General features: G+C 52.5%; 5 protein-coding genes across 5 annotated transcripts; 3 read left to right on the top strand and 2 right to left on the bottom strand.

The window, feature by feature from the left end:
• Positions 1-43263: 43263 nt before the first annotated feature.
• Positions 43264-81262, bottom strand: LOC143692667 (serine/threonine-protein kinase pim-1-like). Its single transcript, XM_077172915.1, has 7 exons — positions 81188-81262; positions 57848-58015; positions 57681-57731; positions 57111-57477; positions 56297-56473; positions 55877-56034; positions 43264-43413 (listed from the first exon to the last, which is right to left on the bottom strand). Exons 1-7 carry the CDS (start codon positions 81260-81262, stop codon positions 43264-43266), a joined length of 1146 nt encoding a protein of 381 aa, XP_077029030.1.
• Positions 81263-86571: 5309 nt separating this feature from the next.
• LOC143692666 (uncharacterized) lies at positions 86572-115476 on the bottom strand. The gene is made up of 3 exons (XM_077172914.1): positions 115471-115476; positions 114891-115195; positions 86572-87544 (listed from the first exon to the last, which is right to left on the bottom strand). Exons 1-3 carry the CDS (start codon positions 115474-115476, stop codon positions 86572-86574), a joined length of 1284 nt encoding a protein of 427 aa, XP_077029029.1.
• Positions 91042-92254, top strand: LOC143692575 (uncharacterized). The gene is given in 3 exon segments (XM_077172824.1): positions 91042-91060; positions 91142-91395; positions 91397-92254. Coding segments are annotated over 3 exon segments (1131 nt in total).
• On the top strand, positions 98929-99861 carry LOC143692574 (olfactory receptor 14I1-like). Its single transcript, XM_077172823.1, has one exon. It carries the CDS (start codon positions 98929-98931, stop codon positions 99859-99861), a length of 933 nt encoding a protein of 310 aa, XP_077028938.1.
• Positions 115477-117750: 2274 nt separating the features above from the next.
• LOC143692665 (uncharacterized) lies at positions 117751-119855 on the top strand. The gene is made up of 2 exons (XM_077172913.1): positions 117751-117786; positions 118758-119855. Exons 1-2 carry the CDS (start codon positions 117751-117753, stop codon positions 119853-119855), a joined length of 1134 nt encoding a protein of 377 aa, XP_077029028.1.
• The last annotated feature ends 21194 nt before the right edge of the window (positions 119856-141049 follow it).

Below are 141049 nucleotides of genomic sequence, written 5' to 3'. Positions count from 1 at the left end.
ACTGTCCTAGTCCAGGTGCGCATGGCCAGAATTGGGATTTCACCTGCAATATTGACTGTTTTGAAAGACTGGAGGAGATTTTTGGATCAAAACCTTTTGTGTGTGGGGGAGGAAGGGGCAGGTCCAGCCCTGCCCTGCCCTGGAAGCCCAGCCCTGCCCTGCCCTGGAACCCCAATCCCCCCAGAGCCTCTATCCCAGCCCAGCAGTGGCTGCCAGTCCCTGGCACAGCACAGGCAATGCTCCACAGCCACCTCTGCAGCCCCAGCCCAGCTCCTGAGAGACCAAATGAGCCCAAGCCCCACCTGGGGGAAGGGCCCAGGGAGACCAAGGGGTATTGAAGGCTGACCACAAGGCAAGCACACATCTTGACCCTGCATCCTCTTGGAATTTCCATCTGAACACTGCTGGAATCCAGGGCTTTTTAGCTGTGTGTGTGCTTCTCTGTTTCTTTTTTTGTTTCTCTCTTTCTGTGTCTTATTCTTCTGTTTCTCTTCCAAATTTTGATTAACATTTCATTGAACAGTCTTAGAGTTTCTGAAGGTGAATGGGCCAAGTCATTGCTTTGAGAAGTGTTCTTTTGTTGATTGATTGTCATAGTTTGACATGAGAAGATTTTTAAAAAGTAATATAAAAGTTTTTGTGTAACTGACAATCTGTTAAACCACTGAGATACTGAACATGCCTCTGTTAAACACAAATGTAAAAGACAAAAAACCCCAGGAACCTCCTCTTTCTTTTCCAGACAACAAAGAAGCAGCAGGCCCTGGTCCCAGCCCCCATCTCAACCAAACCAAACCAAACTAAACCAAACCAAGCAACCCTGCCATGGGCTGAGCCCCTTCCCCCCTCCCCAGGCCGTGCCCCTCCCACCCCCATTGGCCCCATTCTGACCAAACCAAACCCCAACAACTCCCAAACAGGAAAACAAAAGAGGCTACAAAACCCCAACCAGAACAAAGCCAGCCACAGCTATTAAAATCTCACCATCAAGTCCCCTCCCCCCAACACAACTAAAACCAAAACCCCCTAAAACTTACAACCCATAGAAAATAACCCTACAACTAAAATTAAACAAAAAGCCCCCAAAAATGAACCATAAAACCAATCCTAACACAACCCAACCATAACTTCCACCACAAGTTACTGGCAGGTCAGGTGCCAACCCTTTCAATACTTCAATCCTCCCTCAAAAAAAAAAGGGAAAAACAAAATACAAACATAAAAGAATTATAAAACCATCAAAGTCAGTAAAGAAGACATGAAATCCCAAACAAAAAAAAAGAAAAAGTACCTAAATCTTAAAAATAAAATCCTCTTGTAAACTAGAAAGAAAAAAACTCCTTTTTATAGCACATAAAATTATAAAAAAATAAAAATATTCAAATTATTATCAAACAAAAAACCTGCATACTAAAACAAACCAAATGTTAAAATAACTGTAATTTCATAAAAAGTTTAAACAGGAAAAGATAAAAACATAATCCAGTACCCCCAAGAGAAGATCTCTATTCCCAGAGATAAAAATAATTTCAAAAGTAAATAATAAAAGCTTTTACCTTTAAATGAGTCATATTTAAAACAATACCCCATAAGTTGACAAGGCCCATCAACAAGCTGTAGAAAAGCTTCTGGCAATAAAAACAACTTAACAATACCAAAGTTCCACAGAACTGATATCCATGACAAAATTAAGAACCACAAAAACCTTATTTTTTCATTTTGTAGAAAAATCTCTATAACCTTAACAAGAAAAACTTCTCTCCCTAAGTAAAATAAAAAAAGACTATTCTAGAAATAGTAACCTAACTAGAATCTAAAATTTTACTTTCTTTAAATTGTCAGTAAAAAGAAAAAGTTGTAAAGAAAAATAAAGTGTTCCAAGAATTTAATTCTTATTCCTTTTTCCTTTCTTAATTTACTTTTAATAAAAATTTCTTTGTAAACTTTTAAAATTTTAAGCCCACTTTACCTTTCTCGTAATCCAATCTCACAACAAAATAAATACATAAATAATTAACCAACACTAAAACACACCATACTCATCAAATCGTTAGTTAAGAAATATCAAGATTAGAAAAATCTTAAATTAACAAACCAAAACCACTACAATGTCATAATAAACCTTTTGCCAAAGTTTCCCTGATTTTCTAAAGTTCCCAGTAAAGGCTGATTTATAGTTTGGAGCTCCTGAGAACCTCTTGTTGGCATTTCTCCAGGGAGTCCAACTCAGAGGACAGAAACAACTGTAAATTCCTTTTAAATGTCTCATTAAGAGAGTTATTTTAGGGATGGGAGTCAGGGCTTGTGTTTCCTCCTTGGCCCAGCCCAGGCAGGGCTTTCCCAGCCACATCCCACACTCCATTGCCCAGCTGGAGCCGCTGGTGCCTCTGAGTTGTGCTGCCCCAGCCCCAGGGACGCTCTCCTTGTCTGCCCATTCCCCCACGGTCTCTGGGCAGGGATGGCCTCACTGGGGGCTGCTGACATCCTCAGCAACTTGGAGGCTGCTGCTGAATTTCACTGCTCCAGAGGCTTGTTCAGCCTTCAGCTCTTCAGTGCAGGAATTCAGTGTCCCAGGGCTCATGAACATTCAGAACACCTGAACAAGCCAAGCCTCTGGGAATCATTTCATTTTAATTTTCAAATAATTTGTGGTTAAGTAGATCTCAGTAGTGCATTCAAACTGAATACATGATATTTAAAAAGACAGTGAGAAAAGATTTTTCAGGTCCTGTTTAGGACTTTTTCCCCTGTTAATTCATTGATATGTGCAATCTCCAATTGACACTGAATCCAAGTACCTCCTCATGCAGTTTGAATGGATATGAAAATCAAGACCCTTCCTGGCTGACAATCAATCAGACTCTGTCCCTACCCCCAGTCCACCATTTCCCCCCATCCAAGCCCTGGCACTCAGAGCAGCCTTGTGCAAATCTGAGCTCCCTCCAGCCCAGGCTGCACCTGCAGCTTTCAGCTCCTTGGCTGCTTTCTCCTCCCACCTGCTTTCCTTGCAGAAGGAGCTGCCCGAGATACAGAGGGATGTTCATTTCTTGTCAGCCAACAAAGCCAAGGGAAGGCACAGCTCCACCAAATGCAAGTCATTCTTCTCCATGGCTCTGCCCTGCCCCTGATCCCCCCAGCCTGTTCTGTTTCCTTCATCCCTGCATTGCCAGGGACTCTCTGGGACAAGAGAGCTCTGCTCTGGGGATGGAGGGAAGTGCAAGTGCAGCCACTGGAGTGGGAACCACCACTCATCAGGTTTGTGTCCTTTGGGGGTCAGGAACTGGTGAGACTCAGAGGCACAGAAAGTTTCTCCTCATGGCCAACAGACCATGGTTGAACAGAATGCTATTTAATAACAATCTCGCTCTTCCCTGAGCTATGTGCAATGTCCCAGCAGTGTCTGATGAGTCCACCACCCACAAGTGATTTCCATACTAGAATTAATTTTAGACAAAACATGGTTCTGTGATAGATATAAACACAATTATGTTCTTGTATCAGGATGCTCATCCTGGAGTGGGGGCAAAACAGCTCCAACAATTCCTGATTTGCAAAGCTGTCAGTAGTGGATGGAGAAGGGAGGTCAGGCTGCTCTTGGTGTTGAGGAAATGCTGAAACCAGCCTGACTCATTTCATCTCCTCCTGTCCTGGCTGATCTCCCCTCTTTCCCCTTCCACCCATTGGCTTTTGTCTCCCACCAGGCCCCCGGTGAAGAGCCTGGCTCTGTGTTCTCCATGCCCTCCTCGCTGGCACTGCCAGGCTGGGATGAGGAGCCCCTCAGCCTTCCCTGCTCTGGGCTGGACAAGCCCAGCTCCCTCAGCCTCTGCTCACAGCCCAAGGGCTCCAGCCCCACCTTGGAGGCCCTTCCCAGACCCTGCTCCAGCTGCCAGACATCTTTCCTGCCCTGGGCAACCCAACCCAGGCCACACTGACCTGGTGTCACGATTCATCCTTACAAATGGGTTTTGTGATGGTTCACGATGTCAGAGTGCAAAAGAAACGACATGGGTTTGCAGTGATAATCCAAACAAATGCACCTCTTTTGAAATAACCACAGCAAAAATGCATATGGGATGAAGCGGGGAAAAAAGGAAAAAATAAGGGAAAAGAGGGAGGAAATGAATGGGTGTAGAGATACCAAACGTAGAACGGCGAAGTCCTTCGATGTCCAGCCAATGGAGTTCACCAGGTCACGTCCGGGCAGATCTCAGAGGTACAGTCCATCTGGACTCTAGTTATACTCTTTTTTGATGGGGGAAGAGGAATAGATCTTGAAACCAAATCAAAGCTAATCTATTGTATCTTTGGGGCAAAGAATGGTATTTAGAGAAGGGTACACACAGTCCATGCTCTCAGCAGTGGGCGAGAGCCATTGTCTTTGGGCTCCAATGCTCACACCTGCAACATCCACCTTGCTTTGGTCAGCTTGCCTCCCCCACACACCTCCCCCAGGTTGGGGGTCTCAGTCCCAGTCCTTGGAAAGTGTGAGAGGGGGCCCTTCTCACAGAGGGATTTCATGTCTCGGTTTTTCTCTGGTGAAGAGGCTTCTTACATCTCAGTTTGTCACAGTGATTGCAAAGGAGCTCCAAGTATGACCCAGTAAGATCCCAGTTGCCCCCAGCATGGTTCCAGTTGCTCCCTGTTCCTCCCAGTGTGATAAGAGTTGAAGCCTGTTGTCCCTTCTGTAGTCCCAGTCACTCCACAGATGATCCCAGTCCCTCCCAGCATGGTCCCAGTCATGCCCAGTTACCCCCAGTGTAGACTCAGTCACTTCCACTCATTCCCAGTTACCCCCAGCATGGGGTCCCAGTTCTCCCCAGCAGGGTCCCCGTTGTTCCCAGTGTGTTCCCAGTCATCCCCAGTATGGTTACAGACACTCCCAGTACATCCCAGGTGCCCTCAGCATGTCCATGGTCATTCCCAGACACTCCCAGTGGTCCCAGTAAGGTGCTTGTTATCCCAGTGTGATCTCAGTCATGCCCAATATATCCCAGTTGCCTCCAGCACGCATCCAGTCATTCCCAGTTTTTCCAGTTTGCTTGCAGCATGATCCCAGTTTCTCTCAGTTGCTCCCAGTAGCCCAAAGTGTGATCCCAGTTGCTCCCTTTCAACACCAATATGAGCCCAGTTACCTCCAGTATGATCCTTGTCACATGTCAGCACTCCCAGTATGGTCCCAGTATAATCCCAGAAACTTCCAATCACTCCCAGTATGGTCCCAGTTGCCTCCAGCTAGATCAACCCAGTCAGTCCCAGTATGATGCCATTTGCTCCCAGCATGCTCACAGTTGCTCCCAGTCCCCCCCAGTATGGGGGATGATGTGCAGGGTGTGTTCCCAGTCACTCTCAGACATTCCCAGTATTAGTCCAGTCCCTCCCAGTATGATCCAGAGATGATCCCAGTCACTGCCAGTATGAACCAGTTGTGCCCCACATGGTTCCAGCTGCTCCCTTTCAGCCTCACTTTTGTTCCAGTCACTCCCAGGCTCACCCAGTTCCTTCCAGCATATTCCAGGTCAGTCCCAGTTCCCTCCAGCCTGATCCCATTTGCTCCCAGCCACTCCCAGTCAGCCTCAGTGTAGCTGCACTCACTGCCAGTATGATCCCAGTCACTTCCAGCATGATCCCAGTTCATCCCAGTATAAGCCCAGTTGCTTCCAATCATGCCCAGCATGCATCCAGTGGCTCCCAGTTCCTTCCAGCATGATGCCAGTTGCTCACAGCTGCTCCTGGTCACCCTCTGAATGATCCCACTCGCTCCCAGTATATCCCATTTGCCCCCAGCATGGTCTCAATTGCCCCCTGCAGCCTCCCACTCACTCCCAGTATGATCCCAGTATGATCCCAGTACAGCCCAGTCCCTCCCAGAGACGCCACTCCTGGGATCCCCCACCCCTCTCTGCGTTCCCCCCTCATGGATCTCCCGAGAGGAGCCCCAAGGGCTGGCAGTGGCCAGCCAGGGTCCCCAGCAAGGCCCAGTTTGGATGTGCAGCCCCCAGTTTGCCCAGTTTGCCTCTCCTTTGGCCCGGGCCGGGTTCCCCCCGCCCGCAGCGGCTGGGAGCAGCCGAGAGCCCCGCGCTGCCCATCCCGACCTGTCCCGGCTCCATCCCTGCTCCTGCCGCGGGCTGCGAGGGCTGCGGGAACGGGGCACCGAGGGTGTGGCTGCTGCTGGGGGAGGAGGAGGAGGGAGGGAAGGGCAGGGATGAAGGAGGAGAGCCAGAAGGGATGGAAGTAGGGGAAGGAGGTGGGCTTAGGGAGGAGGAGGAGGAGGGATGGAAGAGGAGGAGTGGGAGGAAGAGGAGGGACAAAGGAGGATCAGGGAAAGAAGAAGGAACCAAGAGGTCGAGCCCTCCCTGAATTCGCAGCCCCACCTGTGGGATCATCACCCCCCCATCCCGCAGGTGCCCTGGGCAGGGGAGCTCTGCCCAGATACCCTGGGGGGGTCCCTGGGTTGGGTTTTTTGGGGGGGATGTTTGGAGAACGAAGAACTCCAAAGCTGAGCAGAAAATGCCCCTTGGGGGGCCACTGGGGGGTCCCTGGGTTGGGTATTTTTGGGGGGATGTTTGGAGAACGAAGAACTCCAAAGCTGAGCAGAAAATGCCCCTTGGGGGGACACTGGGGGGTCCCGGTGGCGGCTGCCGGCAGAGGCAGCCTGGAGGAGCAGAGCCCTGTGTGCCCCGGGAGCCCAAAGTGGGGAGCCCAGAGAGGGAGGAGCGCCGCCATTGGGAGGACCCTCAAGAGCCTGGAGAGGGGCAGGGGGGACTCCTTGGAGCCCCTGCACCCCAAAGCAGAGAATAAAGGGAGAAGGGACACTGGGACCGCATGACCCCCAGCATCCCTAAGTGGGGAGATGGAAAAGGGGAACTTTTTGGATTGCTGGGACTCCCAGCAGCCTGGAGAGGGCGGGGACTGGGTAGACAAGGGACCCCCAATACATCTGACCCCCAGCAGCTGGGACAGGGAGAACCCCGAACTCCAAATGGGAGAGACCAGAGACAGGGAACTGCTGGGAGGCATTTTCAGGGCTGAATCTTGGTGTTTGGGAGGTTTTTATGGACCCCAGATGGCTGGTGACTTGTAGAGATGGACTTGGGCAGGGGGAACCCCCTAACCCAATGTGCTAATGCATTGAATTTTTCCTAAACCAGGATTTCCCATTCCCAAACCTTGGCTGGATAGAGGAGAAGGCTGCAAGGAAGATGCTCCATGAGCCCCAGGCAGGTGAGGAGGAAGTCAGTGCCCCTTTCCCGCTCTCTCCTGCTCCATCTCCAAGCCCAGCACAGCCCCTGGCTGCAGGACAACCCTGCTGCCAACCCCGTCCTGCTGGGGATGCACTGGGGGGATCTCCTTCCCCTTCCCTCTGGCACGGAGGCAAATCCCATCCTCTCCTTGGCCTTCCTCCCCCAGATAAGGAGCTGAGGATGGAGACCAGGGAGGACAAATCCCCACAGTAGAACTGCGTGGAAGAGGCCATTTTGAGTGGCTCCATGGCACAGGAATCCAATGGGGAGGAAAATCCCAGAGATCCCACAGGAAGAGGGGCTGCAAACCCAGCCCAGGGTGTTCTGAGGAGGAAAGACCCACCCTGAGCCAGGAAGGTGGACAGAGCTTCAGCCAGAGCTCAGAGCTGGTGGTCCATGAGCAGCTTCACAATGGGGAGAAGGCCCACAAGTGCTTGGAGTGTGGGAAGAGCTTCAGGCAGAGCAGCACCCTGATCAGCCACCAGATGATCCACACTGGGGAATGGCCCCACGAGTGTGGGGAGTGTGGGAAGGGCTTCAGCTGCAGCTCCCACCTCATCATCCACACTGGGGAGAGGCCCTACGAGTGTCCCCAGTGTCAGAAGAGGTTTCAGACCAGCTCCAGTCTTTTCCTGCATGAGCGGATTCACACGGATCAGAGGCCCTTCCGCTGCCCCAACTGTGGGATGGGCTTCAAGCAAAACTCCCACCTCATCAGGCACCAGCAGATCCACAGCGAGGAGAGGCCCTACGAGTGTCTGGAATGTGGGATGAGCTTCAGCTGCAGCTCCAGCCTGATCCACCACCAGAGAATACACACTGGGGAAAGGCCATACAAGTGTGGGGAATATGGGATGACCTTCAGTCAGAGGTCCCAGCTGATCATCCACCAAATGATCCACACGGGGGAGAGGCCCTATGAGTGTCCCGAGTGTCAGAAGAGGTTTCAGACCAGCTCCCATCTCCTCAAGCACCAGTGGATTCACACCGAGGAGAGGCCCTTCCGCTGCCCCGACTGTGGGAAGGGCTTCAAGCAAAACTCCAACCTTGTCACCCACCAGAGTGCCAAAGGCTCCCCAGGGAGTGCTGAGAGCAGATCCTTGAGGCCAGGATTGCAGGGAGCCCAAGGCTCTGAGCAGGGAACTGCAATGCTGAGCAAGGCCTGGGCTGGCTGGGGGAAGCAGAAAGGCCAAGCCCTGAGCTCAGCCTGGGACAGCAGGGCCTGTCCCTCACTGGTGGCTCGGGGCTGTTTGTGGGGCAGTGGGATGTGAGGGGCAGCAAGGACAAATGTCATAAACCTGTGTGACACTGCAGACCCTCATGGAACCAAGGGGCCAGTGGGACACTGTGGGAAGTTGTGGAACCAAGGGGATCATTGTGGCACTGCTGGGGCCATGGAACCAAGGGGCCAGTGGGACACTGTGGGGTTTCATGGAAACAAGAGGCCATTGTGAGCCTGCAGGGCTGGAACAGCCCAGAACACTGAAATGCTAGGCATTACCAAAGGTTCATTTCCTTGAGTTTGGTGCACAGGAGAAACACCAACCAGATATTCTCAACATGGACAGATGTAAAGGATATTCTTCTTTTTAGAAAGGGATCCACAAGGATCATCAAGTCCAGCTCTGAAGTGAATGGCCCACACAGGGATTGAAACCACAACCTTGGTGATACCAGCACCATGCTCTAACCAACAGAGCAAAAGGTCAAAATGACACAAAATTTTACTGGCAAAATATAGACAATCAAGGAACTTTTGCAAAGGGTTTAATACAACATCCACTCCAACAGAAAATGCTTATCGTAGTATTAACTTCATAAATTTAGCCCATTTAACCTAAAAACCGGTAACCCTTAAGATGTTAAGTTACCCAAAAATGTGCCAGGTAAGTAGGATTAGAAGGAGAAGAAATAGGGAACGACAGAAAGACAGAAGATCCATAGAAAGACACGCACATGGGCACCAACTGCTCAGGTTCCAGCATCACCAACAGAGGAACCCCAGCAGAAGGCAGGACCCAGACCCTGGGCTGGCCTCGTGCTCCGGCTTTTAACCCCCTGGGCCTTCCTGGCCCCGCCCCTGGGATGGGACTGCCAGTTGCTTGTCCAATCAGAGCCAGGGTAGCACCAGCTGCTGGTGTGTGATTGATTGATTGACAGCTCAGCCAATCAGAGCTGGGTTAGCACCGCCCCTGCTGTGTGATTGACAGCTCTGCCGGGCCAGGGCTGGGGGCGGGGCTCTGTCCCACCACAAACCAAGGCCTGACCCGGCCCTGGCCTCACACGGGCATTCCGAGCATCCCAAGGTGTCTCGGGACATGGATCTCATCCAGCCTCTGACAGCGACCACGGTGACACTACGGAACCTCATGGAGCCATGGCTCAGTTGTGACAATGCGGGGCAAAGGGCACTATGGAACCTCATAGAATCAAAGAGACCGTTGTGCAACTCAGGGGCCCTATGGAAGCAAGGATCAATGATCAAATATTGGGGTCCATAGAAACAAGGAGCCATTGTTTCACAGTGGGGCCGCATGGAGCCAATGGACCCTTGTGACTCTGTTGGGGCTCATGAAACCAAGAAGCCATTGTGACATTGCCAGACCTCATGGAATCAAGGAGAATACTGTGACTGTGGGGATCCATGAAATCAAGGGAACATGGAACAAGTCTGCCTGGTTTGGCCTCCTGGGGGCTGTCTGACAGGTGCCACTGAATTAGACATGTCAAGGGCCACTCCCATCTGACCATGAAGCACTGGGGCTCCATGCTTTTCTTCCTATGGAAAAGAACTGTCTTTCCTGTCTAGGCATCCATGGCCAAAATGGGAATCCTGCGTCTAAAATGCCCTATATCTAAGGGTTTCTCCCAGACAAAATCTGCCCATACAGTCAAGTCTGGCCAGCCTTGGCCTCTGGTGGCTGCCTCTCATCTGCCCCTGCACCACTGGGGCTCACTTGTTTCCTTCCTATGGAGACCATTGTGACACTGCAGGGCATTGTGGAACCAAAGGTCCATGGTGACACTGCAGGCCCTTGTGGAACCTGTTACACTGTAGGAACTTGTGGAACCAAGGGGAACATTGTGACACTGCAGGGTACCATGGATCCAAGGGGCCACTGTGACACTGTGGGGCCTTGTGGAACCAAGGACATCTTTGTGGCTCTGTTGGGCCGCATGGTCCCAAGGGGCCAGTGTGAAGCAGCAGGGCTTTGTGGAACCAAGAGGCCATTGCTGCATTTCAGGGCCTCGTGGAGCCAAAGGGCCGCTGTGATCCTGCAGGGCACTGTGGATCCATGGAGAGCATTGTGGCATTGCAAGGCCCCATGGAAGGAAGGGGCCATTGTGACACTGTGGGAACTTGTGGAACCAAGGGAATCATTGTTGCACTACTGGGCCCCAATGGAACCAAGGGGCCATTGGACACAGCCAGGCTTCATGGAACCCAAAGGCCATTATGACACTGTGGGGCCTTGTGGAAACATGGAGACCATTAAGATCCTTAAGGACTTGCGTAACCAAGGGGCCATTCTGACACCTTAGGGCCTCATGGGAGCAAGGAGCCATTGTGACACTGCAGGGCCCTGTGGAAGCAAGGGAACATGAAACAGGTGTGGCTGCCTTGGCCTCCCAGGGGCCATCTGACAGGTCTGGCTGACGTTGGAATGTGGAAGGCCACTCCCATCTGCCCCTGAAACACTGGGGCTCTGGGCTTTTCTTTTTATGGAAAAGAACTGTCCATTCTTTCCAGGCATCCATGGCCAAAATTTAGAATTCCACCTCCAAATTTCTGTGCATGAAAGGATTGCTGCCAGACAAAAGCTGCCAGGACAGACAAATCTGGCTGGTCTTTGACTCCTGAGTGCCAGAACTCACCTGTTTTCCAAACACTGGAAAGGGCTCCGTGCTTTTCCTTTTATGGAAAAAATCATCCTTCTCCAGGCACAAATGTCTGAACTTACACATTCATAACTTCAAATATCCAAGGGCTGCTCCAAGCAAACCTGCCAGGACAGACAGGTCAGGCTTGCCTTGGCCTCTGGTGGTTGCTGTTCATCAGCTCCTGAAACAAGGAGGTTCCATGGTTTCCTTCCTATGGAGACCAACGTGACACTTGGGAGCCTTGTGAAATGCAGGGGCCATTGTGGCACTGCAGAGCACCATGGATCCAAGGGACCATTGTGACACTGTGGATCCTCGTGGAACCAAGGACATCATTGTGGCTCTGTTAGGCTGCATGGTCCCAAGGGGCCAGAGCAAAGCAGCAATGTCGGAGTTAGCCCAGCTGTAACTCAGAGTCAGCCAGATTTTACCTCGGAAGAACTGGGCGTGAGTTTCAAGCCCTGGGAATCATTTGTTTAAATTAAAGTGAGCTTGAGAGTTCGCCCATAAGCCTTTAGTGTTGGTATGCTAAGTTGTCCAAGTTCTCCTCCCCTACTGGTTACTAGTTTCCCCTATAGGGTTATTGTTCTAGAGTGTTCTACCCCCAAGTGTCTATGTTGTTTCTTCCCCTTTGTCTCGGGTCTTTGGATCCTGCCCCTCATACTGTTCTCGACTTCTCCATGTTTATTGTTTTTCACCCTGTTATTAAAGTTCCTTTTAAGCAACTCCATTGATCTTGCTCCTTTTCATTTTCCCCACCCTTGCCCTGAAGTCAGAGAACCAGAGAGGTTTGTCACAGCCACCCTCATTGCGACCTTTGGCACCCAAACAGGGACCATGACACTCAGGGCTCCCTGTGTCAGTCACGTCAGCTGGGGTTGGCTGATGGATAGGCCAGGGCTCCCTGGGATTTTGGATTGTGCTGGGCCCGGCGGATTCATCGTTGCTTCAAGGGACCTTGCCCAGGATCAGCAGGGACAACAACGGTTTCACCTGCATAGGATTGCAGGTGGTTTTGGGAAAATGCAAGATATTTATTGCCCTTTTTGCCACTGTGTTTTTACAGTATGAACCCATGTCCCATAATTGATTTGGGGTGTTCGGTGGCTGTTCCCCCTCAGGTGGACACAGAGAAAAATGGGCAGCCCAATGTCCATAGTAGAAAGGAGCATACATGGATGCTTTAATTCTCACTGATCATGACCAAATATTTTCAAAGAACAAATTAAAATCAAATGTGAGGTGGATCATTAAAAATTTTCCAGACACCTCTGCTGACGAAATCCATACCATTGAATTTTGGGACTCAGCGGGAGTTAAATTGTACAACCTTTCGAACAAAAGGGACCCCATTGCATCCCACATGCTCCCCATCTTCTACACCACCATTCACCAGCAAGCAGCGAGTTGAAAACTCAATCCATTGGTCACTCCTAACCCAGGAGCTCCCCTCAAACCTGCCTTTCTCAGACCTTCCACGATGGTCCAAGATTGCAATGGCCACGCTGTCTTGGAGCATCATGCCCTGGAGACTCAAGGTGGAAGGAGCCTGAATGTGGCTCGGGAGCCCGACCATCCTCCCTCCATCTTGGCTCCTCCACTTCCTGCTACCACAGCCTTCTCTTCCGCCCTGAATGAACCTCCAGACTCCACCCCCACAACTGCGGGTCACGCCCCCACTGTCAATCATTCCACCTTCACCCTGGGCCATGCCTCCAGAGCTCCACCCCAGAAGTCCGCCATCCTAAATCAAGGCCCTTCCTCCCCAACACCTGACAAAATGGCGCCCTCTGCCTCACCCTCCAGCAAAAATATAACCCCATGGTCAAAGATACTAAGCCCAACTGTCACACTATTTCTAATCTGAATGTTTCTGCTCCAAGTTATTCTTCCTCCCCAGAAGACAGTTTGGTTTCCCCAGAGCCACCTTGCCCCTCGACCCCAGAAGATCCCTAGGAAAGGATCCAGAAAAAAGCAGTTAAGGAAGGAGACTGGCAAATAGTCTCGAAAATCCTTGTCGCCCACATATGTTATGAAAGAAGGGGGCAGAATCCCAGGTATCAGCCATTGATTTATGGGGAAATCAAGGATCTGTGGAGGGTAGCTAAAGACCATAGGAAGGACTTACCTTGTTTTAATGGCCTAATGAGGGCCATGTTTACAGCACATGTCTTAACCCCCTATGATTTAAAATATATCATGACCATGTTGTTGTCACCTACAGAATACACCCTGTGGGAAGGAGGATGGAAGTGTTAACTAAATCAATTAATAGCAGACTATGCTAATAATGAGGCAAGGGCAGAATTGACAAACAACCATCTAGCGGGAGAAGGACAACACAGCCTACCAGATGATCAAGCAGCAGGTATCCCCAGAGAAGCATGGGATGATATCAAAGAGATGGCTTTGAAAGCTTTAATCCAGGTATTGGATGGTAGCACCCCCAGTTTGGACTGCCTTGGGTGGCTGCAGCTAAAGCTTTAGGGCAATCAGACCATCCTGGGTGCCTGTTGAGTAAGCAAACCAGTGCTGCCTCCCTCACATTGAGTGGCTGCTCTCAGACACAGAGACCATCAGACACGCCACCTTGCCGAACAGCGATAGAGTTTTTACTCTGGGCACATGGGCATGGCTGTGTAGACTCTGAGGGCATTTGCTGCATGAACCTCTCCAGCCACAGCGAGTCAATCCACAAGAGCATTCAGGTACTGAAGGAAGGGTTCAAGAAGCTTCAAGTGAAAAACAAAGACTGGGTCAATAAACTCTTCCAATCCAAGGGACTAAAGGGTTGGATGATGTCGAGCTAAAACAGGACTAATAATTCCCTTAGTGGTTGTTGTTGCATTGTTAATTGTCCCATGTTTATTTGGATGCTATTAGAAAGTCTTACAAAATTCTTTCAGTTCCATCATTGTTGTAAAACAGAAAGGGGGAAGATACCCAACACAGGCTCCTCATGGACTCCTTGGAGGAGAGAATTGGAGGCCAGGATGGCACAAGAACCTCTCAGAGACTCAGTGTGGGAAGGAAAATCCTTGAAAGTACCTAAAAAATTCTTAAATCCATAAAGTACCTTAAAAACCTTGAGTATCTCAAGGCATTAATGAGCCCCACTGAGTGTCAGTACAAAGCTCTCCAGGGACTCATTAAAGCAGATAATTGTGACCATGATTGCACAAACCTCTCACAGACTCTGTATCAAAAGGGAAACACCAAGTACCTGAAATAACTGAAGTACCTTGAAGCATTAATGAGCCCACTGAGTGTTGTTACTGACAAAGCCTCTCCAGGGACTAATTACAGCAGATAATTGGAGGCCATGATTGCACAAACCTCTCAGAGAGTCCAAGGCCAAAGCCAAACTCCAAGTCCTTTGAAAAAGCTGCAGTCCCTGCAGGGAGCATGAAGGAGCCCCCAGGGCCATTGCTGAGCAAGGCTCCCCAGGGACTCCTTGCAGCAGATCCTTGAGGCCACTGGGATGTGGGCTAGGGGGGGATGCTGAGGGCAGCACAAGGGGCTGACAGTGCCCAGCCTGGCTGGGGCTGTGCCAGGAGGCCCCAGGGCCTCAGGACAAGGTGTCTCCTCCCAGCCCTTGCTGGCACAGACCCTGCTGTGCCCCAGGGCACCAAGACTTGGCTTTTCTTTGTCCCCACCTGTCATCACTGCCTGCAGTTCTCTGCTCTGCCTGGGGCCTGGGGACACTTGCTCAGTCGTGTCCCTCTCTGGGACCCATTAAAAGTCCAAGAAACTTTGGAGTTGGATTCTGCCTTGGAGTTCTGCAGAGGTTTCTTCAGCTCCCTCTCAGGGACTGATGTTCAGGGCCTGAGCACAAAGCCCCAGAGGCTCATTAAAGTCCTTGTGCTGTGTCTGTGCTGCTGAGCTGGGCTGGGTTCCTGGCACAGAGGCAGCTCCTGGTCACCAAGAAGAGCTTCAAAAGCACATTTCTCTTGAGGAGCAGCTCTTGTGCCAGCCCAGCAGGGCTGGGGCACTGCCTGCAGCCAGCCCGGGCACAGCCCAGAGGCACAGAGAGCTTCAATCAGTCAGGGCTGGGAAGGGGCTGAGAAGTGCCTGGGGCACAATCACTGCCAGCCCTTGGCACAGGAACCTCTGGCTGCAGGACAATGCAGCTGCAGCTCCTGGAGCCATCTCCTCAAGCTGGAACATCCCAATGCCTGCAGAGCCTGTGAGTACATTCTCAGGATTTCTGGTGCAGGGGAGGTGAAATGCTAATGAAGCCATGACATGCTGAGATGTTCTGAACAGTCATAGAATATTTCCAAGAAAGGGTTTTTGACAAAAATGTGGAAATGTCCTAAGACTTTGTATTCAGTTTCCTACTATTGGAGAATAGCAGGAAGGGAGGGTTAAATATTAAAGATAGTATTAAGTATTAGTTAGGAATTTTGTCAAGTGCCTGAGATATCTAAACTGTAATTTTAGTGATCAGTAGCCTCATAGGAGATCCCTAATGTGCTTTCAGCCACTCTGCCCATGGACAGCAGCAGCATCACCTTTGCTGGAGCCATCAGGCTCAGTCTGAGCTGCCCTTTCTCCAAGCTGCAAACAGAACCTGCCCCCAGCCAGTGCCCTGCAAACAGGCAGGGTTCTGTCAGGCCAAGGAGAGTGCACAGAGATTTGGGGTCTGTGGGTGCTGGCAGGGAGAGATCAGGCACAGGGAAACACCTGCAGGAGGGAAATCTCCAGGAGGCAGAGAGAAGATCAGGCAATGGGAGAAAACAAACCCCAGCAATGCTGTGGCAGGGAGAGTTTAGAGATGCCCACAGGAGCCCCTGCAGTGCAGCCCCTCCCTCTGAACAAGCCCCCTCCCTCCTGTGCCCCAGCCAAGCCTCTGCCCTCAGGGCCGGGGCTCCAAGGCGTGCAGCCCCTCCTGTGCAGGCAGAGCTGCAGCAGAGCCGTGGGGCAGCTCTGCAGCCCCGGGCCCAGTTCCCTCTGCAGAGCACAGGGCTGGGAGCAGCTGCCCAGCCCTGGGGGCTCTGGCAGGGGGCACAGCTGGCTCAGGGTGACGCTGTCCCCAGGGCCTGGCTCTGGGCAATGCTATCAGGGCAGCCAGGGAAGGAGCTGCATCTCCCTTCAGCCAATGCCATCATAAGGACACTTGGGAGTCTCCCTGAGATTTCAGTCGAAGCTGGGAGCTCCAATCCAGGGTGCAAACCTGTCCTAGAGCATCTCTGAGTTATGAGATTGATGGGCAAAGGCAGAGGTGTTGTGACACTGAAAATGTTGCTGGGTTGGTGAAATGAGCAACGTGAGTCCTTGGCTACAAATGTGGAGCTGGGCTGTGGTGGATCCATCTGCTCACAGCAGTGCTTGGGGGTTTTTAGGAGAAACATGTGAGTGTGCACATTCTCCATTTCAGAAAAGTGAAAGCCCACAGAAACTCCAAAGAGAATAAAGGGACAGACCATCTCCCCTCATTCTCCACTCATCATCTTATATCAGGGAACCCACTCTGTTCTACCAGAGGGAAGCAGAATTGCTGCGGGTTTCTACTATCCAAGAATAGCAGGAGAGTCATGGCAGGAGATTAAAAAGAAAACCTCAGAACTCTTAAACACAAAAGCATGTCCATGTATGTTATAGAGGATGGTATATGGGAAATGGCTTTGATTTTGGCTGCAGCTATCTCCTCTAACACTTCACTGTCCTTTTCTCCATGAACAGGTGCCCATGTGCAGCCCCAGCAAATGTCCAACAGCAGCTCCATCAGGCACTTCCTGCTGCTGGCATTGGCAGACACGCGGCAGCTGCAGCTCCTGCACTTCTGCCTCTTGCTGGGCATCTCCCTGGCTGCCCTCCTGGGCAACGGCCTCATCATCAGCGCCGTAGCCTGCGGCCACCACCTGCACACGCCCATGTTCTTCTTCCTGCTCAACCTGGCCCTCGCTGACCTGGGCTCCATCTGCACCACTGTCCCCAAAGCCATGCACAATTCCCTCTGGGACACCAGCAACATCTCCTACACTGCATGTGCTGCTCAGCTCTTTTTCTTTGTGTTTTTCATCTCAGCAGAGTATTTCCTCCTGACCATCATGTGCTACGACCGCTACGTGTCCATCTGCAAACCCCTGCACTACGGGACCCTCCTGGGCAGCAGAGCTTGTGCCCACATGGCAGCAGCTGCCTGGGCCAGTGCCTTTCTCTTTTCACTGATTCACACAACCAATACATTTTCCCTGCCCCTGTGCCATGGCAATGCCCTGGGCCAGTTCTTCTGTGAAATCCCACAGATCCTCAAGCTCTCCTGCTCCAAATCCCACCTCAGGGAACTGGGACTTCTTACTGTAGGTTCCTGTTTATTTTTTGGCTGTTTTGTGTTCATTGTTTTCTCCTATGTGCAGATCTTCAGGGCCGTGCTGAGGATCCCCTCTGAGCAGGGACGGCACAAAGCCTTTTCCACCTGCCTCCCTCACCTGGCCGTGGTCTCTCTGTTCCTCAGCACTGCAATGTTTTCCTACCTGAAGCCCCCCTCCATGTCCTCCCCATCGCTGGATCTGGCCCTGTCAGTTCTGTACTCGGTGGTGTCTCCAGCCCTGAACCCCCTCATCTACAGCCTGAGGAACCAGGAGCTCAAGGCTGCAGTGGGGAGACTGATGACTGGATGGTTTCAGAAATATTAAACTACTGGCCAATTTCTGCAAATCATTGAAATAAATATCATCTTAATACTTCTTGTTGGTTTGGTTGTGGTGGTAGTTTTTCCTCTGTTTTATGTTTTAATATTGTCCAAAAGATTGTCACTGTTTGTACTGATTCTCACTGTGTTTCTCCCCACCTTCCCTGTGGCCACAGACCATGTCAATGTGGGGCTGCGCTCTTGGTGGCTTTAAAGGAACTAAAGGATCTCCCAGCAGAGTTTTCTGCAGAGATGCCCTTTTGTTGCCTTCTCTGGAGCTGCAGCAGCAATGTCTGTGTGCAGAGCTGGGGCAGATCAGTGCTGGCCCAGCAGCTGTGCCCAGCAGCAGCAGCAGCAGCACTTGGTGTTGCCAGTGCTGCTGCCGTGGCCCTGCCCCGCTGCCCTGGTGGCCCTGGTGTTGCTGCAGGGCCTGAGTGCTCTCGGGGCCGGGCACAGCCCTGGGGGTGGCAGTGCCGGGGCTGCAGCAGGGACAGGCCATGGGCACTGCTGGGGCAGCGCTGACGCCTCAGGCCAGGCCCTGGGGGCTCCAGGCTCCTTGCCCAGGCTCTCTCAAGAACACGGCCAGGCCAATGCTCAGCAGCACAGAAACCCCCGTCAGCAGCCCCAGGCTGGCCGTGGGCAGGCTGGGGGCAAACAGCATGGCTGGGGCTCTGCAAGGGCCCTGGGGCAGACGGGAAGGAGCAGCAGAGCAGGGGCTGATCCATGCCCAGTGTGCTGCACAGCCCAGGGCAGCATCCTGTTCTGAGGAATCAAGCAAACTCCACAGCTTTTGTGAAAGTTGTAAAGCTGGTATGTTTATTACAGCGCTGGACGCATTTGGGAATCATTCCCCTAAAATGACATGCTTACCTCTGGGTTCTCCAGATTCCCTTTTATCTCCCTCTCAAATACATAGGCATGCAATTTCACAATAGGTTTATATGTGTTTATTCCACTTATTTCTCGTGACAATTGCTGGTAATTCTTCTTTATCAGAAAGAACTCCTGGGTCAGGTTGCCCTGCTCTATCTGCCCGCCCCCCCCCCCCCCCCCCCCCCCCCGCCTTATCTCTTGTCCTTCAGCTGAAGCATTCCCTCCAAGCACAGGCCCTTTGCAAAAACAGGCAGTCAGACTAAACAGCAAGCTGCAGACCTAACTCAAAGATGTACATTTCCCCTAAATCAAAATGGATTTCTACTCTGGATATCTTCCACTCATCCTCATTTCCCCCTTTCCTAAAAGGAATAAGTAAATTATTTTACTTAATTCAAATTCCTATTACAATAAGTGTGCCTTAGTGCTTTACCATGTACGTTTGATAAGGAGGTTAACACAGCTACTCGCTGTAGTATTCTCCAATTCCAAATTAACAATAAAAAGGAGAACCCTAAACTTACTCCAACTAATAATAACAAAACTACAATAGGATGACACAAGCTCAATAAAGATTCCATTTGCAGTTGGTGACCACACGAAGATTACATCCCACCAGTGATGATCTGCATTTTGTTTTATACTTTGCAGAATTCTGGTTATTTCTTTTGTATCATGTTGGACAGTAATTAGGGTTTTCTCTCCACTTTCTTGGGTTTTCTTCAAGATCTCCAGTAGCTCTATGGTGTTTAATTAATTGTTTTACCAATGTGAGGTCTATTCCAATAGGAGTAGGTGACAGTCTGTGATATATTTTGTAATTGGTTTTAATCAACTGGTGGGATGTCACTGGGGCCACCTACAAAAAGTCACACTCAATAATCTTAACAAAATTAAAAATACAGAAATTAGAATGATTTCTACTGGACAAAATAACATCATTGTTATCAATTTTTATAGTAGCACAGGCAGTTCTCAGGCACACACAACCTTTACCAGTATATACGAGGGCAGTTTTCTGATCAGTGACTGGATGAATTTCGAAGTGGCAAATACTCTGTTCAGTGTCTAGACACACATCCTGGGCATTAATAGTATTGCTTTCACAAATGAACCCTAGTTGTTCTCTAGTAATGCAGGATTCTAAGTTTACTGTTTGCCACTTTTCATTCACCTTTCATGCCCACACTCTATGTTCTGAAGGGTAGAGCACAGTTTTTTCATGATTTAATCCTAGTGCAATGACGGGATGGATAACGTAAACAGTGGCATTATGTATGGTAAGCACAAAGGCAGTGGCCACATTAGAAGCAGGATCATAGGTGAAATTTACCATAGTCCACCTGGATTGAAACTTTCTTTCAAAATCAATCGCATTATCCCAGACAATTTTCCGAATTTCAGCTGGAAAATTACCTTCACCCCCTTCCCGTATGATCAGAGCTGCTGCTGCCTGCATCCGTAGCTGTGCTTGTATACAGCTGAAAGCTAAAGACACATTATCTTGAACTGTACTAAGTGCTTCTACTGTTAACTTGTGGTCTTGGTCCCTGGCCTTTTCCCACTTTGGCAGTATTTTTGAAATCTGCCACTGGCTAGTTCCTAATGCCAATAGAGATGACTGTAATGGCTGTTTCAATTTTGTTAGGCCACCTGCTGCAGTGGCCAGCTTATTCATCATTATTTCTGAATCAATTCCATTTAAAACTCCTAATATCCCAGTTAGATCCTTTCTTATTCTGCTCCTGAGGTATACCTGTCTTTGTAACCACATTGTCCAGCCCTCAAAGGATGTTCTTAGGAAAGAGGAGCAGGCTGGTTGGATTTTTGAGATGTCAATTTGCATTAGCAACTCAACATGTTTGAGAGACCATTTTGAATTGAACAACAGTTGTTGTTCACCCACATTCCTCACTATGTAGGGGCTTATTTCATACTTCAGGTTCAAGTTTGGGTTGAGTCTGAAGTATTTGAGTCTCAGTCTGGGTTGTATAAGGTCCTGCTGTTGTAAAAAGTGCAGTGTCTATTTTAAATTTAAATGAGAGCCTGATCACAAGCCCAAAGGCAAGTCACTTCTACAGGCTGTATCAAGGTGAAATGACACCAACAGTCTGATTCACTTAGGCTATCACAAACTTCCTGGTGCCTGTATACAGGAGAGCTTGAGACACTAATTGCATCTGGTCTCTCATGAGCCGTCCCATTCACCACCCAGCACCCTACCTTGATTTCTTCTCTTCTGATCCCTTGAAGTGTCCACTGTTCCCATTCCTGCCACTCCTGCTCCTCATATACCTGATCCCCGAGGAGCACTACAGTGGATAGGTTTAAATCTTCTATCTCAGAAACTTCTCCCATGGATCCAGTATACTGATTAAAAGCCTGGGACCAAGGCCATTCAGCATCACTTTGGATAGAGGTACTCTCTAGTTCTAAGACTCCAGTTATAATTATATATAAAACAATTCTGTAAATGAAATTACAAACTACTTCCGGCTGCAATATGCTCATTTTGTCTGAGTAAGCCTAATCTCAGTTCATTGTCTCCTGGTGTCACTCTCCAAGGGGCTCCTGGGGCCTTCTTCACTTGAGAGTGATGGAACCAGGCATTCTGCTCCTTGATCTTGATTGCAGTGAAGGTGGTGAGAAGCACTTGGAACGGTCCCTCCCACTGTGGTTCCAAAGTCTTTTCTGCAAGAGGCTTAATTTATACATAATCTCCAGACTGTATGTTATGTATTGGTCTATCTAGCTCCCTGCTCCGAGTTCCAGCCACGTGTTTCTCAATTTCTCTGAGCTGTTTGCTTAAAGCCACCGTGTAGGTGGCCAGTGTTACCTCCCCAGTGTGGGTGGACATTCCCTCTTGTATTCCATATGGTCTTCTATAAAGCATTTCAAAAGGACTCAGCTTTCCTTTAGCCCAAGGTTTAGTTCAAATTTGTAATAGTGTCAGTGGAAGAGCTTGGGGCCAGGGTAGATTAACTTCCTGCCCCAGTCTTAAAATCTGCTGCTTAATCAAATGATTCATTTTCTCCACCTGGCTGCTTGACTGGGGGTGGTATGGAGTGTGAAGTTCCCAATCTATGCCCAGGTGGCTACTAATCTGTTGCACTACTTTGGAAATGAAATGTGATCCTCTATCTGAGGTTATTGTGGCTGGAACTCTGAAGCATGGTATTATTTCTTGTGATAATACTCTGGTCACCCCTCGAGCTTTGACAGTTCTGGTGGGGAATGCTTCTGGCCACCCTGAAAATGTATCTGTCAATACCAGTAAATACCAATATCCCCCTTTCCTTGGGAGTTCTGAAAAGTCAATTTGACACTGCTGTCCAGGCCCATGGCCTCTCCCAATCTGACCGAGTTTCGCCCTGGGGTTAGTCTGGAGGTAAGGATCACACTGTCGGTTTACCTGAGTAATAGAGGCATATAAATTCCTGACAACAATTCTTTCAATCAGATGTGTGTTCTAGAAAGCCTGTGGAAACTCCTACTTCAAAGTCAACACTTCATTTCCATGCACTCTGTATCACTGGCAGCCTTGGTCATTTTGGGAAAGGAGCCACACTTTATAAAGCTTTTAAGTAGTTAGGCCCCAGTGTGTTTTCTAGTGCTCCTCCTTCACTAGTGACCACAAAAATGGGAAGGGATTACCAGCTCTCTTTCAATGGTAGCCCACCCCTTGTGGTTGCATGTCTCTTTTGATTAGTATTATTATATTCTGGCTTACCTTCAAAGAAAACCTGTCCATAATTACCTCACCTTTTGCTGCTTTCTTTGCCTCTCCATCCACCAGCTCATTTCCTTCCTCCAAGTCTGAGCTCACTCTCTGGTGTGCCTTAATATGCCTTTTCAGGCAGCTGAAGTGCTTCCAGCAGCAGGATGGTCTCTTCTTTCCTTGTGAGGTTAGCAGTCCCCTCTCCTTCCAGATGGCTCCATGTGCATGCATGAGTCTGAATGCATACCTCGAGTCTGTATAGATATTTATTTTCTTTTCCTTTTGCCATTTCGAAGGCACGGGTCAGTGCATTTATCTTGGCCTTCTGTGCAGAGGTACCTGTTGGTAAGGGTCCAGACTGTATTACCTCTCTGCAGGTAGTCACTGTACCCAGCATGTCTCTTTCCACTGGCAATGCAGCTGCTCCTGTCAGTGAACCAGGTCTCTGCATTGTCCAGAGGAGTGTCTTTCAAGTCTGGGCATCTGGAGTAAGTAGCTTCAGTGGTCTCCAGGCAATCATGGTGCACTGCTTCTCCTTGATTCCGCTGAGAAAAGAAGCTGGGTTGAAAGTATCAGTCACCACTATCTCTACATCATTTTGCCCTACCATAATGGCCTAGTACATCAAAAACCTCTGTGGTGAAAGCCAGTGGCTGCCCTTCACTGCCAGTACTGCGGACACTGTGTGGGACACCAGCACAGTCATCTTCTGTCCCAGGGTAAACTTGAGTGCCTCTTGAATATTCAGCACGACTGCTGCCACAGCTCTGAGGCAACCTGGCCATCCTTTGGCTGTTGCATCCAGTTGCTTAGAGAAGTAAGCAACTGCCCTCTGGTATGGACCCAAGTCCTGAGCCAGTATTCCCAGGGGAATTCCTTGTCTTTCATGGGAAAATAGAAAGAATGGTTTACTTACATCTGGAAGTCCCAAAGCTGGAGCTGACATGAGGGCACTCTTTAGCTGGTAAAAGGCCCGTGTGCGTTCCTTTGTCCACTGGAGATCTCTGATTCCATTGGCAATAAGAGCATAGAGGGGTCTGACGAGCAGTCCATAATTATAAACCCACAGCCGGCACCACCCTGCCATGCCTAAGAAGGTTCGGAGCTCCTTTGTCGTTTGGGGTTTCAGGGTTTGGCATATGGCTCCCCTGCCCTAAAGTCCATTGCCCAGCTTCTGTTTCACTGCCTGTGCCTTTTTCTTTGATACTCTGTATCCTTGGAGTCCTAGGAAATTGGAAAGGCTTACTGTCCAGGCCACACATGCTTCCCTTGTCCCAGTGGCTACTAGATCATCCACATACTGCAACAGCCTCCTTTCTTCCTGTGGAGCTTCCCAGGACTCCAGATCTTTTGCAAGTTGCTCCCCAAACAGAGTGGGGGAATTTTTGAAGCCTTGGGGCAATCTTGACCATGTGAGCTGGGTTTTGTGCCCACTTTTAGGGCTTTCCCATTCGAATGCAAAAATTTTCTGGCTGGCTTCAGGGATGGGGAGGCAAAAGAAGGCATCTCTCAGGTTTAAAACAGTAAAACAATTTAGCTCAGGTGTTAAACAAGTGTCGAGGTTTAGGGCAAATTTGGAGGAGAATTTCCAAATTAGGGCTCCTCCAGTAAGCAAACCCACACAGCCCCTCCCCCCAACCAGTTCGGCAAGGATTTCTCGGAGAGGAGTGGAAAGAACCTGTTTATTTAACAGGCACAGCACCCCCAGCACACAAAATGAACAATACCGGATGACACCACTCTGAAAAAGATGACAAATTCAGAAAGTCTCTCTGGGGGTGGTCACTCTGTTCTCAGTCCCTCTGGCGCTGGGGCTGCTGCTGCAGGCCAGAAGGTGCAGGATCTTGGTGTTTCTCAGGTCCCAGTCCGGAGCAGGTTCGAAATGGTCAGAAAAAGGAAAGGAGAAACCGTCCAGGAAGAAATTGGACAGTTTAGCTAAACTAGCTAATGAGCAAAAGCAAGCAGAAGCGAAGCAAGCAAGAGCGAGAGAGCCAAAGCAAAAAGCAAAAGAAGCAAAAGCAAAAGCTGCAGTCTCTGTTTCCCGCCAGGCTGATAAGAAAACCAAAACAAAACTTTCCCTCTTCAGAGCCGGTCTTAAAGGTACAGACCATAATATCCAGCATAAACAGAACACATGAATGGGGATACAAGCATCATAACGTCACCCTAGGACATTCCACCCCTTATCCCCATATCATCAACATACTACCACACAACATGCATTTATTCACACAAAATTTCCATCTGCTCCCCCAAAATTTACAAGCAATACCCATCATGCCCTCATCACATCCCCACACTGGACCACTGAATCCAGGCCCTATACTACAGAGCTGCAGGATTTCACCCCTTTCACCTTACTCACTCAAAGCTCCATCTTTCACTTGCTCAGACCTTTGACATTTGCACATCTCCTTCTCCATCTCCCACTTGCCCAGACCTTCAACACTTACACATTTCCTTCTGTCTCATATCTGTATGGCTAAATGTACAGGCAATGGCAGTAACATCCAACAAACAGTGATATTGCATATCATTCTCACCCCACAATCAGATCTCCCTGAGGTACACATCGTGTTGCTCCATCTCTTTGCATTATCCACCATGTGCAACCTGCTCCCTGAGCAAAGACAACCCCATGAATGTGTTTGTCTGTACTCGAGGCAGAATTGACCCACACAGTCTTCCCTAATAAACCTCTGGCATGCACCACTGGGACTTTATCTCCATCTATTACATTCAGGGACTCAGACTGGGCAGGACCTGCTCGGTTGGTGGAACCTCGGGTGTTAACTAACCAGGTGGCCTTTGCTAAATGCTGCTCCCAATTTTTGAAAGATCCCCCACCCAAAGTTTTAGCTGGGTTTTTAGTAGTCCATTGTACCTCTCCACTTTGCCTGCAGCTGGTGCATGGTAGGGGATATGGTACACCCACTCAATGCCATGTTCCCTAGCCCAGGTGTTGATAAGGCTGTTCTTGAAATGAGTCCCATTGTCTGACTCAATCCTCTCAGGGGTACCATGTCTCCACAGGATTTGGTTTTCCAGGCCCAGGATGGTGTTCCAGGCAATAGCATGAGACACAGGGTGGGTTTCCAACCATCCAGTGGTGGCTTCCACCATGGTCAGCACGTGGCGCTTGCCCTGGCGTGTCTGGGGCAGTGGGATGGAGTCAATCTGCCAGGCCTCCCAATACTTGTACTTGGACCCCTGCCCACCATACCATAGGGGCTTCACTCGCTTGGCCTGCTTGATGACAGCACACGTCTCACAGTCATGGATAACCTGAGAAATACTGTCCATGGGTAAATCCACCCCTTGGTCTCATGCCCACTTATAGGTGGCATCTCTGCCCTGATGGCCTGAGGCATCATGGGCCCATCGAGCTAGGAATAACTCTCCCTTCTGTTGTCAATCTAAGTCTATCTTCGACACCTCTGTTTTTGCTACCTGATCTACCTGTTTGTTGTTTTGGTGTTCCTCATTAGCCCAACTCTTGGGGACATGGGCATCTACATGGTGCACCTTCACAGGTAGCCTCCCTACCCTGGTAGCAATGTCTTTCCACTCTTCAGCAGCCCAAATTGGTTTTCCTCTACACTGTCAGTTGGACTCATTCCACCTCTCCAGCCATCCCCATAGAGCATTGGCTACCATCCATGAATCAGTGTAGAGGTAAAGCTTTGGCCACTTCTCTCTTTCTACAATGTCCAGGGCCAGCTGAATGGCTTTGAGTTCAGCAAGTTGGCTTGATCCACCTTCACCTTCAGTGGCCTCTGTGACCTGTCGTGTGGGGCTCCATACGGCTGCTTTCCACTTCCGGTTCATCCCTACGATGCGACAGGAACCGTCAGTGAAAAGAGCATAGCACGTTTCCTCTGGGGGCAGTTGGTTATATGGAGGAGCCTCTTCAGCCCGTGTCACTGGTTCTTGTTCTTCATCTGTGACAGCAAAATTTTCACCTTCGGGCCAATTTGTAATTACCTCCAAAATCCCAGGGCGATTCAGTTTACCTATACGGGCGCTGTCTCTGTCCCTCTGGGAGCCTCTCAGGAACCCTGGGCCAGTCCCGAGTCGGCAGACACCGGGGGCAGCCCCGACATGGCCGACAGCGGGGAGACACTCTCTGTGCCCCGAGGGTACTGAGGGCACCTGGGCTGGGCACCTGTGCAGCACAAGAGACACCAGAGACATCGGTAGAAGATAAAGGGCCCACTCTTAGCAGGGGTTAATCCAAGGTTTTATTCTAGGAGTCCCAAAGGAGCCCCTACACCTCAGGGGCCTCCTGCCCACAGCCCCAGGAGATGTGCCAAGGTTACATTTAAAGGGAGGTGGAAACCCAAAGTAGATAACATTTTACTAACCAAGAAGTGACCCTAAGGGATGGGTACTGGGGGATGGACATTTAGGACAGCGTATGGGGCAGGGCTTGGGGGGCTGACCCCTGGCCTCTGGCTGATCACTCGACATCCTGGAATGAAGCTTCTGGATGGAGGGGATGGGATGCTGAGTGATTGACAGAGAGCCAGGGTGGGGATTTGGGGATGATCTCAGCAAGGGAAAGGGATTACACAGGTAAAGGGAGGGGGGTACCATCTGGGATGAACCATTTGGGAAAAATACGGGAATTCAAAAACAAAACTATTACAAAGTATTACAATGTATGAAAACACAACACACAACCCAGATCTGGTGTTTGCTGCGCAAGTGCCCAGATCTGGAAATTTCCCAGGGCTGGCACAGCCCAAGTCCAGCAATTTGCTGGCACAGAAAGCCAAAATCCGGCAATTTCCTGATGCCAATACAGGTGCCCAGACCTGGTGTTTGCTGCCACTGCCAGTGCCCAGATCTGGATATTTCCCTGTTCTGGCAGAGCCAAGTCCAGCAATTTTCTGGCAAAGAAAGCCAAAATCTGGCAATTCCCTGCTACTGTCATTGGCAATGCCAAGATCCGGTGTTTTCTGGCACCACCAGTGCCCGGATGCGGGAATTTCCTGGTGCCGGCACAGCCCCAGTCAAGTAATTTTCTGGCAAAAAAAGCCAAAACCTTGCAAATACCTGGTGCTGGCCCCACCCAGACCTGGTGTTTGCTGGCACTGCCAGTGCTCAGATCCAGCAGTTTCCCAGTGGCAGCACAGCCCAAGTCCAGCAGTTTGCTGGCACAGAAAGACAAAACCTGGCAATTTTCTGGTGATAGCACCGGCACCACCCAGATCTGCGGTTAGCTGGCACCGCCAGTGCCCAGATCTGGCAATTTCCCTGTGCCACCACAACCCAAATGCAGCAATTTTCTGGCAAAGAAAGCCAAAACCCAGCAGTGCGCAGATCTGGTGTGTTGGGGTTGGTTTAAAAGAAGAGGGAGACCTCAGCTTAAGGCCGTGGGAAAACCCTCTTTAGTCAGGGTCAGCAGGAGCTCCCGCCCCTAATCCTCTTGTTCAGTTATGCAGATTGTTACGAGAAAGTTCTGAGTTCTCTTTGCTGCCATTGGTTACTTTAAACTGCAAAAATTGTAATATTCTTAATCCTTCCTTCCTCTTGGATCCTTCCCTCAGATCCCACCTTAACCCCTCCCCATAAATAAATGGATAAATATCCCTGCTAGACCCTGGACCCAGGCTTTTTTCTGCTTTGCTCTCTCTACTGTGCACGCCGTCCTGTTTGTTGTGTTTGCCTTCATTAAAGTTCTGTTTCCAGGGCACCAGATGAAAGCAGTCTCTGTCTGTAAAGTGGCCAGAGCTGGTTCTCAGGGAAACCACTGGTCAACGGTCCGGACGAGGGCCAGAAGGTTTCACTGGTGTTTGCTAGCACCGCCAGTGCCCACATCTGGAAATTTCCCTATTCTGACACAGCCCAAGTGCAGCAGCAATTTACTGGCACAGAAATCCAAAACCCGGCAACTTTCTGCTACTGGCTCTGGCACCGCCCACATCTTGTGTTTGCTGCGCCAGTGCCCAGATTGGGAAATTTCCCGGTGCCAGCGGAGCCCAAATCCAGCAGATTTCTGTCACTGGCAACGACACCACCCAGATCTGGTGTTTGCTGGCAGCGCCAGTGCCCAGATCTGAAAACTTCCTGGTGCTGGCACAGCCCAAGTCGAGTGATTTGCTGGCACAGAAAGCCAAAATTTGGCAATTTCCAGGTTCTGGCTCCAGCACCATCCAGATCTGGTGTTTGCTGGGACCGCCAGTGCCCAGATTTGGAAATTTCCTGATGCCTTCACAGCCCAGGTCCAGCAATTTGGTTTTAGCTAGCTTAGGCAGAGAAGTTCCTTGGACTGTGACTTTCCTTTTTCTTGGAACTGTTTAAACCTGCTCTGGACTGAAAACCCAGAAAAACACCGGCAGCTCACACCTGTGGCCCACCGAGCTCTGGGATGCTGCATTCCAGCGCCAGAGGGACTTAGAAGAGACCGAGTGAGCCAACTACAACCCACAAAAAGGACTTTCTGAATTTGCCATCTCTTCAGCACTGTCAGAGGTTTCATTTAATATTATTCATTTTTCATGCTTGTGAATACTTTACTTGTTAAATAAACTGGGGTTTTTTCACTTTTCTCGAGGGAAGTCTTTTCCTGAACTAGTAGGGGGACGGGCCGCTTGAACTTGCTTTCTAGACAGATCCCTTTTGGAGGTTTCCCCACCAAATTTGCCCTAAGCCAGCACAAACAGTCATCATGAAAATTTCACCAGTGGCATAATTTCCTGCTGGCAAATCTTGGGACAGAAGCTTGACCTTGTTCTCCATGAGGCATTCTTGGGAAGAGAGACAGGAGAAGATTCCTGGAAAACTGAAACAGCTTTCCAGAAGGGAAATGAAAATGAAAGAAACAATCCAAGATCTTTTCCTCTATTTATTTCTATGCTCCCCTTTTCCATGTTGCACTACTTCTCCATCCCAGGAATTCCAGATGCACCACACCTCTAGGATCGGTGACTTAGTGGTTTTTAGACACTCAAAAATAACCATGAGCCTCACCGAGTTTTCCTTCCCCTGGTTTTACTGGAAGGCAACACTGGAGATGTAAGTGCAGTGCTGGGCTCAGGTAGGAATCCTACAGCAAGGGAAGGTGGCCCGACAGTGTTTGCCCCTCAGCCAGGCCAATGCAGAGCAGCAAGCGAGGGGATTGCTGTGCCAGTGTGCAGGAGTCAGGGCTCTGCATCTGGGCTCACCGCTGCAAAGTTCCCGTGTTTGGACAGACTCAGGGGCTGTGCCCGGGGCGCGCGGGGCTCGAACGTGGGGCTCGTGGGGCGAGCGGGGAACGGACACGGGGACGAACGGCCCCGGTGCTTCAGTTGCAGCGGCGGCGGCAGCAGCGGCAGCAGCAGCAGCGACAGCAGAGAAACAGATATTTTAGATCACTGTTTCTCTCTTTCTCTTTATCTTTTTCTTTCTCTTTCTCTCCCCTTCCCACTGTCGGGCACCCTTTGCTCGGGGTCTCTTGCCCGGCGTCCCTCTCCTCTCCCCGCCTCCCTCTCCCCTGCCGGGCCGGGCCATGCCCCCGGCCCGCCCCCGGCCCCGGCCGGGACTGCCCCGTGCCCGGCCCCGCCCGTCCCGCCGCGCTCTCTCCTCCGCCCGGCTCTGGCCGTACTGGCGGTGGCGCTGCTGGGCGGGCGTCAGTGCCTGGTGCGGGGGCGGCATCGCCGCCCTTCGGCTCCGCCTGGCCCGAGCCCGGCCCCGGACCCGGCCCCGGCCCCGGCTCCTCCCGGGGCCCGCGGAGGACACAGGCGGTGCGGCCGCTGCCGCCGCCTCCGCTGCGGCTTCCCCGGCCCGAGCTCCGCCGCTCGGCAGCGCGGCCGCCGGCCCCGAGCCTCCCGTGCCGCGTTCCAAAGAGCGAACGCCCGGGCATGGCCGGCCCGGGGCGGCTGAGGGGCGCTCGGGGGCCGTTGCTGGCCCCGGGCCGAGCGCTGACAGCCGCGTCCCGCCCGCAGGGAAGGCGCAGGAGGCCCTGCAGGAGCGGTACCGCCTGGGTTCGCTGCTGGGGCGCGGAGGATTCGGCAGCGTCTTCGCGGCCACGCGGCTCTCGGACGGCGCCCCGGTGAGCGGCGGGGCCGGCGGCGGGCGCAGGAGGAGGGGGCGGAGGAGGAGGAGGAGGAGGAGGAGGATGGGGCTGGGCAGGGCGGGCGGCGAGCTGAGCCCGCTGCTGTCCTTGGCTTGCAGGTGGCCATCAAGAGGGTGCCACGGAACCGCGTCCGGCACTGGGGCGAGCTGGTGAGTGAGCGGGGCCAGCGGCAGCAGCCGGGGCTGCCGGGCGGGGATGAGCCGAGGCCCGGCACGGTGGAAGCCGCCAGGACGCCTCGAGGGAGAGCGGGCGTGGGTCCAGCGCAGGGCGCAGAGCATCCCGGGCTGGCTGAGGGCTCCCCGAGCCCCGGCACGGCATCAGCCCCACTGAGGGCATCGTGCTCCTCCCGCAGCCCGACGGCAGCAGGGCCCCGCTGGAGGTCGTGCTGCAGGCCAAGGTGTCCACTGGCTTCCCTGGTGTGGTGCAGCTGCTGGAGTGGCTTGAGCTGCCCAACCACATCGTGATGGTGCTGGAGCGGCCAGAGCGGTGTCAGGACCTGCAGCGTTTCATTCGGTCACGGCGGTTCCTGCCCGAGGAGGTGGCGCGGGCGCTGTTCCGCCAGGTGCTGGAGGCCGTGCGGCACTGCACCAGCTGCGGGGTCCTGCACCGCGACATCAAGCCCGAGAACATCCTGCTTGACCTGCACACCGGGAAGGCCAAACGGATCGACTTTGGCTGTGGCACCTACCTGCAAGAGACAGCCTACACTCACTTTGCAGGTGAGCCCACGTAAGGGTGTACTCCTGGTCCCGGCATCTCATGGCCCAACATCTCCCAGCCCAAGCTGGCTGTGGAGAAGGGATTCTCCCTTTTGCTGCCAGTCAGGGGACTGAGTCTTCAGCTGAGTTGCTTTAGAGCGGGGCTGGGTGGGGAGCCATCTTCCAGCCCTGCTGGCAGCCTTTGCCAGCCACTCTGCCCAGGACTGGGGCTGGGCTGGGGCAGCCAGCCCGACCAAAACCCCCGTGGGTGGGGGTAGCAGAGAGGGGGGCGGAACCTGTGCCCCAGCCAGTTTGGTGTGCAGGCAAGAGGAAGGGCTTGGACTGCTCCACTCGCCCTGTTTGCCTTGGCTTCCTAATATTTTTGGGGCAATGCAGGCAGGGAGGATAAGGGCATGTTTTTTCCCCAGCATGGAGAGGGTTTTTCCTTTACAGGTCAGGGTCAGGCTTAGCCAGGGCTTCCTCTGCCCTCTTCTGACACCAGTGGCTTCTTTTCCAAGCCTAAGTTTGTGCACAAGTCCCAGGTGCTGGTGAGAGGGTTGTGGTCACCCTGTGTGCCACTGATGCAGCCCCCGCAGGCCCAGGGATGCTGGGGCCAGGCTGTGGGAGCAGCAGCATCCCCCTGCTGAACTCCATCTGTATTCCATAGGAGCACTGTCCTACAGCCCCCCGGAATGGAACGACTTTGGCTGGTACCATGGTGAGGCAGCAACGATCTGGTCCCTGGGCATCCTGCTGCACCAGATGGTCTGCGGGGAGCACCCGTTCAGGAGGGGCCGGAACCTCAGCTGGGGCCAGCTCCCGCTGCCACAAGGGCTCTCTCAAGGTGGATCCTCTTCTCTGGGCACGGGGGGAATCCCAGTGCTGGGAGCCAGCAGCGGGCTCGTGAGCATCCCGCTCTGGCAGCTGCTGAGGAGGTGGCACAGGTCCTGCTCTCCTCCAAAACAGGGAATTGATGGGAAAGTTTAGGCCCAACCCTGAGCGCATCCAGAATGGCCTGGCCATGAGAATAGTGGGGCAAAGCAGACAGGAGCCTTCTCTGGCTGACCGTCAGTTTCTGCTTTCTCTCCCCAGAGTGCAAAGATCTGATCAGGTGGTGTTTATCCCTGAACTCCTTGGAAAGACCCACATTAGAAGACCTGGTCTGTGATCCTTGGGTGCAGGATATTCCTCTGCCATAGAAGAAGGGAGAGAGCCACAGGCACACTTTGATCCAGGGCCCTGGTAAGTTGCAGCTTCACACATGCCTTAGCAATGAGAAGCAGAGGAACCCAGACCTTTTTGTGCTGCCTGTGTCACTGCACCGGGGCCATGGGATGGGCACACGCAGCCCTTGTGCTGGAGCTGAGCTGCTCTGCCCAGCACTGGTGGCCGCCATCCAAGCTGGTTTTGCTTGTGCTGGTTCCCTGACAGCTGGGGCCCTGGGCAGAGCCCTGAGAGCCTGGTCTCCCCCCAGGGAAGGAGCAGGAGCCCCTGGAGAAGCTGTACCGGGTGGGGGTGGTGCTGCTGCTGCTGCTGCTGCTGCTGCTGCTGCTGCTGCTGCTGCTGCTGGAGACAGCCAGGATGACATCAAGGATGAGAAGCTCTTCCTCAGCCTGGCCACTGGAGGCTGAAGGTGATGGACTTTGATTCTGGCACCTTCTTCAGAGGCAAACTCCACAGGGAATTTGCAGATGAGTCCCCAGCTGGGGGAATTCTGCCAGATGTGGGCATGGCCCAGCCTGGCTGGGAAGCAAAGGTTCCCTCTTTGCTGCGGCAGATGCAACTCATCCTTCAGTCGCTGCCCAGCTGCTTTTTGGCAGGGCTGGGGGCATGGGCTGGGCTGGGTACGAAATGGGAGTGGGCTCCTGGCCCTGCCAACAGCCCCCAGCAGCCACCGTGCCCCGGGCTGGGGCTGGGGCTGGGGCTGGGGCAGCCAGCCCGACACAAACAAAGCCCCATGGTGGGAGCAGAGGTGGGACTCCAGAACCTGTGCAGGGGCTGCTTTGCTGTGCAGGCAAGGAAGGGCTTGGGCTGCTCAGCTGCCCTTGTTTGCTTTGGGATCACGGTGATTTTGGGGGGCAGTGCAGGGGGGAAGAGAGAAAGTGTGGGCTTCCCTCAGCCATGGCTGGGTTTTTCCCTACCATGTTGGAGTTGGGCCTTCCTCAAGGCCCTGACAGAGATAAGAGTTTTTCCCGTTTTTCGTGTTTTCCCTTTTTGCATCTAATCTCTTTTCAATAATGTGTTGTTTGTTTTTCCAGAGGAAGCGTTCTAGGTGGTCCAGTGTGGATGGGGAAGTGCTTGGGAGCAGCTGTGGCGTGGATGGGCGGTGGCCTTGGAGAAGGCTGAGGCCATGGTTTGGGAGCAGCTTTTCTTGCAGCCGTGGCTGGCGTGAGGTGGGTTCGGCAGGGTGGGATCAGAGCTTTTGGGAGATGGCAGCGAGCACAGGAGCATCCTGCTCTGGGCAGCTGCTGAGGGCTGGATGTGCCGTGGCTGGCTGCAGGCTGGGCACATGTCCTGCCCTCCTGCTCTGCTGCCAAAGGCAGCAGGGATGGGCAGCTCTGGGCACAGCTCTGGGCACAGCCAGCATGGCCTGGGCACCGCAGGCCTTGGCACAAGGGCACAGGAGCCCTCAGCTGACGGGCGGTTTCTGCTTTCTCTCCTTGCAGCCGGGCTCTGCGGCTGCTGAGGCTGCTCTGGGCTCTGCCAGGGCTCTGCTGGGCTCAGCCCTGGGCCCAGCTGGGCTGGCTCTGCCCTCACATTGCTCTGACAGCTCTGCATCAGACGAGCCTGTTGCAAGCACAGCGCCTGAGCTCTCTGCTTTGGCAGTGAGTGAGACTCTGCTGCAGGCCCAGAGATTGCAGCTGGGGACACACATCCAATTGGCAAGGACCCAAACTCTCCACAGTCCCAGCTGAACGCCTGGATCTGCACAGGGTGTTTTGTCTGTCCCATTCTTCCTTCTTGATTGGCTGGAATTGTGCAGTTGCACTTTCTTCCTCCTCTAGCAGTGCCACGAGTGGGCCAAAGCTGGCGAGTGGGCCGTGCTCCTGAGGCAGTGCAGTCTGGAGCTGGTGGATGGAGAATTGCCCTTCTGCACTGCCAAACCAGAGCAAGAAGCCCTAAGTGGGACTTTGTGTCTTTAAGAAATCCCTGACAGTTTCAAGGGGAATGTGCAGCTCATTCACAGGGTGAGAAGGAAGGGCATCTTCTAAAGGATTTGGAGTTTGACAGAGGTTAGATTCCCAGTCCTGCTTGGAGCTGGCAGAGCACAAAGCAATTTCCTCTTGCTTAAACCACACTTTAAAATAACAATGTTGGAAACAAACCCCAAAAATTTTTTTTAAAGATTACTAAGGCCAGTAAGATGCATGAATGCCATCAGTTATTTACAATGTAAATAACTGAGCTCTCTGTTTCAAAACATCAGTTACCTCTTAATTTAGAGTTACAGAAGATTTGTCATTGCACACTTGCATTTTGTTTTTATCTTTCAAATTTTATAAACATTTTCTTCTTTTCTTTTTCTTTCTTTTATCCGTAAACCACAAAGCATGCTGTAAAAAAGGAATGTCCTTTGCTCCTGGTTCCTGTGTGGAGCAGCTCCCTTTCTGCTGCCTGAGCTGCTCAGGCAGAGCCCGGCAGCTCCTGGCCCTGCAGGGCTGAGGCTTTTCCCCGTTGCTGGGCACAGAGTGATGGAGCAGCACTGCTGAACACGGGCACACAGAGGGACCAGCAGCAGCTGCCTTTGCCCACCTGAGGCTCCAAGGCCCAAACTCTGAGCAGCCAGGGCTGGAAGAGACTGGCAGGATCTGATCCCTGACTCTGGGCCAGGGCTGCACAAATGACCCCACAGCAGCAGCAGCAGCAGCAGCAGCAGCAGCAGCAGCAGCAGCAGCAGATGGAGCTGACTTTCAGCACAGCCCCTGCCCCTGTTCCCTCCCGTGTGCAGCGGTGTCACAGCAGCCTGAGGCACCTGGGAGCCCCCAGTGCCAGCAGGGACTTGAGATGGCAGCCCTGGGCTCCTGGAGGCTGTGCAGGGAACGGAGCTGGGCACTCCCTGTCCATGGGGAGCTTGCAGATGGAAAAGGCTGCTGTGCCCAGGCAGCTCCAAGGGCACAGAAAGGAGGCTCTGGAGCACTGGATCTGTGCCAGTGCCACAGTCCTGGGCAGCAGCCAGCGAGCCCTGGGGAACAGAGGGCACAGCACGAGGGACAGAAGCAGGCAAGGGCAGAGACTGGAGAGAGCCAGAGGCAGGAGCAGGAACAGCTGCTCCATTGCACTCTTGGAGAAAGCTCTTGGCTGGTTCCAAGCGCTGAAAGGCGTGAAGGGCAGAGAGGAGGCCACAGCAAACAATGCTCCTGTTTGCACAGCCTCCCCTCTCCGTGTCCCAGAAGGAATTGCATGGACTGTGTTCTTCTCTCCGGGTCGTCTTGTTCAGCATGAGCAGCTCAGCACCAGGAGCTGAAGGAGCTGAAGCCTCAGGCCACAGGAGCTGGGCAAGAGGAGACTTTCTGAGCAAGTGAATGCTGCTAACATGGACCCAGCTGAATGCAGTGGATAGAATCATGGAATCACAGAATCCTTTCTGTTGGAAAAGCCCTCTGAGCTCACCCAGTGCAGCCGCTCACCCAGCAGTGCCAAGCCCAGCACTAAACCACCTCCCTGAAGTGCCAAGGCCTGGACAGCAGCCCTGAGTGAGGCCTGAACAGCAGGCCCTGAGCCAAAGGTGGCCTCTGGATGAACCTTCCAACCAAAGGTTATCTTTGTATCTGCTCCCTGATGAGATATGCATGGTCATTAGCACTGTGATAGATGTAGCCACTCCTTAGTGAAACATGTATTGACCTTTGTGTATTTAGAAGCCAGGCAAGGCCATGAAATCTGACATCTGGCTTTGTTTGGGGCTGAATGGTCAAAGTCACCTCCCTTGATTCCTCCTGGGGCCCTGGCCAGGCTTTGGGAGGGAGCCAAGAGGAGGATGAAAGCAGATGTTGCCACACTAGCAGTGCTGTCAGTTTGTCCATTCAGCACTGTCAGAGCTGGGCCCTCTCCCAGCGGGGTTGGAGCCTCAGCTGTGGCTGGAGGCACCTGCAGGAATTGCCAGTGCCCAGGAGTGGCTCTGCAGCCCTTGGCTGTGACAGCTTCCCCAGCTGCTGTGTGGGTCTGGGGCATGGTAAAGGCTGAGGGTAACTGGGGCTGGATCTTTCTCAATCACTGCAGGCAATCTTTGGTGGGGATGGTTGGGTGCATTGCTGAGCTGCTCCTGTTGTGATTCTTTGCTGCTTTGAGCTGCAGGAAATGACACTGATTCCTTCAGTTGGAGTCTGTGTCTTTGGTGCTGACCCTGCCCACTGGCAAAACAAAACTGGCCCAGTCTGGCCAGATCCCAACAAAATGTCACTTGTTCAGTGTAAATGTGAGGAATCAGTGCCATCAGAAATTCCCAGATGGGAAGCCCTTCCCTGGAGTTCCCTGGCTCTGGAGTGGGCTGAGGTCGGAGCCCCGTGGGAGCAGTGGGGCAGTCGGGTAAAAGAGGCTGCACCCCTGGATGGCTTCAAATGCATCCAAAAATTGCACATGGAAAAGGAAAAGAACTTGTGGGTTTGGGAAGACGAGGGTAAATTTTGTTAATGACACTTTGGAAACAGCACCAACAGAAGGAAAAATTGTTGTTGTCACTCCCACATGGAGTGACAGAAGGTTTCAATCTTGAGCTCAGGTTCATTTGTGCTAGTGATATAATTATAATGATAGTAGTAATAATAATAATAAATTAATCGTAATAGTTATATATAATATTACACAATAATTTATATTTGTATCTATGTAATTAAAAATTGATACTATTAAATAAGGCTGACAGTACTAATATGTCAGCTTTAGCTGCTCACTGTGGCACTAAATACTCTACAGAAAAGGACTGGCCAAGACCCAAATGTCAGTGGTAAACTTTTTGAACTCTATACAAGGCATAAAGGAGGAAGGGATGAAATTGGCTATTTCTATAGGATTTGCTGATTCTGTGATGCAGAGTGCTTTTTCTATTACTGTGAGAAATGCAGTGATTAAGACTGCTGGGTTATTCATATCCCAGACAAACCACAAGCTGCAGGATTGGTTGAATGGGTGAAGGGGTTGTTAAAAGAGCAGTTGAAAAAATGAGGAGATGGGAACCTTTGCCCATGGAGAACCCATCTCCCAGATGGGCTCCATGCCCTTAACAATGGCCCACTGGGGAAATGGAAACCCCTGGCTGTGCATGGCTGCACCCAATTTACCTTAATGAACTAAATCAATTATTAGAAGAAGTAAGAAGTGATGCTGTTAAAATATCCAACAGCACATCCTGCGAGCTCCAACAAACACAAATGGGGCTCTGCAGAACTGCACAGCCTTGGATTATCTGCTTGCTGGCCAGGGAGGATCCTGGGCTATTCCAGGACAGGAATGTTGCAGGAATGTCTGTCAGTGCTGGGTTTGAGGTCCAACAATCAGGGATCACCTCAATAGAAAGATCAGTAGAAGACAGTCAGAAAGAAGAAAATTCCTCATGGTGGGATTGGCTCCCAAATTGGAGGCTGCTGTGAAGTGCATTCGTGGCAGTCACTGCAATCATTGCATTGTGAGCACTTGGTGTGTTATGATTCCATGTGACACCTTGTGCTGGAAATGGAGTACTGGGACTTGTCTGAAAAGAGACACAGTCTCAAGGATAAAAGGGGCATTTGATAAATAACAGAGAATAGCAGCTAATTAGGCATGTTTTTAAAGGAATGCAAATTGTAGCTCTGAGTAATGAACTTGAGCAGCACTTAATTGAAGAACAAGAGCTGATGCCTTTGTGCCTAATACCTAAATTTAAACTGTGTTATTGCAATTGTTCTGAAGGTTGCAGTTCATCTGTAGGTCAAAGCACTGAGTGAAGCACTGAGGCCTCACCAGGCCCTGACTGAGGCCTGAACAACAGGCCCTGAGGCAAAGCTGAGCTCCAGATGAACCTTCCAACCAAAGGTTATATTTGTATCCACTCATCAATGAATCATTACTAGCAATATGATCTCTGTATGTGTTCATTGGTGAAATATGGATTTTACATTCCTGTATTTAGAAAGCAGGCCAGATCCCATCTGGCTTTGTTTGAGGCTGTGGGATCAAAGTCACCTCCCTTGGTTCCTCCTTGAGCCCTGGCCAGGCTTTGGGAGGAGCCAATCAGGAGAATGAAACCAGATGTTCCCACACCAGCAGTGGTGTCAGCTTGTTTGTTTAACAGTGTAAAAGCTGGGCCCTCTCACAGTGAGGTTGGAGCCTCATTGTCTGCAAAGGTGGGTGCACCTGCAGGAATTCCCAGTGTCCACGAGTGGCTCTCCAGTCCTTGGCTGTGAAAGGGTTAAAAGCACTGTGCCCAGGCATACCTGGGCAAGAATAAGAGACACTGCACCCAATATGGAAGCTTGCAAAGATTCACCCACAAGCTCAAGACACAGGATGAAACTTGGCAAGAAACAGGGAACAAAACTGGCAGAAATGAAGGGCAGAGCTTGCTAAAACCAGTGAGGAAATTGCTGAAACAGCCAACAAGAGACTGTGCATGCCTAGAGGAGAAAGGTGCAAAGGGCACGGCGATGAAGACGTCCAGCCTTCATCAGGAGCCCCCCGAGGAAGACGCGGAGCCTTCCTCAGTGCCAGCACCAGTGCGCACTGAGCCTGCGCCTGGCGCATGCTAATGATGGTAATGAGTGCTGAGAGATCGTTTGCATAACCACACCTTTTCTAAGGAAAACCATGAATGTGCATAGAGTGTAACCATCCATTGTAATCTCTGTGTGCTGTGTGCTGTCAGGAGGAGATATCCCCGCACACCCAGCGCTGAATAAAGCAAATCCCCCACCCTGGGCTTTGTCTGGGAAGTGTCTCTGGGCCCCGTTTGGGGCCATCCATGTCCATGGGGTTCTGTCAAGTCCCAGTGGAACCTTGGTGCCACGTTGTTCCCCAGCCTCACAGTGCTCTCCTGCTGCCATGAGGTCCCTCCCTGTGTGACACCCTGCAGCCCTGGCTCCATCAGGGTCTCTGGGGTTCCTTGGTGCACGCCTTTCTCCCATCTGAGCCTTGCTCCCATGGGTTCCATGGACGGACAGTGTCCCTCTGCATTCCATGGGCCCAGCTAGATCACAGCAGAGCCTGTCTTTCATCAGGTTCTGATACCTGTTCTGCCAGCTGACAGGGCTGATTTAAAGAACACAGAAACCAATGGGAAGAATGGTCTTATTTTACTGTGAGTGTTAAGGCAACACAAAAGTAAAATTATACATTCAATACAACTACATGCTTGGCTTTAGCAACAAGCAAAAAGAAGCAAGGTAATGCACCTAATCATTATTACAGGAGAGAAAGGATAGGGACTGAGAAAGACACATCAGAGTCTGCAGGCACTGGGGAGCCCCATTTCACTGCGAGAACCTGGAGAACTCTTGCAAGCACTTGGGAAAATTCCACGTGGTGCATCCCCCTGTAGGTGAGGTCTCCGAATTTGCTCCAAAAGTGGGTCCAGGTTTTTAGGCCCAAATCAGCAAGTCAAAGGAACTGGATTATATTTTTAGCCCATGAACTCCTGGGTCTCCTGGCACTTTTGCTGACCAGGAGGACCCATGGCTTGGCCAGAGCCCAGTCCCTGGCTTGGAGGGTTTCCCCTAAAATATCCTACAAGCCTCTATTCATGTCAGTTGGGAAAATTTCTTAGAATGACACATTTCTTGCAGGTAACTACACAAGATTATGTGAAAGTCTCCAAAGCAGGTGGCTTGGTGTTAAACAGCTGCAGAAGCACCTTGGTCATCTATTTTTAGTTAACTAAAACTGATGGTGTTAGTCACATAATGCCCAGGGTTTGTCCTGTAAGCCAGCTCTGGCTGAGGGCTGCCCCTCAGGCCTGAGCACATCAGCAGCTGAAGTGACCATGACTGGGAATGGCAAAAACACCCCCTGGGACTGGCCCAGAGGCCCTGGGACTCCCTGGCATGGATCACCTCAGGAGACAGGATTTCAGGGAGCCCAAAGGATTTTGGGGAGAGCTGCTGTGGACACAGAGGGAATGGCACAGCTGGATCCCTTGCCTGGGCTCCCAGAGGACCCTTCTGCTGTGGGGCTGCTGAGGGTGGAGGAGCAGCAGGTACCCATGGCCACCCCAAAGCAGGGCCCCGTTGGCAACACGGCCCCGACCGGGGCTGCGGGACCCCATCCCTGGGATGAGTCAGGAGCTGCAGAGCTGGGAGTGCTCAGCCAGAGCCGCTGAGCCTTCAGCAGCCCCACACGGCCAGAGCGTGAGCCCAGTGGGGAGTGGACACTGACAGGGACTGTGGGGCCTGAACCAAGGCCCAGCCCCACTGAGAGCGGCTGTGCCGGACACGCTGCAGCTCCAGGAGCAGCTGGAGCCCCAGGCAGCCAAGGGGTGCCACCATGGATGTTCCTTTCTTCCCCTCAGAAAGGACACTGGGAAGCTGGGGAAGTGTCAATGAAAGGAGCAGGGATGGTGGGAGCTGTGGAACAGCACTGACACGAGAAACCCAAACTCTCCTGAGAAAGGAGGGCAGAAATCCCTGGTGTCCAGCATCCTGCCAGAGAAACCCATTCCCAGAATTACCAACATAAAGCCATCCTCCAATTCTCTGGATTGTGCTGCTCCCAACCCACTAACACCTTCCCCCCAGAGTGAAGCTCTGAAGTGGGATTGATGGAGGGAAGCTGAGCCCTGAGCCAGGCCAGGGGCAGTGCCAGGAGCATCCCCTGGCGCTGTTTGACAGCGGCTCTGCAGGAGCTGGGGATGCAAACAGGACAAACCTGAGCATCTCCCACCATCAGATACCTCAGAGCTCACACAGCAACACGGCCGTGCCTCTCCCAAACTGGATTTAGGAGTGGCACACCTACTGCAGCCATTGGATCCAGATCAGCCCAGATCCCTTTGGGACTGTTATAAATGCGAAACTTGACTAGGCCAATATTCAAGCACAAACCGGTGCCAGCAGTGAGCGGGGCCCATTGTTTCAGGACTGGTTCCTATGGGAAACATCCCGCTTCCCATGGCAGACACCCTGCTCCAGTCAGGCCAGCACCCCTGGGTTAGAATTTGAAGGGTCTCAGCCTCAGTCCTTGGGGAGGGCTTCAAGCTCCGTCCTTGACAGCACTTGTGAGGCATGTTATGAATAAGAAGCTTGACTAGGCCAATATTCAAGCAGCAATCAATTTATTAATTAATATGGTAAAGTATGAGCAATACAGCGCTGGGTACAGTGGGGGAAGTTTTCCCTCCAACTGCACCCCGATAATTGAGGGTTACAGGTATTTATAGGGGTACTCATCAGTTTTTTTCAACAGTTTCTATTTCCAATTTTTACTCATCAGCAATTTTTATTCCAAATTATTACATCACAATTCTATACACTATTGTGATTTTAATTTCTCAGGATGTATTTTCAAAGGAGTATCCCCAGATTGTGATGGTCCAGTTTCCGAAAGAAGAAAGATGAATCCCATCTGGTGGAGTCCAGCTCCCCAGATGTGTCCACCTTTTACTTGCAGAGACTATCAATCTCATAACAGTGATGTCCAGCTTCCCTTTGGTCGAAACCATAAATCCTTGAGGTGATGTTCATCTTCCTTTCTCAAACTGTTTTTCTCTGCTTCAATAAGGTGTGAGATAAGTATATTTCCTATACATATGTTCCAAAGCTATAGTTTCAAGGATACAAGTAATATTCCAAAATTATACTTCAAAAGGTTATTATTGCAGAGCTCTTTTATGGATTAAATAGAAGCAAAAAGCAACATCCTTAACACCTTAATTCCAATGCTCTTAAATCAACCAGGGTTAATTGCAAACAAAAGATAGGTTCAAAGGCCTTTTTCCATGCTTTGTTTTCCTCAGTTATTATTAGAATTCACAACTATCCCATTGTCGATGTCCACACATTTCGCATTCGCAAGTACACACTTGGCCTGTTTGTACCTGACACGAAACACAGCTTTGCATCTCACAGGCAGATGAGGGATCTTTGGACCGTCTCTTACAGACTGACATCCCAAAACATAAAAGTAATCATGCATTTCCTCTTAAAAATAAAATTTACTGAATTAATAACATTAAAATTATTTTCCTTATATATAAAATTATGCCATATTTGTATTACCAAATTTGAATATTTATATTAAAAATTCCATACCTTTTTAGCAAGCAAAAAATTTATTGGTCATTGGTTCTAAGGAACACAATTCCCTTCATTAATTCATTGACCAGTGTGGCTGTTGATTTCTCCTTCTTTATGATAATTAGTCCAATTTTAAATCTTTTTGTCATCTTTTTTATCATTTTCACAGACAGGGTAAAAGGGGCCACTTTAGGGTCCAGGGAGAACTTTCTGGGGCACATTTGGGGCAGTTCTGGGTCTGGGGAGGGAATTCAGAGAGAACTTGAGGGTCTGGAGGACACTTGGGGGAGCTGGGTGGGCACTTGGAGGGGCACTCAGGGATTCCGAGGGACAGTTCGGGGTCCGGGGCAGATCTTTGGGGGCTCTGATGGGGCTCTCTGGGGCGCGGGGGGTGATGGGAGTTGTAGGCACGGGTCTAATACAGTTTAACGGGGCCGGGGAGCATCACGGGAGATCGAGGCGCAGCTGCAATGGCTCTCGGTGGGGCGCGGGGCCTGACGGGAGATGAAGTCCCGGCTGGAAAAGTTCTGGACGTGCGCCGCGGAGCATGATGGGACCCTTAGTCCCGGAAGTGGTTCGAACGCTTTGTTTAGGGGTCTAGAAAGGCACTTGGGGGACACTTTTGCGTCCGAGCCGCGACTTGAGATCCTCCTGGTAACGTAAACGGTTCAGGAGAACTTGCGGGGATCTCAGGGAGCTCTACCCAGGCTCTTTAGGGCGTGGGGCACAGCAGGAGTTTTCGGCGCTGGGGGGTGTTATGAGGGGTCTGGGGCCGCGGAGGATGAGAGGAGATGAATTCCCAGAAGTGGCTGTACCGGGCATCTGTGGGGTTGGGAGCACTGGGGGGTCCGGGGACGCTCCTGGGGGGTGCCGAATGGGCGCTGAAGGGGGACTGAGGGATCCTGGAGGGTCTGAGGGACACTTAAGGGATAGAGGGGTTGCGGATACCGGGGGTTATGTGGAGCGCGGGGCATGACGGGCGTTGTAGTCCCGGCTCCAATGGGGCTCAATTGGCCCGCGGGGCATGACGGGAGTGTAGGCAAAAACGAAAGATGGCGCCGAGCTGAGGACCGCCTTCGAGGCCCCTTTCCAGGCACTGATTGGCTACGGGTGGTGATGGGCGGAAGCCTCGGCAAATGGGATGCGGCGGAGGCGGGAACAGCCCACTCAACCTCTCCAGTCCCTCCCAGTACAGCGCAGTTTATCCCCAGTACTACCCCAGTACAACCCCAGTGCCCCTCCAATCCCTCCCAGGACAGCCCAGTAAAACCCCAGTTCCTCCCCAGTCCCTCCTAGTACACCTGAGTGTACATTCCCTGTCCCTTCCAGTTCCCACCCAATGTCATCCACAGGATGCCCCAGTGTCTCCCAGTCTTCCCCCAATGTTCCCAGCGTCCCTAGTATGTCCCAGTCCTCCCCAGTGTCACTCCCAGTATGTCCCAGTGTCTCCCACAGCGCTCCCAGTGTTCCCCAGTATGTCCCAGTCCCCCCCAGTGTTTCCAAGGACAGTTTATTTTCTCTCGGTGGCCGTGGCAGCCAAACCCAGCAGTGGGGTCAGTGCAGTGCCCATGGCCACAGCCCCTTGCAGTGGCCCAGTGCAGCTTGGGCTGATGATCCACCCTCACAGCCGGCCCAGGGCAGCTCTGCAGTGGCTTTGGTGGCACCTGGGGCTGGCACACGCCTGAGCAGTGGGTCTGTTTGCAGTGGGGAAACTCAGGAGTTTGAGATTGCTGCAAAAAGCGCAAAAAGCACAAAAAGGGAAAACCCCTCTTAGGCTGGGTGCAGCCAGCTCTCCAAGCACAGCAGCTCCCAGGGCAGTGAGGACAGACAGAATGGGGCTGGGCAATGTGGAGCAAGGTTGTCCACGCTGGGTCAGAGCTCCAGGCACAGCTTCTGTGAGCAGGCCAGAGCTGCTGAGGAGAGACCCTGGGTCAATATCAATCACAGAATGCTGCAATCACCTCTGCTCTAAAGAGAAATTTAATAAAAGACACCCTTTAAAATAGGAATGTGTATTTCTTACAAGTTCTTTGAAATCTTTTTCCATAACTGGACTAGGAAAACTTTAATGACCCTCTCAGGGCTTTGGTGTTGTTTACAGACTCAGACTGAGAGTGTCTTGAAAAAACTTCTCAAGAACTTAAATTTAGACTCCAAATTTTCTTGAAGTTTTAATGGGTCCCACTGAGGGACACGACTGGGAAAGTGTCCCCAGGTTCCAGGTAGAGCAGAACACGGGAGGCAGTGATGGCAGCTGGGGACAAGCAAGGCAAAGGTGTCTTTGGTGCTGGGCAAACCTGGATGTGTTTCAGGAATGCAAAGGGCCAAGGCCTGAGTTTCCCCACTGCAAACAGACCCACTGCTCAGGCGTGTGCCAGCCCCAGGTGCCACCAAAGCCACTGCAGAGCTGCCCTGGGCCAGCTGTGAGGGTGGATCATCAGCCCAAGCTGCACTGGGCCACTGCAAGGGGCTGTGGCCATGGGCACTGCACTGACCCCACTGCTGGATTTGGCTGCCACGGGCACCGAGAGAAATTAAACTGTCCTTGGAAACACTTGGGAGGACTGGGACATACTGGGGAACACTGGGAACGCTGTGGGAGACAATGGGACATACTGGGAGTGACACTGGGGAGGACTGGGACAACCTGGGAACACGAGGAATGCTGAAGGGGAATCTATGTAGACTGGGATGGACTGTGGGGGTGCACTGAGACAGACTGGGACATACCAGGACATACTGGGAGTGATACTGGGAGATACTGGGACATACTGGGGACACTGGGGCCATTGCGGAGCAGACTGGGAGACACTGGGGCATCGTGTGGATGATACTGGGCAGAACTGGAAGGGACTGGGAATAAACTCAGGTGTCTTGGGAGGGACTTGGCTGTCCTGGGAGGGATTGGAGGGGCACTGGGGTTGTACTGGGTTCTACTTGGGATCAGTTGGTCTGTACTGAGGATGAACTGGGCTGTACTGGAAGGGACTGGAGAGGTTGAATGGGCTGTTCCCGCCTCCACCGCATCCCATTTGCCGAGGCTTCCGCCCATCACCAGGCGCAGCCAATCAGCGCCGGGATCGGGGACTCGGGGGCGATGCCTAGGGTGGGCAACATATTTTCATTTGCTTACAACTCCCGTCATGCCCCGCGGGCCGATTGAGCCCCATTGGAGCCGGGACTACAACGCCCGTCATGCCCCGCGCTCCACAGAACCCCCCGGTATCCGCAACCCCTCTATCCCTTAAGTGTCCCTCAGACCCTCCAGGATCCCTCAGTCCCCCTTCAGCGCCCATTCGGCACCCCCCAGGAGCGTCCCCGGACCCCCCAGTGCTCCCAACCCCACAGATGCCCGGTACAGCCACTTCTGGGAATTCATCTCCTCTCATCCTCCGCGGCCCCAGACCCCTCATAACACCCCCCAGCGCCGAAAACTCCTGCTGTGCCCCACGCCCTAAAGAGCCTGGGTAGAGCTCCCTGAGATCCCCGCAAGTTCTCCTGAACTGTTTACGTTACCAGGAGGATCTCAAGTCGCGGCTCGGACGCAAAAGCGTCCCCCAAGTGCCTTTCTAGACCCCTAAACAAAGCGTTCGAACCACTTCCGGGACTAAGGGTCCCATCATGCTCCGCGGCGCACGTCCAGAACTTTTCCAGCCGGGACTTCATCTCCCGTCAGGCCCCGCGCCCCACCGAGAGCCATTGCAGCTGCGCCTCGATCTCCCGTGATGCTCCCCGGCCCCGTTAAACTGTATTAGACCCGCGCCTACAACTCCCATCACCCCCCGCGCCCCCGGGAGCCCTGTCAGAGCTCCCCAAGTGCTTCCCCGGACCCCGAAGTGCCCCAAATTCCCCTCCCTGACCTTCAAGGGCCCCCCTGGACCCCCAAGTGCTGTCCCGGACCCCGAACTGTCCCTCGGAATCCCTGAGTGCCCCTCCAAGTGCCCACTCAGCTCCCCTAAGTGTCCTCCAGACCCTCAAGTTCTCTCTGAATTCCCTCCCCAGACCCAGAACTGCCCCAAATGTGCCCCAGAAAGTTCTCCCTGGACCCCAAAGTGGCCCCTTTTACCCTGTCTGTGAAAATGATAAAAAAGATGACAAAAAGATTTAAAATTGGACTAATTAGCATAAAGAAGGAGAAATCAACAGCCACACTGGTCAATGAATTAATGAAGGGAATTGTGTTCCTTAGAACCAATGACCAATAAATTTTTTGCTTGCTAAAAAGGCTGAATTTTTAATATAAACATTCAAATTTGGTAATACAAATATAACTTTTATAAATAAGAAGAGTAATTTTAATGTTATTAATTCAGTAAATTTTATTTTTAAGAGGAAATGCATGATTACTTTTATGTTTTGGGATGTCAGTCTGTAAGAGACAGTCCAAAGATCCCTCATCTGCCTGTGAGATGCAAAGCTGTGTTTCGTGTCAGGTACAAACAGGCCAAGTGTGTACTTGCGAATGCGAAATGTGTGGACATCGACAATGGGATAGTTGCGAATTCTAATAACAACTGATGAAAATAAAGCATGGAAAAAGGCCTTTGAACCTATCTTTTGTTTGCAATTAACCCTGGTTGATTTAAGAGCATTGGAATTAAGGTGTTAAGGATGTTGCTTTTTGCTTCTATTTAATCCATAAAAGAGCTCTGCAATAATAACCTTTTGAAGTATAATTTTGGAATATTACTTGTATCCTTGAAACTATAGCTTTGGAACATATATATAGGAAATATACTTATCTCACGCCTTATTGAAGCAGAGAAAAACAGTTTGAGAAAGGAAGATGAACATCACCTCAAGGATTTATGGTTTTGACCAAAGGGAAGCTGGACATCACTGTTATGAGATTGATAGTCTCTGCAATTAAAAGGTGGACACATCTGGGGAGCTGGACTCCACCAGATGGGATTCGTCTTTCTTCTTTTGGAAACCGGACCATCACCATCTGGGGATACTCCTTTGAAAATACATCCTGAGAAATTAAAATCACAATAGTGTATAGAATTGTGATGTAATAATTTGGAATAAAAATTGCTGATGGGTAAAAATTGGAAATAGAAACTGTTGAAAAAAACTGATGAGTACCCCTATAAATACCTGTAACCCTCAATTATCGGGGTGCAGTTGGAGGGAAAACTCCCCCCACTGTCCCCAGCGCTGTATTGCTCATACTTTACCATATTAATTAATAAATTGATTGCTGCTTGAATATTGGCCTAGTCAAGCTTCTTATTCATAACATGCCTCACAAGTGCTGTCAAGGATGGAGCTTGAAGCCCTCCCCAAGGACTGAGGCTGAGACCCTTCAAATTCTAACCCAGGGGTGCTGGCCTGACTGGAGCAGGGTGTCTGCCATGGGAAGCGGGATGTTTCCCATAGGAACCAGTCCTGAAACAATGGGCCCCGCTCACTGCTGGCACCGGTTTGTGCTTGAATATTGGCCTTGTCAAGTTTCTCATTTATAACAGTCCCAAAGGGATCTGGGCTGATCTGGATCCAATGGCTGCAGTAGGTGTGCCATTCCTAAATCCAGTTTGGGAGAGCCACGGCCGTGTTGCTGCGTGAGCTCTGAGGTATCTGATGGTGGGAGATGCTCAGGTTTGTCCTGTTTGCATCCCCAGCTCCTGCAGAGCCGCTGTCAAACAGCGCCAGGGGATGCTCCTGGCACTGCCCCTGGCCTGGCTCAGGGCTCAGCTTTCCTCCATCAATCCCACTTCAGAGCTTCACTCTGGGGGGAAGGTGTTGGTGGGTCAGGAGCAGCACAATCCAGAGAATTGGAGGATGGCTTTAGGTTGGTAATTCTGGGAATGGGTTTCTCTGGCAGGATGCTGGACACCAGGGATTTCTGCCCTCCTTTCTCAGGAGAGTTTGGGTTTCTCGTGTCAGTGCTGTTCCACAGCTCCCACCATCCCTGCTCCTTTCATTGACACCTCCCCAGCTTCCCAGTGTCCTTTCTGAGGGGAAGAAAGGAACATCCATGGTGGCACCCCTTGGCTGCCTGGGGCTCCAGCTGCTCCTGGAGCTGCAGCGTGTCCGGCACAGCCGCTCTCAGTGGGGCTGGGCCTTGGTTCAGGCCCCACAGTCCCCGTCAGTGCCCACTCCCCACTGGGCTCACGCTCTGGCCGTGTGGGGCTGCTGAAGGCTCAGCGGCTCTGGCTGAGCACTCCCAGCTCTGCAGCTCCTGACTCATCCCAGGGATGGGGTCCCGCAGCCCCGGTCGGGGCCGTGTTGCCAACGGGGCCCTGCTTTGGGGTGGCCATGGGTACCTGCTGCTCCTCCACCCTCAGCAGCCCCACAGCAGAAGGGTCCTCTGGGAGCCCAGGCAAGGGATCCAGCTGTGCCATTCCCTCTGTGTCCACAGCAGCTCTCCCAAAAGTCCTTTGGGCTCCCTGAAATCCTGTCTCCTGAGGTGATCCATGCCAGGGAGTCCCAGGGCCTCTGGGCCAGTCCCAGGGGGTGTTTTTGCCATTCCCAGTCATGGTCACTTCAGCTGCTGATGTGCTCAGGCCTGAGTGGCAGCCCTCAGCCAGAGATGGCTTACAGGACAAACCCTGGGCATTATGTGACTAACACCATCAGTTTTAGTTAGCTAAAAATAGATGACCAAGGTGCTTCTGCAGCTGTTTAACACAAACCAGCTGCTTTGGAGACTTTCACATAATCTTGTGTAGTTACCTGCAAGAAATGTGTCATTCTAAGAAATTTTCCCAACTGACATGAATAGAGGCTTGTAGGATATTTTAGGGGAAACTCTCCAAGCCAGGGACTGGGCTCTGGCCAAGCCATGGGTCCTCCTGGTCAGCAAAAGTGCCAGGAGACCCAGGAGTTCATGGACTAAAAATATAATCCAGTTCCTTTGACTTGCTCATTTGGGCCTAAATACCTGGACCCACTTTTGGAGCAAATTTGGAGACCTCACCTACGGGTGGATGCACCACGTGGGATTTTCCCAAGTGCTTGCAAGAGTTCTCCAGGTCCTCGCTGTGAAATGGGGCTCCCCAGTGACTGCAGACTCTGGATGATGGTAAAGTGTTTAGGCAATTGGGGATGTGTCTTTCTCAGTCCCTATCCCTTCTCTCCTGTAATAATGATTAGGTGTATTACCTTGCTTCTTTTTGCTTGTTGCTAAAGCCAAGGACGTAGTTTTATTGAATGTAGAATTTTACTTTTGTGTTGCCTTAACACTCACAGTAAAACAAGACCATTCTTCCCATTGGTTTCTGTGTTCTTTAAATCAGCCCTGTCAGCTGGCAGAACAGGTATCAGAACCTGATGAAAGCCAGGCTCTGCTGTCATCTAGCTGGGCCCATGGAATGCAGAGGGCCACTGTCAGTCCATGGAACCCATGGGAGCAAGGCTCAGATGGGAGAAAGGCGTGCACCAAGGAACCCCAGAGACCCTGATGGAGCCAGGGCTGCAGGGTGTCACAGAGGGAGGGACCTCATGGCAGCAGGAGAGCACTGTGAGGCTGGGGAACAACGTGGCACCAAGGTTCCACTGGGACTTGACAGAACCCCATGGACGTGGATGGCCCCAAACGGGGCCCAGAGACACTTCCCAGACAAAGCCCAGGGAGGGGGATTTGCTTTATTCAGCGCTGGGTGTGTGGGGATATCTCCTCCTGACAGCACACAGCACACAGAGATTACAATGGATGGTTATACTCTATGCACATTCATGGTTTTCCTTAGAAAAGGTGTGGTTATGCAAACGATCTCTCAGCACTCATTACCATCATTAGCATGCGCCAGGCGCAGGCGCAGCGCGCACTGGTGCTGGCACTGAGGAAGGCTCCGCGTCTTCCTCGGGGGTCTCCTGATGAAGGCTGGACGTCTTCATCGCCGTGCCCTTTGCACCTTTATCCTCTAGGCATGCACAGTCTCTTGCTGGCAGTTTCAGCAATTTCCTCACTGGTTTTAGCAAGCTCTGCTCTTCATTTCTGCCAGTTTTGTTCCCTGTTTCTTGCCAACATTCATCCTGTGTCTTGAGCTTGTGGCGGAATTTTTGCAAGCTTCCATATTGGGTGCAGTGTCTCTTATTCTTGCCCAAGTATGCCCGGGCACAGTGCTTTTAACCCTTTCACAGCCAAGGACTTGAGAGCCACTCCTGGACCCTGGGAATTCCTGCAGGTGCACCCACCTTTGCAGACAATGAGGCTCCAACCTCACTGTGAGAGGGCCCAGCTTTTACACTGTTAAACAAACAAGCTGACACCACTGCTGGTGTGGGAACATCTGGTTTCATTCTCCTGATTGGCTCCTCCCAAAGCCTGGCCAGGGCTCAAGGAGGAACCAAGGGAGGTGACTTTGATCTCACAGCCTCAAACAAAGCCAGATGGGACCTGGCCTGCTTTCTAAATACAGGAATGTAAATCCATATTTCACCAATGAACACATACAGAGATCATATTGCTAATAATGATTCATTGATGAGTGGATACAAATATTACCTTTGGTTGGAAGGTTCATCTGGAGCTCAGCTTTGCCTCAGGGCCTGTTGTTCAGGCCTCACTCAGGGCCTGGTGAGGCCTCAGTGCTTCACTTAGTGCTTTGACCTACAGATGAACTGCAACCTCCAGAACAATTGCAATAACACAGTTTAAATTTAGGTATTAGGCACAAAGGCATCACCTCTTGTTCTTCAATTAAGTGCTGCTCAAGTTCATTATTCAGAGCTACAATTTTAATTCCTTTTAAAACATGCCTAATTAGTTGCTATTCTCTGTCCTTTATCAAATGCCCCTTTTTTCCTTGAGATTGTGTCACTTTTTAGACAAGTCTCAGTACTCCACTTCCAGCACAAGGTGTCACAACAACTCCAACATGGAATCATAACACACCAAGTGCTCACACTGCAATGATTGCAGTGACTGCCACGAATGCACTTCACAGCAGCCTCCAATTTGGGAGCCAATCCCACCATGAGGAATTTTCTTCTTTCTGCCTCTCTTCTACTGATCTTTCTATTGAGGTGATTCCTGATTGTTGGACCTCAAACCCAGCACTGATAGACATTCCTGCAACATTCCTGTCCTGGAATAGCCCAGGATCCTCCCTGGCCAGCAAGCAGATAATCCAAGGCCGTGCAGTTCTGCAGAGCCCCATTTGTGTTTGTTGGAGCTCGCAGGATGTGCTGGTGGATATTTTAACAGCATCACTTCTTACTTCTTCTAATAATTGATTTAGTTCATTGAGGTAAATTGGGTGCAGCCATGCACAGCCAGGGGGTTTCCATTTCCCCAGTGGGCCATTGTTAAGGGCATGGAGCACATCTGGGAGATGGGTTCTCCATGGGCAAAGGTTCCCATCTCCTCATTTTTTCAACTGCTCTTTTAACAACCCCTTCACCCATTCAACCAATCCTGCAGCTTGTGGATTGTCTGGGATATGAAAAACCCAGCAGTCTTAATCACTGCATTTCTTACAGTAACAGAAAAAGCACTCTGCATCACAGTATCAGCAAATCCTATAGAAATAGCCAATTTCATCCCTTCCTCATTTATGCCTTGTATAGAGTTCACAAAGTTTACCACTGACATTTGGGTCTTGGCCAGTCCTTTTCTGTAGAGTATTTAGTGTCACAGTGAGCAGCTAAAGCTGACATATTAGTACTGTCAGCCTTATTTAATAGTATCAATTTTTAATTACATAGATACAAATATAAATTATTGTGTTATATTATATATAACTATTACGATTAATTTATTATTCTTATTATTACTACTATCATTATAATTATATCACTAGCACAAATGAACCTGAGCTCAAGACTGAAACCTTCTGTCACTCCATGTGGGAGTGACAACAACAATTTTTCCTTCTGTTGCTGCTGTTTCCAAAGTGTCATTAACAAAGTTCACCCCGTCTTCCCAAACCCACAAGTTCTATTCCTTTTCCCTTATGTAATTTTTGGATGCATTTGAAGCCATCCAGGGGTGCAGCCTCTTTTACCCGACTGCCCCACTGCTCCCACGGGGCTCCCACCTCAGCCCACTCCAGAGCCAGGGAACTCCAGGGAAGGGCTTCCCATCTGGGAATTTCTGATGGCACTGATTCCTCACATTGACACTGAACAAGTGACATTTTGTTGGGATCTGGCCAGACTGGGCCAGTTTTGTTTTGCCAGTGGGCAGGGACAGCACCAAAGACACAGACTCCAACTGAAGGAATCAGTGTCATTTCCTGCAGCTCAAAGCAGAAAAGAATCACAAGAGGAGCAGCTCAGCAATGCACCTGACCATCCTCACCAAAGATTGCCTGCAGTGATTGAGAAAGATCCAGCCCCAGTTACCCTCAGCCTTTACCATCCCCCAGACCCACACAGCAGCTGGGGAAGCTGTCACAGCCAAGGGCTGCAGAGCCACTCCTGGGCACTGGCAATTCCTGCAGGTGCCTCCAGCCACAGGTGAGGCTCCAACCCCGCTGGGAGAGGGCCCAGCTCTGACGGTGCTGAATGGACAAACTGACAGCACTGCTAGTGTGGCAACATCTGCTTTCATCCTCCTCTTGGCTCCCTCCCAAAGCCTGGCCAGGGCACCAGGAGGAACCAAGGGAGGTGACTTTGACCATTCAGCCCCAAACAAGGCCAGATGTCAGATTTCATGGCCTTGTCTGGCTTCTAAATACACAAAGGTCAATACATGTTTCACTAAGGAGTGGCTACATCTATCACAGTGCTAATGACCATGCATATTTCATCAGGGAGCAGATACAAAGATAACCTTTGGTTGGAAGGTTCATCCAGAGGCCACCTTGGGCTCAGGGCCTGCTGTTCAGGCCTCACTCAGGGCTGCTGTCCAGGCCTTGGCACTTCAGGGACGTGGTTTAGTGCTGGGCTTGGCACTGCTGGCTGAGCGGCTGCACTGGGTGAGCTCAGAGGGCTTTTCCAACAGAAAGGATTCTGTGATTCCATGATTCTATCCACTGCATTCAGCTGGGTCCATGTTAGCAGCACTCATTTGCTCAGAAAGTCTCCTCTTGCCCAGCTCCTGTGGCCTGAGGCTTCAGCTCCTTCAGCTCCTGGTGCTGAGCTGCTCATGCTGAACGAGACGACTCGGAGAGAAGAGCACAGTCCATGCAATTCCTTCTGGGACACGGAGAGGGGAGGCTGTGCAAACAGGAGCATTGTTTGCTGTGGCTCCTCTCTGCCCTTCACGCCTTTCAGCGCTTGGAACCAGCCAAGAGCTTTCTCCAAGAGTGCAATGGAGCAGCTGTTCCTGCTCCTGGCTCTGGCTCTCTCCAGTCTCTGCCCTTGCCTGCTTCTGTCCCTGGTGCTGTGCCCTCTGTTCCCCCAGGGCTGGCTGGCTGCTGCCCAGGACTGTGGCACTGGCACAGATCCAGTGCTCCAGAGCCTCCTTTCTGTGCCCTTGCAGCTGCCTGGGCACAGCAGCCTTTTCCATCTGCAAGCTCCCCATGGACAGGGAGTGCCCAGCTCCGTTCCTTGCACAGCCTCCAGGAGCCCAGGGCTGCCATCTCAAGTCCCTGCTGGCACTGGGGGCTCCCAGGTGCCTCAGGCTGCTGTGACACCGCTGCACACGGGAGGGAACAGGGGCAGGGGCTGTGCTGAAAGTCAGCTCCATCTGCTGCTGCTGCTGCTGCTGCTGGTGCTGCTGCTGCTGCTGTGGGGTCATTTGTGCAGCCCTGGCCCAGAGTCAGGGATCAGATCCTGCCAGTCTCTTCCAGCCCTGGCTGCTCAGAGGTTGCGCCTTGGAGCCTCAGGTGGGCAAAGGCAGCTGCTCCTGGTCCCTCTGTGTGCCCGTGTTCAGCAGTGCTGCTCCATCAGTCTGTGCCCAGCAACGGGGAAAAGCCTCAGCTCTGCAGGGCCAGGAGCTGCCGGGCTCTGCCTGAGCAGCTCAGCCAGCAGGAAGGGAGCTGCTCCACACGGGAACCAGGAGCAAGGGACATTCCTTTGATAGGACATGTTTTCTATTTAAAGGAAAAAAATAGGTAAATTTTAGAAGATAAGAATAAAATCCAAGTTTTAGAGAAAAAATATTTTTTAATTCACTAACATAAAGTTAGTGAAAAAAACAAAACATAAATGCAAAGTTACATTCTTTGCATTAAGAGGTAAATTATTTTAAAAAGAGAACTCAGTTATTTACATTGTAAATGTGCTGATGGCATGGATCCATCTTACTGACCTCAGCAGCCTTTTTTTAAAAGATTTTCAGGTTTTTTCCAACATTGTTAAATAGTGGGCAATGCAAGAGGAAATTGCTTTGTGCCCTGCCAGCTCCAAGCAGGACTGGGAATGGAAACGCTGTCAAACCCAAAATCCTTTAGAAGATGACCTTCCTTCTCACCCTGTGAATAAGCTGCACATTCCCATTGAAACTGTCAGGGATTTCTAAAGACACCAAGTCCCATTTGCAGGATTTTGCTCTGGTTTGGCAGTGCAGAAGGGCAATTCTCCATCCACCAGCTCCAGACTGCACTGCCTCAGGAGCACGGCCCACTCGCCAGCTTTGGCCCACTCGTGGCACTGCTAGAGGAGGAAGAAAGTGCAACTGCACAATTCCAGCCAATCAAGAAGGAAGAATGGGACAGACAAAACACCCTGTGCAGATGCAGGCGTTCAGCTGGGACTGTGGAGAGTTTGGGTCCTTGCCAATTGGATGTGTGTCCCCAGCTGCAATCTCTGGGCCTGCAGCAGAGTCTCACTCAGCTGCCAAAGCAGAAAGCTCAGGCGCTGTGCTCGCAACGGGCTCGTCTGATGCAGAGCTGTCAGAGCAATGTGAGGGCAGAGCCAGCCCAGCTGGGCCCAGGGCTGAGCCCAGCAGAGCCCTGGCAGAGCCCAGAGCAGCCTCAGCAGCCGCAGAGCCCGGCTGCAAGGAGAGAAAGCAGAAAGTGCCCGTCAGCTGAGGGCTCCTGTGCCCTTGTGCCAAGGCCTGCGGGGCCCAGGCCGTGCTGGCTGTGCCCAGAGCTGTGCCCAGAGCTGCCCATCCCTGCTGCCTTTGGCAGCAGAGCAGGAGGGCAGGACATGTGCCCAGCCTGCAGCCAGCCACGGCACATCCAGCCCTCAGCAGCTGCCCAGAGCCAAAAAGCAGCTGGGCAGCGACTGAAGAATTCATTGCATCTGCCCCAGCAAAGGGGGAACCTTTGGTGCCCGGCCAGGCCGTGCCAGGCCCAGAGCTGGGAGCATCCCCCTGCCTGTGGACTCACCTGCAAATTGGGCCTGGAGCCTGGCTTTGAAGAAGGTGCCAGAATCCAAGTCCATCATCTTCAGCTGGCCAGGCCGAGGAAGAGATTGTCACCCTTGAGGTTGTCCTTGGTGTCTCCAGCAGCAGCCCCACCCGGTACAGCTTCTCCAGGGGCTCCTGCTCCTTCCCTGGGGCCAGACCAGGCTGTCAGGGCTCTGCCCAGGGCCCCAGCCATCCATGAACCAGACAAACCAAACCAGGGGGGATGGTGGCCACCAGTGCTTGCCACACCAGGCCTCCAGCTCAGCTCCAGCCCAAGAGCTGCGTGTTCCCTTCTGCTGACCCTGCTCAGAGCTACAGGCAGCACAAAACCAGCCTGGTTTGCTTTGCCACTGAGTGCCAAGAGATGTGTGGAGCTGGTACCTGCCAGGCCCCTGGATCCAACTGTGCACGTGGATCTCTCCCATCTTCTAGGGCAGAGGAACACCCTCTGAGCACCCAAGGATGGCAGAAAAGCTCTTCTAAGGACGGCCTGTCTGAGGGTTGCATGGACAAACACCTCTTAATGATATCCTGGCATTCTGGGGAGAGAAACCAGAAATCACTTGTCAGTTGGAGAAGTTGCCCCCCTGTTCCTGTGCCCAGGCCATGCTGGGTGTGCCCAGGCCATGCTGGGTGTGCCCAGAGCTGGGCCTAAACTTCCCCATGGATGATCTGTTTGGAGGAGAGCAGGAGAGCAGGACCTGTGCCACCTCCTCAGCAGCTGCCAGAGTGGGATGCCCACGAGCCCGCTGCTGTCTCCCAGCACTGGGATTCCCCCCGTGCCCAGAGATGAGGATCCACCTTGAGAGAGCCATTGTGGGAACAAGATCCGCCCCCGGATGATCTCCTGGCCCCTCCTGAACGGGTGCTTGCCCATGACCAGGTGGCACAGCAGGAGGCCCAGGGACCAGATTGTCGCTGCCTCGCCGTGGTAGCGTTGGTGCTGGATCCACTCTGGTGGGCTGTAGGACAGGGTTCCTGTGGAACACAGACACAGCTCAGCAGGGGGATGCTGCTGCTCCCAGAGCCCGGCCCCAGCATCCCTGGCCATGTGGGGGCTGCCCCAGAGGCACACGGGGTGAGCGCTGCCCTCTCGCCAGCACCTGGGACTTGTGTACAAACTCGGGGCTGGAAAAGAAGCCACAGGTGCTGGAAGAGGGCAGCAGAAACCCTGGGAAGGCCCAACCATGACACACAAAGGAAAAACCCACCCAGTGGTGGAGAAAACCCACTCTCCTCCCCATCTGCATGGCCCCCAAAAATGTTAATAAGCCAAGGCAAACAAGGGGAGCGGAGCAGTCCAAGCCCTTCCTTGCCTGCACACCAAACCATCCGGGGCATGGGGTCAGACCCGCTCTCTGCTACCCCCATGGGGGTTTTGGTCGGGCTGGCTGCCCCAGCTCAGCCCCAGCCCTGGGCAGAGTGGCTGGCAAAGGCTGCCAGCAGGGCTGGAAGATGGCTCCCCACCCAGCCCCGCTCTAAAGCAACTCAGCTGAAGACTCAGTCCCCTGACTGGCAGCAAAAGGGAGAATCCCCTCTGCCACAGCCAGCTTGGGCTGGGAGATGTTGGGCCATGAGATCCCGGGACCAGGAGTACACCCTTACGTGGGCTCACCTGCAAAGTGGGTGTAGGCTGTGTCTTGCAGGTAGGTGCCACAGCCAAAGTCAATCAGTTTGGCCTTCCCGGTGTGCAGGTCGAGCAGGATGTTCTCGGGCTTGATGTCGCGGTGCAGGACCCCGCAGCTGGTGCAGTGCCGCACGGCCTCCAGCACCTGGCGGAACAGCGCCCGCGCCACCTCCTCGGGCAGGAACCGCCGTGCCCCAATGAAACGCTGCAGGTCCTGACACCGCTCTGGCCGCTCCAGCACCATCACGATGTGGTTGGGCAGCTCAAGCCACTCCAGCAGCTGCACCACACCAGGGAAGCCAGTGGACACCTTGGCCTGCAGCACGACCTCCAGCGGGGCCCTGCTGCCGTCGGGCTGCGGGAGGAGCACGATGCCCTCAGTGGGGCCGATGCCGTGCCGGGGCTCGGGGAGCCCTCAGCCAGCCCGGGATGCTCTGCGCCCTGCGCTGGACCCACGCCCGCTCTCCCTCGAGGCGTCCTGGCGGCTTCCACCGTGCCGGGCCTCGGCTCATCCCCGCCCGGCAGCCCCGGCTGCTGCCGCTGGCCCCGCTCACTCACCAGCTCGCCCCAGTGCCGGACGCGGTTCCGTGGCACCCTTTTGATGGCCACCTGCAAGCCAAGGACAGCAGCGGGCTCAGCTCGCCGCCCGCCCTGCCCAGCCCCATCCTCCTCCTCCTCCTCCTCCGCCCCCTCCTCCTGCGCCCGCCGCCGGCCCCGCCGCTCACCGGGGCGCCGTCCGAGAGCCGCGTGGCCGCGAAGACGCTGCCGAATCCTCCGCGCCCCAGCAGCGAACCCACTCGGTACCGCTCCTGCAGGGCCTCGTGCGCCTTCCCTGCGGGCGGGACGCGGCTGTCAGCGCTCGGCCCGGGGCCAGCAACGGCCCCCGAGCGCCCCTCAGCCGCCCCGGGCGGGCCATGCCCAGGCGTTCGCTCTTTGGAACGCGGCACGGGAGGCTCGGGGCCGGCGGCCGCGCTGCCGAGCGGCGGAGCTCGGGCCGGGGAAGCCGCAGCGGAGGCGGCGGCAGCGGCCGCGCCGCCTGTGTCCTCCGCGGGCCCCGGGAGGAGCCGGGCCCGGGGTCGGGGCCGGGGACGGGGCCGGGACTGAAGCCTGCCTCGGGGGCGGGGCCGGGCTCGGGCCAGGCGGAGCCGAAGGGCGGCGATGCCGCCCCCGTACTAGGCACTGACGCCCGCCCAGCAGCGCCACCGCCAGTACGGCCAGAGCCGGGCGGAGGCGAGAGCGCGGCGGGACGGCCGGGGCCGGGCACGGGGCAGCCCCGCCCGGGGCCGGGGGCGGGCCGGGGGCATGGCCCGGCCCGGCAGGGGAGAGGGAGGCGGGGGGAGGAGAGGGACGCCGGGCAAGGGACCCCGAGAGAAGGGTCCCCGACCGAGGGAAAGGGAGAGAAAGAAAAACAGAAGGAAAAACAGAAAGAGAAGGAAAAAGAGAAAGAGAAAGAAAGAAAAAGTGATCTAAAATATCTGTTCTGCTGCTGTCGCTGCTGCTGCTGTCGCTGCTGCTGCCGCCGCTGCTGCTGCCGCCGCTGCCGCCGCTGCAACTGAAGCACCGGGGCCGTTCGTCCCCGTGTCCGTTCCCCGCTCGCCCCACGAGCCCCACGTTCGAGCCCCGCGCGCCCCGGGCACAGCCCCTGAGTCTGTCCAAACACGGGAACTTTGCAGCGGTGAGCCCAGATGCAGAGCCCTGACTCCTGCACACTGGCACAGCAATCCCCTCGCTTGCTGCTCTGCATTGGCCTGGCTGAGGGTCAAACACTGTCGGGCCACCTTTCCTTGCTGTAGGATTCCTACCTGACCCCAGCACTGCCCTTACATCTCCAGTGTTGCCTTCCAGTAAAACCAGGGGAAGGAAAACTCTGTGTGGCTCATGGTATTTTCGAGTGTCTAAAAATCACTAAGTCACCGATCTTAGAGGTGCGGTGCATCTGGAATTCCTGGGATGGAGAAGTAATGCAACATGGAAAAGGGGAGCATAGAAATAAATAGGGGAAAAGATCTTGGATTGTTTCTTTCATTTTCATTTCCCTTCTGGAAAGCTGTTTCAGTTTTCCAGGAATCTTCTCCTGTCTGCTCTTCCCAAGAATGTCTCATGGAGAACAAGGTCAAGCTTCTGTCCCAAGATTTGCCAGCAGGAAATTATGCCACTGGTGAAATTTTCATGATGACTGTTTGTGCTGGCTTAGGGCAAATCTGGGGAGGAAACCTCCAAAAGGGGTCCGTCTCGAAAGCAAGTTCAAGCAGCCCCTCCCCCTACTAGTTCAGGAAAAGACTTCCCTCGAGAAAAGTGAAAAAACCCCAGTTTATTTAACAAATAAACTATTCACAAGCATGAATACTGAATAATATTAAATAAAACCTCTGACAGTGCTGAAGAGATGGCAAATTCAGAAAATCCTTTTTGTGGGTTGTAGTTGGCTCACTCGGTCTCTTCTAAGTCTCTTCTCGGGCACTGGAATGCAGCGTCCCAGAGCTCGGTGGGCCACAGGTGTGAGCTGCTGGTGTTTTTCTGGGTTTTCAGTCCAGAGCAGGTTTAAACAATTCCAAGAAAAAGCAAAGTCACAGTCCCAGGAACTTCTCTGCCTAAGCTAGCTAAAACCAAATTGCTGGACCTGGGCTGTGAAGGCATTGGGAAATTTCCAAATCTGGGCACTGTCAGTCCCAGCAAACACCAGATCTGGATGGTGCTGGAGCCAGAACCTGGAAATTGCCAAATTTTGGCTTACTGTGCCAGCAAATCACTGGACTTGGGCTGTGCCAGCACCAGGAAGTTTTCAGATCTGGGCACTGGCACTGCCAGCAAACACCAGATCTGAGTGGTGTCGTTGCCAGCGACAGAAATCTGCTGGATTTGGGCTCTGCTGGCACCAGGAAATTTCCAAATCTGGGCACTGGCGCAGCAAACACAAGATGTGGGTGGTGCCAGACCCAGCAGCAGAAAGTTGCAGGGTTTTGGATTTCTGTGCCAGTAAATTGCTGCTGCACTTGGGCTGTGTCAGAATAGGGAAATTTCCAGATGTGGGCACTGGCAGTGCCAGCAAACACCAGTGAAACCTTCTGGCCCTCGTCCGGACCATTGGCCAGTGGTTTCCCTGAGAACCAGCTCTGGCCACTTTACAGACAGAGACTGCTTTCATCTGGTGCTCTGGAAACAGAACTTTAATGAAGGCAAACACAACAAACAGGACGGCGTGCACAGTACAGAGAGCAAAGCAGAAAAAAGCCTGGGTCCAGGGTCTAGCAGGGATATTTATACATTTATTTATGGGGAGGGTGTCTTGGTTTGGAAAGACAGGTGTCTGCTAAGGAAGGCAGGAGCCTGCCCTGAAGTGGAAACTGTAAACCCCCTCCCTCCTAATTGTTATAAATTTGAAATGAAGGGGGGGCTCTCAGGCAAAGATATGGGAGCAGGAATAACAGTTCTTTTATTAGGGAAGAAAAAAAATAAACAATGCAGTAAATCAAAACAACACTGACAGAGTCAGAATACAACATGACACCCTGTGGGTCAGGGTGTTGGTAGCAGTCCAGTTGGATTGTGGCTGCAGTCCTCCTGGGGCAGCAGGTGTGGTTCTGTTGGAGCAGTGATCCTGTAGAAAAGGGTGTAGTCAGTCTTCCTTTGAAGATCCAGTGGAAGAGCAGCTGTTCCTCTGGGAATCCAGTGGAAATGCTCTGGTGTCCCAAGATCTCAGATTATATCCAGTTGGGAATGCTTGGCTCCTCCCTCTGGGCGGAGCATCTCGCAGTGGGATGCTGTAATTTTATCAGTCATGCAGTGACATTCAATGGCCATTAACATCAGGTGTCTCCCCGGAGGGAGGATTGGTTGGGGGAAGAGATAAGAAAACTGCCCAATTCCCAGAATACAACTGCCATAGCCCTAACAGATGGTAAATGGAATACACATTGCTTAGCAATCTAGGACAAGGGGTTAAAGGTGGGATCTGAGAGAAGGACCCAAGAGGAAGGAACGATTAAGAATATTACACTTTTTGCAGTAAAAAGGAACCAATGATAGCAAAGAGAACTCAGAACTTTCTAGTAACAATCTGCATAACTGAACAAGAGGATTATGGCCGGGAGCTCCTGCTGACCCTAAATAAAGAGGGTTTTCCCACAGTATTAAGCTGAGGCCCCCCAACACACCAGATCTGAGTGATGCCAGTGTCTGCACCAGGAAGCTGCTGGGCTTTGGCTTTCTTTGCCAGAAAATTGCTGCATTTGGGAGGTGCTGGCACCAGGAAATTGCCAGATGTGGGCACTGGCAGTGCCAGCGCACACCAGATCTGGGTGGGGAATGTGCCAACACCGGGAAATTGCTAAATGTTAACCTTCTGTGCCAGCGAATTGCTGGAATTATGCTGTGCAGGCATCTGAAAAATTCTGGATCTGGGCACTGGCGGTGTCAGCAAACACAAGATTGCGTTGCTTTAGGAACCAGGTATTTGCTTGATTTTGGCTTTCTTTGCCAGCAAATTGCTGGAATTGGGCTGTGCCAGCACCAGGAAATTGCCAGGTCTGGACACTGGCAGTGCTGGAAAACACCAGATCTGGGTGGTGCCAGACCCAGGTATTTGCCGGGTTTTGGATTTCTGTGCCAGCAAATTGCTGCACTTGGGCTTTGCCAGCACTGGGAAATTTCTGCATCTGGGCAATGTCAGTGCTGGGCAACTCCAGGTCTGGGCAGCGACAGAGCCAGCAATGGAAAATTGCCAGATTTTGGCTTTTTTTGCCTGCAAATTGCTGCACTTGGGCTGCACCAGCACCAGGAAATTTCTGGATCTGGGCACTGGTAGATCCGGGAAACATCCGTTTGTGAGAGCCAAAATGAGGGATGTGGCACTCCAGGCAGCTCTTCAAAATGCAGTTTATTGTTTGCAAGGTGTTACAGCAGTCCAGGGTCGTGGGTGACAGAGCTGTGCCCACAGCTGTCAGCTCCAGCTGCAGGCCTGGAGACCCTTAGTTTAGGTTACAAATGCATTATATACTTTTCTTTGCTGAGCATCTTAATACAGTAGAACCAATCTATACCTATACTTTTATCTATAGCCAATTGTAACTACTATAATTACCATATTCATGTTAGTATTCTCCAGTCACTAAAAGTTAGTACATTACAGTTTAAGCTAGAAGTTGTTTTCCAGTTTTCTTGCAGTGGAAAATTCTGAGACCTTTTTTCTACCTGCAGCATTTGCTGACTTGTTTGCCTGTGCTATCTTTCTGCTTGGTAAAAACATCTTCTTGTTTGACGTGGGTTTATCCTTTGCTCTAAGTCATAAAAACCCTTTCTAACTAACATATACTTTGCCTTCTTAGCTATCCAGTAAGACCACTCCAGCAATTCTTTTCTTTTATATCAAAACTTGCTTTCATTTCTATTCCTTCTTCAGATTCTACATTCAAAAATCTTTCTGCCAAGGATACATATCTGTGAGACTTTCTTGTCAAACTTTCATCCATCCCAACATCCCTATATAGTGGTTCAAGTGCCTGAGGCCAAGAGTGCCTGGACAAGAGGGACAGTTCTTTTCTATAGGAAGGAAACCACAGAACCCCAGGGTTTGAAGGCAGATGAGAAGCAGTCACCAGAGGCCAAGGCAAACCAGACCTGTCTGTCCTTGCAGCTTTTGTCTGAAAGCAACCCTTGGATATATGGGGAGTCGTGGGTGTGGAATTCCATTTCAGCCACGGGTTCCTGGACTGGAATGACAGTTCTCCAAAAGAAGGAAAGGACAGAGCCCCAGTGTTCCAAAGGCTGATTAGAGGCAGCCCCAAGGAGGCCAAGACAGCCAGATCTGTTGTCAGGGGAGAGTCCTTGGAGAGACAGAATTTGGGAGGCCAAACCCCACTTTTGTCTATTGGGCTCTGGACAAGAAGGACAATTCTTTTCCATAGGAAGGAAAGTATAGAACCCCAGTGCTTCAAAGGGAGATGAGAGCTTGCCCTTAGGAAGCCGAGGGAACCTAGATAGTCCTGGAAGCTTTTGTCTGGAGCTGTCATTGGATTTAAGGAATTCTGGAGGCGAATTCTCAGTTTTGGCCATGGATGCCTGGACTTGAAAGATGTTTTTTTCCATGAGAAGAAAAGCACAGGCCTCCGGTGTATTGAAGGCAGATGAGAGGTGGCCCCCAAGAGGCCAAGGCCAGCCAGAGCTGTCTGTCCCTCCAGGTGACATATGGGAATAATCCTTGGATATAATCAAATTTGGAGGAGGAATCCCAATTTCAGCCATGAACCCCTGGAGGAGAAGGACAGTTCTTTCCCACAGGAAGGAAAGCACACAACTCCAGGGTTTCAGGGGCTGATGAGAAGTGACCCTCAACCTGCCAAAGTCAGCTGGACCAGTCAGGCAGCCCCCAGGAGGCCCAGCCAGCCAGACCTGTTCCATGTTCTTGGATCCTTGGAGCCCTCCAGCATCACAATTACCCTTTGGTTCCATGAGGCCTTGTAGGATCACAACAGATCTTTGTTTCCATGAGGCCCAGTGATATAACAATGGTCTCCTTGGCTCCACAGTGGCACAATGGCCCCTTGCTTCCATGAGGCCTTGCAGTGTCAAAATGGTTTCCTTGTTTCCATGGGACTGAGAATGCCGCAATGGCCCCTTGGTTCCATGAGGATGCAGAATCTCAAAATGGCCCCTTGGTTCTATTGGGTTCCTCAGAGTCACAATGGCCCCTTGGTTCCATGAGACCTTGTAGTGTCACAATGGCCCCCTGGTCCATGAGGCCTTGTAGTGTCACCATGGTCTCCATGATTCTATAAAGCCTTGCAGTGTCACAACAGACCATTGGTTTCACTGAGCCCCACAGTGTCACTATGGTCCCCTTGGCTCCAAGAGGCTCTGAAGTGCCACAAAGGCCCTTTGATTTCACAAGGCCTCCAAGTATAAAAATGGCCTCCATGGTTCCATGAGGCCCCAGACTGCCACACTGGACCTTTGGTTCCATGAGGCCCCAGAGTGTCACAATGGTCTCCTTGGCTCCATTGGACCCTTCATCCCACGGAGACCCACAGGGATCACTGGAGTCCCCTTGGTTCCATGAGGCCCTGCCATGCTATAATGGCCCCTTGGTTCCAGTGGGTCCCAAAGTGTCAGAACAGTCTCCATTGTTCCATGAGGCTCCACAAAGTTGCTGTGGCCCCCTTGGTTCCACAGGGCCCCACAGTGGAACAATGGACTCTCGGTTCCATAAGGTTCCTCAGTCACAATGGTTTCCTTGGATCTGCAGTGTCACAGTGGCCCCTTGGCTCCATGTGGCCACGCTGTGTCACAATGGCTCATGGTTCCATGAGGCCACAGAGTGTAACAACGGACCCTTGGTTCCATAAGGCCTTGCTGTGTCACAAAGGACTTCTGGTTCCATGAGCTTTCACACTGCCCACAGCAGTCTCCTTGGTTCTGCAGGGTCTCCATGGACCATTTGTTCCATGAGGTTCCGTAGTAGAAAATGGTCACCTTAGTTCTGTGAGGTTCTGCAGTGTCACAATGGACCCATGGTTCCACCAGGCCATGCTGTGTCAGAATGGCCCCGTGGTTCCCAGAGGTTTCCAGTGTCACAATGGTCTCCTTGGATCTGCAGTATCACAATGGACCATTGGTTCAATGTGGCCCCAATGTGCCAAAATGGATTTTGGTTCCATGGGGTTCCATGTTGTCACAATGGACCATTTGTTCCATGAGTTTGGTTCTGTGAGGCCTCGCCACAATCAAATAGCCGAAATATCAAAATAAGACTCATTACCACTAAATTGCTGTTTAAGAGGGTATCATTTATTCAGGCCTGAGGTCTAGTGAGGGATAACTCCTAACCCTATGTGGACATGTAATTCTACCAGCGTCATTAAATGTGTATTACAATTTACCCATTACCATAAAATCCACCCCAAGTTCCCAGTTTCAGTCCTTCTTTTTTCTGCCACTACTTATTGAGCCAGATGCCTTCTTGTCTTCCAACCATCCTTGCTGGGAAAGCAGCCCCTGCATGGCTTGTTACTGTGCTGAAAGTTCACAGGCACAGTAAAGATTAAATTAACCCTTTTGATATCAAGCCCAAAGCTTTGTGTGGGCAGGCAGAGGCAGTCAGGAGGCAGAGCTGTCAGCAAAGGAAGGGCCCAGCCAAGTGGGGCAGCCAGGGGATGCCCACAGCCTGCAGGGACAGAGGCGCAGGGCAGGGACACCGTAGGACAGCCTGGGCTGCACAGGGCACAGGGATGGGCAGCAGCTGCAAGACAGCCCTGCCAGAGCCAACTTGGGCAGCACTTTGGCCATGGCAGACACAAAGAGCACCAAAGCCCCAGAGGGTCATTACAGTCCTTGTGCTGTGTCTGTGCTGCTGAGCTGGGCCGGGCTCCTGGCCCAGAGGCAGCTCCTGGCAAGGGCAGCAGAGCTGCAGAGAGACAGCTCTGGCCAGGAGCAGCTCCTGTGCACAGCCCAGCAGGGCTGGGGCACTGCCAGGGCCCCCAGGGACACCAGCAGGGCACAGACAGAGCTCACAGGGGCTCAGCACTAGCAGGGGCTGTGGCATGTCCCAGAGGGGGCTGTGTCACAGCAGCTCCTCTGTGGCTGTGTCATGGAGGCACAGAGCAGCTGTGATGTCATCAAGGGGCAGTGTGACAGCACAGAGTGGGCTGTGTGAGGTCACAGATTGGGCTCTGACATCACAGAGTTTGTTGTGTGAGGTCATTGAGCAGCTACAGGATCATAAAGGGAACTGTGTGACATCACAGAGCAGGCTGTGAGATCATGGCATGGCTGTGTGACATCATAGAGGGGGCTGTGAGGTCAAAGTGTGAGCTCTGACATTACAGAGTGTCAGTATGACATCACAGAGAGGGTTTTGTGACATCACTGAGGGGGTTGTGACATCACAGAGCTGGCTGTGACATCATAGAGCAGGGTGTGAGGCCATAGAGCAGATCCTGCCATCACAGAGAGTGGCTCTGTGACATCAGAGAGTGTGCTGTGACAACACTGGGTGGCTGTGTAACATCATGGAGCAGGCTGTGACATCACAGAACAGACTGACATCACAGGGTGACTTTCTGAGATCACAGAGACTTCTGAGCCATCACATTGCAGCTGCATTACATTCCAGGGTGACATCACAGAGATGGCTCTGTGACACCAGAGGGGCTGTGTGACATCGCAAAAGAGGTGGGTGACATCACAGGGGCTGTGTGAAATCACAGGAGGCTGTGTCACATCACAGGGGCTGTGTGAGGTCCCTGGGGAGGTCACTCTGCCCCGGCCCCCCTCACAGTTCCCCCCAGAGCAGTCCAACCCTGTTCATGCACAGTGGGGTCCCCTGTCCCCCCAGGTCCCCCCGCCCCCGGCGCCACAGCCTCCCCCAGAGGATGTTCCACGAGATCGACCCCAGAGCCTGACACGGGGACGGGGGACCAGGGCCCTGGGGGTGGCACAGGGGGACAGGGACCCCCCGGCAGCGTCCCCGTGTCCCCCAGGCCCAGAGCCTGGGCCAGGACTCCTTCACCCTGTTACAAACAAGGGGCTGAGAGCGCTTAAAATATCCCCAGCCAGGGATCAGCCAAAACCAGATTTAATATTAAGGGACAGCATCACAGAGTTCCCTGGCAAGAATCACTCTGCTCCTGACTGGACACTTCAGGCACACCAAGGAAACAAAGCAACAACAAAACAAAACAAAATCCAGGCAATCGAACCGAAAATGAACCAAGAACTGCGTGTGCTTGTGCACCTGTGTTCTAAAAAGACAGTGAGGGCAAGGATAAAAGGAATGCAGCCTAAAAGCTAAACTGAGCTCAAAATTAACAGGCCTTGACTGATTACTTAGACTTCAGCATTTAGCAAAAGAAAAGTATTTCACCTTACTTATAACCTAGGACTTAATGATTTCACTCTGCAATAACACTTAATATTCAACTTAGCTTATAACTTACATTAAACTTCATTACTTAGCAAAAGAGCATCTTAGCAGCATTTAACTCAGCTTACAGCTTGTGACTCACTCTTACTTACAGGCCTGACTGGCTCAGCTATCCAAGGCACTCAAAGCCCTCAGAGAGCAGCATTTCTGCCACATTTCCCCAGCATGGGCACTCCTGTGTGCACACAGACACAAAGAGTCAGTGCAAGGCACCTGGGAGAAATTCCCCTGAGGGCAGGAAATGCTCCCTGTGGATCCTTTGGCATCTCCCCAGCGGGTGAAGAGTTGAGCCTGGAGGAGTGGGGGGATCGGCCCAGGCTCCGTCGTTGTTGGGGATCCCCGAGAGCAGCAAACAGGAGAGTTCCCGGCTGGGAGAGGCCCCACTCAGAGGGAGTCGCTGGCCCAGGAGAGCTCCAAGGGCTCCTTTTGGAGCGCTGTTTGCAGGGCCCCAAGAGAGGGGCTTCAGTCCCAGCAATGGTTCATCCTGGCCGCACTGGGCACCAACAGCTTTCTTTGGCAGGGTGAGAACAGGGATGTTGTGGCACGGAGGGAACAAAAGCAGTTCCCAGGGCTGCTCCTCCAGAAAGCAGGAGCTGGTTGGGCAGCAGCAGTGCCTGGAGCAGACAGTGTTTGTGATGAGCTGCAGAGGAGCTGAGCCCAGGGACTGTTGGCCAAGGCCGAGCCCCAAGGAGCATTTCTCATCTGGCAGGGCGGCCTGAGAAGGGGAGGGGGGAATGCAGCAGCACAGGGCCCATGGAACCAAGGGACCACTGTGACACTGTGGGGCCTCATGGAATCATGGAGAGCACTGTGACATTGATGGGCCTCATGGAACCAAGGGGACTGTACTGACGCTGTGTGGCTCCATGGAATGTTCGGATCATTGTGACCACTGAGAGGCCCCATCAGACCAAGGGTCCATTGTGACACCGTAGGGCCTCATGGAACCGTGGAGACCATTGTGACACTTTGAGGTGTCATGGGACCAAGGGGCCATTGTGACACTGCGAGACCCCATGGAGCCAAAGGTTCATTGTGACATTTCAAGGCCTCATGAAATCATGGAGAGACCATTAAGGTACTTGATGGCCTCATGAGCCAAGGGGTCATTTTGACCCTGTGGGGCACCATGGAACCAAGGAGACCATTGTGACACTGAGGGGGCTCATGGAATCCTGGAGACCATTGTGACACTATGAGGACTCATAGAATAAGCAAAGCATTGTGACACTCTGAGGCCTCATGGAACCAGTGAGCCCATTGTGACCCTGGGGGACCCCACAGATCCAAGAGGACCATTGTGATACTGTTGGGCCTGGTGAAATCAAGAGGCCTTTGTGACACTGCAGGGCTGCATGGAACCAGAAGTCCATTGTGACTCTGCAGGGCCTGGTGTCATCAGGGGTCCATTGTGACACTGGGAACCAAAGGAGACCACTGTGACACTGCAGGGCTGTGTGGAACCAAAGCTCCAGGGTGACACAGAGGGGCCTCCTGTCATCAGTGGTCCATTGTGGCACTGTGGAGCCAAAGGAGACCATTGTGACACTGCAAACACTCACGGCTCAAAAGTCCATTGTGACAATGCAGGGCCTTCTGGAACCTTGGACACACTGCAACGGTGTGGAACCCAATTGAACCAAGGGTCCATTGTGACACTGCTGGACCCCATGGAATCAAGGCACTGTTAAGACATTAAGGGGCACCATAAAGCCAAGGGAACATCGAACAGGTCTGGCTGGTTCGGCCTCCCAGGGACCACCTGACTGGTCTAGCTGGCCTTGGCATCTTGAGGGGCTTTTCTCATCTGCTGCTGAAACCCTGGAGCTCCATGCTTTCATTCCTATGGAAAAGGACTGTCCTTCTGATCCAGGTGCCCATGGTCAGAATTGGGATTTCACCTCCAACATTCCCTATTGTGACAGCCTGGAGGAGATTGTTGTGTCAAAACATTTCATGTGTGGGGGAGGAAGGGGCAGGTCCAGCCTTGCCCTGCCCTGGAAGCCCAGCCCTGCCCTGCCCTGGAACCCCAATCCCCCCAGAGCCTCTATCCCAGCCCAGCAGTGGCTGCCAGTCCCTGGCACAGCACAGGCAATGCTCCACAGCCACCTCTGCAGCCCCCAGCTCAGCTCCTGAGGCACCAAATGAGCCCAAGCCCCACCTGGGGGAAGGGCCCAGGGAGACCAAGGGGTATTGAAGGCTGACCATAAGGCAAGCACACATCTTGCCACTACCTACTCTTGGAATTTCCATCTGAACACTGCTGGAATTCAGGAGTTGGAAGCTGTGTGTGTGCTTCTCAATATATTTTTTGTTTTTCTCTATCTGTGTCTATTTCTTCTATTTCTGTTCTCTTGCAAATCATGAGTAAGTTAAAACTGCACAGGCTTAGAGTTTGTGAAGGTGAATGGTCCAATTTAATGCTTTGACAAGAGGTTTTTGTTTTTCATTGAATGTCATATCAAACCATTTGCCAAGTTTCCATAATTTTCTAACATTACTAGTAAAGGCTGTTTAGTTCTTTTGAGCTCCTGAGGATCTCGTGTCAGAATTTCTCCAGTGTGTCCCATTTAAAGGACACAAACAAATGTAAATTCCTTTTAAATGTCTCCGTGAGAGAGCTGTTTCCGGGATGTGGGTCAGGGCTTGTGTGTCCTGCTTGGCCCAGCCCAGGCAGGGCTTTCCCAGCCACATTCCACACTCCATTGCCCAGCTGGAGCCGCTGGTGCCTCTGAGTTGTGCTGCCCCAGCCCCAGGGACGCTCTCCTTGTCTGCCCATTCCCCCACGGTCTCTGGGCAGGGATGGCCTCACTGGGGGCTGCTGACATCCTCAGCAACTTGGAGGCTGCTGCTGAATTTCCCTGCTCCAGAGGCTTGTTCAGCCTTCAGCTCTTGAGTGCAGGAATTCAGTGTCCCAGGGCTCATTAACATTCAGAACACCTTAACAAGCCAAGCCTCTGGGAATAATTTGATTTCAGTTTTCAAATCATCAGTGGTTTATTCGACCGATTTCAGTAGTGTGTTCAAATCTATTTACAAAGACAGTGAGAAAATATTTTTTAGGTCATGTTTAGTTTTGGGGTTTTTTTCCCTGTTAATAGAAATCTCCAATTGACACTGAATCCAAGTACCTCGTCATGCAGTTGGAATAGATATGAAAATCAAGACCCCTCATGGCTGACAATCAATCAGACTCTGTCCCTACCCCCAGCCCACCATTTCCCCCATCCAAGCCCTGGCACTCAGAGCAGCCTTGTGCAAATCTGAGCTCCCTCCAGCCCAGGCTGCACCTGCAGCTTTCAGCTCCTTGGCTCCAACTCCCACCTGCTTTCCTTGGAGAAGGAGCTGCCCGAGACACAGAGGGATGTTCATTTCTTGTCAGCCAACAAAGCCAAGGGAAGGCACAGCTCCATCAAATGCAAAAGTCATTCCTCTGCTGGATATTCAATCCACTTTGCACAGCAGACAGTCTCAGAGCAATGGAAAACACCTTCTGTGCCCAGCACAGATCCCAGGGCCCCCCAAACCCTCCCTGCCCCGATTCTGCCCAGATTTGCTCTTTGCACACATGAGTCACAGGCTGAAGTCAGGAGCTCCCTCCATGCCCAGAGGGAGCAAAAGAGAGAAAGGGGATGAAGAGCTCTCCTGTGCAGAGCCAAGGTCCAAGTGCAGCCCCTGCAGTGGGAACCACAACTCATCAGGTTTGTGTCCTTTGGGCTCAGGGCCTGGTGACACTCAGGGGCACAGAAAGGTTTCTTGCCAGCAAACAGAAGATGAACATTTGAACAGTTTAATAACCATCACAGCTCTTGCCTCAGCTCTCCGGGATGTCCCAGCAGCATCTGACATGTCCACCGTACCCAAGCGATTTCTGTACCGGCATAGTTTTAGACAGAGACATAAGGAAAGGTAATTCTGTGATAGATAGAAACACAATTAAGATGTTGACTAATGTGGTATTTATTTGAACTTCAGAAAGACTGGACAACTCGCTGAAGCTCAAAGCATGAAACCAGTCATTTGACAGGCACTTGAATGACCAGAGAGCATCTGGAGGAGAGAATCTTGAGGGAATGGGAAGAATAAAGTTCCAGAGAGCCTAGTGAAGAGATGCCCTTAGACATGGCCATTCAAACAAGAGAGCTGAAAACACGTGAAGGAAGAGCGAGAGGAAATATTAGACTGAATATTGGTGACAGGAGTAGAGGGAAAGATCAGTATTTCTTCTTCTGCCATTATTAGAAAAATCCAGTAGATCCAGGAAATTCCTGTTCCTGATGGGAAAACATTGCCATTTCTTAAAAGGACTCAAATGACCCAGATAAAGAAGATTTGCTTGCATATTATGAAACTAACAGACATTAACACCTGTGCCCCTTTCCAGGCAGACTGTGTGCCCATGAAGAGGCAGTGCCACTTGTGCCCTGAGGTGCCCAGCTGGGATTGGATCTCTCCAAGAGCACCTGAGGGAGAGCAGAGCACCTTGCAAACTGCAGGTCCCTGACAGCCCCACAGGGCTCCTGTCCCATCCACATCTGCTCTGCTCCAGTCTGAAACAGGGCCCAGCATGGTGCTGGGATCATCAGAGAGCTGAGGTGTGTGCTGGAATTCAATGTCCTCCCCATCCCGCAGCAGCCCTGCATTTCCCTGCTGCAGCCTTGGTCTCCAGCACAGCCATGGAGGCTCTTTGGGCTCTGGAGTGTTGCTGCAGCCCCCGAGGGCAGCTGAGCTCTGCCTTTGGCACAGTCAGGCCTGGGCAGCGCAGGCCATGCTCAGCAATTGCTTGTGTGTGCCTGGCCTTGCTGTCAGCCCCGGCAGCGGCTGCGTGGCCCCTTTGTGGCCCTGTGCTGGCCCAGCCATGGTGGCCCAGCCCCTGTGCAGGCCCAGCCCAGGCCAGGAGCATTGCGGCTGGGAGCGGCCCCTGTGCCGTGGTGCCCACAGCAGCCTTGGGGCTCTGTGCCCCATGGCCTCCCTGCTGGGCAGCCTCTGCCAGCTCCTGCAGAGCCCGTGGCACCTGTGGGGCTGCACAGACAGCCCTGCCCCGGGCTCTGCTGGCCTCTGGGCCAGCAGAGAGGCAGCCAGGGCTGGCCATGGCCGGGAACAGGCCCCACCGGAGGATGGAGCTGGGCCACAGCCAAACTCAGCCCAGGCCAAAGCTGGGCTCAGCAGCCAGGACTGCCAACGCATGGGCACAGAGGCTGGCGCTGACAAATGTCCTGGGCCCCCTCCCTGCTCTGTCCATGCCACCAAGGGCACAGAGCAGCCTCCTCTCTGGGCCACTTGCCTGTTTGCAATGCCTTGCACAGGCGCTTGCCCTGCCCCACAAGGCCTGGCCTGAGTCCTGCCCCTGCACGCTCAGCCAGGCTGAGATGGACACTGATGGTTTCTGGGCCAGGCTCTCAGAGCCCAGCCCAGCTCCCTGCAAGCTCTGCCAGCTGCCCTGAGCTCTGGGCAGCACCAAGGGCCTCTCTGAGCCCAGCCCAGCCCAGCCGGCTCTGGCCCCACAGCTCTGCTCAGCCCAGGCTGCTCTGGCCACTGGCCCCACGGCCTCAGCCCCTGCCATGGGCACAGCAGCAGCTGCAGCTGCCACAGGACTCAGCCCCAGCCATGGGGGAAGGTGCTTGGCCAAGGCCAAAGGAGGCTCCCTGGCTGCCCTGCTCCCCTCGGCCTGAGGTGCTGAGAGCTCTGCAGCCCCTGCTGCCATCCCATCTGCCCAGGGCAGCACAAGAGCCCCGGCCTTGGGGCTCTCAAGAGCTGCTCCTGCTCCAGGCCCAGGGCCCATGCCAAAGCTGGGACAGCCACAAAGTTGTGCCCATTTCTGTTCATTGCTGCTCTCATGGGCATGGATCCTCAGCCACTTGGTGTTTGCTGATGAGTTTTACTACTCCAGAGGCCTCTTCTTTCTTGTGCTCTTCACTTCAGGAATTCAGTGAGAAAAGCTCATAAATATTTGTTCAAAACACCTGAACAAGAAAAGCCCCTGGGAATAATTTTAGTTTTCAAATATTCTCTGGTAAGTTAGACAAATTTCAGAATGGAATTCTAATGTCCAATTGATATTTACCCCAAGCACCTTCTAATGCAGTCTGAACAGATATGAAAATCAAGACCCTTCATGGCTGACAATCAATCACAATCAATAACACTTTGTCCCCACCCCCTCCCCACCATTTCCCTCATCCAACCCCTGGCACTTGTATGGATCAGGAATGGTGTGGCCAGCAGGAGCAGGGCAGGGATTCTTCCCCTGTGCTCAGCACTGGTTGGGCAGCACCTGGAGTGCTGTGTCCAGTTCTGGGCCCCCCAATTTAGGAAGGACATGGAAGGGCTGGAGCGTGTCCAGAGAAGGGCAACAAGGCTGGGGAGGGGTCTGGAGCAGAAGTCCTGTGAGGAGCGGCTGAGGGTGTTGGGGTTGTTTATCGTGGAGAAGAGGAGGCTCAGGGGAGACCTCATCACTCTCTACAAGTCCCTGAAAGGAGGGTGCAGCCAGGTGGGGGTCGGGCTCTTCTCCAAGGGAACACTGACAGGACAAGACAACACAACCTAAACCTGCACCAGGAGATGTTTAGGCTAGATATTAGGAAATATTCTTTACAAATCTTCACATTGGAATCACACATAGGAACCCTGGGCTTTGGAATGGGCTGCCCAGGGAGTTGGGTGAGTCGCTGTCCTTGGAGGTTTTTAAGGAAAGACTGGATGTGGCAATTAGTGCCATGGCCTGGGTGACAAGGTGGTGTTGGGTCCCAGGTTGGACTTGATGCTCTCCGACATTTTTTGCAGCCTGATTGATTCTCTGATGATTGTGACACTGCAGGGCCTGGGGAAGCAAGGGGCCATTGTGACACTGCGGGGCCTGGTGTCACCAAGAGGACCATGGTGACACTGTGTACAACATGGCAGCACAGAGCCAAGGGGCCATGGTGACACTGTGGGGCTGGATGGAAGCAAGGAGTCCATGGTGACAGTCTGGGGCCTGGTGGAACCATAGAGGCCACTGTGACTTGTGGAACCAAGGGGCCATTGTGCGACTGTGGAACCAAGGAGACCCTTGGGAGAGCCTGGAGACAATGAAATCAAGGGGCCATTGCTCCATTGCAAGGACACTGGGAACTGAGGGAACAATTGTGACCCTGTGGTGTCCCATGGAACCAAGGGTCGCTGGTGACACTGCAGGATCTTGTGTCACCAGGGCTCCATTGTCACACTGCAGCACCAAGAAATTCATTGTGGCACTCTGAGGCCTCCTGGAACCAAGAGGCCACTGTGACCCTGCAGGGCCCTGTGCAACCATGCAAAGCATTGTGACAGAGCAGGACCTGGTGTCACAATGGGGCCATTGTGACACTGCAGGGCCCCATGGAAGCAAGGGGCCAGGGTTGCTCCTCAGGGACTCCTGGAATGAAGGAAACATGTTTGACACCGTGGTGACCCTTGGGACCAAGAGGCCATTGTGACACTGTGGAACCAAGGAGAGCATTGCTGCACTGCCAGACCTCATGGAACCAAGGATCCATTGTGACACTGCAGGGCCCAAGGATCCAAGGGACTTTGTGACACCAAGGGATCCCATGGAACCAAAGGGACATTGTGACACTGGGAGGCCTCATGGAATCACGGGGATCTTTGGGACACTCTGGGGCCTCATGGAACCCTGGTGACACCAAGTTGTCTTGGAGTGTGGATCTGCTGGAGGGTAGGGGGTCTCTGCACAGGGCCCTGGACAGGCTGGATCCAGGGGCCAAATCCAACAAGGTGAGGTTGAACAAGTCCCAGTGCCAGGTCCTGCACTTTGGCCACAACAACCCCTGCAGCACTACAGGCTGGGGACAGAGTGGCTGGAGAGCAGCCAGGCAGAAAGGGACCTGCAGGGACTGATGGACAGCAGGCTGGACATGAGGCAGCAGTGTGCCCAGGTGGCCGAGAAGGCCAATGACTCCTGGCCTGGATCAGGAATGGTGTGGCCAGCAGGAGCAGGGCAGGGATTCTTACCCTGTGCTGGGCACTGGTTGGGCAGCACCTCGAGTGCTGTGTCCAGTGCTGGGCCTCCTGGGGTGGGCAAGAGGAAGAAATTTGTAGCAGAAGGAGTAAAGAAAGCAAAGGTGCAGCCAAGGAAATGCTCAGGGCAGTTTGGGGGTGGCTGCCAGGCAGCCCTGGCTCTGAGCAACAGTGTCTGCAGTGACACAGGAAACTCCCAGCTGATGGGAACAAACTTTCTGGCTGAGTGCAGAGGCCAGGACAAAGCTGAGTGGTTTCCCTGGTGTCCCGCAGGCCTTGCTGGCTCCAGGAGCTGATGGCATTTGTGCTCCCTCAGGTTCATGTCCCCACAGCAACAGCATGGGGGTGCTGGCCCTGCTGTGTGCAATGCAAACAGGGGCTGCTGAGGCAGTGCTGCCGTGTCTGTGCCTGCAAGGATGGGGCACCTGTGTGAGCTGGGGCAGAGGCCAGGGCTGCAGAGGGGGGATGTTGTTGGCAGCTGCATGAGGACGCTCTGGGACGCTGCCCTGGGCTGTGCAGCGCACTGGGCATGGATCAGCCCCTGCTCTGCTGCTCCTTCCCGTCTGCCCCAGGGCCCATGCAGAGCCCCAGCCATGCTGTTTGCCCCCAGCCTGCCCACGGCCAGCCTGGGGCTGCTCACGGGGGTTTCTGTGCTGAGCATTGGCCTGGCCGTGTTCTTGAGAGAGCCTGGGCAAGGAGCCTGGAGCCCCCAGGGCCTGGCCTGAGGCGTCAGCGCTGCCCCAGCAGTGCCCATGGCCTGTCCCTGCTGCAGCCCCGGCACTGCCACCCCCAGGGCTGTGCCCGGCCCCGAGAGCACTCAGGCCCTGCAGCAACACCAGGGCCACCAGGGCAGCGGGGCAGGGCCACGGCAGCAGCACTGGCAACACCTGGTGCTGATGCTGCTGCTGCTGCTGGGCACAGCTGCTGGGCCAGCACTGATCTGCCCCAGCTCTGCACACAGACATTGCTGCTGCAGCTCCACAGAAGGCAACAAAAGGGCATCTCTGCAGAAAACTCTGCTGGGAGATCCTTAATTCCTTTAAAGCCACCGAGAGCGCAGCCCCTCATTGACAGAATCTGTGGCCACAGGGAAGGTGGGAGGAAGAAACAAAATGAGAAGTGGTACAAACAATGACATTTATTTGTGGAAAATATGAAAAAAAGTAAAACAAAGAAAAGCAACCCCCAAAATAAATACTACAAGAACTATCAAAGATGACTTTTATTGCAAGTGATTTGCAGAAATTGGCCAGCAGTTTAATGTTTCTGAAAGTATCCAGTCATCAGTCTCCACACTGCAGCCTTGAGCTCCTGGTTCCTCAGGCTGTAGATGAGAGGGTTCAGGGCTGGAGGCACCACCGAGTACAGAACTGACAGGGCCAGATCCAGAGATGGGGAGGACATGGAGGGGGGCTTCAGGTGAGCAAATGTGCCAGTGCTGAGGAACAGTGTGACCACAGCCAGGTGAGGGAGGCAGGTGGAAAAGGCTTTGTGCCGTCCCTGCTCAGAGGGGATCCTCAGCACAGCCCTGAAGATCTGCACATAGGAGAAAACTATGAACACAAAACAGCCAAATGCTGAACACACACTAACAGCAATCAGCCCAAATTCCCTGAGGTAGGATTTTGAACAGGAAAGCTTGAGGATCTGTGGGATTTCACAAAAGAACTGTCCAAGTGCATTGCCATGGCACAGGGGCAGTGAAAATGTATTGGCTGTTTGAAGCAGAGCATTGAGGAAGCCACTGGCCCAGGCAGCTGTTGCCATGTGGGCACAAGCTCTGCTGCCCAGGAGGGTCCCGTAGTGCAGGGGTTTGCAGATGGACACGTAGCGGTCGTAGCACATGATGGTCAGCAGATAAAATTCTGTTAGAGCATAGAAAACAAAAAAAAAGAGCTGAGCAGCACATCCAGTGTAGGAGATGTTGCTGGTGTCCCAGAGGGAATTGTGCATGGCTTTGGGGACAGTGGTGCAGATGGAGCCCAGGTCGCTGAGGGCCAGGTTGAGCAGGAAGAAGAACATGGGCGTGTGCAGGTGGTGGCCGCAGGCTACGGCGCTGATGATGAGGCCGTTGCCCAGGAGGGCAGCCAGGGAGATGCCCAGCAAGAGGCAGAAGTGCAGGAGCTGCAGCTGCCGCGTGTCTGCCAATGCCAGCAGCAGGAAATGCCTGGTGGAGCTGCTGTTGGACATTTGCTGGGGCTGCACATGGGCACCTGTGTGTGGAGAAAGGGACAGTGAAGTGTTAGAGGAGATACCTGTAACCAAAATCAAAGCCATTTCCCATACACCCTCCTCTGTAACCTACACAGATTAATTTGATTATAAATTAAATGCTTCTGTGTTTAAGAGTTCTGAGGTTTTCTTTTTAGGCCCCTCCCATGTGTCTCCTGGTATTCTTGAATATGAGAAACCCTCAACATTCTTTCTGCAGTCAGGGAGAACAGAGCAAGTTCTGTGAGTCAATGTGATAAGAAGAGATGGAGGGGAAATTGTCTGACATTCTGACTTGTTCAGAGTTTATCTGGGCTTTAAACTCTCTCAGGTGGAGGATGATCACCATCCAATGTTTTCCCTAAAATGCCAAGAGGCACTGCTGAGAGCAGATGAATCCACCACAGCCCAGCTCCACATTTGTAGCCAAGGATTCACGTTTCTCATTTCATCAACCCAGCAGCATTTTCAGTGTCACAACACCTCTGCCTTTCCCCACCAATCTTACAACTCAGAGATGCTCTAGGACAGGTTTGCACCCTGGACTGAAGCTCCCAGCTTGGACTGAAATCTCAGGGAGACTCCCAAGTGTCCTTCTGATGGCATTGGATTGAGGGAGATGCAGCTCCTTCCCTGGCTGCACTGACAGCATTGCCCAGAGCCGGGCCCTGGGGACAGCGTCACCCTGAGCCAGCTGTGCCCCCTGCCAGAGCCCCCAGGGCCAGGCAGCTGCTCCCAGCCCTGTGCTCTGCAGAGGGAACTGGGCCCGGGGCTGCAGAGCTGCCCCACGGCTCTGCTGCAGCTCTGCCTGCACAGGAGGGGCTGCACGCCTTGGAGCCCCGGCCCTGAGGGCAGAGGCTTGGCTGGGGCACAGGAGGGAGGGGGCTTGTTCAGAGGGAGGGGCTGCACTGCAGGGGCTCCTGTGGGCATCTCTAAACTCTCCCTGCCACAGCATTGCTGGGCTTTGTTTTCTCCCATTGCCTGATCTTCTCTCTGCCTCCTGGAGATTTTCCTCCTGCAGGTGTTTCCCTGTGCCTGATCTCTCCCTGCCAGCACTCACAGACCCCAAATCTCTGTGCACTCTCCTTGGCCTGACAGAACCCTGCCTGTTTGCAGGGCACTGGCTGGGGACAGGTTCTGTTTGCAGCTTGGAGAAAGGACAGCTCAGACTGAGCCTGATGGCTCCAGCAAAGGTGATGCTGCTGCTGTCCATGGGCAGAGGGGCTGGAAGCACATTAGGGATCTCCTGTGAACCTATTGGTCACTAAAAGTAACAGTTCAGATGTCTTGGGAACTTTCAAAATTTCATAAATAATAATTCATAAGCAAAATTTACCAGGTCAGATATTACAGGCAACTGTCAAAATTTATAATCATCCTTTAATATTTATCACCACCTCCCTACCATTCTTCAATAGTAGGAAACTGAATACAAAGTCTTAAGAAATTTCTTATATTTTATCAAAATCCTAGACTTGGAAATATTCTATGAGTGACCAGAACCCTTGAGCATGTCAGAGCTTCATGAACCTTTCACCTCCCCTGCCCCAAAAATACTCAGAGTTGTACTCACAGGCTCTGCAGGCATTGGGATGTTCCAGCTGCAGGAGATGGCTCCAGGAGCTGCAGCTGCATTGTCCTGCAGCCAGAGGTTCCTGTGCCAAGGGCTGGCAGTGATTGTGCCCCAGGCACTTCTCAGCCCCTTCCCAGCCCTGACTGATTGAAGCTCTCTGTGCCTCTGGGCTGTGCCCGGGCTGGCTGCAGGCAGTGCCCCAGCCCTGCTGGGCTGGCACAAGAGCTGCTCATCAAGAGAAATGTGCTTTTGAAGCTCTTCTTGGTGAGCAGGAGCTGCCTCTGTGCCAGGAGCCCAGCCCAGCTCAGCAGCACAGACACAGCACAAGGACTTTAATCAGCCTCTGGGGCTTTGTGCTCAGGCCCTGAACATCAGTCCCTGAGAGGCAGCTGAAGAAACCTCTCCAGAACTCCAAGGCAGAATCCATCTCAAAATTTCTTGGACTTTTAATGGGTCCCACTGAGGGACACGACTGAGCAAGTGTCCCCAGGCCCCAGGCAGAGCAGAGAACTGCAGGCAGTGCTGACAGGTGGGGACAAAGAGAAGCCAAGTCTTGGTGCCCTGGGGCACAGCAGGGTCTGTGCCAGCAAGGGCTGGGAGGAGACACCTTGTGCTGAGGCCCTGGGGCCTCCTGGCCCAGCCCCAGCCAGGCTGGGCACTGTCAGCCCCTTGTGCTGCCCTCAGCATCCCCCCCCAGCCCACATCCCAGCGGCCTCAAGGATCTGCTGCAAGGAGTCCCTGGGGAGCCTTGCTCAGCAATGGCCCTGGGGGCTCCTGAATGCTCCCTGCAGGGACTGCAGGTTTTTCAAAGGACTTTGGCTTTTGCCTTGGAGTCTCTGAGAGGTTTGTGCAATCATGGCCTCCAATTATCTGCTGTAATTAGTCCCTGGAGAGGCTCTCTCAGTAACAACACTCAGTGGGGCTCATTATTGCTTCGGGGTACTTGAGTTATTTGAAGGTACTTGGTGTTTCCCTTTTGATACAGACTCTGTGAGAGGTTTATTCAATCATGGCCCCAATTATCTGCTTTAATGAGTCCCTGGAGAGCTTTGTACTGACACTCAGTGGGGCTCATTAATGCCTTGAGATACTCCAGGTTTTAAGGTACTTTATGGATTTACGGATACTTTTAGGTCCTTTAAAGAATTTTCCTTCCCACACTGAGTCTCTGAGAGGTTTTTGTGCCTTCCTGGCCTCCAATTCTCTCCTCCAAGGAGTCCATGAGGATCCTGTGTTGGGTATCTTCCCGCTGTCTGTTTTACAACAAAGATGGAACTGAAAGAATTTTCTAAGACTTTCTAAAAGCACCCAAACAAACACAGGAGAATTAACAATACACCAACAACCACTAAGAGAATGAATAGTCCTGTTTTAGCTAGATATCATCCAACCCTTTAGTCCGCTGAATTAGAAGAGTTTATTGAACCAGTCTTTGTTTTCCACTTGAAGCTTCTTGAACCCTTCCTTCAGTACCTGAATGCTCTTGTGGATTGACTCGCTGTGGCTGGAGAGGTTCATGCAGCACATGCCCTCAGAGTCTACACAGCCATGCCCATGTGCCCAGAGTAAAAACTCTATCGCTGTTCTGCAAGGTGGCGTGTCTGATGGTCTCTGTGTCTGAGAGCAGCCACTCAATGTGAGGGAGGCAGCATTGGTTTGCTTACTCAACAGGCACCCAGGATGGTCTGATTGCCCTAAAGCTTTAGCTGCAGCCACCCAAGCTAGTCCAAACTGGGGGTGCTACCATCCAATACCTGGATTAAAGCTTGCAAAGCCATCTCTTTGATATCATCCAATCCTTCTCTGGGGATACCTGCTGCTTGATCATCTCGTAGGCTGTGTTGTCCTTCTCCAGCTAGATGGTTGATTGTCAATTCCGCCCTTGCCTCATTATTAGCATAGTCTGCTGTTAATTGATTTAGTAAACACTTCCATCCCCCTTCCCACAGGGTGTATTCTGTAGGTGACAACAACATGGTCATAATATATTTTAAATCATAGGGGGTTAAGACATGTGCTGTAAACATGGCCCTCATTTGCCCATTTAAACCAGGTAAGTCCTTCCTATGGTCTTTAGCTGCCCTACACAGCTCCTTCATTTCCCTGTAAACCAACGGCTGATACCTGGGATTCTGCCCCCTTCTTTCATAACATCCCAGGGCAATGAGGAGTTTTGATGCTGTTTGCCAGTCTCCTTCCTTAACTGGAGGCATGGCCCAGGGTGGAGAGGATGATTGACAGTGGGGGCGTGACCCACAGTTGTGTGGGGGGGGAGTCTGGAGGTTCGTTCAGGGCGGAAGAGAAGGCTGTGGTAGCAGGAAGTGGAGGAGCCAAGATGGAGGGAGGATGGTTGGGCTCCTGAGCCACATTCAGGCTCCTTCCATCTTGAGTCTCCAGGGCATGATGCTCCATGACCGTGTGGCCATTGCCATCTTGGACCATCGTGGAAGGTCTGAGAAAGGCAGGTTTGAGCGGTGGTCCCAAGTTAGGAATGACCAACGGATTGAGTTTTCGACACACTGCTTGCTGGTCAAGGATGGTGTGGAAGATGGGGAGAGTGTGGGGTGCAATTGGGTCTCTTTTGATCGAAAGGTTGTACAATTTAACTCCCAGTGTATCCCAAAATGTCAGTGGTATGGTTTTCTTCAGCAGAGGCTTCTGGAAAGTTTTTAATGATCCACCTCATGATTGATTTGAATTTGTTCTTTGAAAATACTTTGTCATGATCTGTGAGAATTAAAGCATACATATATGCTCCTTTCTACTTTGGACATCTGGCTGCCCATTTTTTTCTTTCTCTGCCTTATGGGGAAGAGCCACCAGAACACCCCAAATCAATTATGGGATGTGGGTGCATATTGTAAAAACACAGTGGCAAAATGGGCAATAAATGTCTTGCATTTCCCCAAACCCACCTGCAATCCTATGCAGGTGAAACCGTCGTTGTCCCTGCTGATCCTGGCCAAGGTCCCTTGAAGCAACGATGAATCTGCTGGGCCCGGCACAATCCAAAATCCCAGGGAGCACTGGCCTATCCATCAGCTAACCCCAGCTGACGTGACTGACACAGGGAGCCCTGAGTGTCATGGTCCCTGTTTGGGCGCCAAAGGTCACAATGAGGGTGGCTGTGACAAACCTCTCTGGTTCCCTGACTTCAGGGCAAGGGTGGCAAAAATGAAAAGGAGCAGGATCAACGCAGTTGTTTAAAAGGAACTTTAATAACAGAGCGAAAAACAATAAACATGGACAAGTCGAGCACAGTATGAGGGGCAGGTTCCAAAGACCCAAGACAAAGGGGAGCAACAACATGTACACTTGGGTGTAGAACACTCTAGAACAATAACCATATAGGGGAAACAAGTAACCAATAGGGGAATAGAACTTGGACAACTTAGCATAGCAACACTAAAGGCTTTTTGGAGAACTTTCAAGCTCACTTTAATTTAAACAAATGATTCCTAGGACTTGAAACTCATGCCTTCCGGGGTAAAATCTGTCTGACTCTGAGTTACAGCTGGGCTAACTCCCACACCGCTGCTTTGCTCTGGCCCCTTGGGACCATGCGGCCCAGCAGAGCCACAGGGATGTCCTTGGTTCCACGAGGCCCCACAGTGTCACAATGGTCCCTTGGATCCATGGAGCTCTGCAGTGCCACAATGGCCCCTTCATTTCACAAGGCTCCCAAGTGTCACGTTGGTCTCCATAGGAAGGAAACCACGGAGCCCCCATGTTTCAGGAGCTGATGAACAGCAGCCACCAGAGGCCAAGGCAAGCCTGACCTGTCTGTCCTGGCAGGTTTGCTTGGAGCAGCCCTTGGATATTTCAAATTATGAATGTGGAGTCCTAATTTAAAACATTTGTGCCTGGAGAAGAGGGATGGGGTTTTTTTCATAAAAAGAAAAGCACAGAGCCCTTTCCAGTGTTTGCAAAACAGGTGAGTTCTGGCACTCAGGAGTCAAAGACCAGCCAGACCTGTCTGTCCTGGCAACTTTTGTCTGGGAGCAATCCTCGGATGCACCGAAATTTGGAGGTGAAATCCTAATTTTAGCCATGGATGCCTGGAAAAAATGGAAAGTTCTTTTCCATAAAAAGAAGAGCCCAGAGCCCCACTGTTTCAGGAGCAGATTGGAGTGGCCTTCCACATTCCAAGGTCAGCCAGACCTGTCAGGTGAGCCCTGGGAGACCAAGGCAGCCACACCTGTTTCATGTTCCCTTGGTTCCACAGGGCCCTGCAGTGCCACAATGGCTCCTTGATTCCATGAGGCCCTCAGGTGTCACAATGGTTCTCTGGCTTCCCTGATGCCCTCAGGTTTCATAATGGCCCCTTGATTACACAAGTCCTTAAGGATCCTAATGGTCTCCATGGTTCCACAAGGCCCCACAGTGTCATAATGGTCTATTGGTTCCATGAAGCCTGGCTGTGTCCAATGGCCCCTTGGGTCCATTAGGGCCACGTAGGGCAACAATGATTCCTTTGGTTCCACAAGTTCCTACAGTGTCACAGGTTCCACAAGGGCCTGCAGTGTCACCATGGCCCTTTGGTTCCACAATGCTCCGCAGTGTCACAATGGTCTCCATAGGAAGGAAACAAGTGAGCCCCAGTGGTGCAGGGGCAGATGAGAGGCAGTCACCAGAGGCCAAGGCCGGCCAGACTTGACTGTGTGGGCAGATTTTGTCTGGGAGTAACCCTTGGATATAGAGAATTTTAGATGCAGAATCCCAATTTTGGCCATGGGTGCCTAGACAAGAAAGACAGTTCTTTTCCATAGGAATAAAAGCACAGAGCCCCAGTGCTTCACAGTCAGATGGGAAGTGGCCCTTGACATGCCAAATTCAGTGGGACCTGTCAGACAGCCCCCAGGAGGCCAAAACAGGGAGACCTGTTCCATGTTCCATGGACTTCATGGGTCCCCACATTGTCACAATGGTCTCCTTGATTCCATGAGGTCTGGCAATGTCACAATGGCTTCTTGGTTTCATGAGCCCCAACAGAGTCACAAGGGTCCATTGGCCCCACGCAGCCCCGCTGTGAAACAATGGCTCCTTGTTTCTATTTTAAATCAATCCCAATCAAACCACAGTTTGATCATTGATCCTTGCTTCCACAGGGCCCATGATTTGCACAATGGTCTCCTTGATTCCATGATTCCTGGATTGCACGGTCTCACCATCGTTTCCTTGGATCTCCATTGTCACAAGTGACCCATGGTTCCATGAGGTTCCGTAGTGTCACCGTGGTCGCTGTCAGAGGCTGGATGAGATCCATGTCCCGAGACACCTTGGGATGCTCGGAATGCCCGTGTGGGGCCAGGGCCGGGTCAGGCCTTGGTTTGTGGTGGGACAGAGCCCCGCCCCCAGCCCTGGCCTGGCAGAGCTGCCAATCACACAGCAGGGGCGGTGCTAACCCAGCTCTGACTGGCCCAGCTGTCAATCAATCAATCACACAGCAGCAGCTGGTGCTACCCTGGCTCTGATTGGACAAGCAACTGGCAGTCCCACCCTAGGGGCGGGGCCATGAAGGCCCAGGGGGTTAAAAGCTGGAGCACAAGGCCAGCCCAGGGTCTGGATCCTGCCTTCTCCTGGGGTTCCTCTGTTGGTGATGCTGGAACCTGAGCAGTTGGTGCCCATGTGCGTGTCTTTCTATGGATCTTCTGTCTTTCTGTTGTTCTCTATTTCTTCTCCTTTGAATCCTACTTCCCTGGAACATTTTTGCGTAACTTCACATGTTAAGGGTTAAAGGATTTTACGTTAAATGTGTGGGAATCCAGGGCACTGGGAATATTTCTCTGTCTTCTCTGAGGAGTCCTGACCCCCAGAGAAACACTGCCTTTAACCATCACCCATGGAGAGCACTTCCAGGACTTTGAGACAGATTAGAATTTACCCAAGTGTAAAATAGATTGGAGGCTAGTATAGCATGTCACTTGGGTGAGAAATTTCGGTTTTGGGATTTTTAGTATGGTGTAGATAGGAAGCAAGATGGAGGAATTGGGGTGTAGTCCCTGTCTTCTTCTTCCTCTACTCCATTTTCTGCAGTGTTGGTGGCAGAGGGTGATTTGTCAAGGAAAGCACAGTGCAGAGGTTATCTGGACAGTTAAGGGATGAGCTACTGGTAGATAAGTAGAAATAATGTATGTTTTAAGAGTTAAATGGATGAGACAACTTTAAGGACCTTGAAACTGTACATTTCAGAGCAATTTTGTGGTGCTTTTTCAGTGCACTGAGCCTGGTGTGGACAGCAATGCAAACCTTTAGATATAATAAGAATAAACAAGAAGCTGAAGACTGAAGAAGTCCCGTGCAGCTCCTTTTACGTGGCACAGAACTGCTACTGGAGGGTTTCCTCCATCCAGGGAGCCCCCACAAAGGCCCATCATGAAACAAACATCAATAACTGGTGCTCTGACAATGTTTGTTATAAGTTGGCTTTTTTCCAAAAGTTGTTTACTGAAAGGTGTTGTCTTAATTGGCCAATCATGGGAAATGTGTTGATTAAATGACCAGTGAGGTCCACCTGTAGCAAACCAAGATATAAAAGAAGAGGATTGAAACAACAGGTGACTTTTAGCCCTTAGCCTTCTGATCTGAGTCTGTGTCATCTCTGACTCAAAGGTGACATTTGGGGATCTGTGGGGTCTATTGGGGATCCTTTCTGCACCTTGTGACCCAACAGGAGCTTCTCTAATAAACGTTGCCTGAAGCTCCCACTGTGCCCATGACAGGAACCCCTGTGAGTGTCTGGGACATCCCGGCTCTTTGGCAGCCTGGGCACTCCTGGGATGTCACCGTGGAGCCCCCGTGAGTGCCTGTGACAGATGGGTGCCTTTGCAGCCCAAGGTGCCCTGGGATATCACCATGGAATGGCTGTGACTGCCTCTGACCACAGGGCTCTTTACCATCCCAGAAAGCCCTGGGAGGTCTCCATGGAGCCCCTGTCTCTGCCTGTGACATTCCAGCTCTGGAACAGCCTAGAGACTCTTGGAAAGATCCCATGGAACCCCTCTGAGGGCCTGTGACAAATCTGATCCTTAGCAGGCAACCATCACCAGCCCCCTGTTGCTATGGGCAGTTTCCATAGAAACCATCCCCAGCCCACTGTTGCTATGCTCAGTCCCTTGGCAGCTCCATGGAGACCCCATGCCAGGGGTGGTTGACATGGCCACCAGGGCTGGCACCAGCTGGCATGCTCGGTTTCCAGGGGCTGGGCTTCAGGAATGGGATTCCCCAATTTCCTGCTCCCGCTAAAACCGCGCTGCCCTCGCTGCCCTCCCGCCTCCCGTGGAAAGCAAAAAAGGCAAAGATCCCAGGCTGGGATAAGAACAATTTATTGGGAACAGCAACGAGATAAAGAACAAACAGAAACAGAAACAATATTGATAACAGAAGGGATAAGTAAAACTATTTACAGAGAAAACTACAACATCAACAACTAGTTCTTCCTGGCAATGTATTTCCTCCTGTCTGGAAAGGACACCCTTCTCCTCAGGGAGAGAGAGAGTCCCTTTCCTGCCCCTGGCAATGACCTGAGGTGGGAGTGAATGTAATGACAGGGCCATGGCCAGACCATCATGTTCTCCAACCCCACATCATGTCATTGGCAGGGGCAGGAAAAGGGACAGGTGTCTTCCCAGCATGGATCACAGGGAACATGGATCACCAGGACTCTGACCAACGTGGGGTCTCCAATGGGGGATAAAGCTGGAGCAGTGCATTAAACTCTTCCTGCAGTTGGGGCATGTGCAGGGCTTCTTTTACTGGTGCCTCCGTTGGTGTCTGCTCAAGTGAGAGCTGCTGGTGAAGCTCTTCCCACACTGGGGACACTCATAGGGCCTCTCCCCAGTGTGGATGCGCCGGTGGGTGACGAGGGTGGAGTTGTGCTTGAAGCCCTTCCCGCAGTCAGGGCAGAGGAAGGGCCTCTCATCCGTGTGAATGCGCTGGTGCTGGAGGAGCTGAGAGCTGGTGTGAAACCTCTTCCCACACTCGGGGCACTGGTAGGGCCTCTCCCCTGTGTGGATCATTTGGTGGATGATCATTTGGGTCTTCCTACTAAAGGTCATCCCACATTCCCCGCAGTTGTATGGCCTTTCCCCAGTGTGGATCCTCTGGTGGCAGATCAAGAGAGACTTCTGCCTAAAGCTCTTCCCACATTCCCCACACTCATAGGGCCGTTCCCTGGTGTGGGTCTTGTGGTGGGAGATCAGGTTAGAGTTCTGGCTGAAGCTCATCCCACATTCCCCACACTCATAGGGTTTCTCCCCGGTGTGGATCCGCTGGTGCCTGGTGAGGTGGGAGTTGCGCTTGAAGCCCATCCCACAGTCAGGGCAGCGGAAGGGCCTCTCATCTGTGTGAATCCGCTCATGCAGGAGGAGATCAGAGCTGGTGTAAAACCTCTTCTGACATTGGGGACACTCGTAGGGCCTCTCCCTCTCCCCAGCGTGGATGCGCTGGTGGGTGATGAGGGTGGAGTTGCGCTTGAAGCCCTTCCCACAGCTGGGGCAGCAGAAGGGCCTCTCCTCAGTGTGAATCTGCTGGTGCTGGAGGAGACTGGAGCTGGTCTGAAACCTCTTCTGACACTGGGGACACTCGTAGGGCCTCTCCCCAGTGTGGATGCGTTGGTGGATGATGAGGGCAGAGCTGCAGCTGAAGCCTTTCCCACACTCCCCACACTCATAGGGCCATTCCCCAGTGTGGATCATCTGGTGGCTGATCAGGGTGCTGCTCTGCCTGAAGCTCTTCCCACACTCCAAGCACTTGTGGGCCTTCTCCCCATCATGAAGCTGCCCATGGACCACCAGCTCTGAGCTCTGGCTGAAGCTCTGTCCACCTTCCTGGCTCCGGGTGGGTCTTTCCTCCTCAGAGCACCCTGGGCTGGGTTTGGAGCCCCTCCTCCTGTGGGATCTCTGGGGATTTTCCTCCCCATTGGATTCCTGTGCCCTGGAGTCACTCAAAATGGCCTCTTCCATGAGTTTCTGCTGTGGGGATTTCTCCTCCCTGGTCTCCATCCTCAGATCCTTCCCGGGGGGAGGAAGGCCAAGGAGAGGATGGGATTTGCCTCCATGCCAGAGGGAAGGGGAAGGAGATCCCCACAGTGCATCCCCAGCAGGACGGGGTTGGCAGCAGGGTTGTCCTGCAGCCGGGGGCTGTGCTGGGCTGGGAGATGGAGCAGGAGAGAGGGGGAAAGGGGCACTGACTGCCTCCTCACCTGCCTGCGTGTCCCGGGCCTCCTTCCTCTTCCTTGCAGCCTCCTCCTCCATCTGGCAAATGTTTGGGGATGTGAAATCCTGTTTTGGGAGGAAAGCAAGGGATGAGCGCATTGAATTTTTACTGGTTTGAAGACAAACCTGGGGGAGAGTCTAAACCAGAATTACAATTTAATAAGAAAAGAAGATCAAGGCAATGATACAGAAACACAGCCTTAAACTGACAGAGTCTGGATATAACCTGACACCCTGCTGGTCAGGGTGGTGGCTGCAGTCCCATTAAATGGTGGCTGCAGTCCTGTTGGAGTGATGAACGTGATTCTGTCCAAGTAGTGATCCTGTAGAAGGGTCTGGTCTTTCTCTGAAGGTCCAGGGGTGGTTCTGGAGCTCTTGTCCTCTGGGAATCCAGTAGGCAAGCTGCTCCTGGTGTTGCAAGGCTCACCTTATATGCAGGTAGGAACGCTTGGATCCTCCCCCTGGGTGGAGCATCCCACAATGGGAGGATGGAATTTGATCAGTCCTGCAGTGACACTCAATGGCCCATTCACAGCAGATATCTCCCCTGGAGGGCGTTATCAGGGCTGAGTCATGGAAGAGATCAAGAACACTGCCCCACCTGTTTCTAGCAGTTGATAAAGATGGGGATTGAAAACATGCATTTGGTTCCATCTTACACTGCAGCCTGAAACAGTGGGGGAATCCCTGCTCAGGGGGTGAACACCACCCCCCTTACCCAAACTGCCTCAGGTGTAAAACCCCCACCCCGGGAAGGCCACACACACAGGGGACAATGTCACACTTGCCCTGCTCCAGGGCAAATGGCATCTCTCTAATATTTCCTTAACCAGACTGCAAAATTATTTTGGCACAGTGAGTTCAGGGCACTGTTCTTTGACCCCAGTTGCCTTTGACAACAGCATGGTTCCTTCCTCTGAGGAGGTTGTGGGTCTCTCTGGAGGAACTCTTGGAAACTTGGATGCAGCTTTGTCTGAGCGACCTATGGGAGAACTGATGAGGAAAATGGCTGTTGTGGGACTGGAGTGTAAAGAAAATACTTTGTTGTCCCTCCTTGAAAAGTTTGGTAAAATCACTGGAGGAAATGGAGCAAATAATACCAGCAAGACTGACAAGGTTCATTCACCACATGGTGAGGAACACAAGGCTGCTAAAAGTCCCACAAGAAGCCCAGCTCAAGTAGCTAAATTCCCAAATAACTACTGAATTCCCAGGCTTGGGTTTTTTCCAAATGTGAGAATCATTATTCTCTTCATCCCTGTCACCTTTGTGACAGCTACACAGAGCTTTCCCTTCCTTTTAATAATATCTGTATTGGGCCAAATTTGCACTTTTCTTTAATTGTAACCTGCCAGCAGCTGAGCTGGAGCTGTGCAGGAACCAAGGAAACTTGGAATTGCCCCAGAATTGCTTCTATTGTCAGCCGGTGCTGCGGCGGCCGTGGGGCAGAGGGGTGGGAAAGGGGGCTCCGGGGTGGCAGTGGAGGAAATGCCGGGCCCGGGGGCTGAGCACAGGGCTGAGCACACAGAGATGGTTTTGTTCTTGCTGAGCTCGCACTGAGCCAAGGCCTGTCCTGCCCCTCATTCGGCCACGCTGGGGAGGGGCTGAGGGTGTGGGGGAGCTTGGGAGGGGACACAGCCAGGACAGGAGATCCCAGCTGACCCCAGGGATAGCCCAGACCATAGGACATCATGATCAGTGCATGAAGTGTGGGGAACAAGGAGGAAGGGGGCACATTTGCAGTGAGGGTTTTGTCTCCCCAGGTAACTCTTAGGCAGGATTGGGCCCTGTTTTGCCAGTGGGCAGGGCCCGCACCAAAGACACAGACACCAACTTAACTTAAGGAACAGTGTCATTTAGATAATGCAAATTTGCAAAAAATTACAAAAATATTAGGTAGGCAAAGCAAATAATCATTAGTCAATAATTCCAAAAGAGAAGATGTTGAAATGAGTATCACACAACTGTCCATTTCTGGCTGCAGGCTCTGGAGATTCTATCTCTGCCTTCAATCAGGGCTGCATTCCCTAAAGAATCCTGGTACCAAATCCTGCTTTCCAAGGCTGGAACAGTGTCTCAGGTTTAGCTGGGTGTGTATTCAATTACCCTCTGTTAAAGCTGGGGCAATTATCATCTGTTAATTGAGCAGTTTACTTTATCTCTTCCACATGAATCCTCCCTCCGGGGAGATATCTTCTGTTAATGGGCCATTGAGTGCCACTGATAAAAATTCCATCATCCCATTGTGAGAAGCTCTGCCCAGAGGGAGGAGCCAAGCATTCCTACCTGGAGATAATCTGAGAATGTGAACAACAGAGTCAGCCTTCTCCCACAGGATTCCCAGAAGAGCAGCTTTCAGCTCCACTGGATCCCAGAGGAAGACTAGGCCAATCGACACCACAACTGGACCTTCAGAGGAAAACTCCACCCTTCTACAGGATCACTGCTCCAACAGAACCAAATATGTCCCTGCAGGAGCACTGCAGCCACCATTTAACAGGAGTGCTACCAACACTCTGACCCACAGGGTGTCAGGTCGTATTCTTACTCTGTAAGTAGTTTTTAGTACTACTGCATTTGTATTTTTAATTTTCCTTCTGAAGAACTGTTATTCCTATTCCCATAGACTTTGCTTGACATTCCCTTGTTTTGAAAATTATAATTCCAAGGGAAGTGATTAATATTTTCCATTTCAAGGGAGTCTCCTGCCTTCCTTAGCAGACACCTGTCTTTTCAAACTGACACAATGCCCTGGGACAGCCAGGCAGGTGAGGAGGAAGTCAGTGCCCCTTTCCCCCTCTCTCCTGCTCCATCTCCCAGCCCAGCACAGCCCCCGGCTGCAGGACAACCCTGCTGCCAACCCCGTCCTGCTGGGGATGCACTGGGGGGATCTCCTTCCCCTTCCCTCTGGCACGGAGGCAAATCCCATCCTCTCCTTGTCCTTCCTCCCCCAGAGAAGGAGCTGAGGATGGAGACCAAGGAGGAAAATCTCCATGGCAGAGCCTCATGGAAGAGGCCATTTTGAGTGACTCCAGGGCACAGGAATCCAATGGGGAGGAAAATCTCCAGAGATTCCACAAGAGGAGGGGCTCCAAACCCAGCCCAGGGTGCTCTGAGGAGGAAAGACCCACCCTGAGCCAGGAAGGTGGACAGAGCTTCAGCCAGAGCATGGAGCTGGTGGGCCATGGGCAGCTTCACAATGGGGAGAAGCCCCACAAGTGCTTGGAGTGTGGGAAGAGCTTCAGGCAGAGCAGCACCCTGATCAGCCACCAGAGGATCCACACCGGGGAATGGCCCTACGAGTGTGGGGAGTGTGGGAAGGGCTTCAGCTGCAGCTCTGCCCTCATCATCCACCAACGCCATCCACACTGGGGAGAGGCCCTACGAGTGTCCCCAGTGTCAGAAGAGGTTTCAGACCAGCTCCAGTCTCCTCCAGCACCAGCAGATTCACACTGATGAGAGGCCCTTCCACTGCCCTGACTGTGGGAGGGGCTTCAAGCGCAACTCCACCCTCATCACCCACCAGCGCATCCACGCTGGGGAGAGGGAGAGGCCCTACGAGTGTCCCCAGTGTCAGACGAGGTTTTACACCAACTCCGATCTCCTCCTGCATGAGCGGATTCACACGGATGAGAGGCCCTTCTGCTGCCCTGACTGTGGGATGGGCTTCAAGCGCAACTCCCACCTCATCAGGCACCAGCGGATCCACACCGGGGAGAAGCCCTACAAGTGTGGGAAATGTGGGATGAGCTTCCGCCAGAACTCTAACCTGATCTCCCACCAGAAGACCCACACCAGGGAACGACCCTATGAATGTGGGGAATGTGGGAAGAGCTTTAGGCTGAAGTCTCTCTTGATCTGCCACCAGAGGATCCACACTGGGGAAAGGCCATACAACTGTGGGGAATGTGGGATGACCTTTAGTAGGAAGACCCAAATGATCATCCACCAAATGATCCACACAGGGGAGAGGCCCTACCAGTGCCCCGAGTGTGGGAAGAGGTTTCACACCAGCTCTCAGCTCCGCCAGCACCAGCGCATTCACACGGATGAGAGGCCCCTCCTCTGCCCCGACTGCGGGAAGGGCTTCAAGCACAACTCCACCCTCGTCACCCACCGGCGCATCGACACTGGGGAGAGGCCCTACGAGTGTCCCCAGTGTGGGAAGAGCTTCACCCATAGCTCTCACTTGAGCAGACACCAACAGAGGCACCAGTAAAAGAAGCCCTGCACATGCCCCAACTGCAGGAAGAGTTTAATGCACTGCTCCAGCTTAATCCCCCATTGGAGACCCCACACTGGGAAGAGCCCTGGTGATCCATGTTCCCTGTGATCCATGCTGGGAAGACACCTGTCCCTTTTCCTGCCCCTGCCAATGACATGATGTGGGATTGGAGAACATGAGGGTCTGGCCATGGCCCTGTCATTACATTCACTCCCACCTCAGTTCATTGCCAGGGGCAGGAAAGGGACTCTCTCTCTCTCTCTCCCTGAGGAGAAGGGTGTCCTTTCCAGACAGGAGGAAATACATTGCCAGGAAGAACTAGTTGTTGATGTTGTAGTTTTCTCTGTAAATAGTTTTACTTATCCCTTCTGTTATCAATATTGTTTTTGTTCCTGTTTCTTCTTTATCTCCTTGCAGTTCCCAATAAATTGTTCTTATCCCAGCCCGGGATCTTTGCCTTTTGTGCTTTCCATGGGAGGTGGGAGGGCAGCGAGGGCAGCGCGGTTTTAGCGGGAGCAGGAAATTGGGGAATCCCATTCCTGAAGCCCGGCCCATGGAAACCGAGCATCCCAGCTGGTGCCAGCCCTGGTGGCCATGGCAACCACCCCTGGCATGGTGTCTCCATGGAGCTGCCAAGGGACTGAGCATAGGAACAGGGTGCTGGTGATGGTTGCTATGGAAACTGCCCATAGCAACAGTGGACTGGTGATGGTTGCCTGCTAAGGATCAGATTTGTCACAGGCCCTCAGAAGGGTTCCATGGGGACATTCCAAGAATCTCCAGGCTGTTCCAGAGCTGGAATGTCACAGGCAGGGGCAGGGGCTCCATGGAGACCTCCGAGGGGTTTCTAGGATGGTAAAGAGCCCTGTGGTCAGAGGCAGTCACAGCCATTCTATGGTGACATCCCAGGAGTCCCCAGGCTGCCAGAGAGCTGGGATGTCCCAGACACTCACAGGGGCTCCTGTGGTGGGCACAGTGGGAGCTTCACACAACATTTATTAGAGAAGCTCCTGTTGGGTCACAAGGTCCAGAAACGATCCCCAATGCTCCCCATAGATTCCCAAATGTCACTGTTGAATCAGTGTTCCATGGTTTCTTTCCAATGGAAAACAACCATCCTTATCCTCCCGGTGTCCATGTCTGAAATTGGGATTCCACCTCCAAAATTCTGGATATCCAAAGGTTACTCCCAGGCACAATCTGCCAGTACCATCAAGCCTGGCTGGCCTTGGCCTCTGGTGGCTTCCCCTGCAACACTGGGGCTGGGTCCTTCCCTTCCCATGGAGATCACTGGGACACTGTGGAGACCTCATGGAACCAAGGGGATCCTTGTGGCACCACTGGAGCCCATGGAACCAAGGGGCCATGGTGACCCAGCGGGGCTTCATGGAACCCAGAGACCATTATGGCTCTGTGGGGCCTGATGGAACCATGGAGACCATTGGGACCCTTCAGGGCCTGGTGTCACCAAGGGGGCATTATGACACCTCAGGGCCTCAGGGAAGCAAGGGACTATTGGGACACTGTGGGGCCTGATGGAACTGAGGGAACATGGAACAGGCCTGGCTGGCTTGGCCTCCCAGGGGCACCTGAAAGGTCTGGCTGATGTTGTAATGTCAAGGGCCGCCTCTCATCAGCTCCTGGAGCACTGGGGCTCCGTGCTTTCCGTGCTATGGAAAGAACTGTCCCTTTTTTTAAATGTCCATTGCCAAAATTGGTATTCTCTCTAAAAATTTTCCTATATGCAAGGGTTTCTCTCAGAAAAAAACCTGCCACTTCTGGCTGGCCTTGTCCTCTGGTGGTCACTCTCTTCTGCCTGGCAAACACTGGGGCTCTGTTCCTTCCTTCCTATGGAAAAGAACCAACCTTCATGTCCAGGGTCCATGGCCAAAATTAGAATTTGGCCTCCCAAATTCCATATATCCAAAGATTGCTCCCAGAAAAAAGTAGCAAGGACAGACAGGTCAGGCTGGCCCTGTCCTCTGGTGATTTTCTTAGACTCTGAGCTGAATGCTTTTAGTTGAAAAAAACTTGGAAAGGGCCCAGAGATCTCCCAAGAAGCGTTTTTGAGGACTTGGGCCCATATGCACTATATATGGACAAAGGAGCTCTTGGCTCTGTGCTGTTGTGAGGGTTTGGCATCATGGAAGTGATGTTCTAAGAGAAGCTGCTAGCAGTTTCCTCCACGTCTGACAAAAAACCAATGAGTAATTATCTTTGAGAATTGACAATCTGTTAAACCAGTAAGGAAACTGTACACGCCTCTGTGAAGACACATGTTAAAGATGAGAAAGCCTGGGAGGGTCTCTTTCCCTTCTGGCTGGCACAGAGGTAACAAGGCCAGCCCAGCTCCCCATCTCAGCCAGGGTGGGCCATGTGGGTTCCCTGCTTGCTTTTTCTACCTCTCTTGGGCTCGGGATTGAAGGCACTTGAGATGACAGTACGTGTTCAGACTCAGTTGTTTATTGTTTCTTACCCATGTTACATTCTTAAGGCCGTGAGTTCTACACTCTTTCATTATCAGGGTACAAAATGGCTAACTATCTCTTGTTACAAGGTCTTTTAAGGCTAAACTATCCAATTAAGAAAAGGTACCTAAATTATTTTCCCTTTTAACCCAATAATTGATCATTTGAAGCCTGCAATGCAGACTTTTATGTTCAATTACAAAATACCACCCAAACCCATGAAGAAGAAGGAAGAAGAAGGTGAAGAAGAAAGAAGAAGGTAAAGAAGAACAAGCTGTCTTCACCCTAAAACCTCCATCTGGCTTCATATTTATTATTATCTTCTAAAACCCTGAAGTCTTAAGATTTTTCTGTGATATTATACACTTCTAACCAACTACACACCCATAATCCCAATGCTATTGATCAATTTTGGAAGCCTTCTCCACAGCCTCAGGTCAAATGCAGCGTTCTCTTGCAGGTCTGTGCCGTTCAGCAGAGAAAGTTTAAAGTTCTCAGCATCCAGGGTTCCAGCAAGGCCGGGCGGCTCCTGCCGTGGGGCCGGGCCCCTTCCCAGGGACCCCGCCAGGCCCCATCGGCTGCCGGGCAGGGCAGGGGAGGCCGCGGGGCCGAGGCCGGGCTGGGCCATGGCTGCAGTTGGGAACATCTGGGCCCTGCTGAGCCCTGCCCCGCCGCCAGCCCGGGCCCGGCCAGGATCCACCGGGCCCCAGGAGCAGCCCCGGGCCGGGCCGGCTCGGCCAAGATTCTGCCACCCTTGGGCTTCAGCCGCAAGCCCCGGGCAGGGGCAGGAGAAGCCATCGGCCCCGGCCGTGCTGCTGCTGTGCTCTGGCCTGGCTGCTGAGATCCTGGCCCTGCCCCAGCGCGGCCCATCCTGACACAGCCCCAGCACAGCCGCTGCAGAAACCTCCATCGTAAAACAGCTCCGGCCGCAAGCACCGAGCCCGGCCGGGGGCACGGAACCATCTGCAGGCCCCGGGTGAGATATGAACTCTTTCAGTGCTTCCATCCTCCCTCCAGTGAGAGAAAAGGACAAACTGCAGGCACACAGAGGAGCAACATGAAGACACCCAGGTCAGTGAAGGGGAAGTTGAGTCCCAGATGGAAGGGATGAGGAGATGCCTTGATCTTGGGACTGAAATCCTCTTGTAAAGCTATGGAGAAGGATGTAATTAATATATCAGACTCTCTTTTTCCCTATAACTAATTGAAAATATGGGTAGATGACCTGTTCAGCAAAAACCTCCATGCTAAAGTAGGCAAATGTTGAAGTAGCTGTGATCCCATCAGAAGTTTCAACAGAGAAAGAGAGAAGAGTGGTGAGACCCTGTGTCCTCAGGGAGTGAAGAAGAAGATCTCTGTTCTCAGAGATGAAGATGATTTCAGAAATAGATGAAGAGAATCTTTGCTCTTCAACAGCTCATCTTTAAACTCATACCCCATAAGTTGACATGGCCCATAAACACAGCTGTGGGAAAAGCTATGAAAAATGGGAGGGACTTCACAATTGCAGATTTTCTGGGCAGCTGCTCTTTGTGGGAATTGAGAGCCACGAGAGAACTTTTTTCTTATGGAGAAGTCTCCATAGCATGAAAGAGAGACTCCTCTCCCTAAGTGAACTGAAGAAAGACTGTTCTAGGTGGTGTAAACTGACTGAAACTTTCAGGTTTTGTCTCCTTGCATTGTCAGTAAGAAAGAAAAGGTTGTAGGGAGAGGAGAAGTGTTCAGATTCTTATTATTCTTTCTTCTATTTACTGGTAATAAACTTTTCTATATACCCCTTTAAAATTTAAGCCTACGTTGCCTTTCTCCTAATGCTGTCTCACTGCAGGACATGAGTAAATATATTCCAGTTAGTGCAATGGTAATTAGCCAACACTGATCCCACTGCACTAATAGATGCATTGGCTGAGAAATCTCAAATTAGCAAACCAAAATCACTCCAGATACGTTCCTGATAAACTGCATTAGAGCAGAGGGAAATCAAGGCAGAGCCATGGTTTGTCAGGACTTGCTGCATCCTGATGAGCCCTGTGGTGCATTTGGAGCTGAGCCCTGGAACCTCAGGGCCTGAGAGGAGATTGCACAAAGCTTTCCAGGAGTCAAAGGCAGAAGAAAACCCCAAAGTGTCTCAAAGCATGAATGGGTCTCAGTGAGGTCCATGCCCAACACAGGCTCCTCATGGACTCCTTGGAGGAGAGAATTGGAGGCCAGGATTGACCAAAAACCTCTCAGAGTCTCAATGTGGAAAGGAAATTCCAAAGTACCTTAAAAATTTTGAGTATCTCAAAGCATTACTGAGCCCCACTGAGTGTCAGTACAAAGCTCTCAAGGGACTCATTAAAGCAGATAATTGGAGCCATGATTGCAGAAACCTCTCACAGAGTCTCTATCAAAAGGGAAACACCAAGTACCTTAAAATAACTGGAGTATCTTGAAGTATTAATGAGCCCCACTGAGTGTTGTTACTGACAAAGCCTCTCCAGGGACTAATTACAGCAGATAATTGGAGGCCATGATTGCACAAACCTCTCAGAGACTCCAAGGCAAAAGCCAAAGCCAAAGTCCTTTGAAAAACCTGCAGTCCCTGCAGGGAGCATGAAGGAGCCCCCAGGGCCATTGCTGAGCAAGGCTTCCCAGGGACTCCTTGCAGCAGATCCTTGAGGCCACTGGGATGTGGGCTAGGGGGGGATGCTGAGGGCAGCACAAGGGGCTGACAGTGCCCAGCCTGGCTGGGGCTGTGCCAGGAGGCCCCAGGGCCTCAGGACAAGGTGTCTCCTCCCAGCCCTTGCTGGCACAGACCCTGCTGTGGCCCAGGGCACCAAGACTTGGCTTCTCTTTGTCCCCACCTGTCATCACTGCCTGCAGTTCTCTGCTCTGCCTGGGGCCTGGGGACACTTGCTCAGTTGTGTCCCTCCCTGGGACCCATTAAAAGTCCAAGAAAGTTTGGAGTTGGATTCTGCCATGGAGTTCCGGAGAGGTTTCTTCAGCTCCCTCTCAGGGACTAATGTTCAGGGCCTGAGCACAAAGCCCCAGAGGCTGATTAAAGTCCTTGTGCTGTGTCTGTGCTGCTGAGCTGGGCTGGGCTCCTGGCCCAGAGGCAGCTCCTGCTCACCAAGAAGAGCTTCAAAAGCACATTTCTCTTGATGAGCAGCTCTTGTGCCAGCCCAGCAGGGCTGGGGCACTGCCTGCAGCCAGCCCGGGCACAGCCCAGAGGCACAGAGAGCTTCAATCAGTCAGGGCTGGGAAGGGGCTGAGAAGTGCCTGGGGCACAATCACTGCCAGCCCTTGGCACAGGAACCTCTGGCTGCAGGACAATGCAGCTGCAGCTCCTGGAGCCATCTCCTCAAGCTGGAACATGCCAATGCCTGCAGAGCCTGTGAGTCCATTCTCTGCTTGTCTCTTGTGCAGAGCAGCCAGGGGTGCCCAGGGCTGTCCTGCAGAGCAGGGTCCTGCAGCCCAGGGCGCTGTGCTGGGGCAGGGACTCTGCTGCCTGCCAGGGACAGCTCTCATCCAGCCCTGGCAGCTGCTCCCAGCACTGGGGGACAAGATCTGGGTGGCAGGAGACAGCTGGTGAGGCTTGGAAGTGTTCTCCTTGTGTGGGGAGAATGCTGCATTGTTCAGGGCTGCTCCCAGCATGGCATTGAACTGCAGAACATTTCCAAGTAGATTATACAGGGAGCACAGCAATGCAGGGGTTGCATAAAAGGGAAAATCCTCCTGTTTTAATCTACTGCTCTGGGTTTCCTGGATGGGAAACTCCACATAGATATTGATCTGTCAGTTCAGGTGGAAAAAAACCAAATTTCTCTCCGATCTGAATAAAGCAGGCATAGACAGAAATCAGCACAGGGCCCCTCACAGGCAGCATCAGTGTAAAGTTTGCAGCCTCCTCAGGGTTGCTCTGACGTTGCCATCAGAGCCTGCAGAGCCAGAGCTGCCCCTGGGCAGTGCCTGAGCTGGGAGGGCTCTGCAGGGCAGAGCTGAGCCCCCAGGGCTGGGCTGGGCTCTGGCAGCACTGGCAGGGCCCAGCCCTGGGCACAGGGAAGCAGCTGCTGGCAGGGACAGCTCCAGGCAGCAGAGCCCTGGGCAGGCAGTGGGGGGAAAGTGCCCCCAGCCTGTGCTGGGATATTTCAAGTCCTCTCCAAACCCAAATATTCCATGATTTCTTTTCTTACAGATCCCCATGCCAAGGTGCAGCAAATGTCCAACAGCAGCTGCATCAGGCACTTCCTGCTGCTGGCATTGGCAGACACGTGGCAGCTGCAGCTCCTGCACTTCTGCCTCTTGCTGGGCATCTCCCTGGCTGCCCTCCTGGGCAACGGCCTCATCATCAGCGCCGTAGCCTGCGGCCACCACCTGCACACGCCCATGTTCTTCTTCCTGCTCAATCTGGCCCTCGCTGACCTGGGCTCCATCTGCACCACTGTCCCCAAAGCCATGCACAATTCCCTCTGGGACACCAGGAGCATCTCCTACACTGGATGCGCTGCACAGCTCTTTTTCTTTGTGTTCTTCATCTCAGCAGAGTATTTCCTCCTGACCGTGATGTGCTACGACCGCTACGTGTCCATCTGCAAACCCCTGCACTACGGGACCCTCCTGGGCAGCAGAGCTTGTGCCCACATGGCAGCAGCTGCCTGGGCCAGTGCCTTTCTCTATTCACTGCTGCACACGGCCAATACATTTTCCCTGCCCCTGTGCCATGGCAATGCCCTGGGCCAGTTCTTCTGTGAAATCCCCCCAATCCTCAAGCTCTCCTGCTCCAAATCCTACCTCAGGGAACTTGGGCTCATTGCTGTAAGTTCCTGTGTGGTATTGGGTTGTTTCATGTTCATTGTTTTCTCCTATGTGCAGATCTTCAGGGCTGTGCTGAGGATCCCCTCTGAGCAGGGACGGCACAGAGCCTTTTCCACCTGCCTCCCTCACCTGGCCGTGGTCTCTCTGTTCCTCAGCACTGGTATCTTTTCTCACCTGAAGCCCCCTTCCCTGTCTTCCCCATCCCTGGATCTGGCCCTGTCAGTTCTGTACTCGGTGGTGCCTCCAGCCCTGAACCCCCTCATCTACAGCCTGAGGAACCAGGAGCTCAAGGTTGCAGTGTGCACACTGATGACTGGATGCTTTCAGGAACATTGAACTGCTGGCCAATTTCTGCAAAGCACTTGTAATAAAAATAGTCTTGACACTTCTTGTTAGTTTAATTTGAGTGGTTCTTTTTCTTTGTTTTACTTTTTCAATATTGTCCACAAATAAATGTCATTGTTTGTACCATTTCTCATTTTATTTCTCTCCATCTTCCCTGTAGCCACAGACTGTGTCAATGAGGGGCTGCACTCTCGGTGGCTTTAAATGAACTAAAGGATCTCCCAGCAGAGTTTTCTGTAGAGATGCCCTTTTGTTGCCTTCTGTGGAGCTGCAGCAGCAATGTCTGTGTGCAGAGCTGGGGCAGATCAGTGCTGGCCCAGCAGCTGTGCCCAGCAGCAGCAGCAGCAGCAGCACTTGGTGTTGCCAGTGCTGCTGGCGTGGCCCTGCCCCGCTGCCCTGGTGGCCCTGGTGTTGCTGCAGGGCCTGAGTGCTCTCGGGGCCGGGCACAGCCCTGGGGGTGGCAGTGCCGGGGCTGCAGCAGGGACAGGCCATGGGCACTGCTGGGGCAGCGCTGACGCCTCAGGCCAGGCCCTGGGGGCTCCAGGCTCCTTGCCCAGGCTCTCTCAAGAACACGGCCAGGCCAAGGCTCAGCACAGAAACCCCCGTCAGCAGCCCCAGGCTGGCCGTGGGCAGGCTGGGGGCAAACAGCATGGCTGGGGCTCTGCAAGGGCCCTGGGGCAGACGGGAAGGAGCAGCAGAGCAGGGGCTGATCCATGCCCAGTGCGCTGCACAGCCCAGGGCAGCGTCCCAGAGCGTCCTCATGCAGCTGCCAACAACATCCCCCCTCTGCAGCCCTGGCCTCTCCCCCAGCTCACACAGGTGTCCCATCCTTGCAGGCACAGACACGGCAGCACTGCCTCAGCAGCCCCTGTTTGCATTGCACACAGCAGGGCCAGCACCCCCATGCTGTTGCTGTGGGGACATGAACCTGAGGGAGCACAAATGCCATCAGCCCCTGGGGCCAGCAAGGCCTGGGGGACACCAGGGAAACCACTCAGCTTTGTCCTGGCCTCTGCACTCAGCCGGAAAGTTTGTTCCCATCAGCTGGGAGTTTCCTGTGCCACTGCAGACGCTGTTGCTCAGAGCCAGGGCTGCCTGGCAGCCACCCCCAAACTGCCCTGAGTATTTCCTTACCTTCACCTTTGCTTTCTTTCCTCTTTCCTAATCCAGATTTCTTCATGTTGCCCAGCCCTGTTCCCTGCCCTGCAAACAGCCCATCCCTGTTTGCCCTTTCCTCTCTGGCCCCACCCCCCATTGCAGTTCCTGACTTGGCCTCATGGGAACGTCCCTTGGGCAGCAGGATCATCCTACAAGTGCTGCAGGAATTGTCTGCAGGCTCCTGCAGTGCCTGCTGCTGCTCCCTTGCCAGAGGCACCCCAGGCCAGGGGGGGCACATCTGGGCTGCTGTTTCTGCCTCTGGGGCTCCCTGTTCTGGGCAATGAGGAGGAGCTGCAGAGGCTCTGCAGGACTGACAGGATGGGCTTTGGGGCTGCCAGGAGAAGCTGAGGGACCTGGGCTGCTGTAGCTGCTGAAGAGCAGGCCCAGGGCTCACCCTGCAGCTGCTCCATGGGTAGTTTCAGGGAATCCCAGAATTAGGAAGTTTGGAAAAGGCCTTGGAGATCATCTAGTCCAGCCTGTGCCCTGACATGGCCTGGTTTCTCCTGAGCCTCCTCTTCTCCAGGACAAACAACCCCAGCTCCCTCAGCCACTCCTCACAGGACTTGTGCTCCACACCCTTCCCCAGCCTTGTTGCCCTTCTCTGGACACGCTCCAGCCCCTCCATGGCCTTCCTAATTTATGGGGCCCAGAACTGGACACAGCACTCGAGGTGCTGCCCAACCAGTGCCCAGCACAGGACAAAAATCACTGCCCTGCTCCTTCTGGCCATACAATTCCTGATCCAGGCCAGGAGCCATTGGCCTTCTTGGCCACCTGGGCACACTGCTGCCTCATGTCCAGCCTGCTGTCCATCAGTCCCTGCAGGTCCCTTTCTGCCTGGCTGCTCTCCAGCCACTCTGTCCCCAGCCTGTAGTGCTGCAGTGGTTGTTGTGGCCAAAGTGCAGGACCCGGCACTGGGACTTATTAAACCTCACCTTGTTGGATTTGGGCCCTGTGCAGAGCCCTCCTACCCTCCAGCAGATCCACACTCACACCCAGCTTGGTGTCATCTGCAAATTTGCTCACGCTGAACTCAATCCCCTTATCCAGACCATGAATGCAGATATTGAAATCCACGCTGGCTGGCTCTGATCCCTGGGCCATCCTGTGGGTGCCCTGTGATGGCACTCAAGGTGATCTGTTCCATAACCTTACCGGGCACCCAGGTCAGGCTGACAGGCCTGGAGTTCCCCAGCTCCTCCTTCCAGCCCTTCCTGGGGATGGGCTCACACTGGCACCTCCAGTGCTCTGGGCCCTCCCTGCTGAGCCAGGACTGATGGTAAATGATGGAGAGCAGCTTGGGGAGCTCATCCACAGCTCCCTCATCCCCCTAGGATGGATCCCATCTGCTCCCAGAGACACCTGTGAGCATCTGAGTGGCTCAGCAGGTCCCCAGCTGCTTCCTCCTGGATTCCAGGGGGCTGTTCTGCTCCCTGTGCCCATCTACCAGCTCAGGAGAACACTTGTCCTGAGGACAGCCTGTCCTAATATTGAAAATTGACAAACAAGATATTAAGTAGCTTTGTCTTTTACTTATTTTCAGTTGCTCTATTTTTAACTGCATCCAATAAAGAGTAGAGGTTCTCCTTCTCCCTCCTTTTGCTATAATTGTTTTTATAAAAACATTTTTTATTCTTTTTACAAGCCGCCAGTTTAAATTCTAATTGAGCTTTCATTTCTTCACATCACTTTCTTCATAACCTAATGACATCCTTATACACTTTCTGCATTGCTGGTCCTTTTTTCCCCTGAGTTCCCACAAAAGCTCCATCGGCAGCCAGGACAGTCCTTTTCCTCTCTAGATCATGTTTTGGCACACTGGGACAGGTTGCTCCTTCCCCCTTAAGACTACTTTCTTGAAATTTGTCCATCCTTCCTGGATCCCTTTGCTTTAAAGGGCTCTTTCCTTTCAAAAAATCAGTACCAGATTTGGTACTCCCCAAAGTCTGGGGAGGGCCAAAGTCTGCCCTTCCTAATTCCAGTGTAGAAGTTTTGTTGCTGCCCCTCCTTCTTTCATAGAACATTGAAAACTTGATTATTTCATGGTCACTGGGGCCCAGGTAGCCTCCGTGTGAACAGCAGCAGACAGAGCTTTCCTTGGGAGTGTCACCAAAAATTCGGCAAAACAGAAAACTCCTTAACCCCAGAGTAGCATTAAGAAGCAGCATTCTTTATTCAGCTGGATGCACGGGGGAGAGCTCCTCCCAAAGCTGTGCATGCTGAGTACAGGAAAGTTTCTGTTTATTTTCTGTATTTTGCTCACATATTCATTGATTGTCTTGGACTAAACACACATATGATAATCATTTCCCCAAAATCATTAGCATATTTCCTCGCCCCTTTACCCATGTGTTCTTCTTTCCTGGGGGGTCTCTCTGGTGGTCCCTCGTGGTCGTGGACCCCAATGTTCCAGTGGGCCTGGCTGAGCTGGCAGGACCCTGAGGCTGCTGAACTTCCAGTTCCCCTTCTCACACAATGGGCCTTGTGTGGTTTCCATAGGCCTGGGGATGTGGAGAACAAGCTCCAGGTGTCAGCTCACCTGGTGTAGGCAATTGATTATCTGGTAACATGAGGTAACAGAGTGGGCTATGACATCACAAAGTGGGTAATGTGAGATCATTGATTAGTGATGGCATCACAGAGCAGACTATGACATCACAGAATTGGCTGTGACATCAGAGACCAGATGTGTGACATTAGAGAAGGGGCTGTGAGCTCACAGAGCAGGCTGTGACATCCCAGAGGGGCTGTGTGACATCCCAGAGGGGCTGTGTCAGGTCACTGGGTTGGTCACTCGGCCCCAGCTTCCCCTCACAGTTTCTCCCAACAAGTCCCATGCTGTCCATGCCCAGCGGGGTCCCTGTCCCCCGGGATCCCCCCAGCCCACCTGGAGCCACAGCCTCCACCAAAGGATGTTCCACAGGATCCACCCCAGAGCCTGACATGGGAACAAGGGGCCAGGGCTGTGTGACCAGGACATCAAGGACGGGGATTACCCAGGTCACTGTGGCCTGGGTTGGGTTGCCCAGGGCAGGAAAGATGTCTGGCAGCTGGAGTAGGGTCTGGGAAGGGCCTCCAAGGTGGGGCTGGAGCCCTTGGGCTGTGAACATCTCTCTGTGTCTCGGGCAGCTCCTTCTCCAAGGAAAGCAGGTGGGAGTTGGAGCCAAGGAGCTGAAAGCTGCAGGTGCAGCCTGGGCTGGAGGCAGCTCAGATTTGCACAAGGCTGCTCTGAGTGCCAGGGCTTGGATGGGGGAAATGGTGGGCTGGGGGTAGGGACAGAGTCTGATTGATTGTCAGCCACGAAGGGTCTTGATTTTCATATCGATTCAAACTGCATGAGGAGGTACTTGGATTCAGTGTCAGTTGGAGATTGCTATTAAAGGGGAAAAAGAAACAAACCTAAACAGTACCTAAAACTGTTTTCTCACTGTCTTTTTAAATAAAACATATTCAGCTGAATGCACTTCTGAAATCTCTCTTATTAACCACACAAGATTTGGAAACTGAAATCTAATTATTCCCAGAGGCTTGGCCTGTTAAGGTGTTCTAAATGTTAATGAGCTCTGGGACACTGAATTCCTGCACTGAAGAGCTGAAGGCTGAACAAGCCTCTGGAGCAGGGAAATTCAGCAGCAGCCTCCAAGTTGCTGAGGATGTCAGCAGCCCCCAGTGAGGCCATCCCTGTCCAGAGAGCGTGGGGGAATGGGCAGACAAGGAGAGCGTCCCTGGGGCTGGGGCAGCACAACTCAGAGGCACCAGGGGCTCCAGCTGGGCAATGGAGTGTGGAATGTGGCTGGGAAAGCCCTGCCTGGGCTGGGCCAAGCAGCACACACAAGCCCTGACTCCCATCCCTAAAACAACTCTCTCAAGGAGACATTTAAAAGGAATTACAATTGTTTGTGTCCTCTGAGTGGGACGCACTGGAGAAATCCTGACAAGAAATCCTCAGGAAGTCAAAACAACCAAACAGTCTTTGCTGGCAACTTCACAAAACCAGAGAAACTTTGGCAAATGGTTTAATGCGACATGTATTCAGCAGAAAACACTTCTCAAAGCATTACCTTGGCCCATTCAATTTCATAAACTCTTAACTTGTTCAATTTTAAGTTACTCAAAATTTGCAAGAGGATAGAAATAGAAGAAGACACAGAGAGAGCAAAAGACAGAAAAGATTCAGAGAAGCACACACACAGCTACCAACTCCTGGATTCCAGCACTGTTCAGATGGAAATTCCAAGAGGATGCAGGATAAGATGTGTGCTTGCCTTGTGGTCAGCCTTCAATACCCTTTGGTCTCCCTGGGCCCTTCCCCCAGGTGGGGCTTGGGCTCATTTGGTCCCTCAGGAGCTGGGCTGGGGCTGCAGAGGTGGCTGTGGAGCATTGCCTGTGCTGTGCCAGGGATTGGCAGCCACTGCTGGGCTGGGATAGAGGCTCTGGGGGGATTGGGGTTCCAGGGCAGGGCAGGGCTGGGCTTCCAGGGCGGGGCAAGGCTGGACCTGCCCCTTCCTCCCCCACACATGAAATGTTTCGAGGCAACAATCTCCTCCAGTCTCTCACAGTAAGGCAATGTTATAGGTGGAATTCCATTCTGGTCATGGGCACTGGGACAAGAAGGACAGTTCTTTTCCATAGGAAGGAAAGCACAGAGCCCCAGTGTTTGGAAGGCAGGTGAGAGCCTCACTTTACCACGGCAAGGCAGACTTCTGAAGAATTGCAGATTTTGTCTGGGATCAGTCTTTCAGTTAAGGGAATTTCGATGGTGGAACCCCAATCTCAGCCATGGGCACCTGGAGAAGCAGGACAATTCTTTCCCATAGGAAGGAAAGCACGGAGCCTTCCCCAGGGTTTTGGGGACAGATGAGAGGTGACCATTGTGAAACCGTTGCCACCCAGACCTGTCCTGGCAATATTCCTATTGGAATAGTCTCTGGATATAAGGAAATTTGGAAGTGAAATCCCAAATCTGGCCAGGGTGCCAGGAGAAGAAGGACAGTTCTTTTCCATAGGAAGGAAAGCATGGAGCCCCACTGCTTCAACAGCAGATGAAAAGTGCCCCTCAACATGCCAGCGTCAGCTGGATCGGTCAGGCAGCCCATGGGAGGCCAAAGCAGCCACACCTGTTCTGTGCTCCCTTGGTTTTGGGGGCCCCACAGTGCCACAATAGTTACTGGTTTCTATGGGGTCCAGCAGTGTCACAATGGCAAAGTCCAGCAGTATCACAATGGACCCTTGGTTTGATGGAGTCCCACAATGTCACAGTGGCCCCTGGGTTCTAGAAGGCCCTGCAGTGTCACAACGGTCCCACTAATTCCATGAGGCCTTGCAGTGTCACAATGGTCTCCATGGTTCCACAGGCCCCACAGTGTCACGGGACTCCTCTGTTCCATGAGCCCTGCTATGTCACAATGGACCTTTGGACCCTGGGGGTTTGCAGTGTCACAATGGTCTCCTTTGGCTCCACAGTGTCACAAAGGACCATTGATGGCTGGAGGCCCCTCTGTGTCACCCTGGAGCTTTGGTTCCATGCAGCCCTGCAGTGTCACAAAGGCATTTTGGTTTCATGAGGCCCCACAATATCACAATGATCCTCTTGGTTCTGTGGGGACCCCCAGGGTCACAAAGGTCTCACTGGGCCTTCCATGAGGCCTCATGGAAGAAAGCTGTTGGTGCCAAGTGCGGCCAGGATGAACCATTTCTGGCACTGAAGCCCCTCTCTTGGGGCCCTACAAACAGCGCTCCAAAAGGAGCCCTTGGAGCTCTCCTGGGCCAGCGACTCCCTCTGAGTGGGGCCTCTCCCAGCCGGGAACTCTCCCGTTTGCTGCACTCGGGGATCCCCAACAACGACGGAGCCTGGGCCGATCCCCCCACTCCTCCAGGCCCAACCCTTCACCCACTGGGGAGATGCCAAAGGATCCACGGGGAGCATTTCCTGCCCTCAGGGGAATTTCTCCCAGGTGCCTTGCACTGACTCTGTGTCTGTGTGCACACAGGAGTGCCCGTGCTGGGGAAATGTGGCAGAAATGCTGCTCTCTGAGGGGTTTGAGAGCCTTGGACAGCTGAGTCAGTCAGATATTCAGATATCAGTAAGGTAAAGTCATGACGTCTAAGTAAAGTTAAATGCTGCTAAGAGTTATTCTTTTACTAAGTTGATAACTTTAAGTTATTATCTAAGTTAAATATTGTTAAGTGTTATTCCTCTATTAAATTGCATAGTCATATGTTATAAGTTAGGTTACATACTGTTAAGTGTTGTTCTTTTGCTAAATTGGGAAGTTGAAAGTATCAGTTAAGGTTAAGGTATAATTTTAGTCCTGTTAAGTTTGAGCTCTGTTAATCTTTTGGGCCATATTCCTTTTATCCTTGCCCTCACTGTCCTTTTGTCACACATACAAAGGGACAGTTCTCAGTTAATTTCTGGTTTGATTGCCAGAATTTGATTTGTTTTTGTTGTTGCTTTGTTTCCTAGGTGTGCCTGAAGTGTCCAGTCAGGAGCAGAGTGACTCTTGCCAAGGAACTTTGTGCTGCTGTTGCTTAATATTAAATCTGGTTTTTGCTGCTCCCTTGCTGGGGATTTTTTCAGCTCTCTCAAGGCCTCGTTGGTACCAGGGTGAAGGAGCCCTGGCCCAGGCTCTGGCCCTGGGGGACACGGGGATGCTGCCGGGGGGTCCCTGTCCCCCTGTGCCACCCCCAGGGCCCCGGCCCCCCGTCCCCGTGTCAGGCTCTGGGGTCGATCTCGTGGAACATCCTCTGGGGGAGGCTGCGGCGCCGGGGGCGGGGGGACCCGGGGGACAGGGGACCCCGCTGTGCATGAGCAGGGTTGGACTGCTCTGGGGGGAACTGTGAGGGGGCCGGGGCAGAGTGACCTCCCCAGGGACCTCATACAGCCCCTGTGATGTCACACAGCCCCTGTGATGTCCACAGCAATCTCTGTGATGTCACATAGTCCCCTGTGATGTTACACAGCCCCTGTGATTTCACACAGCCTCCGGTGATGTCACACAGCGGCCCTGTGATGTCACACAGCCAACTATAAGATGTCACCCTATGATGTGGTACAGCTGCTGTGTGATGTCACAGAAGTCTCTGTGATGTTACAGGCTGCTCTATGATGTTACACAGCAACCCAGTGACGTCACAAACCACTCTCTGATGTAACTGAGCCACCCTCTATGATGGCAAGATCTGCTCTACGGCCTCACAGTATGATGTCACAGACAGCTGTGTGATGTCACAACCCCCTCAGTCAAGCCACAAGACCCTCTCTGTGATGTCATACTGCCACTCTGTAATGTCACAGCACGCACTTTGACCTCACAGCCTGCTCTATGATGTCATGATGTCACAGCCTGCTCTGTGGTGTCACACAGTTCCCTCTATGATGCCATGGCTCCTCAATGACTTCACACAATGAGCTCTGTGATGTCATAGCCCAATCTGTGACCTCACACAGCCCACTCTGTGCTGTCACACGGCCCCTTGCTGACATCACAGCTGCTCTGTGCCTCCATGACACAGCCCCAGAGGAGCTGCTGTGACACAGCCCCCTCTGGGACATGCCACAGCCCCTGCCAGTGCTGAGCCCCTGGGAGCTCTGTCTGTGCCCTGCTGGTGTCCCTGAGGGGCCCTGGCAGTGCCCCAGCCCTGCTGGGCTGTGCACAGGAGCTGCTCCTGGCCAGAGCTGTCTCTCTGCAGCTCTGCTGCCCTTGCCAGGAGCTGCCTCTGGCCAGGAGCCTGGCCCAGCCCAGCAGCACAGACACAGCACAAGGGCTTTAATGACCCTCTGGGGCTTTGGTGCTCTTTGCATCAGACTCAGTCCCTAAGAGTGTGCTCAAAGAACTTCTCAAGAACTCAAAGTGAGGTTTCTCATACTTTAAATAGATCCTTCTGAGGGACAGGACTGAGAAAGTGTCCCCAGGTTCATGGTAGAGCAGAACACTGGTGGCAGTGATGACAGGTGGGGACAAGCAAGGCAAAGGTGTCTCTGGTGCTGAGCAAACCTGCGCCTCTGTCCCTGCAGGCTGTGGGCATCCCCCGGCTGCCCCACCTGGCTGGCCCCTTCCTTTGCTGACAGCTCTGCCTCCTGCCTGCCCCTGCCTGCCCACACAAAGCCTTGGGCTGCTCCAGGCTCCTGCTGGGGGACGTGCTGCACCACAGCCCTGTCCGGGCAGGGAAATTCCTTTCTCCTGGTGTCCACTCTGGGCCTCCCCAGCTGCTTTTGGTGCTATTATGTCTTCATCAGGCTCATTCCCACTAGGAAGAAAAGCTCCAGCCTCTCTGAAACCACCCTTCCATCCCTCCCAGGCTATTCCTGTTCTGTCCTCAGTCTCCACACCACTGACCCCAGAGCCCTCAGCCTCTTCCTTCTGGTTTTGTGATGGCACCTCCAAACCCCATCTTGGGAGATTTCTGGGTCCTCTCCAAGGTCTGTGAAAATGGAAAAATAGTGATCAAAGTTATTTTCTTCCAAATCTTCCCATGACAGAAAAATGGTCAATATCTCTAAACTGAATGAGGGTCCATTTACATTTGTTAGAAGAGGAAATATTTTACAATTATGAAAGTGGCATGAAAGTGCAACTGTTTTTCTGGAGAAGTGGATGCCCCATCCCAGGAATTGTCCAAGAGCAGGAGCTTTGTGCAACCTGACCCAGTGAAATCCCCTTCCCTCCCCAAGGACAGAATTGCTGTAGTGTGGGTTCTCTGATGTGCTGGGTGCCCTCACAACGATTCTGGCCAGAATGTCTGCTGAGGGCAGCCAGGCTGCTGCAGGGGTAGTGCCCTGACAGCCATCACCATGGCAGCCCTGTCCCCTGGGCCTGGCTCTGCCCTTTCCTCTGCCCCTGCCTTGGCTCTGCTGGCATGAAGACTTTTGTCATTGATATCTTGTCCCCGAGGTGCTGGGGCCAATGGCTTCCCAGTCAGGCTCCTGGAGCACAAGTGGCTTTTCAGAGGCCAGCCAGGAATGAGCCCTGAGGCAGCAGCTCTGCAGTGGTGGCCACTAGGCCGGGCTGCCAAGGGAGGCTTCTGGCCATGGGCTGCAAGCAGCTGCTGCTGCCAAGGTGCCTTTGGTGCCTCAGGCTCTCCCTGGCACAGCTCCCAGCACGGCACTCTGCCCTTGTGCCCGAGGCCTTCCCTGTGCTGGGGCTGGCCTGGGGCTTTTCCTGCAGCGGGATCTGCCCTGCTGATGGCACAGGAAAGGCAGTTCCTGCTGGAGCAGGAGGCTCTGCCTGCAATGGGCTCCAACAGCTCCAGCAAGGCACTGTTTGCAAAGCCCCCAGTGGGAAATGAAGGAGGGGAGAGGTCACGCTGCTTTTGGGGTGAATATTGCAGAAACAAGTCTGACTCCTCCATCCCAAAGTTCAACATCCTCAGAGGGAGCTGAAGCTGTGACAGTGCTGGAAAATCCTCAGAGAAAGGAACAACCAAGTGACACCACTGAGAGCTTCTGCAGAGCTGCTGAGCTGGCCCAGGCTGGGCACACCTGACTGACAGAGCAGAACCTCAGACTTGAAAAGCCCCATCCCAAATTTTAAAGGCAGCATCCCCTGACATTTCCCTTCCTGGGGGGTGTGGAGATTCCTCCCTGCAGTCGGGACACCCTTCAAGGTCACTTCTTCAGGCTGAGCCAAAGGGATTTGCCCGTGGTCATTGGTCTGTGGGAGTGACATCAATCTCTCCTTAAAAACAGCTTCTTTTCCTTTAATAAAATTGCTTTGAAATCCCTTCTGAGTGCTTTCTAGAAATTAATATAATATAATATAATATAATATAATATAATATAATATGTTACAGCTCTTATTCCTTGGACTAAATATTTTTGATTAAGATAATTCTGTCTAATTTTTACCATAATAGATAATAGAAATTTTTTATAAATATATATGCTTTGTCATCCTTAATCCTGTGGGACAAATGCTAAAGGTTAAATTTCACCTTGATAATTCTTTACCCATGAACTCTGTAAAAGTCTGAGGCTGGGATTGGAGCTAGCTGCTCCAAGGCTCCTCTCACAGAAGGAGATTACAAAGCCTGGAGGTCCTTGGGGGTATTTTTCTGTGAATATGAGAGTCTGGTCAGAGACACAGAAAGCAAGAGAGTTTTCCCATTAATTAGATTGGGAACCATTAGGAAGCTGGGGAGAAAGAATTGTAAATTATCGACAGGTGGTGTCTGTAATAGGTTGTTTTTTCCATAAAGTTGGTTACTGAAGGGGGTTGTCTTTATCAGCCAATCATGTGAAATGTGTTGATTAAATGACCAAAGAGATCCACCAGTAGAAAATCAAGGTCAAAAGGAAGAGGATTGAATAAATGGGTGGCTTTTAGCCCTTAGCCTTCTGATCTGAGTCTGTGTCATCTCTGACTCAATGGAGACATTTGGGGATCTGTGGGGGCTATTGGGGCTCGTTTCTGCACCTTGTGACCCAACATGAGCTTCTCTAATAAACGCTGCCTGAAGCTCCCACTGTGCCCATGACAGGAACCCCTGTGAGTGTCTGGGACATCCCAGCTCTTTGGCAGCCTGGGTGTGGGATCTCAGCACATTGTTCCCGATGTCCAGAGATGCCAGGAGAACCCTTGGGGGTCTCGAAAATCCTGGAATGTTGCCAAGAGTGTTTGGTGGCTTGATTTTGATCCATCCACAGAAGTAACAAGAGTTTGAGGACAAGAGAATCACTTTAGAGTAAAAGGTGTAAAAGAGACACATTTAGAGGGTGAAATATAGACTTTAAGGTTTTTGGTACAGGGGGGTTATGGAGACAAGATGGAGGGATCAGGGCGTGTCTCATCCTTCTTCTTTCTTCTTCTTGTCCTCCATCTCCTGTGATGATGTTGGCACTTGGGGATTGGTTTCTGGTGAAGGTGCACTTGCTAACATGGGCGAAAAGCATTGGGAAATAAAGGTAAATATTGTATACGTAGATTTTAGTATAAAAAGACATGACCGCCCCGTGGGTGGTCAGAGAGTGCCTGTGAATGCCTGCAGATCAGACCTCTGTTGGGCAGACAGAAAACTTTGTAGATAAGAAATAATAAACAACCTGAAGATCGAAAAGCTGAAGAGTCCAGACTCGTCCTTTGAATCGCGTGCCACCCAAGAACCACTCTACCTGTGTCGGGGCAGAGACAGACAGCCGAACCCGACACCTGGGGACTCCTGGGATGTCACCGGGGAGCTCCCGTGAGTGCCTGTGACAGATCGGTGCCCTTGCAGCCCAAGGTGCCCTGGGATGTCACCATGGAATGGCTGTGACAGCCTCTGTGTGGTGGTTTGACAGGAAATGTGTTTTTTGGGATGCTGTGTTTTTGGCCAATGGATATTCAGACTTTAATATTGGCATTTAACCTGGCCATTGGGACATGGACACGCCTCTGAGAACACGGGGTTAAAAGCAGAGCTCTCCCCTGGGAGGGTCCTCTCTTGGGTTTCCGGCGGGAAAGAGTTCGGGTCTCTCCCCCGGCCCAGCTGCTGGCTGGGCAGGGGGAGGGGAAAAGCCATGTGGCCGGGAGAGGTAGGCCTGAGCCCGGGGGTGGAAGGGTGGAAGAGAGAGAGAGAGAGACCGGGAGCCATCGGGCAGCCCCCCCTGAGAGACAGAGAGAGAGAGAGAGAGCCGCTGCCCGGGACTGTAACCTTGAAGCTTGATGAACATGGGCCTGTGCCGGCAGCACAGCTGGGACGGAGAAGAGGGGGGGGTTCAGCCGGCCGCTTGTAGGAGCTTTTAACCCCTTTTTGGAAAATGAGAACTTTACAGAACATTGACCTTTCCTAGAAGATAGAGTGGAAGATGAAAAAGGAAATGGGCCAGTGTGAGAGAGGTCTGGGCAAGCGAGAGATAGTAGAAGAGTAGAGAAGAATCCTAGTGGGAAGAGATGATGGAGTAGCTTTTGCTGGACTCTTTTTGTACAGCCATGGACAGAACCAAGAGGGTTCAGTGTTGATGCCCCTCGGCCCCAGGGGGTGAAAAATATGGGGGGGGACAGGTGTCCCAAAGGAGAGATTGTGGGGACAGGTGTCCCAAAGGAGAGATGGACAGACCCAAGTTCCTTGTGACACAGAGACTGCATTCTAGGGGGAGGCAATGGCCTCAGAACCAAGAGGGTTCAGTGTTGATGCCCCTCGGCCCCAGGGGGTGAAAAAATATGGGGGGGACAGGTGTCCCAAAGGAGAGATTGTGGGGACAGGTGTCCCAAAGGAGAGACTGTGCCTTTTTTGGATCGGGACAGAGCATCCTTAAAAGACAACCCTAGAAGCAGTTCTGGTCCGTGTTCAGTGGTGAGAGCACTGGACATGAAAAGGAAGAAGTCACGACGGCAGATGTACTCCGGGCAGTGCCACAAGTGACACGGAAACACACGAGGCTTCGATTGTGTTTCCAGGGGAAGCCATGGCACAAGAAGGACTCCTCTCCTCTTGATGAACTAAGGATTGATTGTCTAAAAGGTGGTGCTGGACCGAGAGTTGGTGATTTGAGGAACAAATGTATTGTGTTGGAAATTTGGTGGGGGGAAAAGGAAATGCATTTGTGAGGTTTTCATTTTCCCTGTGTGTGTGTTCCTTTTTATTTGTAGTTGTAGAGTAGTTAATAAAGTTCTGGTTCTTTTTTCCCTAAGTAGGAGCCTGTTTGCTTATTCCTGGTCACATCTCACAGCAGAAACCAGGGAGAAAGTATCTTCATGGGGGCACTGGCATTGTGCCAGTGTTAAACCATGACACTCTGACCACAGGGCTCTTTACCATCCCAGAAACCCCTGGGAGGTCTCCATGAAGCCCCTGTCCATGCCTGTGGCATTCCAGCTCTTGAACAGCCTGGAGACTCTTGGAAAGATCCCATGGAATTCCTCTGAGGGCCTGTGACAAATCTGATCCTTAGCAGGCAACCATGACCAGGACCCTGTTGCTGTAGTCAGTTTCCATGGAAACCATCACCAGCCCCCTGTTGCTATGCTCAGTCCCTTGGCAGCTCCATGGAGACCCCATGCCAGGGGTGGTTGCCATGAACACCAGGGCTGGCACCAGCTGGGATGCTCGGTTTCCATGGGCCGGGCTTCAGCAATGGGATTCCCCAATTTCCTGCTCCCGCTAAAACCGCGCTGCCCTCGCTGCCCTCCTGCCTCCCATGGAAAGCACAAAAGGCAAAGATCCCGGGCTGGGATAAGAACAATTTATTGGGAACAGCAACGAGATAAGGAAAAAATGGAACGGAAACAGTATTGATAACAGAAGGGATAAATTAAACTTTGACAGGGAAAACTAAACACAACTAACTGTCTCTTCCCAGCCACAATTTCCCCTGTCTGAAAGGACACCCTTCTCCTCAGGGAGAGAGAGAGAGAGTCCCTTTCCTGCCCCTGGCAATGGCCTGAGGTGGGAGTGAATGTAATGACAGGGCCTTGGCCAGACCCTCATGTTCTTCCATTCCCACATCATGTCACGGGAAGGAAAAGGTACAGGTGTCTTCCCAGCATGGATCACAGGGAACATGGATCACCAGGGCTCTTTCCAATCTGGCTTCTCCCATGGGGGATGAAGCTGGAGTGGTGCATGAAGCTGTTCCTGCAATCGAGGCACTTGCAGGGCTTCATTTACTGGTGGCTCCGTTGGTGTCTTGTCAAATGAGAGCTGCTGGTGAAGCTCTTCCCACACTGGGGACACTCGTAGGGCCTCTCCCCAGTGTGGATGCGCTGGTGCCTGATGAGGGTGGAATTGTGCTTGAAGCCTTTCCGCAGTCTGGGCAGAGGAATGGCCTCTCATCTGTGTGAATCTGCTGGTTTTGGAGGAGCTGGAAGCTGGTGGGAAACCTCTTCTGACAATTGGGACACTCGTAGGGCCTCTCCCCAGTGTGGATGAGGTGGGATTTCTGCTTGAAGCCCTTCCCACAGTCAGGGCAGTGGAAGGGCCTCTCCTCTGAGTGAATTCGCTGGTGGCAGAGGAGATGGGAGCTGGTGTGAAACCTCTTCTGGCACTCAGGACACTCGTAGGGCCTCTCCCCAGTGTGGATGTGTTGGTGGATGATGAGGGCAGAGCTGCAGCTGAAGCCCTTCCCACACTCCCCACACTCATAGGGCCATTCCCCAGTGTGGATCATCTGGTGGCTGATCAGGGTGCTGCTCTGCCTGAAGCTCTTCCCACACTCCAAGCACTTGTGGGGCTTCTCTCCATCATGAAGCTGCCCATGGACCACCAGCTCTGAGCTCTGGCTGAAGCTCTGTCCACCTTCCTGGCTCAGGGTGGGTCTTTCCTCCTCAGAGCACCCTGGGCTGGGTATGGAGCCCCTCCTCCTATGGAATCTCTGGGGCTTTTCCTCCACATTGGAATTCTGCACCATGGAGCCACTCAAAATGGCCTCTTCCAGGCGATTCTGCTGTGGGGATTTGCCCTCCCTGGTCTCCATCCTCAGCTTCTTCCCTGGGGGAGGAAGGACAAGGAGAGGATGGGATTGACCTCCATGCCACAGGGAAGGGGAAGGAGATCCCCCCAGTGCATCCCCAGCAGGACGGGGTTGGCAGCAGGGTTGTCCTGCAGCCGGGGGCTGTGCTGGGCTGGGAGATGGAGCAGGAGAGAGGGGGAAAGGGGCACTGACTTCCTCCTCACCTGCCTGGCTGTCCCAGGGCATTGTGTCAGTTTGAAAAGACAGGTGTCTGCTAAGGAAGGCAGGAGACTCCCTTGAAATGGAAAATGTTAATCCTTTCCCTTGGAATTATAATTTTCAAAAGAAGGAGCTGTCAAGCAAAGTCAATGGGAATAGGAATAACAGTTCTTCAGAAGGAAAATTAAAAATACAAATGCAGTAGTACTAAAAACTACTTACAGAGTAAGAATATGACCTGACACCCTGTGGATCAGAGTGTTGGTAGCACTCCTGTTAAATGGTGGCTGCAGTGCTCCTGCAGTGACAGGTGTGGTTCTGTTGGAGCAGTGATCCTGTGGAAGGGTGGAGTTTTCCTCTGAAGGTCCAGTTGTGGCGTCGATCGGCCTGGCCTTCCTCTGGGATCCAGTGGAGCTGGAAGCTGCTCTTCTGGGAATCCTGTGGGAGAAGGCTGACTCTGTTGTTCACATTCTCAGATTATATCCAGCTAGGAATGCTTGGCTCCTCCCTCTAGGCGGAGCTTCTCACAATGGGATGATGGAATTTTTATCAGTGACACTCAATGGCCCATTAACAGAAGACATCTCCCTGGAGGGAGGATTCATGTGGAAGAGATAAAGTAAACTGCTCAATTAACAGATGATAATTGCCCCAACTTTAACAGAGGGTAATTGAATACACACCCAGCTAAACCTGAGACACTGTTCCAGCCTTGCAAAACAGGATTTGGTACCAGGATTCTTTAGGGAATGCAGCCCTGATTGAAGGCAGAGATAGAATCTCCAGAGCCTGCAGCCAGAAATGGACAGTTGTGTGATACTCATTTCAACATCTTCTCTTTCGGAATTGTTTACTAATGATTATTTGCTTTGCCTACCTAATATTTTTGTAATTTTTTGCAAATTTGCATTATCTAAATTACACTGTTCCTTAAGTTAAGTTGGTGTCTGTGTCTTTGGTGCGGGCCCTGCCCACTGGCGAAACAGGGCCCAATCCTGCCTAAGTGTTACCTGGGGAGACAAAACCCTCACTGCAAATGTGCCCCTTTCCTCCTTGTTCCCCACACTTCATGCACTGATCATGATGTCCTATGGTCTGGGGTATCCCTGGGGTCAGCTGGGATCTCCTGTCCTGGCTGTGTCCCCTCCCAAGCTCCCCCACACCCTCAGCCCCTCCCCAGCGTGGCCGAATGAGGGGCAGGACAGGCCTTGGCTCAGTGCGAGCTCAGCAAGAACAAAACCATCTCTGCGTGCTCAGCCCTGTGCTCAGCCCCCGGGCCTGGCATTTCCTCCACTGCCAGCCCGGAGCCCCCTTTCCCACCCCTCTGCCCCACGGCCGCCGCAGCACCGGCTGACAATAGAAGCAATTCTGTGGCAATTCCAAGTTTCCTTGGTTCCTGCACAGCTCCAGCTCAGCTGCTGGCAGGTTACAATTAAAGAAAAGTGCAAATTCGGCCCAATACAGATATTATTTAAAGGAAGTGGAAGCTCTGTGTAGCTGTCACAAAGGTGACAGGGATGAAGAGAATAATGATTCTCACATTTGGAAAAAACCCAAGCCTGGGAATTCAGTAGTTATTTGGGAATTTAGCTACTTGAGCTGGGCTTCTTGTGGGACTTTTAGCAGCCTTGTGTTCCTCACCATGTGGTGAATGAACCTTGTCAGTCTTGCTGGTATTATTTGCTCCATTTTCTCCAGTGATTTTAACAAACTTTTCAAGTAGGGACAGCAAAGTATTTTCTTTACACTCCAGTCCCACAACAGCCATTTTCCTCATCAGTTCTCCCATAGGTCGCTCAGACGAAGCTGCATCCAAGTTTCCAAGAGTTCCTCCAGGGAGACCCACAACCTCCTCAGAGGAAGGAACCATGCTGTTGTCAAAGGCAACTGGGTTCAAAGAACAGTGCCCTGAACTCACTGTGCCAAAATAATTTTGCAATCTGGTTAAGAAAATATTAGAGAGATGCCATTTGCCCTGGAGCAGGGCAAGTGTGACATTGTCCCCTGTGTATGTGTGGCCTTCCCAGGGTGGGGGTTTCACACCTGAGCCAGTTTGGGTAAGGGGGGTGGTGTTCACCCCCTGAGCAGGGATTCCCCCACTGTTTCAGGCTGCAATGTAAGATGGAACCAAATGCATGTTTTCAATCCCCATCTTCAACTGCTCTAAACAGGTGCGGCAGTGTTCTTGATCTCTTCCATGACTCAGCCCTGATAACGCCCTCCAGGGGAGAGATCTTCTGGGAATGGGCCATTGAGTGTCACTGCAGGACTGATAAAATTCCATCATCCCATTGTGGGATGCTCCGCTCAGGGGCAGGATCCAAGCATTCCTACCTGCATATAAGCTGAGCCTTGCAACACCAGGAGCAGCTTGCCTACTGGATTCCCAGAGGACAAGAGCTCCAGAACCACCACTGGACCTTCAGAGGAAGACCAGACCCTTCTACAGGATCACTGCTTGGATAGAATCACGTTCATCACTCCCACAGGACTGCAGCCACCATTTAATGGGACTGCTGCCACCAGCCTGACCAGCAACAGGGTGTCAGGTTATATCCTGACTCTGTCAGTTTAAGGCAGTGTTTCTGCATCATTGCCTTGATCTTCATTTCCTTATTAAATTGTAATCCTGGTTTAGCACCTCCCCAGGTTTGCCTTCAAACAAGTACAAAATTCAATGTACTTATCCCTTGTTTTCTTCTCAAAACAGGATTTTCCATCCCATAAACTTTGCCAGATGGAGGAGGAGGCTGTGAGGAAGAAGACGGTGCCCCAGGAGCCCCAGGCAGGTGAGGAGGAAGTCAGTGCCCCTTTGCCCCTCTCTCCTGCTCCATCTCCCAGCCCAGCACAGCCCCCGGCTGCAGGACAACCCTGCTGCCAACCCCGTCCTGCTGGGGATGCACTGGGGGGATCTCCTTCCCCTTCCCTCTGGCACGGAGGCAAATCCCATCCTCTCCTTGTCCTTCCTCCCCCAGGGAAGAAGCTGAGGATGGAGACCAGGGAGGACAAATCCCTGTGGCAGAACCTCATGGAAGAGGCCATTTTGAGTGGCTCCACAGTGCAGAATTCCAACGTGGAGGACAAGTCCCAGAGATCCCACAGGAGAAGGGGCTCCAAACCCAGCCCAGGGTGCTCTGAGGAGGAAAGACCCACCCTGAGCCAGGAAGGTGGACAGAGCTTCAGCCAGAGCTCAGAGCTGGTGGTCCATGAGCAGCTTCATGATGGGGAGAAGCCCCACAAGTGCTTGGAGTGTGGGAAGAGCTTCAGGCAGAGCAGCACCCTGATCAGCCACCAGATGATCCACACTGGGGAATGGCCCTACAAGTGTGGGGAGTGTGGGAAGGGCTTCAGCTGCAGCTCTGCCCTCATCATCCACCAGCGCATCCACACTGGGGAGAGGCCCTACGAGTGTCCCCAGTGTCAGAAGAGGTTTCAGACCAGCTCCAGTCTCCTCCAGCACCAGCAGATTCACACAGAGGAGAGGTCCTTCCACTGCCCTTACTGTGGGAAGGGCTTCAAGTGCAACTCCACCCTCATCACCCACCAGCGCATCCACGCTGGGGAGAGGGAGAGGCCCTACGAATGTCCCCAGTGTCAGAAGAGGTTTTACACCAGTTCTGATCTCCTCCTGCATGAGCGGATTCACACGGATGAGAGGCCCTTCCGCTGCCCTGACTGTGGGATGGGCTTCAAGCGCAACTCCCACCTCATCAGGCACCGGCGGATCCACACCGGGGAGAAGCCCTATGAGTGTGGGGAATGTGGGATGAGCTTCAGCCAGAACTCTAACCTGATCTCCCACCACAAGACCCACACCAGGGAACGACCCTATGAATGTGGGGAATGTGGGAAGAGCTTTAGGCTGAAGTCTCTCTTGATCTGCCACCAGAGGATCCACACTGGGGAAAGGCCATACAACTGCGGGGAATGTGGGATGACCTTTAGTAGGAAGACCCAAATGATCATCCACCAAATGATCCACACAGGGGAGAGGTCCTACCAGTGCCCCGAGTGTGGGAAGAGGTTTCATACCAGCTCTCAGCTCCTCCAGCATCAGCGGATTCACACGGATGAGAGGCCCCTCCTCTGCCCCGACTGCGGGAAGGGCTTCAAGCACAACTCCACCCTCGTCACCCACCAGCGCATCCACACTGGGGAGAGGCCCTACGAGTGTCCCCAGTGTGGGAAGAGCTTCACCAGCAGCTCTCACTTGAGCAGACACCAACGGAGGCACCAGTAAAAGAAGCCCTGCACATGCCCCAACTGCAGGAAGAGTTTAATGCACTGCTCCAGCTTTATCCCCCATTGGAGACCCCACATTGGGAAGAGACCTGGTGATCCATGTTCCCTGTGATCCATGCTGGGAAGACACCTGTCCCTTTTCCTGCCCCTGCCAATGACATGATGTGGGATTGGAGAACATGAGGGTCTGGCCATGGTCCTGTCATTACATTCACTCCCACCTCAGGTCATTGCCAGGGGCAGGAAAGGGACTCTCTCTCTCTCTCTCTCCCTGAGGAGAAGGGTGTCCTTTCCAGACAGGAGGAAATACATTGCCAGGAAGAACAAGTTGTTGATGTTGTAGTTTTCTCTGTAAATAGTTTTACTTATCCCTTCTGTTATCAATATTGTTTTTGTTCCTGTTTGTTCTTTATCTCATTGCAGTTCCTAATAAATTGTTCTTATCCCAGCCCGGGATCTTTGCCTTTTGTGCTTTCCATGGGAGGCGGGAGGGCAGCGAGGGCAGCACGGTTTTAGCGGGAGCAGGAAATTGGGGAATCCCATTCCTGAAGCCCGGCCGGTGGAAACCGAGCATCCCAGCTGGTGCCAGCCCTGGTGGCCATGGCAACCACCCCTGGCATGGGGTCTCCATGGAGCTGCCAAGGGACTGACCATAGCAACAGGGGGCTGGTGATGGTTGCCATGGAAACTGGCCATAGCAACAGTGGACTGGTGATGGTTGCCTGCTAAGGATCAGATTTGTCACAGGTCCTCAGAAGGGTTCCATGGGATCTTTCCAAGAGTCTCCAGGCTGTTCCAGAGCTGGAATGTCACAGGCAGAGACAGGGGCTCCATGGAGACCTCTGAGGGGTTTCTAGGATGGTAAAGAGCCCTGTGGTCAGAGGCAGTCACAGCCATTCCATGGTGACATCCCAGGAGTCCCCAGGCTGCCAAAGAGCTGGGATGTCCCAGACACTCACAGGGGTTCCTGTGATGGGCACAGTTGGAGCTTCAGGCAACATTTATTAGAGGAACTCCTGTTGGGTCACTGGGTCCAGAAACGATCCCCAATGCTCCCCATAGATCCCCAAATGTCACTGTTGAATCAGTGTTCCATGGTTTCTTTCCAATGGAAAACAACCATCCTTATCCTCCAGGTGTCCATGTCTGAAATTGGGATTCCACCTCCAAAATTCTGTATATCCAAGGGTTGCTCCCAGGCACAATCTGCCAGTACCATCAAGCCTGGCTGGCCTTGGCCTCTGGTGGCTGCCCCTGCAACACTGGGGCTGGGTTCTTCCCTTCCCATGGAGATCACTGGGACACTGTGGGGACCTCATGGAACCAAGGGGATCATTGTGGAGCCACTGGAGCCCATGGAACCAAGGGGCCATGGTGACCCAGCGGGGCTTCATGGAACCCAGAGACCATTCTGGCTCTGTGAGGCCTGATGGAACCATAGAGACCATTGGGACCCTTCAGGGCCTTGTGTCACCAAGGGGGCATTATGGCACCTCAGGGCCTCAGGGAAGCAAGGGACCATTGGGACACTGTGGGGCCCCATGGAACTGAGGGAACATGGAATAGGTCTGGCTGGCTTGGCCTCCCAGGGGTCCCCTGACAGGTCTGGCTGATGTTGTGATGTCAAGGGCTGCCTCTCATCAGCTCCTGGAAAACTGGGGCTCCATGCTTTTTTTGCTATGGAAAAGAACCGTCCCCCTTTTCCGATGCCCATTGCCAAAATTGGAACTCTCCCTAAAACAATTCCTATATGCAAGGATTTCACTCAGAACAAAATTCTGCTTGCTCTGGCTGGCCTTGGCCTCTGGTGGCCACCTCTCATCTGCCTCTGAAACTCTGGGGCTCTGTTCCTTCCTTCCAATGGAAAAGAACCGGCTTTCATGTCCAGGGACCATGGCCAAAGTTAGAATTTGGCCTCTCAATTCTGTTTATCCAAGGACTGATCTCAGACAAAAGTAGCCAGGACAGAGAGGTCACCCTTGCCCTGTCCTCTCGTGATTTTCTTAGACCTTGAGCTGAATGTTTTCGTTTGAAAACATCTTGGATAGGGCACAGAGATCTCCCAAGGAGGGGTTTTGAGGCCTTGGGCACATGAGCCCTACATATGGACAAAGGAGCTCTGTGCTCTGTGCAGTTGTGGTGGTTTTGCATCACAGAAGTGATGTCCTAAAAGGAGTTGCTAGCAGTTTTCTTCCATGTCTGACAAAAAACCAATCAGTAATTATCTTTGAGAATTGACAATCTGTTAAACCACTAAGGGAACTGTACAAGGCTCTGTGAAGACACATGTTAAAGATGAGAAAGCCTGGGAGGGTCTCTTTCCCTTCTGGCTGGCACAGAGGTAACAAGGCTGACCCGGCCCCGTCTCAGCCAGGCCGGGCCGGGCGGCTCCTGCCGTGGGGCCGGGCCCCTTCCCAGGGACCCCGCCAGGCCCCATCGGCTGCCGGGCAGGGCAGGGGAGGCCGCGGGGCCGAGGCCGGGCCAGGCCATGGCTGCAGTTGGGAACATCTGGGCCCTGCTGAGCCCTGCCCCGCCGCCAGCCCGGGCCCAGCCAGGATCCGCCGGGCCCCAGGAGCAGCCCCGGGCCGGGCCGGCTCGGCCAAGATTCTGCCGCCCTTGGGCTTCAGCCGCAAGCCCCGGGCAGGGGCAGGAGAAGCCATCGGCCCCCGGCCGTGCTGCTGCTGTGCTCTGGCCTGGCTGCTGAGATCCTGGCCCTGCCCCAGCGCGGCCCATCCTGACACAGCCCCAGCGCAGCCGCTGCAGAAACCTCCATCGTAAAACAGCTCCGGCCGCAAGCACCGAGCCCGGCCGGGGGCACGGAACCATCTGCAGGCCCCGGGTGAGATATGAACTCTTTCAGTGCTTCCATCCTCCCTCCCGTGAGAGAAAAGGACAAACATGAAGACACCCAGGTCACTGAAGGGGAAGCTGAGTCCCAGATGGGAGGAATGAGGAGATGCCTTGATCTTGGGGCTGAAATCCTCTTGTAAAGCTATGGAGAAGGATGTAATTAATATATCAGACTCTCTTTTTCCCTATAACTAATTGAAAATATGGGGAGATGACCTGTTCAGCAAAAACCTCCATGCTAAAGTAAGCAAATGTTGAAGTAGCTGTGATCCCATGAGAAGTTTAAACAGAGAAAGAGAGAAGAGTGGTGAGATCCTGTGGCCTCGGGGAGAGAAGAAGAAGATCTCTGTTCTCAGAGATGAAGATGATTTCAGAAATAGATGAAGAGAATCTTTGCTCTTGAACAGCTCATCTTTAAACTCATACCCCATACATTGACATGGCCCATAAAAACAGCTGTGGGAAAAGCTGTGAAAAATGGGAGGGACTTCACAGTTGCAGATTTTCTGGGCAGGTGCTCTTCGTGGGAATTGAGAGCCACAGGAGAACTTTTTTCTTATGGAGAAGTCTCCATAGCATGAAAGAGAGTCTCCTCTCCCTAAGTGAACTGAAGAAAGACTGTTCTAGATGGTGTAAACTGACTGAAACTTTCAGGTTTTGTCTCCTTGCATTGTCAGTAAGAAAGAAAAGGTTGTAGGGAGAGGAGAAGTGTTCAGATTCTTATTATTCTTTTTTCTATCTAGTGGTAATAAACTTATCTATATACCCTTTTAAAATTTTGAGACTACTTTGCCTTTCTCCTAATCCTATCTCACAGCAGGAAATGAGTAAATATATTCCAGTGAGTGCAATGGAAATTAGCCAACACTGATCCCACCGCACTAATAGATGCATTGGCTGAGAAATCTCAAATTAGCAAACCAAAATCACTCCAGATACATTCCTGATAAACTGCATAAGAGCAGAGAGAAATCAAGGCAGAGCCATGATTTGTCAGGACTTGCTGCATCCTGATGAGCCCTGTGGTGCATTTGGAGCTGAGCCCTGGAACCTCAGGGCCTGAGAGGAGATTGCACAAACCTTTCCAGGAGTCAAAGTCAGAGGAAAACCCAAAAGTGTCTCAGAGCTTGAATGGGTCCCACTGAGGTTCATCCCCAACCCAGGCTCCTCCTGGACTCCTTGGAGGAGAGAATTGGAGGCCAGGATTGACCAAAAACCTCTCAGAGTCTCAATGTGGAAAGGAAATTCCAAACTACCTTAAAAATTTTGAGAAGCTCAAAGCATTACTGAGCCCCACTGAGTGCCAATGCAAAGCTCTCCAGGGACTCATTAAAGCAGATAATTGGGGCCATGATTGCACAAACCTCTCACAGAGTCTCTACTACCAAGTACCTTCAAATAACTGAAGTACCCTGAAGTATTAATGAGCCCCACTGAGTGTTGTTACTGACAAAGCCTCTCCAGGGACTAATTACAGCAGATAATTGGAGGCCATGATTGCACAAACCTCTCAGAGCCTCCAAGGCAAAAGCCAAAGCCAAAGTCCTTTGAAAAACCTGCAGTCCCTGCAGGGTGCATGAAGGAGCCCCCAGGGCCATTGCTGAGCAAGGCTCCCCAGGGACTCCTTGCAGCAGATCCTTGAGGCCACTGGGATGTGGGCTAGGGGGGGATGCTGAGGGCAGCACAAGGGGCTGACAGTGCCCAGCCTGGCTGGGGCTGTGCCAGGAGGCCCCAGGGCCTCAGCACAAGGTGTCTCCTCCCAGCCCTTGGTGGCACAGACCCTGCTGTGCCCCAGGGCACCAAGACTTGGCTTCTCTTTGTCCCCACCTGTCATCACTGCCTGCAGTTCCCTGCTCTGCCTGGGGCCTGGGGACACTTGCTCAGTCGTGTCCCTCTCTGGGACCCATTAAAAGTCCAAGAAACTTTGGAGTTGGATTCTGCCTTGGAGTTCTGGAGAGGTTTCTTCAGCTCCCTCTCAGGGACTGATGTTCAGGGCCTGAGCACAAAGCCCCAGAGGCTGATTAAAGTCCTTGTGCTGTGTCTGTGCTGCTGAGCTGGGCTGGGCTCCTGGCACAGAGGCAGCTCCTGGTCACCAAGAACAGCTTCAAAAGCACATTTCTCTGGATGAGCAGCTCTTGTGCCAGCCCAGCAGGGCTGGGGCACTGCCTGCAGCCAGCCCGGGCACAGCCCAGAGGCACAGAGAGCTTCAATCAGTCAGGGCTGGGAAGGGGCTGAGAAGTGCCTGGGGCACAATCACTGCCAGCCCTTGGCACAGGAACCTCTGGCTGCAGGACAGTGCAGCTGCAGCTCCTGGAGCCATCTCCTGCAGCTGGAACATGCCAATGCCTGCAGAGCCTGTGAGTACATTCTCTGCTTGTCTCTTGTGCAGAGCAGCCAGGGGTGCCCAAGCCTGTCCTGCAGAGCAGGGTCCTGCAGCCCAGGGTGCTGTGCTGGGGCAGGGACTCTGCTGCCTGCCAGGGACAGCTCTCAGCCAGCCCTGGCAGCTGCTCCCAGCACTGGGGGACAAGATCTGGGGGGAAGGAGACAGCTGGTGAAGCTTGGGAGTGTTCTCCTTGTGTGGGGAGGATGCTGCATTGTTCAGGACTGCTCTCAGCATGACATTTAACTGCAGAATTTAGATGATACAGGGAGCACAGCAAGGCAGGGGCTGTATAAAAGTGGATATCCTACTTTTTTCATCTTCTGCTCTGGGTTGGAAATTGCATATAGATCTTCATCTCTCAGTTCAGCCTGTGAAAAATAAAAAAAAAAAAAGTTTCTCTTTGATCTGATTAAACAAGGCAGTGAAAGAAATCAGCACAGGGCCGCTCACATGCAGCATCAGTGTCGCTTTTCCAGCCTCCTCAGGGTTGTTCTGATGTTGCCATCAGAGCCTGCAGAGCCAGAGCTGCCCCTGGGCAGTGCTTGAGCTGGGAGGGCTCTGCAGGGCAGAGCTGAGCCCCCAGGGCTGGGCTGGGCTCTGGCAGCACTGGCAGGGCCCAGCCCTGGGCACAGGGAAGCAGCTGCTGGCAGGGACAGCTCCAGGCAGCAGAGCCCTGGGCAGGCAGTGGGGGGAAAGTGCCCGCAGGCTCTGCTGGGATATTTCAAGTCCTCTCCAAACCCAACTATTCCATGATTACTTTTCTTACAGATCCCCATGCCAAGGCACAGCAAATGTCCAACAGCAGCTCCATCAGGCACTTCCTGCTGCTGGCATTGGCAGACACGCGGCAGCTGCAGCTCCTGCACTTCTGCCTCTTGCTGGGCATCTCCCTGGCTGCCCTCCTGGGCAACGGCCTCATCATCAGCGCCGTAGCCTGCGGCCACCACCTGCACACGCCCATGTTCTTCTTCCTGCTCAACCTGGCCCTCACTGACCTGGGCTCCATCAGCACCACTGTCCCCAAAGCCATGCACAATTCCCTCTGGGACACCAGCAACATCTCCTACACTGGATGTGCTGCTCAGCTCTTTTTCTTTGTGTTCTTCATCTCAGCAGAGTATTTCCTCCTGACTGTGATGTGCTACGACCGCTACGTGTCCATCTGCAAACCCCTGCACTATGGGACCCTCCTGGGCAGCAGAGCTTGTGCCCACATGGCAGCAGCTGCCTGGGCCAGTGCCTTTCTCTATTCACTGCTGCACACGGCCAATACATTTTCCCTGCCCCTGTGCCATGGCAATGCCCTAGGCCAGTTCTTCTGTGATGTGCCCCCGATCCTCAAGCTCTCCTGCTCACACTCCAATTCCCTCAGGGAATTTGGGCTCATTGTTTTAAGTGCCTCTTTAGGACTTGGTTCTTTTGTGTTCATTGTTTTCTCTTATGTGCAGATCTTCAGGGTTGTGCTGAGGATCCCCTCCGAGCAGGGACGGCACAAAGCCTTTTCCACCTTCCTCCCTCACCTGGCTGTGGTCTCTCTGTTCCTCAGCACTCTCATGTTTGCCTATTTGAAGCCTCCCTCAATGTCCTCCCCATCCCTGGATCTGGCCCTGTCAGTTCTGTACTCAGTGGTGCCTCCAGCCCTGAACCCGCTCATCTACAGCCTGAGGAACCAGGAGCTCAAGGCTGCAGTGAGGAGACTGATGACTGGATGCTTACAGGATCATTAAACTGCTGGCCAATTTCTGCAAATCACTTGTAATAAAAGTCATCTTTCATACTTCGAGTTGGTTTGGCTGGGGGCTTTTATTTATGTGGCAATATTTTTCTTTTGTTTTAGTTTTCTCATATTTTCCACAAAGAAAGGTCATTGTTTTTGCCATTTCTCATTTTGTTTCTCCCTACATTCCCATTCGCCACAGACGATGTCAATGTGGGGCTGCGCTCTTGGTGACTTTAAAGGAACTAAAGGATCTTCCAGCAAAGTTTTCTCCAGAGATTCTCCTTGTTGTCGGCTGCTGCCACCCAGGTAATAATTAGCATTGACTCCATGATTCTAAAAGGCTGATCAATCACTTTATTATCTTATAATATTATACTTCTTAAGAAACTTAACCCCTTACCAACAGTATAATACAGCATTGACTGAATTGGTCAATGAATCTAAAACACTATTACTATTGTCTAAATAAGAAATCACCATTTAATAAACATATCTCTAAAACACATTCTACGTGTACACAATAAGTATAACAAATAAAAATAAAAATAATTTCTTACTCTTTTCTCCAATCTTCTCACAAGCTTCCCCAAGAAAATACTAAGAAAATCATGTCTGCTGCTCTCTATAGAGACAGCTGCGGCTAAACTGCTTTTGTTCCCTTCTCTGGAGCTGCAGCAGCAATGTCTGTGTGCAGAGCTGGGGGCAGATCAGTGCTGGCACAAAAGCTCTGCTCCTGCTGGCCACACCATTCCTGATCCAGGCCAGGAGCCATTGGCCTTCTTGCCCACCTGGGCACACTGCTGCCTCATGTCCAGCCTGCTGTCCATCAGTCCCTGCAGGTCCCTTTCTGCCTGGCTGCTCTCCAGCCACTCTGTCCCCAGCCTGCAGCACTGGGGCCAACTATCAGGGCCTGGCCTTTGGATTTGTTAAACCTCACCTTGTTGGGTTTCATCCCCTGGATCCAGACTGTCCCGGGCCCTGTGCAGAGCCCTCCAACTCTCCAGCAGATACATCCAGCTTGTTGTCATCTGCAAAGATCTCCTTGGTTCTTTGGGCCCCCTCAGTGTCACAATGGCCTCTTGGTTACACCAGGCCCTGCACTGTCACACTGGTCTCCTTGGTTCCATGGGGCCTCAAAATATGACCATGGTTCCCCTTGGTTCCATGGGGCCCCAGGGTGTCACAATGGCCCCATGGTCACATGAGGTCCCACACTGTCACCATGGTCTCTGTGGTTCCACAAGTCCCCTCAGTGTCACAATGGACTCCTTGTTTCCACGAGGCCACACAGTGTCACAGCATTATTCCAGATTCCTTGAGGCCCCATCGTGTCACTGTGGCCCCTTGGTTACACAGGATCCTGCAGTGTCACAATGTCCCCTTGGTGCCATGAGGCCCCGCAGTGTCAGAATGGCCCCTTGGTTCCACTGGGCCCTGCAGTCTCCCAATGGTCCCCTTGGTTTTGCAGTGTCAAAATGGTGAAACCCCTTGGTTACACGAGGCCCTGCAGTGTCACAATGGCCTCTGTGGTTCCACAAGGACCCAGAGTGTCACGGGGCACTCCCTGGTTCCATTTGGCTCCACAGCACCACCATGGAGCCCCGGTTCTGTGGGGCTCCACGGTGTCACAATGGTCCTCTTAGTTCCACAAGGCCCTGCAGTGTCACAACGGCCCCAGAGTGTCCCAATCATCAGAGAATGACAGAATCAAATAGGCTGGAAAAGACCTTTGGGATCATCAAGTCCAACCAATGCCCTGATACTGCCTTGTCACCCAGACCATGCCACTGAGTGCCACTGGAGAGGGACAGTGACTCTGCCACCTCCCCCCTGGCCAGCCCATTCCAGTTCCCACTCACCCATTCTGTGAAGAACTCCTTCCTATTGTCCAGCCTGAGCCTCCCCTGGTGCAGCTTAAGGCTGGGTCTTCTTGTCCTGCCCTCCAGCAGATCCACACTCACACCCAGCTTGGTGCCATCTGCAATTTGTGAATGCTGCACTCGATCCCCTCACCCAGACCATCAGTGAAGATATTAAACAGGACTGGGCCCAGCACAGATCCCTGGGGACAGCACCAGTGCCTGGACACCAGCTGGGTGCAGCACCATCCCCACCACTCTCTGGGCCCAGCCTCCAGCCAGCTCTTAAATCTCCCAGCCAGGAGGGAACCTGCCCAAGCCGTGGGCTGCAGCTTTTCCAGGGAATGCTGTCAGAGACAGAGTCAAAGGCTCTGCTGGAGTCCAGGCACACAACATCCACAGCCTTTCCCACAGCCACAGGTGGGTCACCTGGGCATAAAAGGAGACCAGGTTGGTCAGGCAGGACCTGCCAGCCCTAAATCCACTGAGCTGGCTGGCTCTGATCCCTGGGCCATCCTGTGGGTGCCCTGTGATGGCACTCAAGGTGATCTGTTCCATAACCTTGCCGGGCACCCAGGTCAGGCTGACAGGCCTGGAGTTCCCCAGCTCCTCCTTCCAGCCCTTCCTGGGGATGGGCTCACACTGGCACCTCCAGTGCTCTGGGCCCTCCCTGCTGAGCCAGGACTGATGGTAAATGATGGAGAGCAGCTTGGGGAGCTCATCCACAGCTCCCTCATCCCCCTGGGATGGATCCCATCTGATCCCATACACCTGTGAGCATCTGAGTGGCTCAGCAGGTCAGCAGCTGCTTCCTCCTGGATTCCAGGGGGCTATTCTGCTCCCTGTGCCCATCTACCAGCTCAGGAGAACACTTGTCCTGAAAGGAAACCTGTCCCAATATTGAAAATTGACACAAACAAGGTGTTAAGTAGCTCAGCCTTTTCTTTATCTTTAGTTACTCTATTCTCCACTTTATCCAATAAAGAGTCGAGGTTCTCCTTATCCCATGTTTCGCTATTAATGTATTTATAGACACATTTTCTATTACTTTTCACACAAGTGGACAGGTTAAGCTGTAACTGAGCTTTGAAGTATTTCCTTTTCTTTCTGCATAACCTAATAACATCCTTAAACACTGCCTAAGTTTCCTGACTTTTTGTCCAAAGGTGATGCTCACTCTTCCTTCCCTTGACTTCCCACAAAAGCTCCATGGGCAGCCAGGCCAGTCACTTTCATCACCAGCTCATCTTTTGCCACACTGGGACAGGCTGCTCTTCCCCCTTAAGATTACTTTCTTGAAATGTGTCCATCCTTCCTGGACCCCTTTGATTTAAAGGGCTGCTTCTCTTTAAAAAAATCAGTATCTGATTTTATATTCCCCAAATCAGCATCCTGAACAGGCCAAAGTCTGCCCTTCCTAATTCCAGTGTAGAAGTTTTGTTGCTGCCCCTCCTTCTTTCACAGAACATTGAAGACTTGATTATTTCATGGTCACTGTGCCCCAGGCAGCCTCTGAGCCCCACATCTGCCCCCAGCCCTTCTCTGTTTGTGAACAGCAGCAGACAGAGCTTTCCATGGCAGTGGGAGTGTCACCAAAAATTCAGTAAAACAGAAAACTCCTTAACCCCAGTGTAGCATTAAGAAGCAGCATTCTTTATTCAGCTGGATGCACGGGGGAGAGCTCCTCCCAAAGCCCTGCATGCTGAGTACAGGAAAGTTTCTTTTTATTTTCTGTATTTTGCACACATATTCATTGTTTGTCCTGGCTAAACATACATATGATAATCATTTCCCCAAAGTCATTAACATATTTCCCTTCCCCTTTACCCATGTGTTCTTCTGTCCTGGGGGTCTCTCTGATGGTCCCTGGTGGTCGTGGACCCCAATGTTCCAGTGGGCCTGGCTGAGCTGGCAGGACCCTGAGGCTGCTGAACTTCCAGTTCCCCTTCTCACACAATGGGCCTTGTGTGGTTTCCACAGGCCTGGGGATGTGGAGAACAAGCTCCAGGTGTCAGCTCAGCTGGTGTAGACAACTGATCATCTGGTAACATGAGGTGACAGAGTGGGCTATGACATCACAGAGTGGGGGATGTGAGGTCATCGAGAGCTATGAGATCATAGACTGCCTCTGTGACATCACAGAGCAGGCTGTGACATCAGAGACCAGCTGTGTGACATTAGAGAAGGGGCTGTGAGCTCACAGAGCAGACTATGACATCCCAGAGGGGCTGTGTGCCATCCCAGAGGGGCTGTGTGACATCCCAGCAGGGCTGTGTCAGGTCACTGGGTTGGTCACTCGGCCCCAGCTCCCCCTCACAGTTTCTCCCAACAAGTCCAATGCTGTCCATGCCCAACGGGGTCCCTGTCCCCCGGGATCCCCCCGGCCCACCTGGAGCCACAGCCTCCACCAAAGGATGTTCCACAGGATCCACCCCAGAGCCTGACATGGGGACAAGGGGCCAGGGCTGTGTGACCAGGACATCAAGGATGGGGATTATCCAGGTTACTGTGGCCTGGGTTGGGTTGCCCAGGGCAGGAAAGATGTCTGGCAGCTGGAGCAGGGTCTGGGAAGGGCCTCCAAGGTGGGGCTGGAGCACTTGGGCTGTGAGCAGAGGCTGAGGGAGCTGGGCTTGTCCAGCCTGGAGCAGGGAAGGCTGAGGGGCTCCTCATCCCAGCCTGGCAGTGCCAGCGAGGAGGGGATGGAGAACACAGAGCCAGGCTCTTCACCGGGGGCCTGGTGGGAGACAAAAGCCAATGGGTGGAAGGGGAAAGAGGGGAGATCAGCCAGGACAGGAGGAGATGGTTTCAGGTCAGGCTGGTTTCAGCATTTCCTCAGCACCAAAAGCAGCCTGACCTCCCTTCTCCATCCACCACTGACAGCTTTGCAAATCAGGAATTGTTGGAGCTGTTTTACACCCACTCCAGGACAAGCAGGCTTTGTTGGCTGACAAGAAATGAACATCCCTCTGTGTCTCGGGCAGCTTCTTCTCCAAGGAAAGCAGGTGGGAGTTGGAGCCAAGGAGCTGAAAGCTGCAGGTGCAGCCTGGGCTGGAGGGAGCTCAGATTTGCACAAGGCTGCTCTGAGTGCCAGGGTTTGGATCAGGGAAATGGTGGGGCGGGGGTAGGGACAGAGTCTGATTGATTGTCAGCCATGAAGGGTCTTGATTTTCATATCTATTCCAACTGCATGAGGAGGTACCTGGATTCAGTGTCAATTGGAGATTGCACATATCAATGAATTAACTGGAAAACAAAACTAAACAGGACCTAAAAAATCTTTTCTTGCTCTCTTTTTAAATATCATGTATTCAGTTTGAATACACTACTGAGATCTACTTTACCACAAAGGATTTGAAAATTAAAATCAAATGATTCCCAGAGGCTTGGCTTGTTCAGGTGTTCTGAATGTTCATGAGCCCTGGGACACTGAATTCCTGCACTCAAGAGCTGAAGGCTGAACAAGCCTCTGGAGCAGGGAAATTCAGCAGAAGCCTCCAAGTTGCTGAGGATGTCAGCAGCCCCCAGTGAGGCCATCCCTGCCCAGAGACCGTGGGGGAATGGGCAGACAAGGAGAGCGTCCCTGGGGCTGGGGCAGCACAACTCAGAGGCACCAGCGGCTCCAGCTGGGCAATGGAGTGTGGAATGTGGCTGGGAAAGCCCTGCCTGGGCTGGGCCAAGCAGGACACACAAGCCCTGACCCCCATTCCCCAAACAATTCTCTCAAGGAGACATTTAAAATAATTGCAATTGTCTACTCTGAGTTGTATGTACTGGAGAAATACCAACAGGAGATTCTCAGGAGTTGAAAACAACCAAACAGCCTTTACTGGGAACTTTAGAAAATCAGAGAAACTTTGGCAAAAGGTTTATTACAACATTCAATCAACAGAAAACACTTCTCATAACATTAATTTGTGCCATTCAACTTCACAAATTCTAGGCCTGTTCAATTTTAAGTTGCTCAAAATTTTACAACAAGTGGGAATAGGAAAGATACAGGGAATCACACACACAGCTACAAAGCCCTGGATTCCAGCACTGTTCCAATGGAAATTCCAAGAGGATGCAGGGTCAAGATGTGTGCTTGCCTTGTGGTCAGCCTTCAATACCCCTTGGTCTTCCTGGGCCCTTCCCCCGGGTGGGGCTTGGGCTCATTTGGTCCCTCAGGAGCTGGGCTGGGGCTGCAGAGGTGGCTGTGGAGCATTGCCTGTGCTGTGCCAGGGACTGGCAGCCACTGCTGGGCTGGGATAGAGGCTCTGGGGGGATTGGGGTTCCAGGGCAGGGCAGGGCTGGGCTTCCAGGGCAGGGCAAGGCTGGACCTGCCCCTTCCTCCCCCACACATGAAATGTTTTGAGCCAACAATCTCCTCCAGTCTCTCACAGTAAGGCAATGTTGGAGGTGGAATTCAATTCTGGCCATGGGCACCTGGACTAGAAGGACAGTTCTTTTTCATAGGAAGGAATGCACGGAGCCCCAGTGCTTCAACAGCAGATGAGAAGAGACCCTCAACATGCCAAGGTCAGCTGGACCAGTCAGGCAGCCCATGGGAGGCCAAAGCAGCCACACCTGTTCTGTGCTCCCTTGGTTTTGGGGGCCCCACAGTGCCACAATGGTGCCTTGGATCCGTGAGGCCCCACAGTGCCCTAATGGTGACTTGTTTCTATGGGGTCCAGCAGTGTCACAATGGCAAAGTCCTGCAGTATCAGAATGGACCCTTGGTTTGATGGGGTCCCACAATGTCACAGTGGCCCCTACGTTCCATAAGGCCCTGCAGTTTCACAATGATCCCACTTATTCCATGAGGCCTTGCAGTGTCACAATGGTCTCCATAGGCCCCACAATGTCACGTGACTCCTCTGTTCCATGAGTCCTGCAAGGTCACAATGGGCCTTTAGACCCTGGGGATTTGCAGTGTCACAATGGTCTCCTTTGGCTCCACAGTGTCACAATGGACCATTGATGACAGGAGGTCCTCTGTGTCACCCTGGAGCTTTGGTTCCATGCAGCCCTGCAGTGTCACAATGAACCCTTGGTTGAATGGTGTTCCACAATGCCACCATGGCCCCAAGTTTCCACGCAGGTTTCCACTGTCACAATGATCTTCTTTGGTTCCCAGTGTCACAATGCACCCCTGATGACACGAGGCCCTGCAATGTCACAATGGACCTTTGGTTCCATGCACCCCTGCAGTTTCACAAAGGCACTTTGGTTTCAGGAGGCCCCACAGTATCACAATGGTCCTCTTGGTTGTGTGGGGACCCCCAGGGTCACAATGGTCTCACTGGTTCCATGAGGCCTCACAGTGTCACAATGGTCACCTTGGTTCCATAAGACTGTAAATTCTCCTGATGGTGTCTCCATGGTTCCATGAGGCCTTGCAATGTCACAATGGAGCTTTGGCACAATTGTGAGACCATGAGGTCTCACAGTGTCACAATGGCGTCTTGATTCCATGACCTCCCAAAGTATCACAATGGTCTCCACAGTGCCATGAGGCCCCATGGTGTCACAATGGACCCTTGATTTGATGGGGCCTCTCAGTGACACAATGATCCTTATATTCCATTGAGCCACACAGCGCCAGTACGGCCCCCTTAATTCCATGAGTCCTTGCAATGTCACAGTGCTCTCCATAATTCAATGAGGCCCCACAGTGTCACAATGGTCCCTTGGTTCCATGGGCCCTGTGCTGCTGCATTCCCCCCTCCCCTTCTCAGCCCGCCCTGCCAGCTGAGAAATGCTCCTTGGGGCTCGGCCTTGGCCAACAGCCCCTGGGCTCAGCTCCTCTGCAGCTCATCACAAACACTGTCTGCTCCAGGCACTGCTGCTGCCCAACCAGCTCCTGCTTTCTGGAGGAGCAGCCCTGGGAACTGGTTTTGTTCCCTCCGTGGCACAACATCCCTGTTCTCACACTGCCAAAGAAAGCTGTTGGTGCCAATTGTGGCCAGGATGAACCATTGCTGGGACTGAAGCCCCTCTCTTGGGGCCCTGCAAACAGCGCTCCAAAAGGAGCCCTTGGAGCTCTCCTGGGCCAGCGACTCCCTCTGAGTGGGGCCTCTCCCAGCCGGGAACTCTCCCGTTTGCTGCACTCGGGGATCCCCAACAACGACGGAGCCTGGGCCGATCCCCCCACTCCTCCAGGCTCAACCCTTCACCCACTGGGGAGATGCCAAAGGATGCACAGGGAGCATTTCCTGCCCTCAGAGGAATTTCTCACAGGTGCCTTGCACTGACTCTTTGTGTCTGTGTGCACACAGGAGTGCCTGTGTTGGGGAAATGTGGCAGAAATGCTGCTCTCTGAGGGGTTTGAGTGCCCTGGACAGCTGAGTCAGTCAGGCCTGTAGGTAAGGTTAAATCACAAGGTCTAAGTAAAGTTAAATGCTGCTAAGAGTTGTTCTTTTCCTAAGGTATTAAGTTTAATTTACTTTATTAGGTAAGTTGAATATTAAATGCTATTCCTCTGTTAAATTGCTAAGTCATATATTTTAAGTTAGGTTAAATACTGTTAAGCTCTGTTGTTTTGTAAAATTGTGAAATTGAAGGTATCAGTTAAGGCTTGGGTGTAAGTTAAGTCCTGTTAGGTTTAAGCTGCATTAAGCTTTTGGGCGATATTCCTTTTATCCTTGCCGTCACTGTGCTTTCTAACACACACACACAGGGACAGTTCTCAGCTCATTTCTGGTTTGATTGCCTGGATTTGGTTTGGTTTTGTTGTTGCTTCGTTTCCTTGGTGTGCCTCAAGTGTCCAGTCAGGAGCAGAGTGACTCTTGCCAAGCAAGTTTGTGCTGCTGTCCCTTAATATTAAATCTGGTTTTTGCTGATCCCTTGCTGGGGATTTTTTCAGCATTCTCAAGGCCTCGTTGGTACCAGGGTGAAGGAGCCCTGGCCCAGGCTCTGGCCCTGGGGGACACGGGGACGCTGCCGGGGGGTCCCTGTCCCCCTGTGCCACCCCCAGGGCCCCGGCCCCCCGTCCCCGTGTCAGGCTCTGGGGTTGATCTCGTGGAACATCCTCTGGGGGAGGCTGCGGCGCTGGGGGCGGGGGGACCCGGGGGGACAGGGGACCCCGCTGTGCACGAGCAGGGTTGGACTGCTCTGGGGGGAACTGTGAGGGGGGCCGGGGCAGAGTGACCTCCCCAGTGACCTCACACAGCCCTGTGATGTCACACAGCCCCTGTGATGTCACACAGCCCCTGTGATGTCACACAGCATGTTGTGATGTCACACAGCTGCTCTGTGATATCACAGAAGACTCTGATGTCAAAAAGTCACTCTGTGATGCCAGAGTCTTTTCTGTGATGTCACAGCCTGCTCTATGATATTACACAGCCACCCAGGGATGTCACAACCACTCTCTGATGCCACAGAGACACCCTCTATGATGGCAAGATCTGCCCTATGGCCACATACCCTACTCTATGATGTCACAGACAGCTCTGTGATGTCATAAAACCCACTCTATGATGTCACACTGTCACTCTATAATGTCACAGCACACACGTTCACATCACAGCCTGCTCTGTGATTCATACAGCCATGCCATGATGTCACAGACTGCCCTCACAGCCATCACCATGGCAGCCCTGTCCCCTGGGCCTGGCTCTCCCCTTTCCTCTGCCCCTGCCTTGGCTCTGCTGACATGAAGAGTTTTGTCATTGATATCTTGTCCCCAAGGTGCTGGGGCCAACGGCTTCCCAGTCAGGCTCCTGGAGCAGAAGTGGCTTTTCAGAGGCCAGCCAGGAATGAGCCCTGAGGCAGCAGCTCTGCAGTGGTGGCCACCAGGCCGGGCTGCCAAGGGAGGCTTCTGGCCATGGCCTGCAAGCAGCTGCTGCTGCCAAGGTGCCTTTGGTGCCTCAGGCTCTCCCTGGCACAGCTCCCAGCACGGCACTCTGCCCTTGGGCCCGAGGCCTTCCCTGTGCTGGGGCTGGCCTGGGGCTTTTCCTGCAGCGGGACCTGCCCTGCTGATGGCACAGGAAAGGCAATTCCTGCTGGAGCAGGAGGCTCTGCCTGCAATGGCCTCCAACAACTCCAGCAACACCGTGTTTGCAAAGGCCGCAATGGGAAATGAAGGAGGGGGGGTCACGCTGCTTTTGGGGTGAATAATGCAGAAACCAGCCTGACTCCTCCATCCCAAAGTTGAACATCCTCAGAGGGAGCTGAAGCTGTGACAGTGCTGGAAAATCCCCAGAGAAAGGAACAACCAAGTGACACCACTGAGAGCTTCTGCAGAGCTGCTGAGCCAGCCCAGCCTGGGCACACCTGACTGACAGAGCAGAACCTCAGACTAGAAAAGCCCCATCCCAAATTTTAAAGGCAGCATCCCCTGACATTTCCCTTCCTGGGGGGTGTGGAGATTCCTCCCTGCAGTAGGGACACCCCTCAAGGTCACTGCTTCAGGCTGAGCCAAAGGGATTTGCCCATGGTCATTGGTCTGTGGGAGTGACATCAATCTCTCCTTAAAAACAGCTTCTTTTCCTTTAATAAAATTGCTTTGAAATCCCTTCTGAGTGCTTTCTATAAATTAGTATAATATAATAAAATATGGTACAGCTCTTATACCTTGGAGTAAACAATTCTGATTAAGATAAGATAATTTTTTCTAATTGTTACCATAATAGATAATATAATTTTTTTATAAATATATATGCTTTTTCATCCTTAATCCTGTGGGACAAATGCTAAAGGTTAAATTTCACCTTGATAATTCTTTACCCATGAACTCTGTAAAAGTCTGAGGCTGGGATTGGAGCCAGTTGCTCCAAGGCTCCTCTCACAGAAGGAGATTACAAAGCCTGGAGGTCCTTGGGGGTATTTTTCTGTGGATATGAGAGTCTGGTCAGAGACACAGAAAGCAAGAGAGTTTTCCCATTAATTAGATTGGGAACCATTAGGAAGCTGGAGAGAAAGAATTGTAAATTATCGACAAGTGGTGTCTGTAATAGGTTGTTTTTTCCATAAAGTTGGTTACTGAAGGGGGTTGTCTTTATCAGCCAATCATGTGAAATGTGTTGATTAAATGACCAAAGAGATCCACCTGTAGAAAACCAAGGTCAAAAGGAAGAGGACTGAAAAAATGGGTGGCTTTTAGCCCTTAGCCTTCTGATCTGAGTCTGTGTCATCTCTGACTCAACGGTGACATTTGCGGATCTGTGGGGACTATTGGGAATCCTTTCTGCACCTCGTGACCCAACAAGAGCTTCTCTAATAAACGCTGCCTGAAGCTCCCACTGTGGCCATGACAGGAACCCCTGTGAGTGTCTGGGCCATCCCGGCTCTTTGGCAGCCTGGGGACTCCTGGGATGTCACCGTGGAGCCCCCGTGAGTGCCTGTGACAGATCAGTGCCCTTGCAGCCCAAGGTGCCCTGGGATGTCACCATGGAATGGCTGTGACAGCCTCTGACCACAGGGCTCTTTACCATCCCAGAAAGCCCTGGGAGGTCTCCATGGAGCCCCTCTGAGGGCCTGTGACAAATGTGATCCTTAGCAGGCAACCATCACCAAGAGCCTGTTGCTATGGTCAGTTTCCATGGCAACCATCACCACCCCCCTGTTGCTATGCTCAGTCCCTTGGCAGCTCCATGGAGACCCCATGCCAGGGTGGTTGCCATGGCCACCAGGGCTGGCACCAGCTGGGATGCTCGCTTTCCACGGGCCGGGCTTCAGGAATGGGATTCCCCAATTTCCTGCTCCCGCTAAAACCGCGCTGCCCTCGCTGCCCTCCCGCCTCCCATGGAAAGGACAAAAGGCAAAGATCCTGGGCTGGGATAAGAACAATTTATTGGGAACAGCAATGAGATAAGGAACAAACAGGAACAGAAACAAAATTGATAACAGAATGGATAAATAAAACTGTTTACAGAAAAAACTACAACACAACTGACTGTCTCTTCCCATCCACAATTTCCCCTGTCTGGAAAGGACACCCTTCTCCTCAGGGAGAGAGAGAGAGAGTCCCTTTCCTGCCCCTGGCAATGACCTGAGGTGGGAGTGAATGTAATATCATAGCCATGGCCAGACCCTCACGTTCTTCAATCCCACATCATGTCATGGGCAGGAAAAGGGACAGGTGTCTTCCCAGCATGGATCGTGGGGAACACGGATCCCCAGGACTCTGCCCAATGTGGGTCCTCTAATGGGGGATGAAGCTGGTTCATGAAGTTGTTCCTGCAATCGAGGCGTTTGCAAGGCTTCCCTTACTGGTGGCTCCGTTGGTGTCTGGTCAAATGAGAGCTGCTGGTGAAGCTCTTCCCACACTGGGGACACTCGTAGGGCCTCTCCCCAGCATGGATGCGCCGGTGGGTGAGGAGGGTGGAGTTGTGCTTGAAGCCCTTCCCACAGTCAGGGCAGCGGAAGGGCCTCGCCTCTGAGTGAATTCGCTCGTGGCAGAGGAGACTGGAGCTGGTCTGAAACCTCTTCTGGCACTCAGGACACTCGTAGGGCCTCTCCCCAGTGTGGATGCGTTGGTGGGTGATGAGGGCAGAGCTGCAGCTGAAGCCCTTCCCACACTCCCCACACTCATAGGGCCATTCCCCAGTGTGGATCATCTGGTGGCTGATCAGGGTGCTGCTCTGCCTGAAGCTCTTCCCACACTCCAAGCACTTGTGGGGCTTCTCCCCATCATGAAGCTGCCCATGGACCACCAGCTCTGAGCTCTGGCTGAAGCTCTGTCCACCCTCCTGCCTCAGGCTGGGTCTTTCCTCCTCAGAGCACCCTGGGCTGGATTTGGAGCCCCTTCTCCTGTGGGATCTCTGGGACTTGTCCTCCACGTTGGAATTCTGCACTGTGGAGCCATTTAAAATGGCCTCTTCCATAAGGTTCTGCCACAGGGATTTGCCCTCCCTAGTCTCCATCCTCAGCTCCTTTTCTTGGGGAGGAAGGCCAAGGAGAGGATGGGATTTGCCTCCGTGCCAGAGGGAGGGGAAGGAGATCCCCCCAGTGCATCCCCAGCAGGACGGGGTTGGCAGCAGGGTTGTCCTGCAGCCGGGGGCTGTGCTGGGCTGGGAGATGGAGCAGGAGAGAGGGGGAAAGGGGCACTGACTTCCTCCTCACCTGCCTGGCTGTCCCAGGGCATTGTGTCAGTTTGAAAAGACAGGTGTCTGCTAAGGAAGGCAGGAGACTCCCTTGAAATGGAAAATGTTAATCCCTTCCCTTGGAATTATAATTTTTAAAACAAGGGGCTGTCAAGCAAAGTCTATGGGAATAGGAATAACAGTTCTTCAGAAGGAAAATTGAAAATACAAATGCAGTAGTACTAAAAACTACTTACAGAGTAAGAATACGACCTGACACCCTGTGGGTCAGAGTGTTGGTAGCACTCCTGTTAAATGGTGGCTGCAGTGCTCCTGCAGGGACAGGTGTGGTTCTGTTGGAGCAGGGATCCTGTAGAAGGGTGGAGTTTTCCTCTGAAGGTCCAGTTGTGGAGTCGATTGGCCTGGTCTTCCTCTGGGATCCAGTGGAGCTGAAAGCTGCTCTTCTGGGAATCTTGTGGGAGAAGGCTGACTCTGTTGTTCACATTCTCAGATTATATCCAGGTAGGAATGCTTGGCTCCTCCCTCTGGGCAGAGCTTCTCACAATGGGATGATGGAATTTTTATCAGTGACACTCAATGGCCCATTAACAGAAGATATCTCCCTGGAGGGAGGATTCATGTGGAAGAGATAAAGTAAGCTGCTCAATTAACAGATGATAATTGCCCCAACTTTAACAGAGGGTAATTGAATACACACCCAGCTAAACCTGAGACACTGTTCCAGCCTTGGAAAGCAGGATTTAGTAACAGGATTCTTTAGGGAATGCAACCCCGATTGAAGGCAGAGATAGAATCTCCAGAGCCTGCAGCCAGAAATGGACAGTTGTGTCATACTCATTTCAACATCTTCTCTTTCGGAATTATTTATTAATGATTATTTGCTTTGCCTACCTAATATTTTTGTAATTTTTTGCAAATTTGCATTATCTAAATTACACTGTTCCTTAAGTTAAGTTGGTGTCCGTGTCTTTGGTGCGGGCCCTGCCCACTGGCGAAACAGGGCCCAATCCTGCCTAAGTGTTACCTGGGGAGACAAAACCCTGACTGCAAATGTGCCCCCTTCCTCCTTGTTCCCCACACTTCATGCACTGATCATGATGTCCTATGCTCTGGGGTATCCCTGGGGTCAGCTGGGATCTCCTGTCCTGGCTGTGTCCCCTCCCAAGCTCCCCCACACCCTCAGCCCCTCCCCAGCGTGGCCGAATGAGGGGCAGGACAGGCCTTGGCTCAGTGCGAGCTCAGCAAGAACAAAACCATCTCTGCGTGCTCAGCCCTGTGCTCAGCCCCCGGGCCCGGCATTTCCTCCACTGCCACCCCGGACCCCCTTTCCCACCCCTCTGCCCCACGGCCGCC

This window comes from Agelaius phoeniceus, assembly GCF_051311805.1.
Source record: "Agelaius phoeniceus isolate bAgePho1 chromosome W unlocalized genomic scaffold, bAgePho1.hap1 SUPER_W_unloc_2, whole genome shotgun sequence".
NCBI lineage: Eukaryota > Metazoa > Chordata > Aves > Passeriformes > Icteridae > Agelaius > Agelaius phoeniceus.
Note: the sequence above shows the minus strand (reverse complement) of the source record. Positions and strands in the feature narration are given on the sequence as shown.

Coding starts and splice junctions, on each gene's coding strand:
- LOC143692667 (XM_077172915.1), bottom strand. CDS start 81,262: ATGGTCCAAGATGGCAATGGCCACACGGTCATGGAGCATCATGCCCTG. Junction 58,016..81,187: donor AAGATGGAAGGAGCCTGAAT/GTGGCTCAGGAG, acceptor GGGGCGGCTGAG/GGGCGCTCGGGGGCCGTTGC. Junction 56,035..56,296: donor CCCACAATGGCTCTCTCAAG/GTGGATCCTCAT, acceptor TTCTCTCCCCAG/AATGCCAGGATATCATTAAG.
- LOC143692574 (XM_077172823.1), top strand. CDS start 98,929: ATGTCCAACAGCAGCTGCATCAGGCACTTCCTGCTGCTGGCATTGGCA.
- LOC143692666 (XM_077172914.1), bottom strand. Junction 87,545..114,890: donor GACTGTGGGAAGGGCTTCAA/GCAGAAATCCCA, acceptor GAAGAGCTTCAG/GCAGAGCAGCACCCTGATCA.
- LOC143692665 (XM_077172913.1), top strand. CDS start 117,751: ATGTTTTCAATCCCCATCTTCAACTGCTCTAAACAG. Junction 117,787..118,757: donor TCTTCAACTGCTCTAAACAG/GTGCGGCAGTGT, acceptor TGCTCTGAGGAG/GAAAGACCCACCCTGAGCCA.